Source organism: Rattus norvegicus, chromosome 19 (assembly GCF_036323735.1).
Source record: "Rattus norvegicus strain BN/NHsdMcwi chromosome 19, GRCr8, whole genome shotgun sequence".
Classification (NCBI taxonomy): domain Eukaryota; kingdom Metazoa; phylum Chordata; class Mammalia; order Rodentia; family Muridae; genus Rattus; species Rattus norvegicus.
The window spans coordinates 36,337,646-36,481,824 of record NC_086037.1 but is presented as its reverse complement, the minus strand read 5'-3'; the positions used below and the strand labels follow the sequence as shown (position 1 = coordinate 36,481,824).

The 144,179-nt window shown below is 46.4% G+C and overlaps 1 protein-coding gene and 1 long non-coding RNA gene across 3 annotated transcripts; one reads left to right on the top strand and one right to left on the bottom strand.

Moving 5' to 3' along the window:
• Positions 1–34,989: 34,989 nt before the first annotated feature.
• N4bp1 (Nedd4 binding protein 1) lies at positions 34,990–85,743 on the bottom strand. 2 transcript variants are annotated; one of them, NM_001305181.2, is made up of 7 exons: positions 85,304–85,501; positions 56,287–57,971; positions 46,891–47,021; positions 44,970–45,066; positions 42,166–42,273; positions 40,679–40,786; positions 34,990–39,063 (listed from the first exon to the last, which is right to left on the bottom strand). In NM_001305181.2, exons 1-7 carry the CDS (start codon positions 85,499–85,501, stop codon positions 38,709–38,711), a joined length of 2,682 nt encoding a protein of 893 aa, NP_001292110.1. In that variant the 3' UTR covers positions 34,990–38,708. The 2 variants fall into 2 exon arrangements, 1 of the variants encoding a protein (NP_001292110.1); XR_005496626.2 differs by lacking the exons at positions 34,990–39,063; positions 44,970–45,066 and having other exon boundaries at positions 85,304–85,743.
• Positions 85,744–112,862: 27,119 nt separating this feature from the next.
• Positions 112,863–118,987, top strand: LOC120098595 (uncharacterized). Its single transcript, XR_005496955.2, has 3 exons — positions 112,863–113,007; positions 117,495–117,790; positions 118,806–118,987. It is a non-coding gene; the product is annotated as an uncharacterized LOC120098595 (long non-coding RNA).
• Positions 118,988–144,179: the final 25,192 nt, after the last annotated feature.

The following is a 144,179-nucleotide window of genomic DNA, read 5'->3' as shown; positions in this document are numbered from 1 at the left end:
AAGCTCAGTTAAAAATTGGCAGGCCCTGGGTTTGGTCCCCAGCTCCGAAAAAAAGAACCAAAAAAAAAAAAAAATTGGCTAATCAGTGCTTGAGTTGACCTCGTAGACCCTCAAGCCTGAACAGGTTATAGTGTGACACTGGGGCAGAGGTGACATAAAAGGTTCCATATTCTGAAAAGGAAAGAAAAACAGCAGCTGACCAAGAGAGGCGGAGAACGAAGGAAAACCTCTGAGTCTGTGGAATGTGATCTTATTTGCCCACAGAAATGCTTGCCCCCCCCCCCACACACACACACACACACCTCTGTCGCCCGTGCTTGGTCAGCTCTGAGAAGCACATCACGGTCACTTAAATCCCGACGGAATACCAGAGGGATTCAGATGTTCTGTGATAGAGGTCTGCTTCCGCCACGCCGTGTCTGTGTGTTCATGTTGTCTAGGGCTTACCTCCCAGCCACAGGAAGCTTAACAATTTTTAAGCCGTGTTGAGTGGCAGAGGCAGGAGGATTGCCAGTTCGAGATCAACCTGGACTTTGGAATGAGACACTGCCTCACCCCTCCCTTCCACCCAAGCCCTCCATAGTCCAATGTCGAGCAGCCGGTAGTGACAAATACCCATTGCCACTCGATGTGTTTAGAGGCACAGGTGGAAGAGACAGCACTGGCCGGACACACAGCATCGGATACATACCGCCACGATCACGGCAGATAGCTGCGCAAAAGCTGCATGTAAACTGCAGATAGCTGCATATAAACTTCATGTAACTGCATAGAAAGCACATATGTCTGACGGGGAAAGGTTTCTCTCCTATTTAAACTAGACGTTGGTTGCTCCAGGGATGGGAAATAGAAGCTTGCATTCCCTAAGTGATGCAAATACTTAACAACCTTAGCTGCATTGACTGACTGATTTAGTAAGAGACATAGAATGATAGATAATCTTAGAACATCGACTTTTTTTTCATCTTTATTAACTTGGGTATTTCTTATTTACATTTCAATTGTTATTCCCCTTCCTGGTTTCCGGGCCAATATCCCCCTAACCCCTCCCCCTCACCTTCTCTATGGGTGTTTCCTTCCCCATCCTCCCCCATTGCCGCCCTCCCCACAACAATCATGTTCACTGGGGGTTCAGTCTTGGCAGGACCAAGGGCTTCCCCTTCCACTGGTGCTCTTACTAGGATATTCATTGGTACCTATGAGGTCAGAGTCCAGGGTCAGTCCATGTATAGTCTTTAGGTAGTGGCTTAGTCCCTGGAAGCTCTGGTTGCTTGGCATTGTTGTACATATGGGGTCTCGAGCCCTTTCAAGCTCTTTCAGTCCTTTCTAAGATTCCTTCAACGAGGGTCCCGTTCTCAGTTCAGTGGTTTGCTGCTGGCATTCGCCTCTGTATTTGCTGTATTCTGGCTGTGTCTCTCAGGAGAGATCTACATTCGGCTCCTGTCGGCCTGCACTTCTTTGCTTCATCCATCTTATCTAGTTTGGTGGCTGTATATGTATGGGCCACATGTAGGGCAGGCCCTGAATGGGTTCCTTCTACCTCTGTTCTAAACTTTGCCTCCCTATTCCCTTCCAAGGGTATTCTTGTTCCCCTTTTAAAGAAGAAGTGAAGCATTCACATTTTGGTCATCCTTCTTGAGTTTCATGTGTTCTGTGCATCTAGGGTAATTCAAGCATTTGGGCTAATGGCCACTTATCAATGAGTGCATACCATGTGTGTTTTTCTGTGATTGGGCTACCTCACTCAGGATGATATTTTCCAGTTCCATCCATTTGCCTATGAATTTCATAAAGTCATTGTTTTGGATAGCTGAGTAATATTCCATTGTGTAGATGTACCACATTTTTTGTATCCATTCATCTGTTGAAGGGCATCTGGGTTCTTTCCAGCTTCTGGCTATTATAAATAAGGCTACTATGAACATAGTGGAGCATGTGTCTTTGTTATATGTTGGGGCATCTTTTGGGTATATGCCCAGGAGAGGTATAGCTGGACCCTCAGGTAGTGCAATGTCCAATTTTCTGAGGAACCTCCAGACTGATTTCCAGAGTGGTTGTACCAGTCTGCAATCCCACCAACAATGGAGGAGTGTTCCTCTTTCTCCACATCCTCACCAGCATCTGCTGTCACCTGAGTTTTTGATCTTAGCCATTTTCACTGGTGTGAGGTGTAATCTCAGGGTTGTTTTGATTTGCATTTCCCTTGTGACTAAAGATGTTGAACATTTCTTTAGGTGTTTCTCAGCCATTTGGCATTCCTCAGCTGTGAATTCTTTGTTTAGCTCTGAACCCCATTTTTTAATAGGGTTATTTGTCTCCCTGCGGTCTAACTTCTTGAGTTCTTTGTATATTTTGGATATAATTTTATATCCCTAATTCGAATCAGCTAGTTCCTTCAGGTATTCCACGGCCTCCACACACACACACACAGAATTGGAGTGACAAACCTCCCAGTTCCTAAATTCCTATTACTTTCTTTCTGACTCATTCATATCACATAGATTAAGGCTATATGAACAAAATGTCCAAGGCAAGTGGTGAAGTGGGGATGTGATTTGAAGCTCCAGGAAAAGAAATTATATTAAAAAAATACTTTAAAATATTCTATGCCTCTACAGTGAATGTCTATGTTATCATAATATAAATGTGAGTTGTAAAATTTCCATCTTTGAAATCTATAATATGGGTAGAATTCAGTTGTACAAAGCTCTGAATTTGATCCACAGCGCTGCATAAAACTGGGCAAGATGGTTTGTACCTGCAATCCTAGCACTTGAGAGACAGAGGCAAGACGAGTAGAAGCTCAAGGTCATTTTCAGCCACTCAGTGACTCAGGCTGCTTTGGATTCCCAGGATCCTGCTTTGAGGACAGCCCCCCCCCCCCCCACCCAACCCCAAGAAGAGAAAGAATCAAATCTATTCCTCTAACACACTAAATAAATGCTTTTCCTTTAATGACACCAGGAGATGGTTCAGTGTGTTAAGTGTGAGAACCTAGGCAGGTACCCTGGCCTGTATAAGAAAGCCGACTGAGCGAGCCATAAAGATCAAAAAGCCAGTGAGCAGAGTTCCTCCACAGTCTCTGCTTCAGTTTCTGCCTCCAGATTCTTGTCTTGGTTTCCCCTCATGACGGACTACTAAGGCCAAATAAATCGTTTCCTCCTGAGTATCTTTTGGTCATGATGTTTGTTAAATTATAGAAAACTAAGACAGTTGGTGAGGAACAACGGATGCTCCTGTTTGTCTCACTGATGTGTCACTTCACCCAGAGAAGAGGCCAGGCTCAGGGCATGTAAGAAGTGCTATCAAGAACACATCCAGGGGGCAGGATGTCTCAGTGGTTAAGTACATTCATTGTCTGCCCCTCCAGAGGACCCAGATTTGACCTTCGGCAGCCACACGGCAGATCAAAACTCCAGTGTCAGGAATCTGACACCTCTGGCCTCCAGGCACATCTGAGGTCACAGATATAACACCCATACAAAACTTAAAACCAAAAGGAGCACGCAGTTCAGCTTAGACCTGTCCCATGAGCCTTCTGTAAAACATACATGTCTTAGCTTGCTGCCCACAGTAGGCTGGGCCCTCCCACATCAATCAATCTGATGGAGGCAGTTCCTCAGTTGACTTCCCTCTTCCTAGGTGACTCTAGCTTGTATCAAGTTGACAAATGAACCAGCATTCCTCCCCACTTCAAGCTGAGTTCAATTCACCTCCTATCCTGCATGACCAAGAATATTTTCGGGGCTAGGTAGCTCCTTTGGAGAAAGCAGCACCCCGTAGATCAGGGGTGTTGTCTCAGGAGGAAGTGTTTGTTTTTTGGCCAGACATCCCCAGCCATTTGGTTTGGGGGTTTTCCAGGTAACTTCCTCACCGTCTGGTCTGGTCTCACTGTCTCATTCCTGAACATGGTACTGTGGCCACCTCCTTAGGGCACGTGATGGAAAATGGCTCCACCCTATTCCTTTTCAAGATAGAAAGGCCAAACCTCTAATCTGGCTTCCATTCTGTAAGTGGAGACCAGGTCCTTTTCCAGTTAGACCTCCCACCCCTCAGGACTCTGGAAAACTGTATCCTCAATCACAGTTGGCCAGATGGGCAGTGGGTTAGCTTCTGGGAATTCAGGCCTCCTCCCCTGACCCTCCTACCTCATTGCTGCCTGCCTTCTCATTGGCTGGTCCCACAGTCAGCTCAGGTGGCTGTTCCATCAAGGCCTGGTGATGCTAAGAGGTAAAGAATTAGGTGCCTCAATCCACCTTCTCTAGCACAGGCATCCCAAATGCTCTATGTCCTGCCGCTCTGAGAATGTCACATGACAGGAGTGTGAGACTGCATAGCACTTTGCTCCCTGGAGTTATCAAGCGTGTTGTATAACAGCCGTCTCGAGCTAAGCATTATCAGGTGTACATGAAACAAAAATCAGTTCCCTGTGTACCCTCGAACTCTCTCTCCCTCAAGATACCTCACTGTGTGCGTGTTGAATATTTCACTTATAAAACTGGAAGCATTTCTGGCCCTAAGCGTTTGAATAAGGGATCCTCAACGCAAGTATCCTTTCTCTTTCCCCTGGGATATTTGAGACCATCACGTTGACTTAAACAAATAGGACTAGCTAAGGAACGCTTTTTGTGCACCTACTATGTGCCAAGGAATCCTGCTCTCAACGTTTCAGCTCCATTTGGGCACAAGAGATAAATGGAGGGTGGACTTGTTCTCACAGTCCTTCCTGGGCCTCCCAGGCCAGCCCCACGTAACAGACAAAGAGCTTTCCAGTGGGCCACAGCTCTGTTTTACTCAATGGCCTTCAAAGGATCACTGCTTAATTAGGCCACCGTCCAAACACTTTGCATGATCTAGCAGCTCTTCCTGATGGACAGTGTAGTTCCTTCTGCAGTGTCTCCTCCCCCTGTGGCCTGAGATACTCCTCATCTTTTCCTATACGTGACAGTGACAACAGGGAAGCTCTGCTATGGCATCTTGTAGTCTCCTGGGAGCCAGCCAAATTCCTTTAGGATTATGTGAAAAAGATCAAAGGCATAAGGGGGTGTTGATGGGCGAACTGGGATGGTTGGTAAAGGAGGTGTTCTGTCCCAACCCGCAGCTCATGTCAGAGGCAGGCAGGAGAAAGCAGGTGGCACAAGAGTTTATTAGGATAAGACACCCAGAACATAGTAAGCAATACTAGCACCTCCTGATCCATGCACGGTCTGGTAGCGTCCACACATACTCCAACCCCTCATGCAGTTGAAGACTCAGGCAGTGGCCCACCTTCCCCTCCAGAAGCCTGATCAAGAGCCATGGGAAGCTGAGTAGAAAAATGCATCCTGGGGTTGGGTGTCGGCGCCAGCACCGACACGGTACCGAGAATCGGGCGAAAGCCTACAGGATGAAAGAAACACACACACACACACACAGGTTATCGTGTCAAGCCAGGAGAGGAAGAGAGGGAGAAAGAGAGAGAGAGAGAGTGGAAGAGTGAGAGTGAGGAAGAAGAGTGAGAGTGAGAGGAATAGTGAGAGTCTCCTGTAGCTTTATTCACCACTTATATACCCAAGTCTCCAGGTAGAAAATATCTGGGAAGCACAGTGGGAAACCCTGGCTCGTGACTACCTGGCTCGTGACTTCGGTAACAAAAGACCAACTACGAGACCTGAATTAATTAGGGAGAAATCCCAGAAGACCAGCCTAAATCTCAAGGATAAAGGCTGAGGAAGTAAAAGGCAGAAGTAAATTGACCACCACCCAGGGGTGGTCCAGGTGTGTCAGTTCCACATGCATCAGCCAGGCTCAGCAGAGGTCATGCAGTGGAGATATCGGGTGTTCACTACTTGGTCTTTTCTTCCTGTGCTGTAAATACATGGGAGAGGCCTCTGTCCAACAATCCCATGACTTTTACTGTGGCCATGCAGTTACAAAGCGGCCAGGCCCAAATCCAATATGGCACTACAGTTGGGGATTTAGCTCAGTGGTAGAGCTCTTGCCTAGCAAGCGCAAGGCCCTGGGTTCGGTCCCCAGCTCCGGAAAAAAAAAAAAAAAAAAAAAAGAAAGAAAAGAAAAGAAAAGAAAAGAAAAATGCATCCTAAGGAGACTTGCAGGGAAGTGAGGATGGATGCTTTCAGGAATAGTTAAGGTCAGAGTTCTCAGCGGGAATGATGGGGACCAGGCCTCCACTGACACAGACTTAGATTCCTACAAGACCCGAGATGTAATCCTTGCCTGGGAAGCAGAAGGCTCTGGATCTCCAGAGCTGTGGCACCTCAGACTTCTTGTGTGAGCACTGAAGGATTGGCTGAAAGAACCCATGAGCTCAGGGTAAAGATACTGTGCAGGACGTGTAGCTGAACTGAGCTAGATGCTCCCTGGATCGCAGGGTTGTCTGTGAACTATCAGCCTCTCTGAGCCACAGTGAACTCATTTGTAAAACAGGGATAAGAGCATCCAGCCCAGAGGGTGGTTGGACCAATCAAATGAACTCATTCTTCTTTTAGCAATGATTAATGGAAAAAGCTATGGTAGACGGGGCTAGCTACTCTCTCATTCTTGGAAACAAATGCCCAAATTTTAGTTAGGAACATAGCCGCCCTAGAGTAGGTATGCTCTGTCCATTTCCAGGGCATCCGTACTGGTTAATGCTAAAGGGTTTGCATGGAGGATGCTTCTATTGTAACCTCAAACCCTTCTTTTAAGTCTGTACAGTGTCCTGTAGGTAGCAACTGCCTCATCTCATACATTTGACGCCTCCATTTTCTGAACCCATGGTGCATGAGTGAGGGTTGCGTATACATACACAGGCCCTTTCTCTTCCTTTCAGCTCTCGTTCTGCTTCAGAAATATCCCCACGAGCGCAAGGCCCTGGGCTCGGTCCCCAGCTCTGAAAAAAAGAACCCCCCTCCCAAAAATAAAAAGAAATATCCCCAAATCCATCCTCAGGCTCAGGCAATTTTGAAACCCGATCTCCTCTGATCCTCAAGTCTGGCTGTCAAAATGATTCCTCTTGGTTGCAGTATGACTGGAGAGAGGTCATGAGGTTACCAAAGCGCTCCTCTGTGTGTCTGTGAAGGTGTTTCTAGAGATGACTGGCATGGAAGCCAGTACCAGACAGGGAAGACCCGGGCTGAACGTGAGTAGTGCCATCTGACAGCGTGGGAACTGGGGTGGAATGGATGTGAAAGAGGAGAAAGCCGCCACTCTTTCACTGAGAGTGCACCTGCAGCTGCTGCTGTTGTCCATGGATGTCACTGTTGTTGTAAAAATATAAAAAAATAAAAGTCTTTTATCCCCCACTAGGTCCGGCACCGCAGTACCCCAAGATGTCTGCTGGATATCATAATCTCAGTCAGCAAAGCGTCTCACCCGCTCTGCTCCATCCCCTATCACACTGCCGAAGGCCTCTCTCTGAGCTGGCAGCAATCTCTCCACCTACCTAGTTCCCAAGGCAGGTTTCTATGCCAGAAGCAAACATTCCAATTCAGTGGCGGCCCAGACTCTCTAGCCGCAGCACGCTTTCCTACACTTAAATCTACACGTGAAAGAACACACAACACAAAAACCTTTGACCCAACTGATAAGATATAATTGCCCACCTAAACATACAAAGCCCAATACACATCCATCCCTTAAAAACACTCATAACAACCTGTAAAGGTACAGCGTGGAATCTTAACATCATCCGCCATATTGTCCTGCACGGCCTCTCTCCCTGTCCCTGTCTCTTCCTCCTTTCCATTCCAGTCGCCTCCTCTTGCTTCAAACTTTTCTCTGCCCCCCATCCTTCCTTCTCGTCCAATGACAGGCCTCCTTCTATCTCGTACCTGCCTCACCTGTGACATCATCCCACATGTCACATCCAGGTTCTCCAGCCTCTTAGCACAGATCGATGGCTGCGGCTCTCCAGAGGGTTGCAGCCTTCATCTTCTGGGTGGGGCTGATTGCTCTCGCTCTGATGCTTCTTGAGCAGAGAGAGCAGATACTGGATTCTCTGGCTTTCCAGCCTGACAGACAGCCAGGGGACTATCAAGCATCCTGCGCTTATGTGTGCTGCCCTAATAAATCCAATCTAAAGGGAACGAAAGAGAATGGAGGTGGGCATGGTGACTCATGGCCATAATCCCAACGCTTGGGAGTTCCAGGCCAGCCTAGGCTGCACATAGAGTTTCAGGCTACAAAGTGTGACTCAGAGAAGGAAGAGGAGAGAGGAGGAAGAGGAGGAGGAGGAGGAAGAAGAGGAGGAAGAGGAGGAGGAGGAGGGGGAGGAAGAGGAGGAGGAGGAGGAAGAGGAGGAGGAGGGGGAGGAAGAGGAAGAGGAGGAAGAGGAAGAGGAGGAAGTGGAGGGAGAGGAGGAAGAGGAGGAAGAGGAAGAGGAAGAGGAGGAAGAGGAGGAGGAAGAGGAGAAAGGAGAGAGGAGGAAGAGGAGGAGGAGGAAGAGGAGGAAGAGGAAGAGGAAGAGGAGGAGGAAGAGGAGAAAGGAGAGAGGAGGAAGAGGAGGAGGAGGAAGAGGAAGAGGAGAGAGGAGGAAGAGGAGGAGGAGGAGGAAGAGGAGGAGGAAGAGGAGAGAGGAGGAAGTTGCCAACCAAGATGACCATTTTATTTGAGGAACTTCCCTCTATCAAAGAAACAATAAAATGCCATAGATTTCAGTGAGAGCAAAGAGGTGGGAGTAGCTGGAGAAATGACTTGGTGGTTAAGAGTGCTGGCTGCTCTTGCAGAATTTCAAGTTCAGTTTTCAGCACCCACATGGAAACTCATCACTGTCTGCAACTCCATTTCCACAGGGCCGAATGCCTTCTTCTGACTTCCCAGGCACCGCACACACATAGTGCACACACATACAGTGCACACACATACAGGTAGGCAGATACTTAGTACGTGAAAACTGAAGGAGAGAGAGATCGAGAGAGCACACACAGAGAGAATAGCTATTCAGAAATTGGAGAGAGGTGGGAGAGAAGAGAGGAAAGAGAAGAAGGGGGGGAGGGCACAGGGAAAGATGCTAGGATAGCTGTGGTCAGAAAGGGGACCACATGGTTTGAGACAAGACAAGGCCAGGCTAAACAAGCTACAGTGAATTCAGTCTTGATGCTCAGTGAGAGATAGGGAGGCTTTGGTGCCTGAACAGCACAGGTGCTGTAAGGTTATAGGCAGCTTCGCTTCACGGTCTGTCTCTGCTTTCTGATCTGCAGAGATGTAAGCAAGCAAGCATCCTTGGGATCCTCCCAACATGGACAAGAGCTAGCTAGTCTCACCGCCATGTCTTCTTTGCCATGATGGGCTTTCTCCCCTGATTCATCAGTTAAAATCACACACACATACTCCACCACCACCACCGCCACACAAACACACACACACACACATAAACACACACATATACAACAGACACATATACACACCATCACACACACACATACACACACATACATCACACACACACACCATCACACAGACACCCATAGACCACACACACATACACACACACAAACACACACACACACATACACCACACACATATATACACACAAACACACACACAAACACACACACACCATCACACACACACATATACACAGACACACACATACACAGACACACACATACACACACACACACTGACACAGTGGACCATCCTGTGTTGGGGTTGGAGGATTCAGACCTCAAGGGATCCCAGCTGTCTGCTCCTCCAACACTGTTCCCCAAGAAGGTACCCAGGATGCCCTGCATTTACACAGTTGCCATGGGTGTTTGTTTGTTTCTGAACTTTGTGGCTGTTTCCTGTTTCCTTTTCCTCCCTCCTCATCTGCCTCCTTCCTCTCTTTTATTTTATTTAAAAAAATTTTTTTTTTTTTGTTCTTTTTTTCGGAGCTGGGGACCGAACCCAGGGCCTTGCGCTTCCTAGGTAAGCGCTCTACCACTGAGCTAAATCCCCAGCCCCCTTAAAAATTTTTAAAGAGAATTTCTTTTTATTAATGTTTTTGTGCACTGTGTCTTGTAATCTATTACCTAGATGTGAGGGTATCAGATCCCTTGAAACTGGAGTTATAGACAGTTGTGAGCTGTCATGTTGGTTCTGGAACTTGAACCAGGGTCCTCTGGAAAAGCAGCCAGTGCTCTTAACCACTGAGGCCATCTCTCCAGTCTCCTTTTATTTTATTTTTAATTATGGGTTTGTGTGTGGGTATATGCAGGTATATCCCTAGGAGCTGGACTTAGAAGTGGTACTGTTACGAGAGCTTGGGGAACATTTAGGTGGTAGAGTCTGATGTTGAGTACTGGGGACTGAACCTAGGCCCTCTGAGAACAGTCTCTCCTCCCACACAGCCATCTCTCCAGCCACCCCTGACTCCTTCTTTCTCCCTTTTTTTTAAATTTAAATTTTTACAGTTGTATTCAATAGCCAAAAGAAAAAGAAGGTTTTTTTTGTTTGTTTGTTTGGTTGGTTGGTTGGTTTTGTTTTTGTTATAAAAGTAAAAACCTCTGGAGGTTAAGAGCTCTTGCTGCTCTTGCAGAGGACCTAGATTCAATTCCCAGCACCCTCAAGGCAGCTCACAACCATGTATATCTCCAATCCCAGGTAATCCAAAGCCCTCGCCACCCTCCTTGGGCACAAGGCATATGCATGGTGTACATCCATACATGTAGGCAAAGCACTCATACAAATAAAGTAACATTTAAAAATATAAAAAAGGGGAAGAAGTCTAAGAAAAACTAAGATTAAAAACCTCTAACCCGACATGATCCCTGAAATAACAGCCTTTCAGTGATCACTAGGTGTTTTTTTTTTTTTTACATTTAGGTACATTTTTTTAAAAAGTAAATATTTTGCAAATCTAAATTAGATTTGCAGGACATTACTTAGCTGACACGGGTTCCCACGAACTGTCTCACTTTCCCTTTCCTGTTTGAAATGACTCTCTCTCTTTTTTTTTTTTTCGGAGCTGGGGACCGAACTCAGGGCCTTGTGCTTGCTAGGCAAGTGCTCTACCACTGAGCTAAATCCCCAACCCCTGAAATGACTCTCATGGTCAATGAACCAATGCTGTACAGGCTTCCTAAAGGTCCTTCCGTTCGAGGATGCAAAAGTACATTTAGATAGCATGTGTCCTGAAGCATGTCATGGTTGTGGTTACAGGACATCCCCCACCCCAGAGTGTACATATGAGACCTCAAAGTTCACTTCCTCCAACAAGACCACACTTCCTAGTAGTGCTGCTCCACATGGGCCAGGCATTCAAACAATTGAGTCTCTGGGGGCCAAACGTATTCAAATCACCACAGGCAATAAAAAATGAAGGATGAATAGTCATTGCATCTATGGGGCTTACTCCTTGGGTGCTGAACAGATAATGCCACACAGAGGGGAGCCCTGTGACAGGAGCAAGAGCACCCCTGGCTCTTGTCAGCTCTGTCCCTGTGGATCCTTTCAGCCTTCCCAGGAAAATCCTTCCCCACCCTCAGCAGGACTCTTCTCACATCTGCAGTGCTCAGGAGGGCTCCACAGGGCTCCACACAGGCAGGCACCGGGGAGCTCCTGGAAAGACAGCTCTCTTTCCTCAGTCCTCCTGCACCCCTGACCTGGCAGTTCCCTGTCAGCCTCTGTCTCACACCCTCTCCAGCTGCAGGGCCCTTTCCTCTTGGAGGTGGGGCCTGCCATTTTTCCTCTTTCTTAACTTCTCTACCTGCTCTCAAGCCTTTCGTCTTCTTCCTCTCCTTTTGCTTGGGAAACTTTCAAACATAGAGCAAGGTTGCACTAGTAATGCAATGAGTGTGTTTGTATCTCTTGTCTGAACTCAACAGTGGTTGGTGCCCTGCTGTTTTCTGTACCTCAGTGTGCCTGCTCTTTGACAGGCTTTATTAGTGGAGCTACAGAGCCCGTGGAGAGTAAGTTAAAGCCCTCTGACTCATCCCTCATAGTTTCAGCTGTGTTTTCTAAGAACAGGACATTCTCCTTCAAAGCTACAATTTAAATGTCAATGAAAGAAACCGTATATCAGCACACTATTCTTATATAAAATAAATTCCGTATTTAAAGATCACAGTTGTGGGGTTGGGGATTTAGCTCAGTGGTAGAGCACAAGGCCCTGGGTTCGGTCCCCAGCTCCAAAAAAAAAAAAAAAAAAAAAAAAAAAAAAAAAAAAAAAATTACAGTTGCTCTTAAAATGCCTCCCCCCTTTCTTTGCACTCTTCTTTTTTGACCCAGGAGTCAGCCTGAGAATACGTATTGCTATGAATCAGAATGCTTGGCTTCCTCCAGAGCCCTAGGCTGTCACTCAGTAAGATCTTGTCTCTGTTTCAGTCCCCAACCCACAAGAGGCAACTCCTGGTCCCTCTATCCTTGTTCTGGAACCTTCTCTCTTTTTTCTCCTTCCCATGTTGGTGTCTCTGCAGGACAGAACCTCTGATTTAACTCCCTTCCCAGAGCCACATCTGTCAGAGTCTGGGGGAAAGAAGGATTGCTGGAGTCAGCCAGACCCAGATCGCAACTGTGGTTTCTCCCAAGCCCTACCCAGGCTCTGCTTTGCAGACTTCTGTGTTGTAAGCTGCTCTGAGTGGGTAGGACAGTGGGCTTTGCAGCCATCCAGGATGTTTCCTGGGTGCTGTCGGGATGCCTGGTTCAAAGTACACCCGGGTGGATGGAAGAGTGTGTATGGTACCCACAGAATTCACGAAGCAGGAGAACACGGAGCATCTCTTCTCAGCTCCTGGATGTTCTTCTTCCCCAGCTCTATCCAGTCTGACACTTCCCGACTTGATAGAGACCAGGCCTCGGATGAAAAACACATTTAATAACACAAGGAGTCAGGGCGTCTGGGCCTGCAGTACATATCTATAATGCCAGTACTTTGCATAGGATCCCAGCCATTCCACAAACATGATAATACCCCATAAGTTAGGCCAGCTAATAACCTCCCCCCCACAAACCCCAGCTTGCTACCCCAGAAGTATTCCCAAACCTTTGCTGGGTTTGAGTATCTGAGGCTTCTGTCCTCCCACAGTAGGAATGACAAACTGCCCGTGGAGCACTGTTGACATCAGATTCCTAAGTAACATCTGGGTCCCATTAAGCAGCAGAATATTAAAAACCAGGGCTGGCCAGGATCCAGCACCCAGCAGGAGGGGCGGGGCCACGACTCCCTTTCCAGGGTGATAGAGTTGCCTGGGCCTCAGGAGGCCCACCCAGTTTCCGCAGACATTCTGAGGAAGCAGAGTGGCGTAGTCTTTGCTAGCTGCCCAATACTGAGTTCTCTGAAGAGTCATCCCTGCCTGCCTCTCAGGTTTTTAAGAGCAAGGCGAGCTACTGACATCGTGACATGCTGACATGCTGGCAGACAGCTAGGGGACGCTCCGCCTGTATGGGCTTGGAGCTGAGGGCCACGGCTCCACCTAGTGCAAAGGACAATTCAGCCACCTGTGTACATGTGGACATCAGGCCACTCCTTGTCACTTGCTGCACTGGGTTCCTTTTACTCACGCTCTAATATCTGGTTCCCAGAGCAGCCGAAACATCCACTTCAGTCTTCACTACTCGGAGAAGTCAGGGGTCCAGCAAAGGTCATGCAGCAACATAGGTCTCCACCCAGACTACTGCACTGTGAATAGAGAGGAGTAATGCTGCTTTCACTGGGTGCCGACTTAAACCGTATCCCAGCGGCTATTTAAAAGATCTCTCAGACACTGAGCCACCAACCAGGCAGCATACACCAGCTGATATGGGGTCCCTGTCCCATGTACAGCAGAGGGCTGCCTGGTCTGGCCTCAGTGAGAGAAGATGAACCTAACCCTCGAGAGATGTACAGCCCCAGGGCGTGGGGAGGTCTAATGGGGTGGAGGTAGAGTGGGGACGTCCTCTTGGAGATGGGGGAGGAGGTACGGGATGTGGAACAGTCAAAGGGTGGACCGGGAAGGGGATAACGACTGGACTATAAAAAAATAAAGGGGTTGGGGATTTAGCTCAGTGGTAGAGCGCTTGCCAGGCCCTGGGTTCGGTCCCCAGCTCCAAAAACAAAACAACAACAACAAAAAAAAAAGAATTAAAAAAAAGATTAAATAATAATAATAATAATAATAATAATAATAATAATAATAATAATGAAAGCCTCTAGATTATTCTCAAAATAATTGGTGCCAAAACTAGAAGATGGCTCAGAAGGTAAGGCCGCTTGCTAATGCAGGCAAGCATGAGGACCTGAGTTTGAATCCCCAGCACCTACATGACAAGGCAGATGTGGCTGCACAGAACTACAACCCTAGTGCTGTGGGATAGAGCCAGGTGGACACTGTATCAAGGGAATATGACAGAGATTTAGGAGAATGATACCAGACAGCCTCTGCCAGTCCCCACATATACTTACTGACGTGTGTGCACCCCTTCACACGTGCACCTGTGTAGGCTCACACAAGTGAAAATGAAAACCATTTTGAGGCTGGTTCAAGCTGCATGCTGAATAAATGAAGTTGGGAACCAGGCTGACCTTGTAGTGGGTTGGTCGGATGATGCCAGGTATTCAAATGCTAAATACTGTATCTCAAGACTTGGACGCTCCAAGGCGAGCAGAACCTCACACATACCAGCTTTTTCATGTAAACCTTGCTTCCCCAAGTTATCCATGATTGGTTAATAAAGATGTCTACAACCTGGGCTGGGCAGAAGAGAGGAAGGCAGGGCTTCAGTTCCCAGGATCAGGGTCTGAGGCAGAGGCCACAAGGGAGGAGGAGAAGAGGGAGAGGAAGAGGTCACCATGGGGTTGGTGGATCATGAGTACGTGGCCGTGAGGGCTGGCTAGTTAGAGTAGGAGCAGCCCAGGAGGAACATGGCAAGTGACATCTCACATTATTTTTTTTTCTTTTTTTTTTGGAGCTGGGGACCGAACCCAGGGCCTTGGGCTTGCTAGGCAAGCGCTCTACCACTGAGCTAAATCCCCAACTCCGACATCTCACATTATTGACAGGGATGTAGACAACATAGCATAGAGGGCTGCTCCCCGTCCAGCTCTAGTGCTTTAAGGCTTGTTATAAATATAAAGGGTTTGTGTCTTTTATTTGGGAACTAAATGATCTAAGGTGGGGTTAAAAACCCCAAATAATATTTGCCACTACATGACCTGGCATCAAATGACAGGGTTCCTGCATGAGTTCCTGGTACTGAAATCCTGCCAGTGTGTCCCTCTAGGCTATGCTTTTCACAAGGAAGAAAAGGGTGGGGTTCACCTACTGCTCAGTACGTGCAGGACATGTCATAGGCAGGAATAGAGCCAGTGCCCAAGTCACCCAGCATCACCATCTTTGGGAAAATTGCCTTCAGGTCAGAGTCCAATGGAGGCATGAATCACCCTGTGTTTCTCTGTTCTCAGTTTCTAGGACCTGCCTCTGCTCTCAGTTGGATTTAGGCCAGCAGGATCCCTATGGTGTATAGGGAAAATGTCTGCACCTAGCACTCACATGGGCAGCTTACGAGGACAAGCAAGTGGCCAGGAAGAGCATGTTGGGTTTTGTTGGGTAGGGGTGTGTGGAAAGACACGAAAACACAGCCTTTGTCGGAAGCAGAGCCTGGCTACTGAAGCCGAGCAAGGCTCACAGCCTCAACCCAGCAGCTCTTCTGGTATCATGGACTGCAGGCTCACGCACAAGGAATCAGGGCAGATGGGGTGGAAGAGTCCATCAGGATCAGGTAGGCCGCACTTCTATCTGCCATTGGGGAAATTGAGGTCCGAACACATTGTCACCTATGGACAGGGGACAAGATGATATCCTGAGTTATGTAATGTGGGGATTCTACTGCACACGCTCCATCTCCACAACGCAGAGGTCAGGCCTGTGACCTCCCTTAAGTCAGGGGAGAGGTGAGTGAGTTCTGCAGTGGGAAGTCTTCAAGGACGTGCTCTCTGTAAGCACGGCATCCACTGGGAGAACTGTGCTGAACAGCTGGCTAGAAGATACCCCTAGCTCAAAGAGCTAGCTCCAGAAAGGCAGGGAGATGTCGCAGAAAGAGGGTTGTAATATTACAGCCATCTACTTCTTGATGGTGCCCTTGTATTGTGCAGAACCAGCAGTAAACTGGGCCCTAGTCTTCTCTTCCTTAGTCAACCAATAATAGGGCACATCCAATGAGGTGACTTGTGCATGTTTAGCAGCAGACAAGCATTGTAATGGGATAGAAACCACAGGCATTTGAAAAACTTCTTTGTGTAACTTGCTTGTGCCCTCAGGACCTCCTTGGGCTTGATCAAATTTATATCACTTCTATTTGATACTGGATTACTGCTGTCATGTCCTACTGTATGGCGAGTCTGGTATTAGACAGTTCATGATGGGGAGCTCAGGTTACATGGTAACTTGGTGGTTCATTACCAAACCTTCAGTTACTACTAAAGTCCATCGCAGGCCAAGAACTCAAGAGGACAGTTATCTACAGATGATGGTAGAGCCTTGCTTCAAAATCCTAAAAGGTATCTAGCCTTGGGATCTGTAGGCTTAGATTTTTTACCTTCAAATCCTAGTTTATTTAGGGTTCTTTTTTTTTAATTTTTTTTTAAATTTATTTATTTATTATATATAAGTACACTGTAGCTGTCTTCAGACACACCAGAAGAGGGCATCAGATCTCTTTACAGATGGTTGTGAGCCACCATGTGGTTGCTGGGAATTGAACTCATGACCTCTGGAAGAGCAGTCAGGTGCTCTTAACCGCTGAGCCATCTCTCCAGCCCCTATTTAGGGTTCTTAAACACTTCAGCCTCCCTTCTAACCTAACAACCGGAGGTAAGAGAGAAAAAAGGTTAATAGGAAAAAGGTGTTATGGACCGGTTTAGAAGTAGCTCCTTGGACGATTCCACTCTTCGAAATCAGATATCAGCAGTCCATTTCACTAGCAAACACCAAACAGGGATTAGTAGCAGAGGCACGATCCATTCAGCAGAAAGAACAAGGCTCCCCTGAATTGACCCAAGTCAGCAAAATCAGCCAGAATCAGTCAGAACACCACGGGAAGTTCTTTGACACCTTTCTCTCTATGAAGCGAAGACCAGCAAAGACCAGAGAAACATTTCACAGCATAGGATTGCAAGAGTGTCTTCTCACCGTTTGTGTTTCTTTCTCAACATCAGGCATCCTCTCGTGTCTGTTCTCATCAAAACATCACACACCCTCCCACAAGACAGCTTCCAGAAAAACATCACGTCACACAACTGAGTTGTTAAAAAAAACAAAACAAAACAAAACAAAACAAACCCAGAAATTTCCACTTCACTGATCTACCTGTCAAAGGCTTCAAACAGCATCCCTGTCTGACACTGGTACCTCAAGTACCAGTCTGATGGCTCCATGACCCAAGTGGTAGGGCAGCCTGCACAGCAGCCTGGATCTGTTGAAGAGCCTGCTTTCGTTACAGGCCCCACACTCACAGCTAGCAGTCTTCCAATTCACTTTGTATCTGAACTGGAGTAACACAGCCAAGAGAGGCATACGCCACTCCAGAATCCAAACAGATCCACTAAACAGTGTGCTTCTTTCTTGGTGGTGAGGGGCCAGACGCAGTAACTTATCCTTTGTCTGAGAAGGAATATCTCGGAGCTGGAGAGATGGCTCAGAGGTTAAGAGCATTGACTGCTCTACCAAAGGTCCTGAGTTCAAATTCCAACAACCACATGGTGGGTTTTCATCTGTAATGAGGTCTAGCATGTATGAAGACAGTTACTCATGTACATAATAAATAAATAAATCTTTTTTTAAAAAGAGGAGAAGGAGGAAGAGGAGGAAGAGGAGGAAGAGGAGGAAGAGGAGGAAGAGGAGAAGGAGGAGGAAGAGGAGGAAGAGGAGAAGGAGGAGGAGGGAGAGGAGGAAGAAGAGAAGGAGGAAGAGGAGGAGGAGGAGGAAAAGGAGAAGGAGGAGGAGGAGGAAGAGGAGAAGGAGGAGGAGGAGGAAGAGGAGAAGGAGAAGGAGGAAGAGGAGGAGGAGGAGGAGGAGGAAGAGGAGAAGGAGAAGGAGGAGGAGGAGGAGAAGGAGGAAGAGGAGGAGGAAGAGGAGGAGGAGGAGGAAGAAGAGAAGGAGGAAGAGGAGGAGGAGGAGGAAAAGGAGAAGGAGGAGGAGGAGGAAGAGGAGAAGGAGGAGGAGGAGGAAGAGGAGAAGGAGAAGGAGGAAGAGGAGGAGGAGGAGGAGGAAGAGGAGAAGGAGGAGGAGGAAGAGGAGGAAGAAGAGGAGAAGGAGGAGGAGGAAGAGGAGAAGGAGGAGGAGGAAGAGGAGGAGGAGGAGGAAGAGGAGGAGGAATATCTCTGCAAGCCCCATAGCACAGGAGTCCTAGAAACTACACTGAGGCAGAGGACCTGGAATTTTGGTTGGATTTACTTCCCATTGTCTTAGTTTAGGGTCACTATTGCTGTGATGAAACACCATGGCCAGAGCAACTTGGGGAGGAAAGGATTTATTTGGTTCATACATCCCAGCTCATCATCAAGGGAAGCCAGGACAGGAACTTAGGGAAGGAATCTGTGGGCAGGATCTGCTGCAGAGGTCACGGAAGGGTGCTGCTTATTGGCTTGCTCCCCACGGCTTGTTCAGCATGATTACCTATTGAACGCAGGAACACCAGCAGAGGGATGGCCCCATCCACCATGAACTGGGGGGGCCTCCCACATCAATCAAAGTTTAAGAAAATACCCTACAGGCTTACCGACAGCATGATCTTACGAAGGCATTTTTCTCTTTTTTTCTTTTTTCTTTTTTCTTTTTTTCTGGAGCTGAGGACCGAACCCAGGGCCTTGCGCTTGCTAGGCAGGCGCTCTACCACTGAGCTAAATCCCCAACCCCAAAGGCATTTTTCTCAATTGAAGCTCCCTCCTTTCTTATGACACAAGATTATCTTGTATCATGTGACACAATACTAGTTAGCACAGCCCTCCTCTGGGGCGTATGTATTAACAAAAAATCCAAAATGGTTGCTATCTCCTGCTCACTTGGTCCAATCAACACAACGTGATCAGTACAATGGACCAATATGACAGTTTTGTTTTTTTTTTCTTTTTGTTCTTTTTTTTTTTTTTTTCCGGAGCTGGGGACCGAACCCAGGCCTTGCGCTTCCTAGGCAAGCGCTCTACCACTGAGCTAAATCCCCCACCCCAATATGACAGTTTTTTAAATGTATTTTTTTTATGTTGAGTACACTGTTGCTGTCTCCACACACACCAGAAGATGGCATCAGATCCCGTTACAGATGGTTGTGAGCCACCATGTGGTTGCTGGGTATTGAACTCGGGACCTTTGGAAGAGCAGCTGAGCCCTTTCTCCAGCCCCTCAATTGACATCTTGTAGAAGAGACAAATGATCAGGATCCCTTTGAACAAGTTACGACATGAGACTGGAATGTTAATGTGTCCTTGGGGTCACCTGGAAAGTGTGTTGCTGGCTTTGGCATCCAAGAGCATTACTTATGGTACCTTGTGGACAGGTACCATCTGCTAGATTAACAACGGCAAACCATGTACCAGGAGGTGTGTTAACCTGCTCAAGTCGGGACACCACATCTGATATAGCAGGAGACTGTACCAAATAGGAGACTTAAAAGAGGTGGTTGCCAGGCAGTGTCTGCACACACCTTTAATCCCAGCACGCAGGAGGCAGAGGCATGTGGATCTCTGAGTTCAAGGTTAGACTTGGTTTACAGAGTGAGTTCCAGGGCAGCCAGGGCTATCTGAGAGATCCTGTCTCAAAATAAATAATTAATTAACTAAATTAAATTAAATTAAAAGCAATTTGCCTTTATGATCCCATTTGTCTAGAACCAACACTGGTATGACTTTCTGTATCAGTTGCTTTGCTGTTGCTGGGTTAAAATGCCAGGACCAGGGGCTGGAGAGTGGCTCGGTGTTAAGAGCACTGACTGCTCTTCCAGAGGATCTGGGGTTCAACTCCTAGCACCCACATGCCAGCTCCTAACTGCCTGTGACTCCAAGATCTGATGCCCTCACACAAACATAAATGCAGATGAAACAGCAATGCACACAGAATACAAATAATAGATAATTTTTTAAAAATGCCCTGACTGAAAGGGTTATGGATACAGAGGGAAGTCCCCAATGGTGGGGAGACATTGCTGCAGGAGCAGGGACCTGAGATACCACATTTCCACTACAAATAGGAAACATAACAGACTGGAAGTAGGGTGAAGTTACAAACTCTTTTTAAACAGTTTTTTTTTCAGATTTATTTGACGTTACATGTTTTGCCTGCATGCATGCATGTGTACTGTGTGTGCCTTGTCATACTAGGGCATTTGATTGTCCCCGCCAGTGGGGACCCAGTTATTCAGGGTCCCGAAGAGGCTTTCTACCTGTGGGCCAAAATGGGGGTGAAGAGAAGGAGACCAAGCAAAAGTTCTGTTGTCAAGGTCTCGTTTATTGGGATGAACGTTACAGCTTTTAAGGCTTTCAGGTAGGGGGAGTGACCTTTGTGAAACATGAAGGAGGGGGAGATGAGGATATAGGCAGTGATAGCTGGAGGCAAAGAGGTCAGGTGATGAGGTCAGGTGGTGTAGACTGAGGAGATAACTGGTATCTGCTCGAGCTGAGGCATCCCTTGAATGTTATACTCCTGTGCCGTAAATTCATGGGAGAGGCTTTCATTCAACAATCTTAAGACTTAAGGCAGTCATCTTAGGGGTGAGTCTCTGTGGCCAAACAGCCCAGAGTCACCTAGTCACTTTGAGCCATGCCGTCAAAAAGCGGCTAGGCCCAAATCCAATATGGCTCCGTGCATTTGATCCCCTGCAACTTCAGTTACAGATGGTTGTGAACCACTGTGTGGATGCTGAGACCTGAACCCGAGTCCTTAGCAAGAGCAATAGTTCTCTTACCGTTACTCCAGCCTAAGCTACAAACTCAGTCTAACGCCAGTAACATCGCAGCAACTCTCCATGTCCTAAAAGTCCTATAATCTCCCGGAGCAGAATTAGCAACCATGCACCAATTGCTCACAGACTCACAAACCTGTGAGAGCTCATTCAAATCGCCACATAGGGTCAGCCCCCAGCACAAACTCATGTATCTGTCTTCATCTGTGACCTTCCTTAAGTTCAAGGGAGAAGTGAGTGGCTGTTATGTTCTCTAGGCAGAAGTCCTCAGAGACAGCCTGAGACCTGTCTCTCCTGATCAATCCGTTCTCTGCGCAGTCCAGAAGGAATGTCTTAGAAGACCTGCTTGTGTAGTTTGAACCATTGTGTGGTGAAGAAGTAGATAGGTGATGAGTTTCATGTGTCTGATTAGCCCTCCTTTTGCCTTTTAAAAAAAGATCTCCTTTTACCGATACGTGTGTGTGTGTGTGTGTGTGTGTGTGTGTGTGTGTGTGATCAATATGGTGATTCCAGTGGACTATATCTCAGTGAAAACACAATTTTGTCCTTTGTGATAATTTCTAAACGAGTTGAAAGTTTGCTTAGCCCCACTTCCTCTCTGCATTTTAACCTTCAGCAGATGGCAGAAGTTATTCTGAAATCATATGCTCTGTGGGGTTTGACTGGATTTAGTCATTTAGGAACAGAATCTTGCTATGTGGCCCAAGCTGGCCTTCAACTCATGTTTCTCCTTCGTCGTCCTCCCATATGTAGGGATTTAGATATGTGCCAATGAAAGACCCCAGCTTAGCAGCAGTAACGCCATTTTGCAAGGCTGTACTTAAGATGACTGGTTCAGAGAAAGGTTAAAACACTGAGTACAAAGCGGCTGCCAAGCAGGATGTGTTTGGTTGAAGGCCTGGCAACAGGACGACTTCGGTTGAGCACCTGACAATGAAAAAAAGCCCCCGGGGGGGGGGGTCCCACACCCTGGTGGGGGGCCGAGTCAGTCGTTATGTTCCAAGAAGGTAGCTAAGAAACTTGCCCCCGGGCTGAAACCTTGGGGGGCCGAGTCAGCCGTTATGTTTCAGGAAGGTAGCTAGGAAACTTGCCCCCGGGCTAAACCCTTGCCATATTAGAATCCACCAATTATATCCCTGTAACCATACATCTGCTTCTGTATGCTTGCTTCTGCTCCCCAAAATCCTATAAAAAGCCCATTCTTGGTTCCGTGGGGCGCGCCAGTCCCCCGAGTGACTGAAGCGCCCGCAGGTGCCTGTGCCTGTGTATCCCGACAATAAACCAAATCCTCTTGCTGATTGCATCCTGTGGTGTCTCAGTCTGGTCTTTAGAGTTGGAGGGTCTCCATCCCGAGGGAAAGTTCTCCCTGAGAGCTTTTCACCACCATATTGACTTTTAAAGAAACTGTATTTTAATTGTGATGCTGAGGTCATGGTTACCAACATTCGGTTTTGTCCACTCTGATTTCTGTTCTCAATGGGCTGGGTGTATGTGTTTCCTGAGGCACCTGTGAGGCTCTGGGTTCTGCAAAAGGAAGGAAGAAAAGAAGGCAAGAGGGAGAGCAGGAGGGAGAGAGGGAAGGAGAGAGAAGGAAGGAAAAAAGAGTTAATAATTTAATTACATTAAAAAAGAAATAACAAGTAACTACCTGATCAATTCACTTCATAGAATCCTCAGGCCCCAGGTGTCATACACTATGGCCTGCAGGTCTTGCACAACCTCATTCTGAAACACCAGTCTTCCCATGGGTGTGCAACTGGGCCCGCTTCTCTCCCACTTCAGGTGTTCTCAACTTTTCCCACTGCCTAGAAGACTTTCTTGGTACCTGGCGGACTCCAGCTTCTGACAACTCAGCCCAGTCCTATAGGAGCAAAAGCTCAGAACCTTGCCTTCAAATCCCTGTGGAGTCCCAGACATAACAGACCAGGCTAGTCTGACTGTGCTCTTCCTGTGTTTCTGACCCATAGAACCCATAAGAGCTAACGGTAGGGCTGGGAAGTATTAAGAGCACTAGCTGATTCTTCAGAGGACTTGGGTTCAATCCCAGCATCCACATGGCAGCTCACAATTGTTTGTAGCTCCAGTTCCAGGGAATCTCACACTCTTTCTGGCCTTCAAGGGCAATGCCCACAAAGCAAAATACCCATACACATGAAATAAAAATCAGTAAATACTTTTGAAAAAGAGCTAATAATGGTTTTGACTGCTACCTTTGGGGGAATTTTTGTTACATAGCACTGGATACCCTGGCCATCGCTCTTCTGACTGAATTGTGTGCCCACAGAGTCTTCTTTGTACTCCTCCATTATCACCACACATGCTGATTTGTTTGAGACATAAGCCATTCTTCCACAAAGACAGATGGACACAGGCTGGAGGACACAGGCTGTCCCCCTTTACATACCTTCATCTCTGGGCTTGTATTCAATCTATTCCTCCTCCCCCATGTTCCTCCTCTAGGGAGCCTTCCAGGATGAAACCCCTCATGTCTCTGGTTGTCCTTATCACTTGTCCCAACTGGACTCAGGCAGTATTAGTGCCTGTTACTCCCAGACCCACCAACAATATTGGGCCAGGAGACAGGGTGATATAAGTTGGCAGGTGTTCATGGGAAATACTACTCTTCCAGCACCAAACTTGGTCCTTTGAAGCCCTTCTGCAATGTCCTTGCTCCCAGCATTCATTTCTCAACAACAAAGACAAGCTTCTGTCCCCATCTGTTCTCAGAGGTTCCCCTCAACACCCGGATCATCCCCGAGGCTTCCTATGAAGCTGGGGTGCCCCACCGCTACCTCCTCTGTGCCTAAGGTGACACTGAGCTGGGCACTGTGACAAAATACCTTGTTTGGCTCTCCTCTCATTTCATATGTTAGAGATCTTTGTTCTTGATTTCTAGTTTAATGAAAATATTGACGTGCACATAGGAGTACAGAATCAAAATGTGTTAGATTTCCATGAAGTCAGAAGAGGGCATCAGATCCCCCAAAGCTGAAGTTAACAGGCAGTTCTGGGCTCCTTGCTGGGGGTGGTGAGAACTGAACTCAGGTCCTCTGGAAGATGAGCGCTGCTCTCAGCTGCTGAGCCATCTCTTGGTGATCCAGAGGGCTCTCTGTAGAGACAATCTCTTATAGGCATCACCTGTCAATAAAAAATCTGATGGCCAACGAGCTGGGGCAAGAAATGGGACAATGGGGGTTGGGGATTTAGCTCAGTGGTAGAGCGCTTGCCTAGGAAGTGCAAGGCCCTGGGTTCGGTCCCCAGCTCCGAAAAAAAGAACCAAAAAAAAAAAAAAAAAAGAAAAGAAAAAAGAAATGGGACAATGGCAGGAAGAGAGGATTCTGGGAAATGGTGAGAGAATAAAAGGAGACACTGAGAGGCACCGGAGAAATTCTTCAGAGGACTTCAGAGCACTTCAGAGATGCTGAGGGGCTAAGGGGACAGATAGGGTAGATGACCTAAATGAGCCCTCAGGATAGAATAAAGAGAGATTTGGGAGAGATGCGGGGAGTGGGTTGAGGGGGGACACTGAGGAAACACCAAAGAAGAAGCAGGCCAGGACTGAAGGAAAGGTAAGCAACCAAGTGGTAAACATAGAATAGTTTGAATGGGTTAAATGAGTTAGGAGCTAGTCAGGGAATGAGTCAGCTGTGGCCAAGGAATTTATTGATAATTAATCTCAGAGTGGTTGCTGATGGGAACTAAGTGGCTGGGAGGAAAAAACTACTTTACAGCTATATTGATATTGTTAAATAGTGTCATGTTTGAACTTTGAAAAACTCTTGTCTCCAGCCCACTCTTCCCCTGACCTCAACTAATGCTTGCACTGAACTTGGTAGACAAAGCCTTGGATGAGCAAAGGGAAGACAGATCCATGGTTGTGACGGTTTGTGCAAACACTCAGTGTGGTCATTGTGTCTGAGGCAGGCTCAGTGAGGCTATGTACCTCCCTTCTTCAGTACCCAGCATCCTCCACTCACCCCTGCTTCACTTTTAGTAATCCTCTTTACAACCTCCTTTATATATTGCTCAATGCAGACCACCATTTCATCGGTTTCCTTAAAAGGGCCATCTCGGTCCTTATGGCTCTCTCACACGCAAACCCTTGGGAATTATTTAGTCCACCTGGAGGTCCAAGGGCTCTGTTTGTCAGTGATGACTCCAGGCTGGGATGCCTGTTTCCCTGGGGATCTCGTTGGGAAGGGCGGGCCTCAGCTTTCCACACTCTGTTCCTACTCCAATATTCGCATTTACAGTTAACTTGGATTTTTCTCAAGTGGGCTCACAGCTCAGCTCTTAGTCTTGGTAACCTGTGGAAGTGTCTGGTGGGAGGCACGCAGTTAGTACAGGGTTGCTGGCCTGTGGCCCCCGGCTCCCAGGGCAGCAAGGACTTTGAGGAATCCTTGCTCCTGTGTGTCACAGACCTATCTAGTCCAGGGCTTCTCCCATGGCCTTGACTGGGAGGTGGTTATTAGCAAGAAATCCACTGTTCGGGGTGGGAGTCCTGCAGACACTGCTGGAAAGCGAACTTCGAAGTGATAAGAATGAAAGCTCAGAACAGTTGCCATAAAAATGGCAGGTACTGGGTCAACACCTCCAGGGACTGACCCTATGGTTTATTTTCTTTACACATCTAAACATAGTAGAACTTGTGACCTGTCACCTTTACAATAAGGATGAATTCTATTGGCTGATAAGTGGAGCTCAGGGCTAGGGGTCTAGAGAAGGATCTGTGATGAACCTAAGGAAAGATTCTATTGGTGGAGAATGCAAAGTACATGGAGCCTCTTTCATAGGGGTGTGCTCCAGTCACTCGAGAGACAAGGCTCAGGATGTTGTGGGTTCAGGAAGGCTGGCTCATAGAAGAGCAGAAAGATCACCAGGTTCGCTGACCACTTTTACGCTAGTATTCCAGGTGACCAGACGTCATTCATCTCCTTCCATTGAAGAAAATAGGTCCATGTGATTGGCCATCCTGGTTTCTCCAAAGCGTATTCTGAGCTGTTCCTCTTACACTCCACCACTGAGCTACACTACCAGGAAGTGGCTGTTGATTGGCCATGCACAAAGGTGGAAAGTGACCAGATCAAGGCTGCTGAACCGTACATGAAATGCATGCCAAGGTGGGTCAGCCAACCAGGAAGGCCCCAGGTGGGGCCAGAGTGAGTACATAGGGATACAGAAGCTGGAAGGAGGGGACCAGGAGGGGCTGGAGATACCATCAGAGGTTCTGGAGCCAGGGCTGCGGCCACACAATACCACTTGAGGAAATGTCACAGTATGGTTGAGCGCCACTGTATAGCACTGGTACTTTCTGTTCCACCTCACCATGGTGCCCATCTTGGACCACACCTGCTCATCTGGGTCAGCACTCAGGGATTTTGTCTTCTGTAAGGTTTTTTTTTTTTTTTTTTTGGTTCTTTTTTTCGGAGCTGGGGACCGAACCCAGGGCCTTGCGCTTCCTAGGCAAGCATTCTACCACTGAGCTAAATCCCCAACCCCTTCTGTAAGTTTTACATTAGGCATATGCGCCATCTTGAGCTCTTTCTGCTCTGAAACGAAGGAGACGTTCCTATTTTGTTCGGCGTATGGATTAAATTGGTTTTCTGTGCCATATCATGAATGACTGGTCTTATTTGCTTGATAAACACACACTTGACATTTTAGTTCCTGGGGTCAGGAGTTTGAGTGACTGCAGAGCCTCGCCGAGGCCACCACCAGGGTGTGACCATGTGGTGTTCACTGCTGAGACTTGCCAATGGTGATGGTTTGATAGGAATGGCTCCCACAGACTCATGTGTTTGAATGCTTGGCCGTAGGGAGTGGCACTGTTAGAAGGTGTGGCCTTGTTAGAGGAAGTGTGTCCCTAGGGTGTGGGCTTTGAGATCTCAGATGCTCAAGCTACACCCAGTGTGGCATGCAGTCACTTTCCGCTGCCGTGGATCAATATATAGAGTTTTCAGCTCCTTCGCCAGCAGCATGTCTGTCTAGACGTTGCCAAGCTCTTTGCTTGTCATGATGATAATGAATGAAACTGGAAGCCAGTCGGGAAGCCATGGAGTCATGGAGGACAGGCCTGGAACGAGAGTAGGGTCAAGAGGTGTCTAATCCCTGATATCTCATCCTAGGGATCAATCCCTGTCTGCCCCATACCTGTGTGCCCTCCCTGCACATAGCCCCATGCCCTACCTCCATCCCAAGGAGGTCACATAGCCCAGTAGTCAGGTTAAACTTCCTCTCCCCTTATGCAAATGAGACATCCCCAGCACTCTGGCCCCGGCTAATGATGTACAACACTCATCCCAAAAGCCCCTACCCCCTCAAAGGTTTTAATAGCATTTGCCCCACCCCACTAAATGAGCCATCTCACTGAAGCTGTCTCCTGAGAGTCGGTTTTCGCCACACTCACCAGTGCCTGAGGTCTCATTCATTCCTAGCTGTTCCTGCCTTGTTTCCCCTGTCAGGACCCATCAGCAGCCTAGCCCAAATTAAATGTTTTCTGTGGATGCCCATACCAACACAGCACCGAGAACAGGGCGTTAGCCTTCAGGATTAAAAACACACATATTCAGGGCATTCTCGTCATGAGAATGCCAAATATGTAACTTTATTCACCGAATATATACCTCAAGTTCACCAGGTGGAAAATCCCAGGAAGCAGAGTGGGAAAACCCAGCTTAAGGCTTCAGGAACGAAAGACCGAACACGTGCCCCAAATTTTCTGGGGAGAAAGCCAGGAAGACCAGCCTAAGTCCCAGGAACAAAGACTGAGAACAAAAGACAGGAACGAAAGGTCCATCACCCAGGTGTATGCCCAGGTGTGTCGCTACAGGGCCAGCATGTTCCCTTGTTAGGTACAAAAGGCTTCTACAAGCATCAGCAGGACTTTAGCAGGGGTCAAACACTGCAGGGGACCCAGGAGTGTCCAACAGTTTTCCTTTTTAAGAGTTGCCACGGTCCAGGTATCTCTTCACAACAATAAAACTCTAAGACACCAACAAAGAATCCATTTCCTTGCAAGGGCCCAGCTGGTCACAAGCCACTCTACTCCTACAGGCTCCTGACCGACCGATCCTTGTTTCCTGAGCTTCCCACATAGACCAGCTTCCTTATCAGCCAGCAAAGGGAGTCTGTGGCAGCTGCTTAGGGCATGGTGTAAAATGTCCTTGGGAGTTACATTCCTACCACAAGACCCACTCACATTCAAGGTGTGAACCATCCGGTTGTTATCCATTTATATCTCCCTGCCTAGGGGGCACATCATTGTGCTGAAGTATCTTTTTTTCCCATTGCTCAGTCTGAGCACTCCATAAAAACACACCTATCAACAAGAAAAATGTGCACCCATTTCCCCATTTCTCCTCGGTGTCTGTCTGCCAACCATGAGGATGAGTCCTGATGCTTGCTTTTAGACCAATTTGGAACCAGAGAATGTAAGTCTTCCTCGGTTGTTTCTTTTTCTGAGGGTTTTCTGTTGGGTTTCAGACAGGTGCTCACCCTGTAGCCCAGGCTGGGCTCCACCTCAAAAGACTCTCCTGCTTCTGCCTCCATTGTGTGTGACCCAGAGTTAGTTTACTCCTTTGCCAACCTGCTGGGAGCATGAGTTGCTTTGACTGTTAAGAACATTCTTCTACATGGTTTCTTTCTCTTAGCTTCTTTTCATCATGAAATAAAACAGCTGGGTCAAGGACAGATGTGTATTAATCCTGTTCTGTATGACCTCCCGGGTTTATTCCCACTATTGGCCTCCTCTGCTCTGGGCAAGAAGAGATTCCTCCAATCAGGCTAGAGAGTAGCAATTTTCAGAGTTTGGCTCCTTTCCCCAATTCTTGTGTTGGAACCTTTGCCCAGGGTTGGGGCTTGTCCTCAGTTTTGTGAGGCCCTGTCAGAGTGGGAGCTACCACTGGGCTCTAGACTAGCCTCTTAAATGGTCAGGCATCTGAAAAAAGAAACTGCAGTCTACCTGATGCTGGGCCTGGCTCTGGGTCCTCCGTAGAAATCTGCTCTGCCCTCATCCAGGTTGAGAGGATATCGACTCCAGCAACCAGCATTTAAGTTTCTTACATTTAAGTTTCACACCTCGTCATATTCATCAGCTGCTTTCTGCCACCAGAAGGCAAAGAGGTGCTGGCCAAATGGGTGGTCCAAAGCCACTGCCCACAAGGACAGGCTTTGTACACTGCTCTCAGCCATGTGTCCCTGTGCCTCTGTGCCTGTCCTGAATGCTGCCAAAATCCACAGCTGAAGCAAAGGGCAGTGTGTGCCCTGGGGGCCCATAGCCACCCAGTCCAGCAGCAGTGAGGTCACTTACATATGTATCACATTCTGAGGTACTTGCATAGACAGCGGAAGAATGAGCCCAAAGGAATCCAGCGCTGAGCTGGGGCCAGGATTGGGATGTCCTTGGCCAAAGACGAGATGTCTTGTGGATGACAGGCAGGCACTTCTGCTATTGGTGACCTAGTCATTCTTCAGTGAACAGCAGGCACTTCTGGGCTCTGGATGCAGGACGTTCTGCTCTGGACAGATGGTGGCAATTACAGACTTTGGGAGGACAGAGGAAGAGCAAGCTTGCTGGCTGGAGCTCAGAGAGGGTGCTGCAAAGGGACCTGGTGAACATGAATCTTTAAGGTTCCAAGTTAAAAGTATGAAGCCTGTAAGTGTACATGTGTGGGTGAAGTAGGGTGAGCACCATAGGCACAACACAGCATTCTTCTTCTTCACTTTCTCTGGTCTACCAGATGGCACAAGACTCTAATCTCTCACACAATACACCTTTTCTTAGGAAGCTGTGGTAGCATTGGTTTTCCCTGTTGGGGCTGCCCAGGTGAGAAGTCCAGGCTCTGGGGAAGGTAAGTCCCACTTGTTCACAGAGACCTGGAGTCCTGCACAGGGATGTATGGTCTGCCTTGATTGTACTAGGCCTGACTCTCTTTTCGGGTCCTGGCCAACCCCATGCAAAAGGAGCTAGAAAAGACTGCTTTTCTTTACTTTTGATTTTTTTTTTTTGAGACTGTGTTTCTCTGTGTGGTCATTGGTTGTCCTAGAACTAACTCACTCTGTAGACCAGACTGGCCTCAAACTCACTGAGATCTGCCTGCCTCTGCCTACCAAGTGCTGGGATCAAAGCCTTGCACCTCCACCGCCTGGCTTCAGGAAAGACTTTTTAAAGTCTTTAGAGGTCCAGGCTGTGGGTATCATGGTAGAAGTGAAGACCAAGAGGCAAGGGGGACTCTAGCACTGACAAGGTCTTTTCTTCTGGGTGTCACTAATGTAGAATGTTGCTTTTCAAGAATTTGGCAAGCCATGTGCTTATGATCTATTTTGTTTCCTATATGTTAGCTATGTGTCCACAGTTTAGCGAAGAGAAAGGAACTTGCCCACAGTGATATTTAGGCTTTAGGGGATAAAATGACAGGGTTTTTTTGTTTGTTTTCGTCTTTCCTTCCTCTTCCTCTTCTTTTCTCTTCCTCCTCCTCCCCCTCCTCCCCCTTCTCCTCCTCCCCCTCCCCCTCTTCCTCCTCTCTCTCTCTCTCTCTCTCTCTCTCTCTCTCTCTCTCTCTCTCTCTCTCTCTCTGGTAAAGCAGGCAGACCAAGTATACAGAGTGATTGGGGGACTCTTTAAGAGAGGCTACCTCTTATGCTAGGATTAGTAGTCATTCTTTATCCCCCTCCCGCCATAATTTCATTTGCTCTGTGTGTGAGAGGTAGGTAGGTAGGTTGGTAGGTAGGTAGGTGGGTAGGTGGGTAGGTAGATGATAGGTTGTTAATTGGTTGGGGATGGGTCCCAAGACCTTGTGCATCCTACCCAACAAGTAGATGTTCTACCCCTAGCTTCACTTTAGACCTCTCACAAAGAGGGAGCATGCATTCCTCCTACTATCTAGGAATGGCTTCATCCTGACTAACCGTGGAATGCACACATGGCGACTGGTGATGGCTGGGCGATGACTCATCTCCTCTGATATCCCTGTCCACGGCACCCTTGGGCCACTACTACTGACAGGCTAAGCCACTGAGAATACATCCATGGGATTCAGCAGTGCACATGGGAGAAGCTACCCTGGCAAAACCCATCGACAGCCACTGCAGGGGAGGTGGCTTGGCTGGAAACTGAGGCCATGCTCCTAGTTCTACATCGAGTGTCGCTGAGGTGCAGAACACGGAACCAGGAAGGGCAGAGCTCCACAGGCGTCCACCTGAAGAAGGAAGCAGGCCACAGGTGGGTCTTCTTCCCTCTCTTTCCAGCCTTGGAGCTTCCGAGCTCTTTGAACTCACCCTTCATATCCATTCCCTTGTCCTGACAGATCTCACAGGCAGGGCCTGCCTTCTCTAGCCTTGCCCCTTTCCACACACTTCATCCACACTTTCCTTACCTAGACACCCATGGGGATGTATCCCACGGATGTTTAGGCTTAGGTGTTCGTGGAAGGTTGCTGACGTCACGGAATGACTGAAGGATACCCGACTGTGGCTTCTGGGCCATGCCGTGGGTAGAAACAATGCTGCTCTTAGAGTATGCAGACTGGGGTGCAGGTCTCAGTTCTGCTGTTCTAACTCTCACCTGCACTGAGAACTATTTCTGCTATCCCTACAGTCCTAGCTGTGGCAGAACGGGGTCACCATGAGATGGTGGATAGTGCTCTTTGGGCATGGGGAGGATTCCCCAGAATAGACAGGAAGCCTGGGATGTTCAGCTGTGTGGGAAGCAGAATGCCTCCCTGCCATCTGGGTTAGTATAGCTGGTCTTTGCTACTTTGTGGGTTCTTTTTTCCTACCTTCCAATCCAACTCCATCCTGCTTCCACCCTTTATCAATACATAGGAGAAAATGAAGGATGGGGGGAGGGGCAGAGAGATTCCTGTGCCTAATTTCTTTTGTTTCTTCTTTGAGCAATGACTACTAACAAACCACAAACAACCTCCTTGACAGCCAACAACCACTCACCCCACCTCTTGGCCCTAGAGTCTCTGAAAAGTTGCCAGAATTCCAAACATCGCACAACCACAGAAACTATCTACAGATGGCAAAGACACGCCTCTGCTACAGCACAAAGCAAATCTTAGCTGCGGCAGTCAGTCTGAAGCAGCCCCATGTCCCCACACCCGGGATTAAAATGAAAACATTATTCTCATATTTTTGTGCTTCTTTTTTTTTTTTTCCGGAGCTGGGGACCGAACCCAGGGTCTTGCGCTTCCAAGGCAAGCGCTCTACCACTGAGCTAAATCCCCAACCCATTTGTGCTTCTTAAAGATACCAAAATTGTAGAATTGTCACCACAGGTTGGAGCTTGCTCTCAGGCCCTGGATCCACAGTGCTGAATACTTTGGTGACAGGGATGTGGGGCTACCATGCCTACTGGGTACTTCAGGATAAGGCTACGAGGGTAGCAAACAGGTGCAAACCTGAGTCAGGATCAGAGCTAAACAACCATCTCAGTCAAGGCCATTTCTATGGCAGTCCAGGGCCTCTCCCCATCACACTCCCTAGTGTCCTGACCAAGGGCTCTGGGAAGGTACGGGAGCAACATCATTCTCCACTGTCCACCTAGAAGGGGCTCTGGCTGATTCTGGTCTTGGGGATCCTGAACATGTCAGACAATGAAGGGCACTCTAAGGGAATGCCTGCAGAGGGCAGTCTCCTACTGGTCGCCTTCTGAATAAGATGTAGGTAGAACTCTCACCTCCTTCTCCAGCACCTTTGTCTCAGGGTTTCCATTGCTGCAAAGAGACACCATGACCAAGACAACTATTATAAAGGAAAACATTTAATTGAGGGCTGGCTTACGGTTTCAGAGGTTCAGTCCATTATCATCATGGCAGAAAGCATGGTAACATAGGCAGACATGGTGCTGGAAAAGGAGCGGAGAGTTCTACATCTTGATCTGAAGGTAGCTGGGAGACCAGATTCCACATGGGATGGAGCCTGAGCACAGACCTCAGTGACACACTTTCTCCAGAAAACCACACCTCCAAATCGAGCCACTCCCTGTAGACCAAACATTTAAATACACAAGTCTGTGAAGGCCAAACCTATCCAAGCCACCAGAGTTTAAGCCCAGCTTACCGGATTGCTGGTGGTTACAGACAACCAGAGTCAGCTGGGTCTTCACACACTGTGAATGATGACTAGGCAAGGTAATGAACGAGTTTGGTAAAAAGAACCAACTGTTCCTTTCCCTTGTTTCTCTTTCTTCAGAATTGTCCTAGGTTTCTTTCAGGACTCGAGGACATGGGTGGAGACAGGGATCAGGAAGGGCAGTCAGTGGCAGGCGGGTGCTCAGAGTCAACCTCGAGGCTTGACAGCAATCCCTGTTGCAGTGCTGTCCTCTTCCCCTACGTCTTCTGACAGAATCTCACATCATATTCCAGCCTGGTCTCAAACTTGTGGCAATCCCCTGTCCCAGTCGCCCACGGGCCAGGATTTCAGGTATGCACAGCCAGCCACTATAGCTTGCAGCAATACTCCAGTAGGGCAGTGTTCAGTCCTGAGGGATGCTGGGATCTGTGGGGACAGTATCCATGTCATCAAGCCTTCCAGAGACTTGAGAGGCTAAGTAACTTTCTCAAGGTCACACAGCACTAGGTGTGTTAGACCAGGGCCACACAGCGCCATTCTAACTGCCTCCTTCCTTTCCTCCTGCACTGTCTCTGTGGTTTCTTTTGGGTAGAGAGACTCAGAGAACATGTAAAGTGACCTGCTGCTATAGCCCTGTAGGCCTCTCGGGAGGATCCTTCTTCCTGCTGCCTATTTAGATGACTGCAACTTGAAACTGATCCAAGAACCAGACAGGCGGCAGACCAGTGCAGGTCCGACTCCCTTTTGCTGGGTCTGAACCCAGACTGTGTGGACGAGCAAGGCTAGCTGGAGACCTGGAGGGAGAAAGCAAGCAAAATCCTAGAAGAGGCTGGCTACAGTGTTGATTTCTGTGATTTGCAGCAAACCCCATCCAAACAGGAAGCAGGAGCAGCAATTCCAGCCCCCGGCCACATCTCTGGCACTGGCCGTAGGACTCTGGCTCAGCTGTTTCCCAGCCTTGGCAGCACCAGGTGTCTAGAGAATAGAAACCTGAACTTTTAGTTTATAAAACTGGCAAAGCATGGCAGCCCTCATTTGTAACCTCAGCACCTCGAAGGCTGAGGCAGGAGGACTACCATGAATTCAAAGCTAGCCTAGACTATAGACTGAGATTGTCTAAAAATGAGCGAACAAACGAACGAACGAACGAACGAACGAACCAACCAACACCTGCTTGGGTATGGTGGCACTCACCTGCAACATCAGTGCCTGGGAGGCTGACAGAGAGGCAGGAGGATAACGTGTTTGGAGACTCAACCCAACTCAATCTAACCCCTAACCCAACTCAACCCATCCCCCCAACTCAACCCAAATATAATAACATGCTCCTGGCCTCCTCCCTCCCACAGCAACAATGCTGGGTATATCCCTCCCTCCACATAGGGCAGTGGAGGAAGCTTCTTCCACAAGGAGGGGAGGGGCACTCGGACCTTGTGGGGCTGGGCTCTCTTAAGCAGGACGTACACAGAGCTGCCTGTCAGCACATTCCCAATGTGCTACTTGCACAAATCTTTGGGACCTCCCTAGACGTTAAGCTGGACGTCTCCCATCTAACCTGCCATGTTTTGCTAAGGACAGTGAGGTGCTTCACTAGAAGCAGACCCCTGATTTCAAGGGATTAATTCCAACATGAAACTGCTTCACCAACGGGAGACACCTAAGAGAATCCTGGGCCTGGTGACATCTGAGAAAGCTCTTCCTTGATAAGGGGAGCTCAGAACTCAGGCCAGGAGTCTCTCTGCTTCTTCCCCGTGGCAGAAAACAGTGCTAAAGGCTGCTGTGGGTCACCCCAGGGCTCCTGCTCACAATGGGGAAAATCCCCGTGGAAGACTGTCAGGAGTGGCTTGGGCCAACTGTCGGCTCTGCATGGTTCCATCTGGTCAGGATTCCAGGTCTAGGCTACTTCGCCCAGGATGGTCTGTGAAGTTCCCCCCACTGCCACCTCCAAAGGGGAACAGATCAAACCAGGCAATTAGATCCACCTCTAACCTAACAGAAGTGGGTCCTGTCTCTGAACATGATCACCACGCATCCTCCAGGGACCTGAGGATCCTGGAAAGCACAAGAAAGCACCGTCCTCCAGCTCACTTGAACAGACATTTATTGAGCACCTACCAAGTGCAAGGCACTGTTAGGTGCCACAAGAGATACAGAGTGACCATATGGTCCCTGCCCACGAGGAGCTCACAGTCTAGAGGGAGGCAACACAGTACACAGTGGGCTGCAGCTACACCTGCCAGAGTGGTTAGAGTCAGAAGCAAGACACCAAGTGCTGTGGGGCCATGGAATAGCATAGGGCTGCTTCTGCTCACAACACAAAGAGACTCAGGGCTGGGCCTTTGAGGAGGCAGGCTGTAGGGCAGAGGGGCATTTCTAGAAGACGAATACACATGAACAGGGCCCGTGGGGAACCTAGATCTGGGTGGCTGGAGTGAGGATCATGGTAGGAGATAGAAAGTAGACAGTCAAGTATGGCCATGGGACAGCAGCCGTGGACACAAGGCTCAGAGGGTAGGAACTTGATGCTCTGTCACAGCTAAAGATCACAGAGGAAAAGGATGAGGCAAAATGGTCCTCTCAAGATGAACTTGGGGGGGGGGAGGTTGGGGATTTAGCTCAGTGGTAGAGCGCTTGCCTAGGAAGCGCAAGGCCCCGGGGTTCGGTCCCCAGCTCCGAAAAAAAGAACCAAAAAAAAAAAAGATGAACTTGGGGTACCCCTGGAATTAGGGAGAGGGAAGAGCTGTAAGGTAGCCAGTGAGGGACCAGTGTGGGAGGATTGTGGGATCAAGTGGTGGGCTACTAGTATAGCAAGCCAAGGGCCAAGGAGGATATAAGGGACCTCAGGGTTAGGTAAGAGATGGCAGGATGCAGGCCCAGGTTCTGGGAGCTAAGATCCCACAGGGCTAGTGAGAGGACTGGTGTCACAAAGTGGAAGGTAGAGTTAGGAGAGTGGTGACTCCTAAGTAAGCCCAGTTCCAGACCCCCTACCACAGCTGCTCAGGGCATGAGGTGTGGCAGTGACAAGCCTCCAGGCTCTCCTCTAGAGCACTGAGTCCACCCCTTAGGGTGGTGACTGACACAGCCTGCCTTTTAGTAAGGGCCGCCCTTTCCACTGAGTCCTAAGGGTGGTCTGGCCTGAGAATCACCTGCTGAGAAACTGTATGAAGGATAGGCCTTCGAGGAAAAGAGAGAGATGGAGCGCTCAGGAAGGAAAACCAAGAAAGCAGGCCAATGGCTTCACTGTAGCTATTCCATTAATGGAATAGCAACCAGTGATTTCCCAGGAAACTCCCATGAGGTGGGCAAAAGCCAAGTTTCCAAACTGGGGAGGGGAGAGTGGGAAGCTAGAATGGGAGGCAGGGTGTTTTAACCAAAGGGGTCAGCAAGCAGGGTACAGGGAGCAGTGGGCTAATGGACCCAGCTGAGGTGGCTCAGAATGCTGAGGGCAGGGGAGGGAGCAGGCTAGGGCCTGTGTGAGGCTGGTGCAGAGGGCCTGCGACAGCTGCCCCTACCAGGAAGAGGGCTGTGGACTTGGGACTGACAAGGAGAGGTGGAGTTCTCTTTCATGCCTTACAAGTCCTAGCAATACAGCTGAGCCTGCCAACTGCACTGGACCAGGACAGCTATGGACAGACACACAAACACAGAGGAATGCACACATCACACACACACACACACACACACACACACACACACACACACACACACAGAGGAACGCACACATCACACACACACACATCACACACACACACTCTGTCCAGTGACCAAAGCTGCACTGGCTGCCACAGCCAAACATCGGGATACACGGGAGGCAGAGGCACTCAACCTCCACATGGGGAGGAATTCCAAGCCACTCCCAAGTTCACTGAGGAGGCACTGGAGGGATGGAGGTAACACATCTACAAGCACCTAGCAGCAACAGAGCTTTGGATGAGGCAAAGCAGCAAGCTGTGAGCTTTCTCCAGTGGCTAGATAACTGGGCTTTAAATGTCATACCTAAATGTGACAGATTTCACAAAGAATCTAGAATGATATTTCACATTACAATCTACAAAGTAATTAATTAATGCCTTTGGGTTTCCTCCAGCTTTTTCTTCCCTCCAGTAAGGAACAAGGGGGAAATGGGCAGGTATCTCTCAGAAACAATACTAAGAACACAGAGGCACACGCAATTCAAAGATCAGGCCAACTACAGGGCCTCTGACAGCCTTGCTCCTCCCTGCCTGCGTCAGGGTGAGGCAACCATGGCTCTGGTTTCCAGCAAAGCTTGACTGGGACTAACCAGGCCAGGGAGCCCTGGAGACAGCTCCATCTTGGCACCTTTGCTGTGCTCCCAAGCTGAGGCTCGGGGGTAGGGTTGGGGGGCTGTGGTGGGTCAACCTGGGGCTGGCAGAGGTCTCTGTTCTCCACTTGCACAGCCTGCAGGTCTGAAACCCTCTAGTGATAGATGACAAAGAGCTCCCATCTTCAACAAATTCAGGAGAGAACATGTAAGTATGGCCACCTAGAAGGCTCTGTGCTCATCTCCTGAGGGATGCAGGGATCAAATGAACCAAGACACAACACGATGGCGGCACTCTGTGATCTACGAAGTCCCTGCACCACGGAGAACAAACCAGCACCAAGTCCTCGGTTACTTGTAGGACCGGGAGAAAGACGATCCACAGGGCAGTGACTGACCACCACGGCCTGGAGACAGCATGGATGGAAAACACAAAGCCCTTTGAAGGTCCAGGTGAGAGTCAGGATGCTAAGAACAACCAGGAAGTTTCACAGACACAGACCAAGCTACACTGAAAAGAGACAACACTGAGATAACTGGTTCTGAAAGACTCAGGAAGAGCTGCTAAGAAACCTCTAAGAAGACAAAAGAAAGGAAATGCAGGGGCTTTGATACCTACCCCTCTGAAACTACTAATGCTATTTATTGGCTTGGGTCATCCTTGAGAAGAAAACTTTTTGGCAAAGCTGTACAAACTCCACACAGGGTCTCCTCACCAGAGGCTTCAGGGCCTATCCTGCCTTCTGAGGCTAAGGCAGCCGTGGAGCCAGGTTGGGGGCATGGCGGCCATGGCTGGTGAGTGCACTAGGGAGCTACGCCAGCCAGCCAGCCAGTCGGAGTATGCTGGGACTCAGTTCCCTTCTCTGTCCAGCGGAGGGGAAGGAGGGCAGGACCACATGGCCTTTAAGACTTCCCACCAGCTCTTCAGAGTCTGCCTTTGGCCACAGGAGACAGCCAGGCACCAGGTGCCATCTAGTGGCTCTGCTGCTCCACTCCCACAATGGCTCGCTGACAGGCCCCACAGGAGCAGAGCAGCCAACTCTAGGGATGAAGGCAGGGAGCACACGCCATGGTTAGTGGACAGGACAGATTACCTCAAGAAAATAGACTTTAAGAAGTCTTGCTTTCCTTAAGGAAGCAACTCCTTTTTTTTTTCTTATATATTTTTTTAAAATTTTATTTAGAAAGGCTAACCATATTCATTTGTCAATTTTTCTTCTGCTTTAAGGAAAATAGTTTAAAAAACATAAAATTGTAAATACACTCAAGAGTAACTGCTATTAAACAGTTCTGAACAGGCAGAAAATGTACTTTCCTTTTACAGAAAATGTTAAATCTGTAATAGCAGCATAATTTATATATAGAAAAAAGCTGGCTTTGAAAACCCAGATTTTTGTAGACACAAAACATCTTCCTTTTTCTATATGACACCCATGTTTTCTGGGAAGGTGTCTTCACATTGCCGTACTTCCCCAGTGGGCAGCTCCCTCACCCCATCGTCAGCGGGCTCTAGCCCGGCCATCAGTCCAACACCAGGGCAGACAAGGCATTCAGGTCTTTCATGTACGGATGAGCTACCAGAATCTGGTCGATCTTCAGCTTCTGCTCAGAGTCAGGGAAGATCTTCAGTAGAGCTTCCCTCAGCTCGCTGGTCTCTGCAGAAGACCTCTGTGCTGGCACGGGAAGGTTCTGCTGCATACTGGGAAGCGTGGCCAGGGGTGTGAAGTGGGGCTGCTGAGGAAGCCAATGGTTTGAGGAGGTCTGGATCCGGGATGGAGGCTGGTGGCTGGTGTTGGCTACCTGGGTGCTGGGACTCCGGAAGCCAGGGTCAAACGTGCCCACACTTGGCAGGGCATTGAGTAGCGGCTGCATGTCTCTGTGGATGAAGTGAGAGGGAGAGTAAGAAACCCTTTCAAAGCAGTTCTGTGGTTTCTGAAGGCCTGAGGCCAGAAAGCCATGGGGTGGTGAAATCAGCCCCCTAAGAGTGGCTATAGGGTACCCGGTACCATTTCCAGATCCATAGGGGAGTGAGTATCCCTGGATTTGACAGTGCCTCACTAGTCTTTTGACTTAGGGCTGGCCACACTTGTTGGTTCTGTCAGGTTCCTACTCTTCTGTGCAGGTCGGCTTACAGAACTAAGTAAGGAAAGGCGTCTCTCCCTGGGCGTAGAGGCAACTCCAACAGGCTCACGGACTTCCTGTCTTTAGTGAGGTCTAGACAGGGCATGTGAGCTCAATGTATATGCACCTGGAGAAACAGTGTTGTCCATTTCAGAAGCCCAACAGCCTGCAAAAGCTACATTAACCTTAATGGCATCCCCTCATGAAGGAGCAATGGCAACTGGACACCACAAACTTTGAAAATGACACCAGATGGGACGGAAATGACCTGAAGGGCTGACCATGCCACTAGGCTACTAAAGGAGTAGAACAGGTAGCAAGGAATCCGGCTCTAGCTTGACCTGGGCTTTGGCTCAGCACGGGGCCCACACAGAGCCTCGAACGAAATGAGAAGACATGGGGTAGAGGGGAAGTGAGTGCATGCGTGACAAGCTGTCATTCCTCACTGTGGGCCGGTGAACATGTCTGGGATTAGCACCTCAACTGTGATGAAACCCAAAGGCTCAGAGAGAAAGTCACCAGATTAGGAAACGGAACGTGTGTGGCCACTGTAGAAGACACCTACACGAAAATGAACCCTCCGCCATGTACCATCAGGTTCCTGTGTCCCCAAGGCACAAATGGCAGCCAGCCTTGAAAGCTGGGAGTGAGTGAGCCTCCTCCTTTTCAGCACCCAGACAAACCCTATGCAAAAGTCTGCTAGAGGGTCCACAGAATACAGGCTATTTTGGTTTTAAAACAGAAAGATCTGCCACTGGTTAGCATGAAGGAAGCTGTGGTTAACAAGGTCACCCAGAATTCTGAACATAGAAATATATAACCCCCACTTGTCAGTCAGTGTCAGACAAATACAAGACAGGCTTTTCCATCAGTGACGGTGAACTGTAGCTGTCAGCTCTCAGGCAGCAATTTCTGAGCAGAACGTGAGTTTACGTCAGCCCTGCCCACTCGAAACAAACAACTCCAGAAAGTGTGTGGAAAAGCAGTCAGACAGCACTGACTGAAGTTATTACCAGCTTGAAAATCTGCTGCTCATAACCCAAGAGTATTTGTGTTCTCTTAGGGTTAAAATGAGAAGGAGCCTCACCTGGAGCATTCAGGAAGCAGAAGCAGAAGGATCAGAGTTCGAGTTCAGCCTGCTGACAAGAGAAATGGTCTAAAGCAGGCAGGCAGGCAGGCAAAAGAAAAGTGAAAGATTAATCTTGGGGTGATTGCTTAATTGGGTTCTGTGTTAGTCACATATCATTAATCTAATTAAGGCTTTACAAAATGTAAATGCCATTTCCAGTTATCAAGAACGGGACCTGCTCTGAAGCATAATGTTTGGTTGAAATAATAAACCTTGACATACGAGGAACACAAAGGAATACCTAAGAAAGACCTCCTTTCGAAGAAATTCTTCCAGCCGAGGTCCGTTTCTTCCCAGAGGGTCATCAGGAACCATAAATATGTCCCCCACGAATGTGTACTGAAGCAGTCTACAACAGAGGAGGTCACAGTGCTGAGAAACAGTACCCTTCATTACTGCAGGAAATGCGTAGGAAACGGGACATGTTTAAAGCAGCCGCCCCGCTCTCGGGAAATCACTGTAACGTTGGCAGTGGACAGTCACACCAGCAGCTTTGCTCAGCTGGCTGTGTAGGTCACCAAGATGCCGAGAAACACCATTAACGACTTTCTGCTTGGGACTCAGGCTTAGTTTTAAGTGAAGCTGGAGACAAATGAGCTCCCAGGCGAACCTCTGAGGACAACCAGGTCCTAGGGAGAGAAACCCGAGGGTGAGCCTGCATTCCTCAGCCAGGACAGGTGGGGCCAGGCCTGCTCAGCCATTTACAAAAATTAAAAGGGAACCGTTAGCTGGGCGTGGTGGTATGTGCCCGTAATCCCAGCACTCCAACGGAGAGGTGGAGCCCACCAGAGCTACGTCCAGATATCTGACGTCCGTCTAGGTTGTTTTGAGACTCACTGCAATTAAAGCCTCCTTGTATGCAGACTCGTGTGTAACACACACTGCTGTCCGAGCAGTTTCACGGCTATCAACTGCCCACCAGGTCAGAGACCAACTTTCCTCCACCCAGCACCAAGACCTTTTTAGCAACACAGAAGTAAAAATGCAGATAGGAATTCATTTTTATCCCAGGGTTCCTGACCAAGCTTTGTCTTCCTGTTAAAAGTTTAAAGTTACATTGTTTAGGTGTCTGTGTGCACGCATGTGCCCCTGCAAACAGGTGGAGGTTACAGGGAACCTCTCTTCTATGTGGTTCCAGGGACTGATCTCAGGTCCTCAGGCTTGGCACTGCTCATCAGACCAGGCCAAGCTTTTTCAAAAACCCTGTTAGGACGCAGCAAGCTGTCAGGATGTACCGTCAGGCAAGCGGCAACTCTGAAACCCCAGGAGAAATGAATGTGAGCACATTCACCTCATGGTTCATATCTGTGGTATGGGTATATCTGTTCTATTCCTGGAACCAAGAAGAAAGCCTGCACGCTAAACTCATTGAAAACACCAGGCACTGAAACTAAAACTTGAAAGACTTGCCCCTGTACTCTCTGTTAGATGTCTCCTTCCCTCAGCAAAATGTTTGTGTCCTATACTCTTGCACACACAGTGCTCCAGAGCTGACGAGGTCCAGTCTTGCAGGTACTCTTAGGAGGCCCACCCTTATCCTTACTGGGCCCTCCACCCTGGCAAGCAGAAACTACTACACAAAACGCAAACAACAAACCTCTGATCAAAAAGAAGAAAAGAGGGGTTGGGGATTTAGCTCAGTGGTAGAGCGCTTGCCTAGGAAGCGCAAGGCCCTGGGTTCGGTCCCCAGCTCCAAAAAAAAAAAAAAAAAAAAGAAGAAAAGATTACCTTTTCGTAATGATTTCTCTCCAGGACACGGACTCGGTCACAAACTCTCTGAAGTTATCATTGGTTACAATGATGCCCCCGGTCTTGTCTGCTAAGTGCAGGAGGAACCTACGGCCACAAGAGGGTTCCAAATGAGCAAAGAGCAGGGCTGGCTACAGAAGCTCTGCTAAGGAAATGAAAGGTTTTTTCTTCTTAAAACTCGCCAGTTTAACCCAGGCTACACAGAGTTAGGCCCCTGCTAACCGAAAACGTCCAAATGATGAGTATCTCTGGAATTATTAGTGATTATAAAACAACTTACTCACACAATCTAATTCTACAAAAAATGATTTTAACTATGATTCCTGTATTTTCTAGAAAAGTTCCTTCAATAATTGTGGTAAGAATGCATGAAGGCTTGAGCGAGTTAAAGGTAACAGGCCTGTGAAATCTCTCATTTTTCAGCTGCTTGGCTACCTAAAGTTTAGTTCAGTGTTAGGCACAAGATGGTCAGCTGTGCAATTTGAAAAAGCAATCCATTTTCTGCACTGCTTTAAGACATCAGTCAGAACCACCCTTCAGTTTGGTCTAAATATAGACAGATTCATTTGGTTATAAAAGGGCGAAGGGTGGTAACCGGGTTTGCATTTTAAAACAGTTCTTACAGGGCTGGTGATCAGACTTAGGGCCTGGCAGGCTAGGCAAGTTAAGTGAGGTACAGTAAAGAAACTGACCTCCAGGGTGACTGCTCCACGGCTGGGGAGAAGGCTTTTATTGTAGAAAGAAGAGAAAGAAAGCCAGAGGCATTTGGTAGAGTCCAGAGAAGAGAGAAGGATGCACACTGGCCATGGCTAGAGCGTGCGTGCGTGTTGCTTGCTGCCTGTGAGCTAGCATAGTGGGGGAGGGGAGGGGGAGAGAGAATAAATAGCTCTGATACTAGGGATTGGAGGAACCCGGAGTTTACTTAGCTTTGGGCTTTTGTAATCAGTAAGTACTCTAGCACTCTACTCCCAGCCCTGTGAGAGGGAGGTCTTCAGTCTCCTGGGTTGGCCTTGAACTAAGTAACCTGAGTGACCTCGTGCCTCTACCTTGTGGTGCTGGATTACAGGTGTGTGCCATCATTCCTGGTTCACAGGGTGCTAGGGATGGAACTCAGGGCAGGCCTTCTGCACATGGTGCTGAAGAGAGTAAGAACTGAATGATACAGACTTGTGTCATGTTGCTGAGGACTACTCCTGTTCAAACCCTCTCAAAACCTTTGTGAGTAGCCAGTCAGAGTGGGGCACACCTTTAAGCCCAGCACTTGTGGGACAGAGGCACAGAGGTAATCTGTGAAGTCTGAGGACAGCCAGGACTACATAGTGAGAACCTACCTAAAAAAAGCAAAACAAAACAGAAAGGAACCCTTGAAGTTAATGGAAATGTTATTTCTTTTTTTTTTTTTTTTTTTTTTGGTTCTTTTTTTCGGAGCTGGGGACCGAACCCAGGGCCTTGCGCTTCCTAGGTAAGCGCTCTACCACTGAGCTAAATCCCCAGCCCCGGAAATGTTATTTCTTAAATGAGAACAAAGATAATGAAACAAAAAAGAGATCACCCGAGTGAAAGGTGTGAAAGGTACTGACTCTGCCCTTCTGAGCAGTCTCTGTGGACTCAAACAACTCAAGCTTCCAAGATCTCAGGAACCCTAGAAAGTATTTTGTTTGCCCCACCCCTGCCTCACCCAGGGTCTCATATATTCCAGGCTAGCACTGTGTAGCTGAGGATGACTTTAATTCCCAAGCCTTCTGCTTCTTCCTCTCAAGTGTTGAGATCATGGGTTTGAACCACCACGCTTGTCTGAATTCCTTAGTTATGAACATTAGAGCTTATTTTTAAAGCACATATTTCAATGCTGCTGTTGGCCCAAATGTCAATAAAAACAGACGGGAGGCCTCTCTTGTACCCACTGGGATACATACCTATGCTCTCTGCTACCCAGAGGGAGGGCTGCAGAAGCCAAGCAAAAGCCTCAGCTGCAAGTCTGTGCCTGGGTTTGAGTCCCTGGTTTGAGAAGAAAGCTGTGGCGGTGATCAGAGGACCTGAAGGCTCCCACCTGAGGACTGCAGCTCCTGAGCCTGTTATAGGCCCATGGAGGACCCTTCAGGACAGCCTCCCAGGGCTGCTGCTCCTAACTCTATCTTAGCTCTTTTCACACCTAAGCCCATCTCTTCCCTGCCAGTGAGTGAATGTCCACTGTGGCCCTAACTCACCTCTTTCCCATCCAACCACATAGCAGCTTGGGTAACAAAGCACTGCCTTCCTTGGGAGGAATGTGGAAATGGGCAGAATAATACAGAGAAGAAGGGACAGACAGCCTGAGGGTCCCGACACCATGCTTGTTACACTGACATGATAGTACGAGAATAAAGTTATGAAAACTACATACCACGGGGAAAGGTTGGAATCAAAATTCCTCCATTTGAGGGTGGGAATCTCACCATGTAACCCTGGCTGGCCTGAAACAGAGATCCACTTAGATCTTGACCTACAGAGTGAGTCCTGGGCCAGGGCTGCATGGTGAGACTCAATCTCCAAAATGAAAACCAATCAACTACACACACCTGCCTTTTCTCATCTCAGACATGCGTCACTAAAATAAACAAACTCAAAAAGACCACCAAAGTTTCTTCTGTGTCATTCCTAAACTTACAGAGTCTCTTAGTGGTCTTGATGAGTTTGAAAGTCAACTAAGCAGGTCCCTTCAGAGTGCAGACCTATTTGATGGACAGGTAACTGGCTCCTTACCACCCCACTCCCACTTTGGGAAGAAAAGCAGCCCTTCATACCTGTCATCATGAGAAGCAATTCTTTCTCCAAAGACCATCCGGGCAGGAGTTAAAGATAATATTCCAAGCTCCTGGAGCTGGGTTAAGAAGTGCTGTTCTGTTCGTGGAAGAAGTTGATATGCATTCAGCAAAGACTATCTTCCCAGATGTGTAGATAATTGAATGCAAACCCAAATATTTCACTTGGGGACCTGCTACTCTTTCCCCATTTACTCAACTTTACCACAAGAAGAAGAAAAACCAATTAAGATTCACACTAAGGCAAGTCCAGCATATGAACTGAGGGTAGATTTTAAACAAACTAACAAAATGTTAAACTCAATTGCCTCTAAATGACAACTAAACCAGAAGCCCACAATTAATCCTGCCCCCAAGAACATTTCCAAAAGTATATACTGTAAATAGAGTATAAAAAGAGAAATGACAAGAGTTACCAGAGGGTGGGAGGGGAGGAGCCCTCTGAAAACAGGGCAGAGCGGAGCGAACTGCCATTGTGCCAGCTGAGAAAGGCTGCAGCCTCCTGTCTTACTCTTAGCTGTCTGAATGAGTATTTACTGGTTTTCACAGGCTTGGGTAGTGACAGAATGGAGGCCCAATGCCTTACGTTGGAAAAGCAGTCCCAAGCAAGAGAAGCAGAGAACAGAAGCATAAGATTCCTGTGTTTGTCTTTCTTACCAAAGCAGCTACCAGTGACCTCAACTGGCCTGCCCCAAAATGGAGGGTTCCTGCCTGGGAGCTGCATGGTAAGTCAGCACCGACACTTAAGTAGAAAAGGAGTGGGTCTGCCTCACTCCTTGTGGATCTTCTCCCAAAGAAAGGAAGTTGGGAACACTCTGGAAGTGCCATGTCCCTCATGTCTAAGTTTCACTTCCTGTTTCTGTGCTAGACAAATTTATAAAATACGCCCACCCCGTTTTACCTTTCCTTTCTAGGTGCTCTGCCTACTGTGCCTGGCACAGCCTTTTCACTTAAAACAAAAACAATCTTAAGTTTCTCTGGAATATTTCACAATTTATATTAAATTTGAACCTTTTGTGTGGGGCCTGTAGGTTAGCCACAAAGTACTACATGGCAAACAGAAATGATTCATAGTAAGCCATCAGACTACAGAAAAGACATATTTAAGGTTTTAAACTTACCAAGCAACTATTTTAAAAAATATTATTTAAATACTCAAAAGCCAAAGCTGGTGGAGGACGTCCTCTCTAGCAGCTATGCCACTCTCTACCCTTCCCTACTCACTCCTTACACTACAACACTCTCAACCTACCCTACACTACAACACTCTCAACCTACCCTACACTACAACACTCTCAACCTACCCTACACTACAACACTCTCAACCTACCCTACACTACAACACTCTCAACCTACCCTACACTACAACACTCTCAACCTACCCTACACTACAACACTCTCAACCTACCCTACACTACAACACTCTCAACCTACCCTACACTACAACACTCTCAACCTACCCTACACTACAACACTCTCAACCTACCCTACACTACAACACTCTCAACCTACCCTACACTACAACACTCTCAACCTACCCTACACTACAACACTCTCAACCTACCCTACACTACAACACTCTCAACCTACCCTACACTACAACACTCTCAACCTACCCTACACTACAACACTCTCAACCTACCAGATGTCCTACCAGATGACTCTGATCTTCCAGACTTAGGCCTTTCCTTCCCGCTCCATCTCCCGGGTGCTGACATCACACGTGCCCCCCCCCCACACACACACACTGAGCTTAATTGATAGTTTACCAGAAAGAACCAATTTAGAATTCTGTCATTCAAGCTGCTGCCCATGTACGTGACTCTATTCTAAGCACCCTACGTTGAAATTTGAAACATTACATATCTAACTAGAAATATGGAAAATAATCACTGGGCCTCACCTGTGATATTAGGATCCCGTCTTGTTCTCCACTGCGGGACAAACACAGTGATGTTTCTGTTGCCGAGCTTCCAAAAATACTCAACTGCAATGGCTATGCCACGGCAACTGAAGAACTTTTTCAGACCATGGCTGGAAGGAAGGACAGTTTCTTTCAGGTTAAAATGTACAGAAAATCTAGGTTTTACCACAGAAAAGAGCAACCACACACAACAAAAGTTAACACAGGCATGCTTTTACCCTCACATAGGTTGTACCGCTCGCTAGTTTGCAGTTAGACCTTCTGAGCGAGTCCTCCCTGTACCTTAAGAGTCTCAGGCCTTTCCCCGTATCTGACAAATGGAGTGGGCTGTTCTGGTGGAGGGCCACAGGCTGGCTGTAATACTTGTTCACTATCATGGGGTTTAAATGCATTCTATCAGGAGAAATCCTACTCCTAAGTTCTGTCTAACCCCTGGCCTCTGAGAACTTTAACTTCTTTTTTGAGATATGCTCTTTGTATGCCACTGAAGCTGATTCAAACTTGTGATCCTCCTGCCTCAGTCTCCTGAGGTCTGACATATCCTGGTGGTGGCTTTTGTTTTTGTTTTTGTTTTTTTTTTGTTTCCCCCACCCCCACTTTCTTACTGTGTTGTGGGTCAGGCCTAGGTCCTCACACATGCTAGCACTCCACCACTGAGCTCCACTGCTAGTACTTCTTAGAATTTCTTAGGAATTTTATTACAGAATTTGCCTCTTGAGCAAGAACAATTCAGTAGTTGTGACAATACTCATGCTGTGCCTTCCTGTGGTTGAGGACAGGATTAAAGATGTGACTCTGCCAATACCACAGCACCCAGTGCTGCTGCTGCCCTGAGGGGTGGCAGGTCCACACCACCTTCCAGGGAAACGTTCCCAGTTAAAGCTTATAAAGAACGACTGAAAACAAGATTCAAACGAAACCACCCAGGGCCCCGTGGGGCTGCAGTGAATGAAGCGAAACGCAGAGAAAGAGGTAAGCATGCAAGAAACCAGCTGCCAATCTGCAAAGGTCACCGTGCTCACTGTCAGCACTCCACCCTGCCAAGGCAATGTGACAACCACCACAGACAGCAGGAGATACAAACACGGCTGTGCTCCTGCTTGTGAAACAGAAAGGGGCTGACCTCAGCCCCATGTGTGACCTCCTGCTACTGAAGTAAGAAAACTGCACTCCCCCGCCTCCTCCCCAAGTCTGGAAATTCATTTCAAAATACAAAAACAGAAGCTAGAGAGATGGCTCCTTGGGTCAGAGCTTTGCTTCTTAGCACCCACAAGGCGGCTCACAGTGACCGTCTCTAACTCCAGTTCCAGGTGATGAGAAACCTTCTCTGACCAGGCATGGGTATGGTACGCACATACACAAGCAGGCAAACACTCGTGCATATTAAAAATGTGGCTCCCGGGGCTGGGGATTTAGCTCAGTGGTAGAGCGCTTGCCTAGGAAGCAGAAGGCCCTGGGTTCGGTCCCCAGCTCCGAAAAAAAAGACCAAAAAAAAAAAAAAATGTGGCTCCCATATAAAAGCACGACACATGTACCATGTTGTACACTCCCCATACATATTCAAACAAGTAAGTAAATGAATGCAATAAAAATAAACAAAAACCCTTCATTTTTTGTCTCAAGCCATTAAATAAAAGTGGAGAAAAGTCCTTCCCACACACATCGTCTGCCAGGTTTCCAGGTCCTTCTACCTCTGATGGGCCAGAGAGAGCAAAGGCAAATTCTCCACAATACACGGGCCAGGTGTCTTGTTCCTGTCCCCTGGTTAAGCCTCACCTTCCCTCCGGCCCTTCTGAAGGCTCTGTCCTATGTGACGCCATCCTTCAGAAGACCCCTTCTGACCTTTCACCTCCCAGATCTTGTCTACTGTGAGTGCAGGACATGCAGCCGGGGGAAGTGGTGTGCTGGGCAGACTCTGGCCAAGGCCCTTCTGCTATACTCTCAGGGCTACCTATAGTGTGCGCCAACCTCATTTGCATCCCTGACCTTTGAGAGGATACAAATGGTGAGGTTGTCAGAGGCTGCAAAGAACAGCTCACAGTTCTTTCTCTCTGCCAGAGGATAAAGCACACCCTTTTTTCCCTGAGACCCATGAAAAAGAAACTGGGATTAGATCTTATCCCAGAAAACACACACCAGAAAACAAACCTACTGCTTATATGGTAAGGATGCACCAATGTGATACTCGGGAGAAGGGAGTTAAGTGGGGCTAATTTTTTTGTTTGTTTGTTTGTTTTTTTTCCCGGAGCTGGGGACCGAACCCAGGGCCTTGCGCTTCCTAGGCAAGCGCTCTACCACTGAGCTAAATCCCCAACCCTGGGGCTATTTTTTTTTTTTTTTTTGGTTCTTTTTTTTTTTTTCGGGAGCTGGGGTCCCGAACCCAGGGCCTTGCGCTTCCTAGGTAAGCGCTCTACCACTGAGCTAAATCCCCAGCCCCGGGGCTATTGTTTTTAAAGAGTAAGTGCACAAATCGTTTAACACCAAAGACAGGCCTGGAGTTAAGACAGCCAGTTCTAGCAATGAAGATCCCAAATCAAGAGCCTCCTGCTTTTCAAAGAAAACCCATTTAGTCTTCTAAAACCTTAAAAAGGGCCTCCATGTTATTCAAAACACAGATATATCACACAAGGACCCTGGCCTTCTTAAAAGCTTTGGGAGGCTGAGACGATGTGACAAAGTTTCTGAAGCGCTAATGCTGTACCAGTTTTCAGTGTTCTCTGTGGTAAGGTCACAACATTTTTTACTCCTAAAGTCTCCAGCAGTAAAAACAGTGGGGGTAAGTGAGCATACAGACTTATGTAGAAAATAAAACTACATAAAAAAGAAAATGGGATGGAGCGCTGTGGTCTGTGCGCCGGCTGAGTTTAAGCCTCAAACCACAGGGAGGAAAATCCAATCAAATGGAACCAAACTTGTCCATACAGCAGACACCCCAGTAACAACTCTCCATCTAAGCCTAATACACTGACTGGATAAGTGTGCTTAGTCCTTGCTGCTTCCGGTCCCTGCAATAGAGGCTGGGGGACAAGGAAGTGCAGACCAGTGGTCTGCCCTGACCCAGAGAGCAGATATTCAAAGTACACAGGATATGAAACCTTCTACTTTGGGGGCCAAAGTGTGGGGATCCCAGCACCACACAGAAGAACACTTCTGAGCCTGGGAGGGTAGGTGGATCAGCTCTCCATGGAGATGGAATTCCTGTTCCATGCCTCTGGAAACAAATTATCTGGCTATTTTTCACACTGTATGAGCCAGTCAACATGTTTAAAGCAGAGGAGAGCTAGGTGACAATACTAGCTGTCGTCATCAGACAGGGCAGTGTGGGCATAGTTAACCAGGAAAGCATGATTTACTTCTAGCTTCCACTTAATAAAAAATAGTTGTGGAGCCTGCTATAGAAAGAGGCAAGAAAAGTGGACAGAACGTACAGTTCTGACAAGTGAACAACGGGCAAACCCCATCTTCATGGAAAATCACCAAACAGACAAGTCAGGTGCTCTTGGGCTGGGGTTTCAGTCACCACTGTGAGTGATGTCAAGCCAGACACCACAAACTTGTTCACTGACTCATTACTGACTCATTCATGGTGACGAGGGGGAAACGAACCAAAAACATACACAGTCAGCAGCATGAGGCAGGTGTTTTGGAATTTCTCATCATATATGAGCTGAAGACATCATGGCAGAGAATCAATAGCAATCCAGGGCAGCACAGGGCCTGGCTGCTTCAGGGGAGTTCCCACCAAGATACCCTGCTCTGACGGCCTCCGACTCCTTCTCAATTATGGCAGCACCTAGCTGAAGCACTTATGTGTCCGATGATGCTAAGGTCTCAACATTCTGACCTCAGCCTCTGTGAAGACACAGGCAGTCCGGGTGCTGAGGACAGACATTATAGCTCTGAATCTAGGTGTGACCCCGGGCACGGTCATGTAAGTTATACCACATTCTTGCTCCAAAACACTAGTATGAAGATTCCATCACCCGTGCACAAAATAATAATAAGAAGCACCAGGCTGAGAATGAAGTTTTAGAAGCTGAACGTTTGCCTAGTGACTAAGAATCAAAGTTCAATTCTCACACAGCACTGCCACAAAACTTCATTTTACATCATCAGAATGACAATCACGTCATCAAGGTACAAATCTTAATCTGTAACTTCTAATTCCACTTAATAAAACAGTCGTGGAGCCTGCTATAGAAAGACGGGGAAGAATAGGAAATGTGACTTCTAACATTTCATGTGAATCTACTCTGTTCTAGGGTAGCATCCCTTTTTATGGTTGTTTTCTAAGAGTTTCTCTGTGTAGCTCTGCAGACCACTGGCCTCAAATTCTGAGATCGGCCTGCCTCTGCCTCCGACTCCTGGATTACAGGCGTGCGGCCTCTTTAAATGCTGCTCTAAACGCGAACATCAGTAGACCCAAGCAAAGTCGCATCCTCTAGAAAGGATCAGTTTGCAAAACCAGTAAGTGGCTAGGAGAGTTGGCCCAGTGGTTAAAAGCACTTGTTGCTCTTCCAAGGGCTCGGCTCCCGGCACTGTGTCAGGGGCACAACCACCTGTGACCTCAGCTCCAGGAGACACAACACCCTTTCCTGCGGGCTGCATGCACCACGTGCGGGTGCACAACCTCCTTCCACATATACATACATACAAAGAATAGGGATGAGGTAACAATCCATCTCAGCAGCTAAGAGCACTTGCTGTCCTTCCAGAGGACTGAGCTCCTAGCACCCATGTCTTATGTTCACAACGGCCTGTTACTACCTATGGCATACACTTACACAAACACAAACACACCCCGCCCAACAAATAATATTAAAAATGTGTATTAATAAAACTTTACATGTTCAAGTGATAATCATTGCTTTTCAAACAGCAGCCCCATACCCAAGAGTGTCAGGAAATCTGTGGTGTTGGGATGTTGCGGTGTCTGGGGCGTCACTGTGGGCACAATGGAAGGCGTCAGGGGTGAAACACACCCTGCCGTGGTGAGCAGCATCACTGTACATTCTAACAGTGGCCACAGCGAGAGGTGCTATTACTGCCCCAGAGGGTGATGGTCGGCTGGAAAGTACCTGATGAACAAGCATGAGGACTTGAGTTCATACCCCAAGCACCCAAGTAAGAAGTGAACGTGGCAGCACCCACCTATAAGCCCAGTACTGGCAAAGAGGCAAAGACAGGAGGAACCCTAGAGTCCCCTCGCCCACCAAATTGGTGAGCTCCAGGTTCAGTAAAAGACCCGACGCAAAAACAACAAACAAAACAAGGGGAAAAGCAACAGAAAACACTAATCTTACGTCTGGTCTACACACACACACACACACACACACACACACACACGCACGCACACACGCACGCACACACACACTCATACAGCATCATTCCTGTGCTCAGCCTTGGTTCATCTGTGTTTATTGTTTAAATATCAGTTTGAGAAATCTTTCCCTTGATAGAAAGGTTTTTACAAAGGAATTAACTTCTTCAAAACCATGATGCTAACTGTGCAGTCGCTCAGTGAGGAAGTAGAGCTGGACCACAGGACTGAATGGCTCTTCTGGTTTTAGATAAACCAAGGTGAGATGCTAACCGGCTCAGAGACACTGACACAGACAGACTTTCACTCTGCCTCCCATTTTCAACCTCCATCCTCTGACTTGAGCTTCCCAGGGCTGGGATTCAGGAAGGGGCCACCACGCCCAGTATACATGGGAGTGCTGGATACAACCCAGGGCTTCCAGGATGCTAGGCAAGCATCCTGCCAACAGCGCTACACGCACCACCAACACAAACTGCTGAACTTCTATCTAAACGGAGACACCTTTTTTTAAAAAAAAATTGTGGGGGTTGGGGATTTAGCTCAGTGGTAGAGCGCTTGCCTAGCAAGAGCAAGGCCCTGGGTTCGGTCCCCAGCTCCGAAAAAAAGAAAAAAAAAAAAGAAAAAAATTGTGACAAAATGAAAATATACAATCAATAATTTACTTTTTAAAAAGAAAAGCAAAACAATGCTTTTATTTGTAAAAATTCATAACACTAGGCAGGCACACCATTGATGTCTTGCACGAAGTAGGCACAGGCACAGACTGGAGGATCTCCAGAACTTCGGAGCCTGCCTGGTTAACATAGCAGGTCAGCAAGGACTGCACAGTAAGACCCTGTAATGGCGCCTGTCTATAATCCGGGCACCTACAAGGCAGGCTAGATCTTTTCTGAGTTTAAGGTCAGCCTGGCCTTCACAGCAAGTTCTAGACCGAGGGTACATGGTGAGACCATGTTTCAAAACAAAAAACTACATTCCCAAAGCTACATACAAGGCAGACTTACAAATCTGGGCTGTACAGACCTGTGAGGAGCAGGATGAAGGATGACAAACAATCTTATATCCCAAAAAAGACCGAGCCAGGCCTGGTTTCCACTCGTGGCCCACAGTGCTGTCAGCAGCCATGACTCCGTGCTACCCTATGGAACCATGAGCGTGTCAGGAACTGTTGCTGCTACAGGCACCTCACCAAGCACACCAAGTCATAAGGGACAGGACCTAAGAAGTGTGTGGCCTTGCTCCCCTTAGCAGTGAACTGTCCTGTTGCCAAGGACAAACAGGTTCACCAAGAAAAGGAGACCCACACTGAAAGAAAGGGAGAGAAACTGAGCGAGAGCTCTTACACCATGAGGAAGGCAGCTGCCAAGACAGAGTCCCCTCTTTCCTCTGAGTAAGCACTAATCTGCAGAAAACGACACGGACTGAATCTGAGACACATCCTGAGGTCCTTGTGGATGAAAGACATGTCTGAGATGTCCTGACGAGCACCCAAAGGGCTGGAGAGAGCTCAGCAGCTCTGTCCTAACTCGAAGAGCCTGGCCTCCCTTCCCAATACCACAGGGCAAACAAACAGAATAAAGCAAGAAATAAAGTAACACAAATGGTTTAGATTATAGATGAAGCAAGACTGGCCATGAACTAGCAATTGCTGAGCAAACCCATGGAAAGTCTTCTTGGTTTATATTTGTTCATAAATTTTAATGAAAATAAAAAGCAAAAAAGAAAAAAAGTAGCACTAGAGATGCTGCTCAGGGGTAAAAGTGCTGCTGCTCTCTCAGTTCCTCCTCAAACCAGGGAGCCTCACGGCTGCCTGCAGCTCAGGCTCCAGAGGATCCATGCATCTTCCCGGCCTCTTCAGCACCTGAACACATGTGGCACACGTTCACACGAACACACATGCGCACACATTAAAAAGAAGAAGAGGAAGAGGAAGATGAACAAGAAGAAGAACAAGAACAACAACAGCAACAGCAACAACAACAGCAGCAACAGCAACAACAACAACAACAGCAACAACAACAACAACAGCAACAACAACAGCAACAGCAACAACAACAGCAACAGCAACAACAACAACAGCAACAACAACAGCAACAGCAACAACAACAGCAACAGCAACAACAACAGCAACAACAACAACAGCAACAGCAACAACAACAACAACAACAGCAACAACAACAACAACAGCAACAACAACAACAACAGCAACAGCAACAACAACAACAGCAACAGCAGCAACAACAGCAACAGCAACAACAACAACAGCAACAACAACAACAACAGCAACAGCAACAGCAGCAACAACAACAACAACAGCAACAGCAACAACAACAACAGCAACAGCAACAACAACAGCAACAACAACAACAACAGCAACAGCAACAACAACAACAACAGTATGTTGGTGGCTGGTCTTAGCATCAAAGAAAACTTGCTACTCTTACAGAAGACTTGGGTTCGTTCCCAGTACTCACAGTGTCTCAAACGGTAACTGTGTCCTAAGGAATCCAACACCCTTTTCTGGTCTCCGTGGACCCCAGGTATGCATTTGATGGACATATAAACAACTCCCACACACACAGAACAAAATAACACATGCCGATAATCACCTTCTCCTGCCTGTAACAGAAGCACTGGGTAGACAGAGCAGGAGGACTGTGAATCTGAACACAGGACGGCCGGCCAGCCTGGGCAAACTTAGGATGAGCAGCTCAAAAGGAAAGATGAGAGACAGCATCTGGGAGACAGTCCGTGGTGGAGTACTTGCCTCACTCAGAAGGCCCTTGCCCAAACATGAGTACTAAAGAAAATGCCATAGGCATTCCTAGAACTACAAGACAGAGTTGATCTTTTAGGGTTCCTAGAAAGAGAGCTCACAAACACTGAGCGACAGAGTTTGATTCTTAGGATTCAACACTTGTAGGAGCCCAGGGTAATAGCTCAGTCACTAAGAAAAACTTGAATTCTGTTTCCAACACCCACATGAGGTTACTCAATCCACCTAGAACTCCAGCAACAAGGGAGCAGAGACACTTTTCTGGCCCTGTGTGCACTGTATTTATATGTACAAATCAACTTTGAGACACACAGATACACTTAATTAAAAATAAAAATAAGATATTTTTCAAAGATTTTTTTGAGTCAAGGCAAGAAGGACTACAAGAGACTGTCTCACACGAGGGTGGTTAAGAGACTGTCTCACAAATGAGGGGGGTAGCAGCTCCTCTCCTGTCTGGGGTTTAATGGTAACATGGATCTCAAAGTCTCATTTGCGTACAGTTGCACCCTATGTGCCACAGAGCAACTCGAAACGTGAGAATCCAGTCTCCATCAGGGAAGGTTCACAACCCCAAAGACTAAGTGTAGTGGGTTTGGCCTAATGCTACTTGTATTCTAATGTTAATGTCGGTCCCTAGAATTGTTTACCAGAGAGTCTGAGACACTGAGGACCCTGACCCCAGTTGGGTCTGACCTGTAAATAAAGATGCCAGCAGGTAGGTAATGTCTGGGTAGGGCAGAGAGAGGCAGGACTTTTAGGTTTCCCAGGCTTGGGACTGAGAGGGGAAGGAAGGAGATCTGCTAAACTGGAAGAGTATGGAGGGGAGGGGAGGAGGGAGAGGAGAGTCGCCATCCTGACAAGATAAGTGTGGGACAGAGAGGCAAGGCTGCATGTGAAGGAGTCAGGAGTGCAGCCCTCTGGATCCAGGGCAGCACAGACAGTTTAGTAAGTAATAACTCAGGATTATTGGCAGGAGGTGGATTAACCGCACGGAGGTTAGGAAGTGCCCAGCTACTGTGCTGATTAAATATATTGAAATATAAAGGCTGTGTGTGTAATTCATTGGGGAACATGAACCTTGTTGGGGTGGGTAGCAACTAGCCCACTGCCCGGATTTATTTTTAAATAATTATTCCAATACCAAACGCAAAACTTTACAAGCAGCTGGTCTTCCCCCAAGAAAGGATGTGGACCCACCAGAATACACAGGACATGCACACCCCTCAGACACAGGGTAGAGAACTGTGCAAGAGCGAGCTGCAGAGTGACTTACGTAATGGCAACATTACTCCCGTCTATAACAATGTGCTTCAAATCTGCTCTTCCTGGCTCATTTTTTAACTCCAGCTTGTACGGTATTTTTAAGGTATCTCGAAATCTTTGAACCCCCGTAACTGAGGAATCAATATGATCAGAGGATCCTCCCAATCGAGCCTCAGTAGCTGAAGGCAGCAGCTGGGGCGGCGGCAGTGGTGGAGAAAGTGGGGGGTGATAATTTGGCTTAGGCTGAGGAGAGCCACAGCCGCCAGAGCGCTTTTCACAGGCAGGCTTCACGTTATTTGGGAGCAAAGGTTCTGCTTGCTGTTGAAAGCCATTTTCAAGAAAAGCTGAGTTTCTTTGCTGGTGCCCTAAAGCTCCCCTTGAAACAAAACTGACGTCTTTAGGGCTGGCAGAGGCGGCCAAGACACCATCAGTTTCCAGGTCCACAGTACAATTTGAGTTCTGCTTTGAAGCCCAGATTTCATGTTTCTGACCTACTGGCACTGTTTTGAAAGAATTAATTCTGCAATTTGAGGTACACTGTTTAGAGTCTTTGAACGGTAACTGAGAGAATCTTTCCACCATAGTTTGCTCTGTATGATTCTGTGTTTTCTTTGGAGTGGACTCTGCTGTGAGCTCGTTTGTCGTGCTCCTACCTCCTGCACTTCTGCTCTGACTGTCCTCTGGATAAACAGTGCACGGTGGGAAGTCTCTGTCTTCTTGGAGCCTTTTATTTTCTTTTTCAATTTCTTCTAAAAGCAAGAGTGGTTCTGTAGAAGGCCCGTACTCCCTAATGACCTTTTCAACAATCTCTTGGGAATAGCCCATGGTTTTAAAGAAGTTAACAAGGATATTGTACTCCATTTCTTCTGTAGTGTCTTTTCCATCGGGGCTTAGATTTGTAGAGTTCGAAGCAGCATCAGAAAGGTCGATGACTTCATTTTCAGCTGATGCCTTACCATCTTGCAAAAGCTCCCCTTCTGGAACATTCTCTAAGGAAAACTGCTTTTTTGTATGCCTTTCTTCTGTATCAGAAGACCTCCTCTTGTGACAAACTCTGTCTTTGGAAAGAGCATCTTCATCTGGACTTAGACCATTCACTGGAACAAAAAGCACATCTGGTGAACTAGAAAAGACTGTGTCCATTTGTTTTGTAAGCTCAGAAACAGGAGTCCTAGCTTTATTTCTGGACTCTTCCTGTACAACAATGTCATCTCTGGCAATACTCGGTCCTGCGGCAGTACTCTGTGTGAACTCTGGTGGCCGTACATCTCCAACAGTAATGACATCATCATCTCCGGTTTCAAACAGATTTTCTTCCCCTTGTGTGAGACTCAGTAATTCCTTCTTCAAGGAAGTAGGCAGAATCAACAGGTCCATTGTATAACTGTCTGCATGGGCTTCAACAAACTGTCTGAATTCCCGCTTAATTTCTGACTCTTTCTGGTGACTGGGGAGGCTCTCCTTACTCTCAAAGAGCTTCACAAACTGTTGAATGTGACTTCTGGCCATGACCACAGCCTCAGCGCTTCCTCGAATGCCAAGAAGCCCAGTATCTAAAACACAGAGGTCAGCACAAGTATCCTGAATTAAGCTCTTCAAAAAGAGGCTCTGGGCCCCAACGAAAATGCAGTGCATGGCCTTGGGGTAGCACTCTCTTTCTTCCAGCTCAGGCTCGCAGAGCCCTTTGATGTACTCCTGTGAAGAGAAGACAAAGTTAGACCAACTCGCCATGTTCCCAGCACATGACTGTCAACAGCAAGGCTATATTTTTTAAATCATTAAACATATTTGTAATTTGGAGCAATATGCCTTGATTTTAATGAAAATAAAAAAAGTACAGTTCTGAACTTTATGAGTGTGTGGGGTCATTTATTTCAATCTGAACGGTTTAATCATCTTTAGAGGAATTGAAACTCTGTATAATTTACAGAGTGGGAATGTCTAACCTTTTCACTGTGTCTTGCATTGTGATTTTAGGGGCTTGCCTAGCTACACAGTGGATAATCCCAAGGCTGGATTTATTTACATTTAAAGAACATCTCCTTGCTACCCAGTCCTTTATCACAATGGGGACATCTCCCTAAATACAAAATATGAGCTGTGAGTTAGGAGTGAATAAAGGTTTTCTGGATTCAACAAAAATGACTGTCCTGCTTTCAGGTTTCTTTCTTTCTTTTTCTTCTTCTTCTTCTTCTTCTTCTTCTTCTTCTTCTTCTTCTTCTTCTTCTTCTTCTTCTTCTTCTTCTTCTTCTTCTTCTTCTTCTTCTTCTTCTTTTTTTTTTTTTTTTTTTTGGAGCTGGGGACTGAACCCAGGGCCTTGTGCTTGCTAGGCAAGTACTCTACCACTGAGCCAAATCCCCAACCCCTGCTTCCAGATTTCTTGAAGACATTTAGAAACAGGAATGTTGACAATAAAGAATGAACAGGGCTGCCGCTGGCTGATGCCACTGCTGAAAAAGGCTTCAGTGAGGCTAGGAAAGGGAATTGGGCCAGTGGGATGGCTCAGGAGGGAAAGAACTTGCTGCCAAGCCTGCTGGTGACCCATGGGATCCACAAGGTAGAGAGAGAATTGATTCCTCTGACCTCCACATACACGCTGCAGTAGCACACACCCACAAGTGTACTCACCTACCCACACACGTACACAAACACCCAATAAATAAATTGAATAAGAAAACTTTTAAGCGAACTAGTTTCTTTAGCAAGTCCACTGCTCCTGGAGACAAAAAAACAAGCCAAGAAATTAAGTGTATATAACACACACACACATACACCCACACCCACACCCACATACACACCCACATACACACACATACACACACACACACATACACACACACACACACACACACACACACAGTAAAACACATTTGTTAATATGCCACCAACTTTGGCTCTGGAATGTGTTGGTCTTAAATTCCAGAAATAACTTCTGGTGCAGTCTTGCTCAAGTTACCTAACCAAAGCCCAGATTCTTCAACAGCAGAGTAAGAATAGCACAGTCATGTATAGCTAGGGGAACTCAAGTCCTTATAATGGCACATGGTCAGACTATTGCTTAGATGATCAGTGAGACTTCTGGACCACTTGTAAGAAGTGAGATCTAACCCATACCTTCAACTAAAATTGGAATACCACCCCAAACTATCACTATTTAAAAGCTTGGCCTGGACCCAAATCTCACGGGGAGAGAGCAGGACACTCAGAAGTGCAGACACTACTGAGAACTCAGAGGACACTACTCTCTGTCCACATTCCCAACCCAAGAGGAAATTGGCCAGTGCAATCTGTGCCATCTGAGCACAGGGACGTAGGAGCAGTCAGGGGCAGGACCCTTCGGGTTTTAGCCTGTGCTGAGAGCTGAAAGTCAGTCTCCAGGAGCACTTACACACCCGAGAGCAAAGCTCTCTGTTCCCAGATCCAGCTGAAAGAAAACAGGTCTACAGGAGTGCTGACACACAGACCTACAGGAGGGTCAAGCCACTGTCAGAGACAGCAAGACAAGCTAACACCAGAGACAACCTGATGGCAAGAGGCAAGTGCAGGAATCTAAGCAACAGAAACCAAGACTACTTGGTATCATCAGAGCCCAGCTCTCTCACCAAAGCAAATACTGGATATCCAAACACAACAGAAAAGCAAGATTTTAGATATAAAAATCACATTTTATGATGATGATAGAGGACTTTAAGAAGGACATAAATACTGCCTTAAAGAAATACAGGACAGGGGGCTGGAGAGATGGCTCAGTGGTTAAGAGCACTCATTGCTCTTCCAGAGGTCCTGAGTTCAAATCCCAGCAACCACATGGTGGCTCACAACCATCTGTAATGGAATCCGATGCCTCTTCTAGTATGTCTGAAGAGAGTGACAGTGTACTCATATATAATAAATAAAATCTTAAAAAAAAAAAAGAAATACAGGACAACACAAGTAAACAAGTAGAAACCGTTAAAGAGGAAACACAAAAATCCCTTAAAGAATTACTAGAAAACACAAACAGGTGAAGGAATTGAACAAAACTGTCCAGGATTTAAAAATGGAAATAGAAACAATAAAGAAGGCACAAAGGGAAACAGCTGTGGAGATAGAAAACCTAGGGAAGAGATCAGGAGTCATAGATGGACGCATCACAAACAGAATACAAGAGAGAGAAGAGAGAATCTTAGGTGCAGAAGATACCATAGAAAACATCAACACAACTGTCAAAGATAATGTTAAAACCAAAACAAAACAAAACCAAAAAACAAACAAACAAACAAACAAACAAAACAAAACAAAATCCTCCTAGCCCAAACCATCCAGGAAATCCAGGACTCAACGAGAAGATCAAACCTAAGGATAATAGGTGTAGAAGAGAGTGAAGTCTCCCAACTTAAAGGGCCAGTAAATATATTCAACAAAATCATAGAAGTAAACTTCCCTAACCTAAAGAGATGCCCATAAACATACAAGAAGCCTACAGAACTCCAAATAGATTATTGGACCAGGAAAGAAACTCCTCCCATCACATAATAGTCAAAACACCAAACGCACAAGACAAAGAAAGAATATTAAAAGCAGTAAGGGAAAAAGGTCAAGTAACATATAAAGGCAGACCTATCAGAATTACACCAGACTTCTCACCAGAGACTATGAAAGTCAGAAGATTCTGGACAGATGTCATCCCGACCATAAGAGAACACAAATGCCAGCCCAGGTTACTGTATCCAGCAAAACTCTCAATTAACATAGATGGAGACACCAAGATATTCCCTGACAAAACCAAATTTACGCAATATCTTTCTACAAATCCAGCCCTACAAAGATAATAAATGGCAAAGTCCAACACAAAGAGGCAAGCTACACCCTAGAAGAAGCAAGAAAGTAATCTCCTTGCAGCAAAACCAAAAGAAGAGAGACACACAAACATAATTCCACCTCTAACAATGAAAATAACAGGAAGCAACAATCACTATTCCTTAATATCTCTTAACATCAATGGACTCAATTCCCCCAACAAAAAGACATAGATTAACAGACTGGATATATAAAGAGGACCCAGCATTTTGGTGCACACAAGAAATACACCTCAGAGACAAAGACAGACACTACCTCAGAGTAAAAGGCTGGAAAACAACTTTCCAAGCAAATGATTCCAAGAAGCAAGCTGGAGTAGCCATTCTAATATTGAATAAAATCGACTTTCAACCAAAAGTCATCAAAAAAGATAAGGAAGGACGCTTCATATTTATCAAGGGAAAAACCACCAAGATGAACTCTCAATCCTAAATATCTATGCTCCAAATGCAAGGGCACCGACATTCATAAAGGAAATCTTACTAAAGCTCAAAGCACACATTGCACCTCACACAATAACAGTAGGAGATTTCAACACCCCACTCTCATCAATGGACGGATCATGGAAACAGAATTAAACAGACATAGAGAAACTAACAGAAGTTATGAACCAAATGGACTTAACAGAACATTTCATCCTAAAACAAAAGGATACATTTTCTTCTCAGCACCTTATGGTGCCTTCTCCAAAATTGACCATATAATGGGTCACAAAACAGGCCTTAACAGATACAGGAAGATAGAAATAATCCCATGCATCCTATTAGATCACCACGGTGAAAGGCTGGTCTTCAATAACAACAAAAACAACAGAAAGCCCACATATTCATGGAAGTCTACTCAATGATAACTTGGTCAAGGAAGAAATAAAGAAATTAAAGACTCCCTAGAATTTAATGAAAATGAAGACACAACATACCCAAACATATGGGACACAATGAAAATGGTACTAAGAGAAAAATATTCCCTTATGAATATCGACGCAAAAATACTCAATAAAATTCTGACAAACTGAATCCAAGAACACATCAAAATGATCATCCATCATGATCAAGTAGGCTTCATCCCAGGGATGCAGGGATGGTTCACTATACGGAAATCCATCAATGTAATCCACTATATAAACAAACTCAAACGGGGGAAAAAAAATCCACACATTTCATCATTTCATTAGATGCTGAGAAAGCATTTGACAAAATTCAACACCCCTTCATGATAAAAGTACTGGAAAGATCAGGAATTCAAGGCCCATATCTAAACATTGTAAAAGCAATGTAACAGCAAACCAGAAGGTAAAAGTAATATACAGCAAACAAGTAGTCAACATCAAACTAAATGTAGAGAAACTAGAAGCAATCCCACTAAAATCAGGGACTAGACAAGGCTGCCCACTCTCTCCCTACTTATTCAACATAGTACTCAAAGTCCTAGCCAGAGTAATCAGACAACAAAAGGAGGCCAAAGGGATACAAATTGGAAAGGAAGAAGTAAAAATATCACTATTTGCAGATGATGTGATAGTGTACTTAAGAGACCCCAAAAGTTCTACCAGAGAACTACTAAGCCTGATAAACAACTTCAGCAAAGTGGCTGGGTATAAAATTAACTCAAACAAATCAGTAGCCTTTCTCTACTCAAAGAATAAACAAGCTGAGAAAGAAATTAAGGAAATGACACCCTTCACAATAGTCCCAAATAATATAAAATACCTTGGTGTGACTTTAACCAAACAAGTGAAAGATTTGTATGACAAGAACTTCAAGTCTCTGAAGAAAGAAATTGAAGAACTCAGAAGAAGGAAAGACCTCCCATGCTCATGGATTGGCAGGATTAATATTGTAAAAATGGCCATTTTGCCAAAAGCAATCTACAGATTCAATGCAATCCCCATAAAAATTTCCAACTCAATTCTTCATATAGTTAGAAAGAGCAATTTGCAAATTCATTTGGAATAACAAAAAAACCCCAAAAAACAAAAAAACAAAAAACAACAACAACAACAAAAAAAAAAAAAACCCAGGATATGGAAAACTATACTCAACAATAAAAGAACTTCTGGGGGAATCACCATCCCTGACCTTAAGCAGTATTACAGAGCAATAGTCATAAAAACTGTATGGTATTGGTACAGAAACAGGCAGGTAGACCAATGGAATAGAATTGAAGAACAGAAATGAAACCACACACCTATGGTCACTTGATCTTTGACAAAGCAGCTAAAACCATCCAATGGAAAAAGATAGCATTTTCAACAAATGGGGCTGGTTCAACTGGAGGTCAGTATGTAGAAGAATGCAAATCGATCCATTTTTATCACCCTGTACAAAGCTTAAGTACAAGTGGATCAAGGACCTCCATACAAAACTAGATACACTGAAACTAATTGAAGAAAAAGTGGAGAAGAGTCTTGATCACATGGGCACTGGGAAAAATTCCCTGAACAGAACACCAATGGCTTATGCTTTAAGATCAAGAATCAACAAATGGGACCTCATAAAACTGCAAAGCTTCTGTAAGGCAAAAGACACTGTCATTAGGACAAAACGGCAACAGATTGGGAAAAGATCTTTACCAATCCTACATCTGATAGAGGGCTAATATCCAAATTATACAAAGAATTCAAGAAGTTAGACTCCAGAGAGCCAAATAACCCATTAGAAAATGGGGGTACAGAGCTAAACAAAACATTCTCAGGTGAGGATTATCCAATGGCCAAAAAGCACCTAAAGAAGTGTTCAACATCCTTAGTCATCAGGGAAATGCAAATCAAAACAACCCTGAGATTCCACCTCACACCAGTGAGAATGGCTAAGATCAAAATCTCAGGTGACAGCAGATGCTGGCGAGGATGTGGAGAAAGAGGAACACTCCTCCATTGTTGGTGGGATTGCAGACTGGTACAACCATTCTGGAAATCAGTCTGGAGGTTCCTCAGAAAATTGGACTTTCCATTACCTGAGGACCCAGCTATACCTTTCTTGGGCATATACCCAAAAGATGCCCCAACATATAACAAAGACGCATGCTCCACTATGTTCATAGCAGCCTTATTTATAGTATCCTGAAACTGGAAAGAACCCAGATGCCCTTCAACAGAGGAATGGATACAGAAAATGTGGTACATCTACATAATGGAATATTACTCAGCTATCAAAAATAATGACTTCATGAAATTCATAGACAAATGGATTGAACTGGAAAATATCACCCTGAGTGAGGTAACCCAATCACAGAAAAACACATATAGTATGTACTCACTGATAAGTGGATATTAGCCCAAAAGCTCGAACTACCCAAGATACTATCTACACACCACATGAAGCTCAAGAAGAAGGATGACCAAAGTGTGGATGCTTCACTCCTTCTTAAAAGAGGAACAAAAATATCCATAGGACGATATGGAGGCAGAGTTTGGAACACAGACTGAAGGAAAGGACATTCAGAGCCTGCACCACATGAGTATACAGCCCATATATATATACAGCCACCAAGACTAGATAAGATTGATGAAGCTAAGAAGTGCATGCTGACAGGAGCCTGACATTAATGTCTCCTGAGAGACACAGCCAGAGCATATCAAATACAGAGGCGAATGCTAGCAGCAAATCATTGAACTGAGAACGGGGTCCCCATTGGAGGAATTAGAGAAAGGACTGAAAGAGTTAAAGGGGCTTGCAATCCCTTAAGAACAACAATGACAACCAACCAGAGCTTCCAGGGACTAAACCACCATCCAAAGAGTACACATCGACAGACCCATGGCTCAGCTGCATAGGTAGCAGAAGATGGCCTTATTGGGTACCAATGGAAGAAGCCCTTGGTCCTGCCAAGTTTGGACCCCCAGTGTAGGGGAACGTTGGGGGGAAGGAGGGGAAGGGGGAGTGGATGGGGAAGGGAACACCCTTATAGAAGAAGGGGAGGAGATGGGATAGTGGGCTTATGTCCGGGAAATTGGGAAAGGTAATAACATTTGAAATGTAAATAAAAAAAATCAAAAAAATTTAAAAAAGACAAAAATAAAATAAATAAATAAGCAACCAAGCTTGGCCTGAGCAGTACCAGTCAGCAGGCTTTTAGCATGACCTTAATATGCACTTGCTGCTGACAATTAGAATACACACACACACACACACACACACACACACACACACAGCTTTTGTGCATTTATTTAGAACCACTAAATCTGAATAAATCAAACAATACAAAGGGAGAAATTCCTATCCAAATAGTACGCTACATACCCAGGCTGTCACTGCTCTGGAGTCTGTTCTGGGGCTTGTAGTCTTGATGATGAAGCACAGAGTTGTCTTGCCTTTTTAATCAACATAATCTTCTATTTTTGTTAACATGAAAATTTAGTAAAACCAAATAATGAGTCGTCTTGTCTTCCCGAATAAGCAAGCAGTGCTAAATACTGCTGCCAGCAGCCTGAGAGCTCCAAGTGGGATCATCGTGGCTCAGCTGGTAGAATGCTTGCCCAGTACACAGCAGGGCTGGAGTTCAAACTTGTTAGCATACAAATCAGGTATGGTGGTGCATGTCTATAATTCCAGTGACTGGGCGGTTGGGGCAAAAGGAACAGAAGTTCACAATCGATGTCTGCTGCACAGAGCAAGACCAGCCCCAGCTACTTGAGATCCTGACACAAACAAATGGACCCCTCCAAATGGGCAGCATTTGACTACAACTTGACTGAAATTATGCTGTATTTACATATTGGTTTTAAATTACTTTTATAGGGGCTAGAGAAATGGCTTAGGAGTTAAGAGCACTTCCTACCCTTCCAGAAGTCCAAGTTTGGTTCATAGCACTAGTGTTAGGCAGCTGACAACGGCCTGTAATTCCAATTCTTGAGGCTGTGACACCTTTTGGCCTCTGTGGACATCTGCACACACATTTGGACATTCCCATCTTCCTACCACATGTACATGAATTATTTTATAAAGCATTTTCTCTTAGGCTAGTAGCAACTTCACAAGAATTAACTTTTTAAAATAGGCAGTCAGCAGACTGCACAATCAGTCTATCTTCCCCTGATTACTCTAGCTATGTGATGATGCCATGAGAATCAGAACATCTGTAGTGCATGCACGAGCCCACCATCTAGACTAGCTCAGCACATGCTAATAAACCACCGTCCTGTGTCCGCGTTTAGAATCATCCCATCACCACAGGTTTCCTTTGTCTTTCTATGGCCACACCTACTCTGTCTACCTTCAACCTCCTAGCAGTCACTTTGTTTTCAAATTCAGTTTTGTGACATTGTTATGAAAATGGAATTATAATTTAACTTTAAACATTTAGGCACACACATAAAGTTCTTTGCATGACTTTCCATGCATGGACCTAGCTGTCCACCTCTGCCCACTGCTCTTCTACTCCACTGGTCCCTTCTGCCCTCAACACACACACACACACACACACACACACACACACACACACACACACACACACACACACACGCGCGTGCACAAACGCAGGATTAAATCCAGGATACATATGAATACATAGTATTTTGTCTTTTCCAGCTCCCACCTTCCTCTCTACCCTGCTCAGGGAGCACCCTCGGTCCTTGCTACTTTCTGTGTCATCTTGTACTGGTCTTATTTTAGGAGTCCAGGCTTTAGCTCAGCAGAGGATGACTGCTACGGCAAGCACAAGGCCCTGACTTTGGTTCAACAATGGTTAAGGGGTAAGGGATTTTTTTCTTTCAAGACCCCCAAAAAGGGGATTGGTGGTGTAGAGAGCAGGCACAGCAGTTTGAAAGCACTGGCTGCTCTCTCTTCCAAACAGCCCAGGCTCAACTTTCCAGCACCCACAGGGCAGCTCACAACCGCCTTCGAGGAGCCATAGTATTGGCAGGTCTTTATAGAACACTCCTCCAACAGCCAAAACACGTCCTTCTTGAGAACCCACAGAGCTATCAAGATGAACATTATGCTGACCATGAAACAAATCAACAAGTTTAAAAAAACTGAAATTATGTAGAATGATTTGTCCACAAAATAATCAATCAGTTATAGATAAGAGGAGTCTCCCAATCATTAGGAAGTAGAAACCGAATGGCACAGTTCTAACTCATAGGTCAAGGGATCTGCCAGACACGAGAGTTCTTTTTTACAGTGCTGGGGACGAGCCCAGGCCCCGCCTGCCATGCTAGGTGAGTGCTCTGCTGAGCTGCACCTCAATCCCTCTAGGAGAATTGTTTAGGAATGCATTGAACTAAATAAAAATAGCATGAACTATGCAAGCACATCAGGAGCATCACTGAAGGCAGTGTGTGTTTATATCCTCACTGGCCTTTTCCAAAAGTCTCGACAGAGCCTGACTGACCTAGATTCCGCTAGGAAGGTCACCAGCTGAGCCTTAACACCTCCCCCATTCTGGGACTACACGCATGGGTAGACGTGCCTAGCTAAAAAGGAATCTATACGACACAAATGCACACACTAGAAAACAGTAACAAATGGTATGGCAACCCACCGCAGTCCCAGCATTTAGGAGGACGTGCTGGGGGTCAACACAAACTCAAAGACATTCTGGTCCATAGCATGGAATCCGGCTCTGCCTCCTGAGTGCTGGGTTCCGGTGGTCTCTGTGCCTGCCTACGTCTTACATGGTTCCAAGCTTATGCACTAGTGTTTGTTTTTTTTTTTTTAAAGATTTATTTATTTATTATATATAAGTACACTGTAGCTGTTCAGACACACCAGAAGAGGGCATCAGATCTCATTACAGATGGTTGTGAGCCACCATGTGGTTGCTGGGATTTGAACTCAGGACCTCTGGAAGAGCAGTCAGTGCTCTTAACCGCTGAGCCATCTCTCCAGCCCCATGCACTAGTGTTTTATCCACTGGGCCACCTTCCCATTCCCCACATGGAAAAATTGAGGATACCAGGATCGAGGCTTTTGTTTTGTTTTCTTCCTGTACTGGCAACCAAAGTGTGAGCCTTGTATGCACCAGACCTTGTATGCACCAGGCTGATGGTCTGTCTACCACTGAACTTCATTCCCAGGCCGCTCCGCTAGGCCACTTCACACCAAAACTAAACACACAAAACATCACAAAAGGAGCAAAGTAACCGACTGGCGTTTGCTACTTCCATGTAAACTATGCTAATTTAGAACTTAAGCAATTCTTTCAAGAAATTATTTTTGTCCTTTTCAATTATGGGATGAGGAGGATGCACACCAGAGAGTAGGTGCCTACTGCAGACAGGGAATCTGATTCCTTGACGCTGGAGTGACGGGTGCTTGCGAGCCACCTAACAAGGTGCTGGTAACTGAACCTGGGTCCTTGCTCTTAACCATGGTCTATCTCTCTCTCCAGCCCTGAACTGAGCAACTCTTACAGGAGAGGTTGGCAGCAGCTTTCCTTTTTTTAAACTGAGAGTGCTCCAAAAACGACAGTTTCCTTTAGCAGGCAATGTTCCATAAAGGTTCCTGCTGTGTGTGATGGCACCAACCTTCAATCCTAACCCCAGAGGAGCGGGGCAGGTCACCACTGTGAGCTTCTGGCCAGCCAGGGTTGCACAGTGAGACACTCACTGCCTCATGAACGACGCTGGAGTTGCTGGTGCACAAGTGTTGATTTCAGCAACGAACTTCATAAATACTCATTTCTTCTTCAGAAGATTAGCTAAGGAAGACACTATTTTCTTTGTGACCATGGCCCATAATCCATGCTTGAGAAGGAACTAATGGCTGTACATATGCTTTGTGAGACAGGTCTTTTGTGGCACAGGCTGGCCTTGAACTGATTCCAGTTCTTTCCAGCTTCCACATTCCAAATGCTACTATTAAAGTTTGTGTCCCCATGGCTAGTCTGATGTTTTGCTTTTATAATGTGTTGTTTGGGGCTGGAGAGATGCTCCCGTGTGTTAAGAGCACTGGCTGCTTTTCCAGATGACCCAGATTGGTGGCTTACAACCCTCTGTAACGTTAGTTCCAGAGGATCTGATACCCCTTTCTGGCCTTCAAGGGCCCTGCATGCATGTGCTATAGACATACATGCAGGTACAATACTCACATTAAAAAAAAAAAAAATCCCTAAATAAAATTGAAACAATGCTGTGATTAAAGACATGTGCCAACCAAGCCCAGACTCCCTTTAAAACATTTCTTAGGTGTTTGGGAGTGAGTGTGCACATGGACAGATTGGGGCTGTATCTAGAAAGTTTACAAACTGTTGTCACCACCAAAGGACTGACACTCTGAGAATAGAGAAAAGAAAAAGGAGGAGGAATGGGATTTGGTGAATGTCAAGTATTGGGTGCCCACTTCCTGTGCCTCCAGTCAGAACTACAGGTTCCTCTCAGTGCTCTGTGTGCACCCAGAATCCCACTTCCAGGCCGAGTCTGCTGTACTCAGGCTAATGACAATGGAACTAAAGACAACACAGACATGTGGCACTTCACCTGTAGACCCAGCTTTTGGGAGGTTGAAACAGAACTGACTTGAGTTCAAGGTCAATCTGGGCTAACAAGGAGGTGGGCAGCAAGATGGCTCTGTGGATAAAGGTTCCTACCATCAAAACAGACACCCTAAGTTCCATTTCCAGGACCCACGTAGTAGAACAAGAGACTGGACCCCTGCAAACTCCTGTGTACATCCTCACACCCATACCCTATCTCGATAAAGAATAAATAAATCAATAAGTGTAATAATAAGTCAACCAAACTTGGCAGGGCGGCAAACTCACTACCAATGGCTTGTAAGCCCTCTCAGTTTGGGTCTCTTCCAACTGATCTGTTCCTGTTTACGTTTCCAAGTCTAAAGTAGCTCCAAGGCACCCTGTCCAGGTATGACAGCTACATTAGCAGTACTATCAAGGTGCTTAACCTGCCATCCTAGGAATGGGGATCGCCTTTTACCCGTCAGTGTACTCGAGGCTGCCTGTCTAAGTAAGAAGGTGTGTGGCTGCATTCACTTGCATCAAATCAAGTTCTGTAGAGGGAACCCTACAGCCACTTGGATAAGGGAAAGTTGATTAGATTTCTTCAGTAGGCTGCCAGCAGCAATTGGCAACTGGTAAGGTAAAGGGAAGCAATCTCTTTTCTAGATAAAAGACCTCCTCAAAATACTTTCTTTAAAGGGCTATTTCCTCACTGATCCACAGTAAAGCCTCCCTATGAACAGATTCTGCCCAGATCCAAATCTCTGAACTGACTTTCCGTGCGGGAACGAAAGCATGTCTATGAGACAAATACAACAGAATATAAAACGGAGCAGTGGGGGGAGAGATTGCTGGGTAGTTCGGAACTCTAAGACAATCTCAGGACTGCAATGGTGCTCAGGGAAAGAGCATTTGGCAGCGTGAGGCTCGAGTCTCAAACTGTTTTGGTTTCGGTTTTGTTGCCATGATGAAGTACACTCACAGAAAGCAAGCCTTGGGAGGGCTATTTTAGCTCAGTTACAGGTGACAGTCTATCACAGCAGAAGTCAAGGTGGCAGGAACCTAAACCAGCTGGTGACAGGTGTCAATGACATTCACGCTCACTTCTGCTCAGCTCACTTTCTCTCCTTACAGTCCAGGACCCAAACCCAGGAAATCTACCACACAGTGGGCTGGACTTTCTCAGGTCAACAAATGAAATCCAGTCAGCTCTCCCACAAGCCAGCCTGATGCACACAATGCCTCACGAGGCTCTCTTCCCAAGAGATGCTAGACTGGGTCGTGATGACAATAAAATGGTCCAAATCCTTCTCCAGAAAAAAAAATACTCACACTCTCTAACAAATACAAAATGGTAACAAATCCATGCAACAGGAATCAGGAAGTCAAAGGAAAGGAAATGAAGGAAATCAGAATGAAGAGTGCTGGGAAGTTAAGACAACTCGAAGCGTGGTGCCTATGGTTAGGATTTCACCACTAAGACGACGGAGCAGGAGGAGCGCCCCAAGTTTAAGGCCAGCCTCAAACACAGAATGAGATCTGGTCTCAAAAACATCAAATCAATTTTTAAAAAAATGAAAGAAAAGAAAAGGAAGAGGAGGAGGAAGCAAAAGTGGGCTGGAGAGATGGCTCAGGAGTTAAGAGAATGTCCTGCTCTCGAAGAGGACCCAGGATTGGTTTCCAGCACCCACGCTGAGTCTTACAACCACCACCTTAATTCCAGTTCCAGGGGCCCCGACCCTAGGGTTAAAGGCAAACAGCCAACATGCCCAGTCTCTCCTGATTAAGTTTCAAATATACTTTATTCACATAAATCAAAGAATTAGAAATTCACCCCCAAAGGGATTAACAAACAAACTTTATACTTTCATTTTAATACAAGTTTAAAAAAAAAACTAGAATAGAAAGAACAATGAGGATTGTCGGGCATAGTGAGGCTGGCCTTTATTTAGTCCTAGCACTCAGGAGGCAGAGGCAGGTGGAGCACAGGCCCAGCCTGGTCTACACGGTGTCAGGTCAGTCAGGACTACACAGTGAGACCCTGTCTCAACAAAGAAAAGGAAATAAAGATGAAGACTGGGTCTTAAAGGTAGATTTCTTCACCATGATCAGCAAGCAAATTTAACATATTCCAGAAAAAAAAGAATTTGGAGAAACATGCAGAAACAGTCCAGATTGTATTAAATGTAATTTTGCTTAAAGCATGAAAGACTTAGTTTATCCATTCATCTGTGCACCCACTGTAGCTGTCAAAGCACTTACCATGCGCCAGGAACTAGCAAAGGAAAAGGTAAAGCGGGTTCCTGTTTTTCTAGCAAAAGTGGGACAAGTGGTAAAAACACAGAAATGGGCTAACTTTAGCTAACGCTGAGGAAAACGGAAACAGGGGTGTAAGGCCTAAGTAATGCCCTGAGGAGGCCAGACTTGCTTCTTCCTGCAGAAGATGGGGAGTAAGAACTGTCACAGCACTCCTCCTAAAGGAGCTGTCTCCATCAAACCCCTTCCCTGACGGCTCGGGAAGCCTGCGGAAGAGGAGGTAGGAAGAATTTAAGAGCCGGTGCAGATGGAGGACAGCAAGGAAAAAAGGCCTTCCCAACATGCAGGACCTCGGGCATGTGAACTCAGAGACTGGCAGTGAGAACGGAGCACCTAGGTCAGATGGATCCTGGTGCTGCGAAGTGGACACAGCCCATCCCTGCCTAACCTAGAGGCTATCTGCAATTGCTAACCACTCAGAGGAGAAATGAGTTTTCTCCAGTGGAATCTCAATGGGTTTAAACTTAATGGGCTCCAGGCCCAGCAATAGATGACCCACACGTAACCCAGTAGCACTTTTTCCTCACAATGCTTTTTGTCTGGACACTTCTCATACTTTCTGACTGTGTCTTTATGGGATTTCTGTGTGTACAATGTGTATGTCCTAGCATCTCCGTGTGTTTCTTGTGCTGTCTCCTTTCCTCCCTTTCTTCTGTTGTTTTGACCTATTCAGGTTTACTTGCTTTTGTTTTATCTAATTGTTTTTTGTTTTGTTTTGTTTTGTTTTGTTTTTGCTTCAGATGCCCGTTTGTTTTCTAAAGAGAGAGAGCAAGAATGTGTGTGGATTTGGTAGAATCTGGGAGGAGTTGGGGGAAGGGAAACAGTAATCACAATATATTGTATAAAAAAATATTTTCAATTAAAAAAAGAAAAAAAAAACCCTTCTAAGTCTTAAGCTCATTACAAGTAAATGTGTATTCTCAGTGTCATACAGTCAACAGGGAAAAAACTGACCTAGATGCTGACACTTGGGAATAACCATGATTTCCTCCCATTCTACTTCCCCTTTCTACTGTGGTACTCGTGGGTCAACCCCAAGTCTCAGCACTGAGCCAACATTCCCTTGGTGAGACAGGTCTCCCCCGGGGGAACTGGCTGGCCTGGAACTTGAAATCCTTTGTCAGCCTCTGCAATGCTGGAATCACAAATGTGTACCACCACAGTCCCATCCAGCTTCTCAGTTCTCAGAAAAGCATCCATAAGCCCAGAGAAATGCTCCTGCCAACCTGTTCCATTCTGGAAGTAGCTCAAACCAGTGCAGGCAGGACTCACGAGGGAAAGCCTTCTCTATGGTACTATTACAACCTCTTCCTGAAAGCATGCAGCTAAAGACCTGAAAGCATGCAGCTAAGGAGTTCGGAAGACAAACAGAAAAGGCTCAGCCTGCAAAGCACAGGAAACTGAGTGACTACTGAAGAGAACCTGAGAGCAACCACCAGTGCTTCTGCTCGCTCCCAGAAGCACCATGGTGCAGACAACAGGATGCTCGAGTCTACCAACCATCACTGGGAAACTACATAGGCACAGAAGCTCCTAAGATGTCAACATGATCACTGTGTTGAATACCTGTCATCCCCGTACTTCAGCTTTCTTGGGTTATATGGTACCTTGTCTCAAAAACAAAACAAAACAAACGTTTTACATTATCTTTAGGAAAACAGAAAGGAAAATAAGTAAGTCTTTTACTCTTGTGCACTGGCATGCATGTAACATCGGGTCTACACGTGAGTTTCAGGACAGCCAGAGCTACATAGAGATCCAGTCTTAAAACAAAAGACTGTGTGTGCGTGTGTGCAGGCGTCTGTGGAGGCCAGAAACGAGCATCGGATCCCTCCAGGGGATCAGACTGGAGCTGCAGACGGCTATGAGCCACCTAATCTGGATCCTGGGAACTGAACTCAGGTCCCCTGCAGTAACAACAAACACTCTTTTTTTTTTTTTCTTTTTTTCGGAGCTGGGAACCGAACCCAGGGCCTTGCGCTTGCTAGGCATGCGCTCTACCACTGAGCTAAATCCCTAACCCCAACAACAAACGCTCTTAACCACTGAGGCATCTCTCCAGCCCAGGTCCTCTCCACCTCTCCCATCACTATCAATAAGCCTGGGGTTCATGATGGGGCACCCCACTGCATCACTATCAATAAGCCTGGGGTTCATGACAGGGGCACCCCACTGCATCACTATCAATAAGCCTGGGTTCATGATGGGGTTCCCATTGGCCCTTCTTCCACCTTCAGTCTATGAAAATAGTAGCTTGCACCCCACTTTACAGTCGGTCCCTTGAAAGATGGGTTCTGTTCCTATCCAAACTGAGTCACCTGAACTTTGACAATGACAACCACACAGAGCATTCTAACGTGGGTTACAGAGCATGGCACTCTCAAACACGGCCTTTGCTAAGTACTTCCCTCCTCAGTTTTACATACACACTAGGTGTGGATATACAGCCTGACATGGGTGCAGCCATCTTGAGTCATAATTGTCATAAAGGCCCCCAGTGACCCTAGTTGGAGTTTCTTTCGCTTTCCCAACAAACAATAAAGAAGCGAATCACTAGTCAGTCACGTGTTGGGCCTTACAGTCAGACTCTGGCTCTGACGATGTGCTCACTGCTTAGATGGCATTTCCAGATAAACCAGGTACATTCCAGCACAGATGAAGTCACTTTTCTTCACTACGGTGCCTCTTTTCTACCCAGACTGTGGAAATACAAACTGGTCTTGCTGCCCCTCCCCAACCTCCCCTTTGTTAGCAAGACCCCAGCAAACAGAACCCCAAGCAATCAGATCTGTCTGCCTCTCTGGCCTCACGGGACGGACCAGACTGAGGACTACTCCTCACAGAGAAGAACTGGGTTTGTCCAGGGGATATGTCTGAGTGTGTCACCTTCTCCTGACTATGCTCCAAGTCCTTTGTCCTTATTTTCTATTGCTCCTAAGGTGTGTAGTTCTCAAAATTATCTCCACATAGTTTCCTCTCAACTCCACTCAGACCTTCTCCAAGCTGCAATCCTAATGCTTACTGTCCTAGTGATACCGCACACTTCTGCCTCTAGCTTCAACTCTGTGCTTACCTATTCCCCAGCTTTACATCCAGTCACTCTATTCCAAAAGTGCCTCAAACGCTCGTCTGACTTGCAGCTGACAGCTCCCTCCAACCCCAGCTTTGGTCCCAAGTTCTCTTCTAATGAACAGTGGCTTAGACTTAACAGAAGCACTACAAGCAACTGCAAATATAAACCTTTCTACCCACAGATTTTAGAATGCTTTTGCTACAATAGCCTGTCTACCTCCTAGTTTCAGGATCAGAAGTATTTCTGGAAGCACACTCTAGAGAGCTTCCTGTTGGGCAAGACAAGTAAGCGCTCAAGATCTCCTCAGGATTAACACGTTTGGATTAACACGTTCACTTAGTTTCCTTCCTCTCCCCTTGTCTGAAAACATCTGAGGAAACAGGGGGCATATACACTAATCTTACTTAAAAATACAAGTATCTTATTAAATGGTAGTGTTTATCTCAAGTCCAGTAAACTGCACATTCTAGACAGTGGGAACTACTTTTTAGCCATCAGATTTAGTCATTCCCAAGCAGGATGTAATTCTCTAGGCACCTGCAGCATCAGGAACCATACCTGGCATTTACAGCTTGAGAAGATGTTCTTGGCATCTCCAGCATCGAGAAGGTGGAAGACAGATGCTGCTAATCATCCTACAGATACAGTACACTCCTCCCCATACAACCAAAGTATATGACCCAAATCACACAAGTGCTGAGAAACCCTGAGCAAATCAATTAATGTCTAACTAGTATCTGTAGGTGGTTTGTAAACATGGACCAACATCTTGCAACAATGATGTGGTTAAACATTAAAAAATGGCCGAGCCAAGTGTATCTCTGTGAGTTCAAGGTCAACCTGGTCTACAGAGTGAGTTCCAGGACAGCCAGGGTTACACAGAGAAACCATCCTGTCTCAAACACCAAAATAATAAATAAATAAATAAATAAATAAATAAATAAATAAATAAATAAATAAAAAGTCAACAACATTCTTCACTACATAGAATTCCAGGTCAGCCTTGGATATATAGAACCCAGTTTTGGAAATTAATTAGGGGCTGGAGAGATGGCTCAGGGGTTAAAAGCACTGACTGTTCTTCCAGAGGTCCTGAGTTCAATTCCCAACAACCACATGGTGGCTCGCAACCATCTGTAATGGGATAGGATGCCCTCTTTTGGTGTGTCTGAAAACAGCTACAGTGTACTTATACATAAAATAAATAAATCTTTAAAAAAAAGAAAATTAATCAATTTAATTAATTAATTGAACTGTAGAGTTTTGACAACCAAGATGATAGATAACTCTTTGAGTTAGTAGAAGAAATAGCCCTAAAGGTTTCTTTGCTCTGAGACGTTAGGTAACCTATTTATTCTTTAATTCAGTGCCTTTATACCAACATTCTTTTTTGTTTTGTTTGAGACAGGGTCTTACTACGTAGTTCCAGGTGGCCTGAAAAACACTATATAGAGAAAAGGCTTGGCCTTCAACTCGGAGGTCAGCTAGTTTATACTTCCTGAGTGCTGGGATTAAAGCAGTGGTCCTCAACCTTTCTAACGTTCTGACCCTTTCACGCCCGTTCCTCATGTTGTGGTGACCCACAACCACAACATTTTCATTGCTGTTTTAAAACTATCATTCTGCTACTGTTATGAATCTTAGTGTTTAAATATCTGTGTTTTCCAATGGTCTTAGGCGACCCTTGTGAAAAGGTTGGCCAACCCCAGATTGAGAACCACTGGACTAAAAACATGGCCACCATGCCTACCTTCAGTACTCCCTTTTACACCAGGGCCTCAGGGCTTACACCCTTGCTAGCTAGTCTGAAAGTTTGCCTGTGACTTTAAAAGGTGTTTTACCCTTTGGGTGTTTGTAGGACCCACTGAGATGACCAAGCACATACCTGTTAGAAGTACTAGCCTAAGTGACCTCCAAAGGCATCTGGTTACCTGTTTAAATAGAAGTTTGCCCTACTTCAGGTCCCAGAATGAGTCCTCAGTAGCAGGAAGTCTTCCTTTCTCTGCCTCTCTGATGACTTCCTGTCTCCTGCTGCTCTGTGAGTGTCTCATCACTCCAGGCCCTTCCCTTTAGATGGCTCACTGGTCTCAAAGGGCCCTCCTGATGCAGCTTCCTGAGTGCTGGCCACCACAGGAGTACTTCACTATGCCCAGCTCCACCTGTCCCTCTGTCAGGTCCAAGAACCATTCTGCCAGTCTCACATGTGCCTCTATATGCACAGATGTGTTCTAAGCACCTCTGCCAGCAACCTGACCTTGTGGTATGATCATGTGGTTATGTGTTTAGCAGATAATTAGGACCTACTTTCAGATGATTTTAAGAAACTCTGGTTTATGGCTGGGATGCAGCTCAGTGTCACAGTGCTTGCTGGTATGAACTAGGCTCTGTATTCCATCCCCAACTTCACAAAAAGAAAAAAAGGGGCTGGAGAGATGGCTCAGTGGTTAAGAGCACTGACTGCTCTTCCAGAGGTCCTGAGTTCAATTCCCAGCAACCACATGGTGGCTCACAACCATCTGTAATGAGATCTGATGCCCTCTTCAGGTCTGGATGAAGATAGCGACAGACAGTGTACTCACATATAAATAAATAAATCTTAAAAAAAAAAAAAAAAAAAAAGAGCCAAGTATGGTGGTGCAGACTGGTAGGCAACAGCGGCACTGGCACGCACACACACCATGCACACGCACACGCACTCGCGCGCACACACACGCACTCGCGCACACACACGCACTCGCGCGCACACACGCACTCGCGCGCGCGCGCACACATACACACACACACAAACTCCCCCACCACCACCAAGTCTACATTTCTTAACACAGAGCCCTGATCACTGGAGCAGTTAGGTCACTCTGTGAGAACGAGGGACCAGCTCCTAAGCTCTGAGACTTGCTATCTTTAGACTTTTATTTTCCTCTTCGTGTTATGTGAAATTAAACACAAAGTTTTCTTAGACATGCTAGGCTTCTTTCTTTCTTAGTTGAGGACAGAGTCTCAGTAAGATGGTCTTACTTGGGAACCCAGGATAGTCTCCAAGTCACTACACAACCCAAGTAGATCTCAAATTTGCAATGCTTCTGCCTCAGCCTGTGAGTGCATGGCTGGTATTATGGTATACATCACCAATGCTTGGCCATCTTTAGGTTTCTTCAGTGGAAATCTTATTAATGTATAGTCATCTATTACTACAGGAATTTTATTAACAATAGAGATATATTAACATGCATCAACCTAAGGACAGCAATGGTAAATCCCTTTCATCCCAGCACTAAGGAGGCAGAGACAGGCAGAACTCGGTGAAATACCAGGCCAGCCAGGGCTACATGGTGAGACCATCTTTAACAAAACAAAACCAGGGCTAGGAGCCTTTACTCCTCTATGAGGTATGTGGGGGAGGGGGATGAGGTGGGGGAAGTAGGGGTATGTGTGAACAGGGCTAGGGAAATAAGTTTAGTAGGTAAGGGTGTTTGCAGGATAAGTATGAAAGGAAAGAATCAACTTCACAAGTTGTCCTCTGACTACACACACACGCACCCACACACACTATAATAATTTTTCTAGAACAACAAACCAGCTCTTTAATTACTACAGCTATTTCCTATAACTTGATTTGAAATTCAAGGGTGCAAACTTTAACAATGTAGTAAAATGTTAGCAAAGAAAAACAACAACAACAACAACAACAACAACAACAACAACAACAACAGCCCAAGATATTGAACCTTGATTTAATTAAAATCCTACAGAAGAGGGGCAGAGAGAGGGCTCAGCAGTTAAGAGCACTTGGTGTTCTTACAGAAGACCTGGGTCTGGCTCCTGTCACTCACAGGACAGCTTACAACTACCAGGAACACCAGTTTCAGGGGCTCTAATGCCCTCTTCTGACCTCCACCGGTGTTAGGCATGTGGGTGGTGCACAGGCACACACAATGGCAAAGCACTCATACACATAAAATCTTTGAGAGATTCATACATCTTTTTAAAAAAAAAATCACACTCAGCAAGTAAAGTCGTCTGCCGCCGCCAAGTCTGATGGCCTGAGTTCAATCCCTGGGACCTACATGGTGGGAAGGAGAGAACCAATTTTGACAAGTTGACCCCTGACCCCTGTGCAGGATATGGTATAAACAGCTCAACTAAATAAGTAAGTAAATATATAATCTTAAAAGTATAAGTATATAATCTTAAAAGGAATCCTTCAGCATTGGCGGGGAAAGGAACAGGGAAGGAGAAGCTATGTGTGGCATTAGCAGTGCGCACCCCTATTTCAACATTCTGGAATAACCCCCAAGTATTAGCCGTAAAGGACACTGGGCCAGCCGTTGTTTCTTAAGATGATTTTCACAACTGTAAAAAACATCATTCTAGGAAAATGCAAAAGAGTTAGCACATTCCTTTCTGGTGAAACCAACACAGAGGCTCCACGATGCTACCCAGTGGTACATTCCTAAGTTATTCCCTCTCTGAACAAGTCTACTGTTTACTCGTGAACCAGGTATCACTCTTCCAAGCAAAATGATCTGAAATTCCTGCAGCTCAAACCCCGCAGAACTCTCAGGGAGCGCCTGTGGGAGCCCTGCTGGCATGAGTCTAGTCTGAGTTTCACCTTGACTTTTCTTTTCCCTTCTGCTGCCACAGAGCCTTTCTACCTCCTTGTCCTCACTCAGAAAACTCCAGTGCCCCACCTGCCTTGCTCAACTGCATTTAGACCTGAACCTGGGAAATATCACCTATCAAGGTCCAGGGACACTGTAAGTTCAGGCTCCTGACTCCCTCAGGTACCTACCCTGTCCACAGAAATCCCTTCTGGTGCCTTCTTTACCACCAGTTGATTCACTGAGACAGAGCTGTGGCCCAGGTCTTCTGCTGCTCTCTTCTCCAAGAGAAGGAACTGTATTAATTTACTAGTCCTGTCTCCTACTTTCTAACACAGACTTTAAAAGGGCAGTTCATAAGCTTCACCTGGGTCACTGACATGTTTTCGTCAACATGTATGATTGGATTTTATCACAATACTTTTTTGTAAACTGAAGTTGTAAACCCTGAGGTTGGGGTGGTGGGTGGAGGGGAGATGGTGAATGCTGAAGATTTGACATCTACTGGTTGATTCAAGCTTGATTTTAGAGAGTTGACACTATAGATCCAGGGAAAATTATGTCCACCAGTATCTAACAGCATTCTTTTAACCACAGGCAAAGCTTTTGAAATGTATTAATTAAGCAGAACACCATCAAACCACTATCAAGTCGGTGTCTGGCACCTGTGTCAGCCTAGCCACCTCAAGTTCCCAGCAAGGTATCTGCAAACTCTCTTGTTTCCCTCCTTCCTTTCTTTCTTTCTTTCTTTCTTTCTTTCTTTCTTTCTTTCTTTCTTTCTTTCTTTCTTCCTTCCTCCCTCCCTCCCTCCCTCCCTCCCTCCCTCCCTCCCTTCCTCCCTAATGCAGTCTTGCATGGATTTACAGTGATCCTCTTTGCCTCTGCCTCAGGAGTCCTGGGACTGTGGGTGTGCCACCAGATCCAGATGACTTATGACTGTCTTTTGTTCTATGAAAATTTATGTAACAGCTTCTATGTTAAGACATGTTATTCAGTGGTATACACCTTTGATTCCAGCTCTTGGGAGGCAGAGTCAGGCAAATCACTCAGTTCTAGGCTAGCCTGGTTCAGGATGGCCAGGGCTACACAGAGAAATCCTGTTTTCAAAAACAAACAAACCAACAAGCAAACAAACAAGCAAACAAACATGTTCTTCAGGGCAGTCAGAATGTATACTTCAAAGGCCACAGCCGCATCTGCCACAGAGTAATCCTCTCGCTCCCTTTGACAGCAGTGTTTTTAAACTACATAGAACATACATGGAATTAAAAATATAAATTTGCACCCCACCCACCCAATGGGTTAAGTTCTCTCCAGGTTTCCTAACTTCTCACACTGTCTTAATTCTAATACTGCTAGGCTGAAACATCATGACCAAAAGTAGCATGGGAAAAGGAGCTTACTGGCTGACATTCACTGAACCACAGTGACCCAGGAACACTAACATAGAACTCAAACCGGGTGGGGATCTGGAGGCAGGAGCTGGTGCAGAGGCCATGGAAGGGCGCTGCTTACTGGCTTGCTCTCTATGGCTTGCTCAGCCTGCTTTCTTATAGAACCCAGGACCACAGCCTAGGGATGACACCACCCACAGCAGGCTGGGCCCTCTCCATCAATCGCTAATTAGGAATATGACCAACAGGCTTACCTACAGCCCAATCTTACATTTTCTCAATGGAGGTTCCCTCCTCTCAGGTGACTTTAGCTAGGGTCAAGTTGGCATAAAAGTAGCCAAGGACACAGCTTGCCTTTGAAGCTCAAGCTAAATCAAATTAGTATGGAGGCTGTTGGATATCACTCACAGTCTCTGTACTTGCTTCATTTACATTCTAAATTTCCCTTACCCCCTCCCCACAACAGGCCCCACACACCCTCTCTACCTCTGACGATTCCCTCCATGCTCTCTTTCACTCAAGGAACTTCTGGAGACTGCACGTTCCAAACTCCGTGGTTTTGCCCAAGCTCTCTCTGTCTTTGCCCCACTCCTTCCCTCGGGGAACCTTGCTGACAAGAAACCTTTCCTTTTCTCATTACTGTAATGCTTTGGACACACAGAAACTGCGGCATGAATTACGCTGCCCTGTTTCCTTGGAAATCTCTCTACTACGTTACAGGAACCTTGAGGTTAAAGGAACAGCCACACACTGACTCCCTCGTGGGTAAGCTGTTCCTTAATTCCTGACCGCTAGCTAGCCGTGGTACATGCCCACACCTCCCAGCACTCAGGAGCAGAGGCCGGAAGATCTCTAGTTGTAAGCCAGCCAGGGCTCCACGGCAAGTCTTTCCCTTGAAAAACTAAGTAAATACAAGTTTTAGAATTTGAGTATCTGGCAGCCTCACCACCACCAGGCCAAAGAATACGAAGCGTCCTACCAGGGTTTAAACTACCTTAAATCTACTTCACTGGGACCCAGCCCACCCCGCCTATGTCAAGCTCAGCCTCAAGACGGTGTTCCTTTCACTGCTGGCTGTCGCTCTGCCTTCAAATGACCCATCCAGGAGTTTCAGACAACTTTTCCCCTGGCCAAACCCTGAATACTCCCTCCCAAATATCCAAGGTCTTGAGTCAAGCCAGAGCGCTTCCCAGCCACTGTATCTCACAAGGAACCATGACATGTTCTGGTCATGATATTCTACTTCATATTTGGTTTTTGCCTTCTATAACTTTGTTAATAATGAGGTGACTAGAAATCTCCAGGGCTTTTCAAAGTCCACCTGCAGCACTGCCTCCCCCAGCACACAGCCCTGGGCAGTCAGTGCCTTGCTCCAGCCTCCTCAGGCACTATAGCTCCCACTGATTACTGGAGGCCATTCTCATGGCTGGAACAGAAAACTCAATTCTGAGAGCCAGAGCAGCCCCCCCCCCCAACTCCCCTTCACACACAGCAGCAGCAGCTCCCGTTTTCTTCTTTGGCACCAGGATTGAAGCTTCAAAGCACTCTACCACTGAGCTGGACCCCTTGATCCCCTTTTATGAGAGTTTAAAGAGGTAAGCTTTAGACTTTTCTTGGGCTGGGGGTGTAGCTCCACAGAGTGTTTATCTAGCATGTACAGGGCTCTGGACTTGGTCCCCAGCACTATCAAAAAAGAAAAGAAAATCTTTGGTTTGTGAGGCTGGGTTCCTCTGTGTAGCCCAGGTTGGCCTCAAACCACCACCTTCATGCCTCAGCCTCCACAGTTCTGGGACTATAAGATATATATGTTCTACCATGACCACCCAGCTAAACTCTTCTTTGCTGTATTTCCCCCTTAATGCCATTTCTCCTTATACCAAGTTAATAGTTCCCTTTCCCTCAAAAGAGAAAAAAAAAAATAGTCAAGTCAATTACACTGCCCTTTGCAGTCAATGCTTAAACAAACGTCAAGGGAAAGGAGACGGAATCTCTTGTAAGTGGGAAGGTTACATTATGAGTGATACACGTTGAGAAGATAACTTGGCAGGTGACATTACTATTACCAATACACCATATGCCACACCCTTCCTATCAGCTGTGCTAAACTGTGTGGCACTGACAGACAGACCAGAGAGAACCCGGGTGGAAGGACTAGTAGAGACAGACTTTTCTGTAAAGTGAGGGAAGCATTTTCTACCTCTAGGGTGTCCAAAAAAAAAAAAAAAAAAAAAGGTTGTCCAACACAAAGCCAGGGCAGGGCAGGATAGCCTGCTGTGGAAGTCTAAGACCGTGTTTACCATATCCATCAGAAAACAAGATGCTGGGGCCAGAGAGATGGCTCAGTGGTTAAGAGCACCAACTGCTCTTCCAGAGGTCCTGAGTTCAATTCCCAGCAACCACATGGTGGCTCACAACCATCTGTAATGAGATCTGATGCCCTCTTCTAGTGTGTCTGAAGACAGGTACAATGTTACTCATAATTAAATACATCTTGGGGGGAAAAAAAAGAAAAAAGAAAACAAGATGCCTGTAACCTAGAGGCTGACGGACTGCTGACCCAAGGCAGCCAGGCACCACAGCAAGCCTGTCTCGAACTGTTCTCTCAGAGTTCAGACTGACAGGAAGCCAGCCAGGGTGCAAGAAGGAGCTCCTGAGGGAGGATGACTTTGCCAGGAGCAGGCAATTAAAAGTGACCAAGCCTGAAGGGACACTACCAGAAACAATAGAGTTAACTACAGCAAGGGCCAGGGAGAGGAGAGGAATGAGTGTCTGGTGAACACTTAAAGTGACAAGCCTCAGGCATGTTTTTAGGCCTGGGTAGTAAAAGAGTGGGTGCAAGGAGTTAAACACAGGGAAGTCAACTTAATCCAACACCAATGGGTTCAGCCTGCGGAGAATCACACAAATATGCACCTTACAGCCTACACATGGCAAACACAAGCGTTTGTTTGTTTTTTAAAATTAAATCTGGAGCTATAACCACTCAACAGTAATGGGAAATTTGTGGTGTAGGACACAAAAAAGGCTCCGCAGGGGCTGGGGATTTAGCTCAGTGGTAGAGCGCTTACCTAGGAAGCGCAAGGCCCTGGGTTCGGTCCCCAGCTCCGAAAAAAGAAAAAAAAAAAAAAAAAAAAAAAAAAAAAGGCTCCGCAGAGCTTAACTGTTTAACAAGCATCGCCGGGGCTGGAGAGATGGTTCAGCGGTTTAAAGCATGGACTGCTCTTCCAGAGGTCCCGAGTTCAATTCCCAGCAACTACACGGTGGCTCACAACCATCTATAATGGGATCTGACATCTTCTTCTTATGTGTCTGAAGACAGCTACATTGTACTCACATACATGCATAAATACATCTTTTAAAAAAAATTGCCCATGTGCTAGAATCAGATACATTACCCACGAATTCTGGTGCCTTGTAGGTAGGAAAGTTTGGAGAAAAGTGAGTAGAAGGTGTTTAGGAAGCTCAAAACAGGGGACTTTGAGACATTGGTGACTTCAGACCGAGAGAAGCAGAGAGGGGCTTTCTCCTAAGTTCCCAGATCTGACACTCCTAAGACCACAGAAGAGGAAACACCACCTTATCCCTCAACTTCCTACTCCTCCCCTGTAGCTTAAGATGCTACACAATACGCCTTCAGCCTTCTCCTACCCACGGCTTGTAGATCTCTCTTGCATAGAAACATAATTAAATTGCCCTTTCTCCAGACAACCTGTAGACTATCTGACTATTTCACTGATTCAATGAGATTATGGAGGCATAAGTGCCTTCGCGGTCATATTTTGCTATTTTCTGACGAGGGGGAGGGGCTGATGGCGGTGTTGAATCTGAAATACTGATTATACACACACAAGGTGAGTCACCGCTTAGTTTCAGTTTCTCCAGTTGTTCATTTGATAGAAGGAACAAGCCTCATCAAAGCATATTTGGTTCGCCGGATTTTTAAAGCCTGCGTTATCCCTTTTGTGGTACTCGGCTGGAGTGTCAGATGTGTAACAACCATCATATAATCGTAGAACATCAACAATACAAGAATAATATCTTTAACGCAATTACTAAATATCCTACCTCTAAAATGTCTTCTCATTACTTATCATTATGCTGTCCCCTCCTGATTTCCTAGAGGGTCAGGCCTAAGATTCCCAAAGGGTTTAGAAGCCCTGAAGTGGCGGCCTGGAGGGTGAAAACCAACCGGGAGCATCGAGCCTTGCGCACATCCAAGGGACAGGCGGACCGAGCGCGAGCCCGCGCAGCGCGCGTGCTCCGAGGCCTGATCGCTCTAATTCTGCGCACTTCGAGAGGGACTACCAGTAAGGGAGATGCTCTCGCAGCGCCCTTTACAAATAGGGACACCGAGGCTCCCGGGACGAACATACTACGCCCCGCCGCCCGTGCGAGCCAGGCTGGACTCACCTTGGCGCTGTGCACCGCCTCCTGCGCGCCGCGGAGCTGCAGCCAGATGCGCGCAGGCAGCGGCTCCTCCGCCCCGAGGGCGCCGAGCACCGCCAGGCCAACGCCGAACAGAGCCTCGATGCGCCCGCGGCTCCGCTCCAGCAGCGCCGCCTTCTCGGCGGGCGCCGTGAACTCATCCAGCACTACCCGGGCCGCCATGGCGGGCGCGGCCTCCCGGGACGCCGGGGGCCAGCGGCGGCGACGCCCCCTCAGCGTGCCGCCGCTGTACCGAGCCGCTCAGGAGGCGTGGGCCGTGCCGGCCTCCTCGCCCGCCCGCCCGCAGGCCCCGCTACACCATCACGACAGGGCCGCCGCAGCTTAGCAACTGCAGGCAGAGACACCCCGCCGCCCCTCTATCCCGCTGCCGCCGCCGCCGCCGCCGCCGCCGCCGCCACGCATGCGCTTAGCCCGCCGCCGTCATTGAAGCTCGCCGCCCCGTCGCGAAGGGTGCGTTGGTAGGCTGAGGGCGACGGAAGTCGACGCCACACGCTGTCACCATATTGATTGTGGGCAAGCGTCGGCAGGCAAGGACTGGGTGGCCATATTTAATGAGGGCCTGATGCCTTTGGGCATCTAGTAAATGGAAGTTTCTGGTTTTACATTGATAGGCGGATGGTGATCCTTCTTTTTACTTCCTTCCCTTTCCCCTTTTACTCATTTCAGAAAAAGGAAAATTGTAACAGGAAAAGAAAATGGGACTACCAGCAGAGAGTTGAAAGGCTAAGAGTGTTGAAAGGCTAAATTGCTGGTCTAGTGTCAATTACTGTAATCCCAGTAGGGTCGGGGAATGAGGAAGGCAGATAGCCATAGCAGAAGGCAAGCCTGAGGTACATAGATCCAGACCAACTTGAGCTACCGAGTGAAAACTCGTCTCAAAAAAAAACCAAACGAGAGATGTCTCGGTGGTTAAGAGTGCTTCTTGGGTACTCATGAGGACTGGGAGTTTGGTTTGGATCATCAGTCATGTAACCAGCCAGGTAAGAGAGCCAATCTTCAACCCCAGCTCCAACGGAGACCTGAGGGCTTATTGGCTTGCAGCTTAGCTGACAAAAGGCAAAAGGGGAGGCACAGATTCGGGGAGAAACTCTTCCTTGAAGGAGTAGATGACATGACATGGTAGAGGAGAATGACATGGTAGGGACCTGAAGGCCCCTTCTAGCCTCTGCTTAGAGAGATGCTTTCCATTACACACTTATGTTCATACATTCACACACAAGTATATACATAACTCTATAATAAATTCATTCAAAAAAAAAGTTGGGAGTGGTGTCATACACCTAAAATCGTAGCAGCACATAGAAAATTGAGGGTAGAGTATCAAGTCTTCAAGACCAGCTTTGGCAAGAGCCTGACCCAACCTGAGAAAGCCCTATGTTCTGTCCCTTGATAGTTCCTCTATTCTCTCCCACTCCCTTATCCATGTTCACGGCCAGTCTGCTTTCCTTTTTCTTCTTCTCTGGACTCTCCAGACACCTCTTACCCACAAAAGACAAACAAACAAACAAACAAAAAACCCCAAATACCTTCTCCTAATAGCCCAGATAAGCAGTTTGTTTGTTTGTTTGTTTGTTTTATCTTTCCCTTGCATACAAGAAAGGTAAAAGGCAATTTCAACGGGTTATTTGTGTTGTCTGAGAGGCACAAATTAACAGGGATTGGTGGGCTCACTCATTTTCATACTGTGGGACTAGGGCAAGTAAACCCAAATCCTTCTTCAAGTCTGTTTTCCTGTCTGTTAAGGCAGAGGCATCACTTGACTCCATGCTTCCCAGACGTACGTTTTCTTGAATCCTTGAAGACAAACTGTGAAAGAGAAAGTGTTGCTTTCTGCAGATGTCTTTGCCACTCTACGGGTTCATCTTTTCCCCACACTTTATCCCTCCAGTTTCACTCCCTATTACTAGGTAGGAGAGAAAGAAATAAGAAGAGGAGAAGGAGGAAGAAAGAGAGAGAGAGAGAATATCTAATTTCTTTCCTTTTGTTTCTTCTTTGAGAATAACTACTAAGAAACAGTAACCAACCCCACCTCCTAGAGCTCCAGCACTTATGGACTCTCTGAGAAGTTCTCAGGATTCCAATGTGACCTCCTTCCCCTGGGCTGAGTATCTTGAATATAGTAAACAGGTCTAATAGGGATGTTGCTTAGCTTCTTCGTGTTGTGATTCTTCCCCGCTGTGGTAAGCAATGGTAAATAGTTCTATTGTGACAACACAATTCCAACACAGTAAATGCTCATTAAATACTAGCTATCATGTAAGGATCTAGTTCATTATCAAAATTAACCAGAAAAAAAATTACTCCATCAGCTAAGACTAGTAATACATCCAAACCCACATAATGGGGGAAGTGGGAGGAGAGCCACCAGTCTATCAACCCTGCCTGAGATTTCCGAGCTGAGCTCAATTAAGCTCTAGGTTCCATCCACCTTGATGGTATGCCAGTCAATTCTCTAGAAGTTCCAGCTTTCTGTCTGCATTCCCAAAGACTCTGGTTTCCTGGAAGCTGTCCAGCGCATCCTGGGAACGATGCAGTATTAACAGTCAGCACCATTTATGTCGGACTACGACAGCCTTTGATCACCTTTGAGCTGCCAGCTTCCACGATTACCTTTTTGGATTCTTGAGACAGGGTCTCTCCACATAGCCCTGGTTGTTATGGGGCTCAGTATGTCGATGAGTTGGCCTCGAACTTGTAGGGATCTGCCTGGCTGTACCTCCCAAAGCTGGGCTTAAAGGCCTGCACCACCACACCCACCCGACTCTGGCTTCTAGTCTTCACTAATGGAAACATTCTTGGTGGGGGAGGGGAGGGATGCAAACTAGCTATTGCTGCTGGATTAGGAAACGTTCAAAGTATCAGATTTCATGGCAACCCTGCATAGGTTTATTACAGCCACACCGAACTGCGGGCCTGGGAGCCTGTACCACTTGTGTGCCTCTTAGAGGGAGAAAGGAAAGAAAGCTCGAAACTCATTAGAGCTAGAAATGGCAATGGGGAGGGTTGGTGAGAGGGATTACCCCAGATAAAATCTCTCAGGGGTCCAGGCTGCTGGGGTTTTCCATGGTTCAGAAACTCAGGCAGGTGTTCTCCTGGTGCCTTACCAAAAGATGACTCAGCACCGGGAAGAGAAACACTGGGCTTGCAGACAAGCAGCTTCCTCTTCCCTCTGGGCTTTTCCCCTGGTGTCCACACAACCTGCAGTCTTGCTCCATCAAGTCAGTTCTGGGATTGGCTGAGGCAGACCAGGTGGTAAGTGTGACCTTGCTAGTCTATGGTGGGCAGAGCCCAGTGTTATCAACACAGCTGTTATTTCCTTAGTTGTACTCAGTGGAACTGCTATTGTTCATGGTTTGGGTAGGGCTTCCCCGCAACACTGTTCTCGTATGTTACTTCCCTGCCAGAATATTTTTCACTGCTTAGTTTTAAGGAGTGGGGAGAGACTAGTTTTCCAAGGCACAAAACAGCACCCTCCTTTCTGGGCTCTACAACAGCAGAAGTAGCTGAGCTTGAGGGTACACACCTGTAATGCCAGCATTTGTGAAGCTTGAGGGTCAAAGTTCAAGGTGTACTCAAAGAGTCGCTGAGTTGGAATGTCACTGAATATCTACAGCTTTTTGGTATTTTTCTCCTAGTTAGAACCCTTCTCTGTGTTTGTTCAGCATTCCCCTTTGAGAACCTCTCTTGCTTTTCTGAGTGTGAAGAACAAGAAGGGAGGGAAGGGAGGGAGAGACAATGTTAAAGCAACTCCCTTGCTTCATTGCTTCACACAGCCTTTAAACCACAACTTCCTCAGTCGACCAGCCTTGCCTGCCTGCCTGGCCTTGCCAGCCCCGGACATGGTGGGATGAGATCTTTCGGAATGCAGATTCCAGACTCTACTGTGTTTTGTTCTAAACTCTGTGAGAACCACATGTAATACTGTGGCACAAATCACTTACTCATTTTTCTCTGTCGAGAAGGGCAAGTAGTTTCCCTCACTGCTCCTCAGACAGGTAGCCTCTGAAGGAACATAGCTCTCTCAGCTTCCTCCACATGTCAGTCATCCTCCCCCAGAGCAGGAGGAAGATCTTTGAGATGGTGACTTTCTGGGAAGCTCAGTGCTGTGTCACAGACACTGACTTCTAGGAAAGAGTCAGTATATTGTTAATAGCTGCCTGTGGTTGGCATCGTGCCAGTGACTGGTAACATGTGTGGACATCCGTCACACCCTCTAATATCACTTTTATCAGTAATAAATGTTAAATCTTAAAAAAAAAGTTTTAGAGGGTAAAGAGATGGCGCAGATGTTAATAATAGCACTTGCTCTTGCAAAGGACCCAGTTTGATTCCCAGTATCTACATCCTCCGCTCACGGGAATGACTCAAGTTCCAAGGAAGTCAGTGCCTTCCTTGGGCACTAGCCACAGGATGGGTGCACATACATACATACATTCAGGCAAAACACCCATACACATAAAAATAGCTAAGTTATCTTAGGGATGGAGAGATGGCTCCGTGGTTAAGAGTACCGACTGCTCTTCCAGAGGTCCCGAGTTCAAATTCCCAGCAACCACGTGGGAATTTACAACCATCTGTAATGAGATCCGATGCTCTCTTCTGAAGACAGCTACAGTGTACTTCTATATAATTAATAAATCTTTTAAAAAGTCTTTATTTTAAATTACGTTATATGTGCATGTGAGTGCAGGTACTCTTAGAGGCCAGAGGTGCCAGATCCCCCAGAGCTGGAAGTATAGGCAGTTAAGACCTTTTTGGACATGAAGGTTGGGAACCAAATTTGAATCCCAATAGTACACATTCCTAACTATTGAGGCATCTCTCTAGCCTCCACAATAGCATCTTGATCTCTCCCAGACATCTAGTACTGCTGCTGCTGCTGCTGCTGCTGCTGCTGCTGCTGCTGCTGCTGCTGCTGCTGGTGTGGATAAGAATAGACAGAGATTCAACCCAAGCTCCCACCACACCAGCTAAGGATTTTACCACTGAGTAACATCTCTGGCTTCTGCCCATTTGCTTTTATTCCTTAGCTTCTAAGTCAGGAGCATCAGAATGGGTGTTCATTGTTCACTGACCTCCTGAACTTCCCTTAGGAGATGAGGACAGAGAAGACATCGAAAGCCTTTCTACCCTGGAGCTAGCACAAGCAAGAAGAGATGATGTAGGCTGGAGAAATAGTGCAGCATGCTGTTCTTTCAAAGGACCTGAGTTCAGTTCCCAGCACCCATGTCTGGGAGCTTACTTGGCTATAAATTCAGGTTGTAGGGTATCCAAGGCTTCTGGCCTCAGCGAGCATCTGTATTATGCGTGGGCATACACCAATACACAATTTAAAATAGTGAAAATAAGTCTTATATTAACAAAAGAAAAGATACTATGCTATCATGGACAAATCCCTCATTCTTGGGCCGCATTTGCCTTGGATAATTGGCACTTGGTATGTCGCTCCCCTGCCAATCAATCTGATTTACAATGCTAAACAGATGTAAGATGCTGCTGGCTGGCAGTGTGTCTTCCTGGACCCTGGGTTTCTGTTGAAATTCACAGGGATGCGGGGTAGACATCAAGACTACAGCTGAGCTTCAACTACACACTGTATTAACCAGCTTGTTTGGTGCTCAAAAAATTGTATGCCACGCTATAGCCTTTGCCATGTTGGACTCGTTAGATCAGCAGTTCTCAACTTCTGGGTCATGACTCATCTGGGGCTAGAATGATCCTTTCACAGACAAGTCACATATTAGATATCCTATCAGATATTTACATCACCATTCATAACAGCAGCAAAATTACAGTTATGAAGTAGCAAGGAAAATAACTATGTTTGGGGGCTATCACAGCATGAGGTAAAGTGGCAGAGCATTAGGAAGGCTGAGAACCACTGCTCTAGATCAAGGCCTCCCTGCTTATTCTCCTCCCATCTCAGAGAAGCCCTTTCTCCAAAGTTTTCTACCTAATGGTAAACTTCAAACAAGGAACTCAGTCATGTGTCCTGTCTCCAGGAAAACTCATCTGCCAGGGAAGATCAAGCCTTTCACCGGAAAGGTCAAAGGTGGCAGACTTTGCTATCTATTCTGCTGATGGGCTGCTCTTTGGCAAATTTTATTACCCAAGAACCTCTCTGCTTAACAAGACATTCTGGCCCCAGGAACATACCTCACTGGAGAACTGTTTGACCAGCTTGCACTAGCTCTGTTACCAGTAATTGGAGAACTTGATCTAGGACTCAATCCCTTCTGGTCAGCTTCTGTAGTGGTTTGATGGACACTTTCTTTTCAGAGAAGCCTTTCCCCAAAAACATTAAAGAGCTGTAGCTCAGAGGGGCGTGCTTGTCAACATGTATCAGGCCTTGAGCTCAATTCCCAGCACTACTACAAAGTAGAACGTAACTCAGGAGTTGCTTACATTCTGGTAAACCAAGTCCCTCTACCACAGGTTCTAGCATCCCTGCTGTATTGTTCCTGGAGTTGTTAGGGTCACAGCCTATACTTGGTTAGCCTTGGCAAGTGAGGCTCAGCCACGCATGGTCATACAGTCATACGCATGGTCATGAGGCCATACGGGGACAGGAACACACACACACACACTCCTAGTCTCCTTTGGGATGTAGGTAGGGTTTTTAGTTTGGTTGGTTGGTTGGTAGGTTGGTTGGTCGGTCGGTTGGTTGGTTGGTTGGTTGGTTGGTTAGTGGGTTGGTTGGTCGGTTGGTCGGTTGGTTGGTCGGTTGGTTTGTACATTGGTTGGTTGGTTGGTTGGTTGGTAGGTTGGTTGGTTGGTTGGTTGGTTGGTGGGTGGGTTGGTTGGTTGGTTGGTTGATTGGTTGGTTGGTGGGTTGGTTGGTTAGTGGGTTGGTTAGTTGGTTGTTTGGTGGGTTGGTTAGTTGATTGGTTGGTTGGTTGGTTGGTTGGTTGGTTGGTTGGTTGTTACAGGCTTGGGGAGACAGGAGAAGTTAAATGAATGTGTATTGTTGTCATGGGAAAAGCCTGCCAAGAACCCCAATGCCTCAGCCCCGTAGGAGTGGCAAAGAATTTCCTAGGGTGAGGCACCGAGGGATGGTGGCAAAGCCTTCCTCTGATCTGAGTGAGAATGTTGACAATGTGTGCAGAAACCGTCGACCACAGCTTCCTCCTTTGGGATGACTGCTGCCTGAGACTGTTTCCTACAGGAAGCTCCTACTGAGGTGAACTAAACCTCTCTGCCTGTTCAGCTGTATACCATAAACCTGTCTCCTTCTTCAGCCACGCACATCAAACCTGCCTCTTGGAGGTAAAACAAGCCTGTCGAGTTCCTGGGCTGCTGTTATTGTGCCTCCATCAAGAGCACAGCCCACATGATCCCCGTTTTCAACCCATGTGTTCATGTGTTTGTCCTTTCTTCATTCCTTCACTGCCCCCACTTAGGTCAGTCCCTGAAGCAGTGCAGGACACAGCCTAGGCCAGAGGAGGGCTTGGTCCCTTTGAGGCAGGGTTTTCACACTGAACTCATCATTTGTCCAATATGGCAGTGTCCTCCTGTCTGTCTTTTCTTCTCCAGTGCTGGAGCTCTAGGCCTCTGGACCATACCTACCAGTCCTGCCGCCAGCAGAGCAGACACTAAACTCCAACCACTGCCATCCCTCCAGCCTCAGCCCTCAGGTTTAGGTTTAAATAGAAAGCAAGGAACTGGAAAGATGGCTCAGTGATTAAGACTCTGTTTTCCTAGAGGGCCCCAGTTTAATTGCCAGCACCCGTATGAGGGGATTCCCAACTGTAATTCTAGTTCCAGGGTATCTGACGCCTTACTGTGGCTTCTGAGTGTACTAGGCACACAAATGGTGCAAAAACACACATGTAGGCAAAACACCCAACCAGAAAATACTATATATATATATATATATATATATATATATATATATATATATATATATATACACATATATATATTTTTTTAAAGAAGACAAGGTATGCATAAACAAGCAGTCTCATTAACGTGCTGTCCCAAACCTTAGCATTGTCTCAGCTCCAGCCTTTCTTGCAAGGTCTGACAGTTTCCTGGGGAAAGTCCAGTGTCTTGTTGCCCATTGTCTCAGTGGTCCGGCCACCCAAGGACACAGACACAAGTGTATCTGTTAAAACACAAAAGGCATATTTTTTCCTTAGCTCAAGAAAAGTCTTGATGTGTTTGCTTTGCTGCCTCCTACCCCCCTCTCTCCCTCCGTCTCTCCCTCCTCTCCCTCTCTCTTTGTCCCTCTCCCTCCCTCTGTCCCTCTGTCTCTCTGTCTCTGTCTTTCTCTCTCTCTCTCTCTCTCTCTCTGTCTCTCTCTCTCTGTCTCTCTCTCTCTCTCTCTCTCATTTTCTTTTTTCTTTTGCAGTGCTGTGGATTGAGAGCAGCGATGAGAGCAGGGGACTGAAGCCAGTTAGGAAGGCCTGGGAAAGGGCCCCCAAGAGCCCTTTCTGATGTCCGTGGTTCTCATGCCAGGAATCCCAGGGAGTTCTCCTCTTCAGTGAGCAGCCCCTCCTGGGGTATGTGACACCCCGCCTAGGGTACGTGACCATAGGACTGAAGCTCCAGTCCAGACACTAATCCTTTCTAGGGAACAACTTTAAAACAGACATCTAGATATTCATGGTGAGATGGTTTCTTTCTGTTGCCCAGTTTCAGCCATTCTCTAAATGAATTTAGAGTTAACTCTTGAGAGGAGAGAATGTTGCGATAGCATTGGAGGTCCATCAAAGTTATTGCCTTCTGCTCAAGAGAAGGGAGTCTGTCTGCCCTGGGTGGAGTCCTAGCACAGCAAGCAACCCAAAACATAAGAGTCCAGCTAGGCCAGGCAATTGCCTGATGAAGGGGACACCCTTTAGCAAGGCAGATTCACCAATACCAATATGGTAAAGAGAAAGAAGGAGCAATTCTCTCTTTATAAGGTAATGATCCCTTTACTGTGATAGTGTACATCTCTGGAGAAGTCCCTGGCACAGTCACTTGTGGGCAGAAAACTATGCGACTCAGTTACGGCCTCCTGCTGTCATGAATCGATTTTCCTCTTTTTCTTCTTTTTCCTTCTTTTGAATACTTGCCAAAGCTTGTCATCCTCTTCTGGGCACCGACCAACTCTTTCTCTGTGAAGTTATTCCCACCCCTTTCTGCCTTGTGGCTATTACAAGTAGCCAAGCTTTCTCTCTTCCCCGTCTCCATCTTCCTCTTCCGGGAAGCTGCCAAGATTTACAGCCCGATGCCCTTCAGTGTTTTGTTTTGTTTTTTAAACTCCAGTAAAATCATTCTTGCACTTTCCTTTAAGTCTAGTCCTTTTTCTTTTAAGGATTTATTTATTATATATGAATACACGGTAGCTGTCCTCAGACACACAGAAGAAGGCACCAGATCCCATTACAGATGGTTGTGAGCCACCATGTGGTTGCTGGGAATTGAACTCAGGTCCTCTGGAAGAGCAGGCAGTGCTCTTAACCGCTGAGCCATCTCTCCAGCCCCTTAAATTCTTTTATTAACAAGACTAACCCAACCTTCTCACCCCGCCCCCACAAAGAGACCCAGATTTCCCATAACACGTGGTACCCTAGGTGAGACTCTCAAAAATTCCTGGGCCTTGAACATGCTGGGTAGGCACATTATCCCTGTTTTACACCTCTAGGCCTCTTTGGCATTTTTATTAACCATATTGTTGGAGCTACGATGTCTCATGACTGACAGGAGCAGCTTATAAAAATCATTCAACATAGGCGGAGAAGCAGATGCTGGGGCAAGTGTCCCACAGGGATTGCCTACAGTTTCTAGAGACCTCTACCTCACAACACTTTTCCAGCATTCTCTCTAGCAGTGTCTCAGTCGTAGCACTGTTGACTTGAACCCGCTAATACTGTTGTGTGTGTGCCCACCCCGTGAATTGTAGCGTGTTTTGCAGTAATCTTGCTCTGCTCTACCAAGTTTCAGCAATTCCCCGCCCCGCAATGTGACAAAGATAAAAAAAAAAAAAAAAAGTCCCCAGACAATGCCTGGTGGAAGGACTGTCTGCTACACCAAAGTGTCACCAAGTTCAGGAGTCCAACTAAGAGTGTTCACCAAGTGCCACCACTGCCTGGCACTGACATTGTTGGCATTTGACCTTCCTTCTTAAGAGGTGGCAGGAAGGTTGATGGGACTCCTGCCTGAGTATCCAACCATCCCTCTCAGTAAGTAATATGCAGTTCCACTTAAACTGGATGTGGCCTCAGTATATCTGGGAGGGGCTGGAATATATACAAAGGGAAGGATGAGGGGAGGGGACTCCCTCTATGTAGCTGTGGGGAAGCCATCATTCTTGCTGGGTACAGACTTTCCAGGGTGGCTGTGTTGAGGTCACCTATGCTTCTGTCTGTAACCTTCCATCCCCTGCTCTTGTAAATAAGCTTAATAAACTCATTGTTTGCCCCGAGTGAACTGTGATAGTATTGTTCCTTGGTTTGTTATGAGCCTTTAAGTGGAAGTTACACTGTGTTTATATCTACCCCAGGAAGGAATTTTAGCAACATTTCCTGATGTGGAATTTTTCCCTAGTTGGGATTTTGCCAGTCTATTGAGTTTAAAGAAAGAGACATGGCTTGGATCAAACTAGTGATGATTTAGAATCTTTCTTCCACATGCACAGACCCAGATATAGACATGGACAGACAGAAACACACACAGGATGCATTGTGCACCTCCTCTAATGAATTGTAACCATGCTGGCAAAAATTAATATATTCTAAAGAGACTTCTGTGTCCCTCATCTGACTATCAAATCATTAAAACAATGGTCCCTAAGAAACTAGAACTCCCTAGTGGTTTGAGTAAAAAATGCTCTCCGTAGGCTCAAATATTTGAATGCTCAGTCACTGGGGAGGGGCACTATTTGCAAGGGTTATATAGGAGCTGTGGCCTTGTTGGAAGAATGTGTCATTGGTCAAAAGCCCATGCCAGGCCTAGGTTCTCTATGTCTGCCTATGGATCACAGTGTAGCTCTTAGCTGCTGTTCTAGCACCTGCCTGCATGCACCATGCTCCCCACCATGCTGATGATGGAATAAACCTCCAAAACTATAAGCAACGCCCCCCAATGAAATGGTTTCTTTCATCAGAGTTGCTTTGGTCATGGTTTTGCTTCACAGTAACAGAACAGTGAATAGGACAACTTCTCTTCTCAATTTTAAAGAATTATGTTTTCAAAGACGAAATTCAGAACTTTTATTGACCAAAGATTGACCAAAGAAATTAAACAGGGAAACAGTATAAGAGAGAGAGAGAGAGATACACAGGCTACAAAGGCCACCCATATATTGGAGAAAGCCCCAACACACACACACACACACACACACACACACACACACACACACACACACACACACACACACACAGAGGGAGGGGGGTGCCCAGGACAGGGGGAGAGGGAAAGAATATAAGAGCACAGAATGGTGGGGTCTTGAGCCAAAACCTTGGTACACATGACTGATGGTTCTGGCTATTAGTTGGGAGTTTTGTGCTGTCAACTATGGGTCTTGGTCCCCTTCTACATGGTTGCTTAGGCTTCCCCTTGGTATGGTAGTATAATTTATTAGCCCTTTCGTCATCTTATAGTAGAGAGTACTCGGACCAAGAATCCATGGCAACTAACTGAGTGGTGTTCACTAGGTCTGTGGCAATAGTCGAGCTGATAACACTCCCTGGTAGTGTAACAGGACTGTCTGGCAGAATGAGTCTATTCTAACGAGATGCCCGTGTGCCACTAAGCAAGGCCTCAAAGTCATCTTTTTTTTTTTTTTTTTTTTTAAGATAAACTTTTTTTTTTTTCCGGAGCTGGGGACAGAACCCAGGGCCTTGCCGTTGCTAGGTAAGCGCTCTACCACTGAGCTAAATCCCCAACCCCTCAAAGTCATTGTTAACTGATTTTTCCCTCTGCCCCTATGTAAGACCTCTTTTTTTGCCTTTGCCACCCAGGATTTAGAGAAGGCCTAACTGTAAGCAGTTCACTGGAATCATCAACTTCACGGCACAGAAACTCCTCCCCCTCTTCTGCGACCCATAGGAGGGGATCCCACTCTGCCTCATGGGCAAACATGGTCCAACGCAGTTTGGTCATACATGGACTTATCCCGCTCTTCTAGCTAGCATTTCCATGACTCCTTTTATGAATGAATGCTAAGTAGCACAGGGCATCCGTTAGCTAAACCTGCTGCTCTCTCATGGTAGAGGATATCCACTGCACTTTTCTTTGGAGACCTTTAATTTAAGAGTAGGGACTTTTGTCTTGTGGTGGTAGGGCCTATAACTCTCTGAGCTCATATCCTTGCTGTGGCCAGAGTTCTTAAAGATCTTTTACTTAAAAATGATGATGACAATGACAACAACACCCCTCCCCCCCCCCCAAAAAAAAACCCCAAAACCAAAAACCCTTAACCCAAATGTATAATACATTGAGAGACTGACACAAGCCCCAGACAGGGACCACGTGTCTACCTGGTAAAGGTAGAGGGTGTGAAAAAGTGATAAAGTAGCTTTGTGAATCAGAGAGAGAAATGACAGGCATATATAGATACCCTCCACCTACTTCTATTTCTAGAACCCTTCCATGAGCTGAGTGCAGAAGATTTTATGTGCAGGTTTCCCACAGTGGGGAGGCTAAGTTTGCCATCCTTAATGACTCAGTAGCTTTGCTCCTGCCCACCCCTAGAGAGCTCAGTCTTCCCAGGAGAGGAGGGTGTGTCAGGAGAGGGGAAGGGCCACTAGAGGCACAATGCTAACTATGGGGACCGGAGAGGAAGGTTACTCATCACAGCAGAAAGGGTTCAAACAGTCAGTACTGCGGAGATTACCCTGGGCCCTCCTCCCAGTACCCTGTGTACTCACTTTATTTTATGTTCAAACAAATGAGTTTTCAGGCTGGGCCTTGCCCATTTGACAAGTAAACCTTTAACTCCGTTTTGAGGGTGGACCCACGAACAGTGTTGTCTGGCACCACTCACACAGCCTAGACTGATAAATGACTTCTGAGCAGAGAGGGTGCCACCTTACAGTTATCAGGGTGAGTTAAGATTGCAGGGCACACAGGCTGGGATCAAGTCGCCTCAGGGAAACCAAGCCTGTGACCTTATCAGACACCAGCCAGAGGACAGTGTAACTCTCACCTGAACCCTGTCATCTGATAACAGTTGTGTGTCAGGGACTGAAGGGTAGAAAACCATCACTGAGGCCTCACCTCAGTCTGGTCCCTGCTGGTTTTGTTGTCTTCTGCAATCACAATCGTCACCTGCTCAACTACCTGCTTGGTCATTTGGACACAGACCTGGGGTTCCCACTGAAGTATAGCCTCTGTCTCTGCAGCTGACGCCATCTTCACTGTTAAGCCTGCCTCTCCTGCAGCCTGAATCCAAAGGAACGGTTTCTTCCTTCTGGCTTGTTTGCATTTGCTGTCTTATCAACACAGACTCTATTTACATTTCTATCAGCCCTCCTCTGAAACTGTTGAATTTTGCAGTCCATACTCTGCCATTGCAGGAGAACTATTGTCTTGGGAGGGGGGAGTGGTCCTCAACTGTAGGCATCTAGAGTGTGTGTGTGTGTGTGTGTGTGTGTGTGTGTGTGTGTAGTTTTTATTCATTCTCCAAACCACATAAACACATAGAAAGGCAAGCAGATGTATTTACTGTGTGCTGTGTGCAGTGAAAGCTAACATTAGGAATTAAGCATTCACCTGGACAGCTTACTAACGCAGGTGTAAGTATCTGCCGTTCAAAACACTGTTCCTTGTGAATTTATTGTTAACTAGCAAATTCCGACTTTATGGAAAGACACAAACATACTCACCTGCTTCTGGCTTTTCTTGTTCAGGAAAGGGACCTTCATGGTAGACAGGATAGACGTCCGGAGAGGACGTGAGGCAGAGCAGGTGGGGTCATGATGGCCTCACTGTGCCTGAAGAGCAAGAGGTCTGTACCTGCAGTTGGGTGAGGGAGGAAGGAGAGCAGGGGGCTATTGAGAGGTGGGCAGAGACCAGAGCTGTATGCCTTGGATGCAGTCCTGGGTGGTGGACACAGTTACTGATAACTCTCTAAATCATGGGAGTCTGCAAGGGCCAATGTTCTTGTAGACATTCTTGTTTGGAGCGGCTAGCGGTCAGAAACCTTTCTTTGTTTCTTTGTAGCTTTCTGCCTTTCTTTTCTTTGTTTCTTTGTATCTTTGTTACTTTCTTATCAAAGGCAGTTAACTTTTCCTTTCGCTTTGTACCAGTTAAGGGGACACAGCAGACTGTGATGTCTGACTCCGATCAATGAAATGAGACAGTCACCAACCCTGGCAAGAATAAAAAAAAAATAGCCATTTTAGTGAGAGAGTTCACTAGTCTAGTTGGAGTTCTAGTGCACCCTTTTTGCAAGAAGAGAAATTGCCTTGTTAAAATTGGTTTTACTTTGCTCCTGTGTTCCTCTGTGTGACACCAAGATGACTGATCTTCAACACAGATTTCAAAATGACAGCGCTGTAGTTTACAACATTCGTGTTTTGGTGGTTTTTTTTTGTTTATTTTGCTATAGTTTTGTTTTGTTTTTGTTTTTTAAGACACAGTCTCATTATGTAGCTCTAGCTGGCTTGGAACTTGCTATGTAGACCAGACTGACTTCAGACTCACAGAAATCCACCCTTGAGTGGTGGAATTAAAATTGTACACCACCACGCCTGGCTTAAAGATTTGTTTTTGAGACAGTTTCACTCTGTAATTCAGACTAGTTTGGAACTCACTACATAGCTCAGGCTAGCATTAACTTCAGGACAATCCTCCTGCCTTAGCTTCTTAAACACTGGCATTACCTGCTATGAAGTCCATTTGATAAATTTGACTTTGCAGAGGAAGGCGTGTCTAGCTGAGGACAAAGGGCTGCTGTCACATAGATGAGGCTTCTGGAGTGACACACTATGAACTGTAGTCAGCCCAACACCTTGCTGGTCACAGATGGCTTTAGAACTCAGAAAATAGCCAGCCAAGGGATACCTGCATTTGTGACTTTGATGTAGGCTACTGAATTAGTCGGGGTTCTCTAGAGGAAGAGAAGTGATAGAATGAGTCTCTCTATAGAAAAAAGGGACTGAGAATGGCTTGTGGCTGTGCGCTAGCTAATCTAACAACAGCTGACATCCAACAGAAAGTCTAAGAATCCTGTAGTCATTCAGTCCAGGAGCCTGATGTCTCAGCTGGTCTTCGGTATGCACTGGAATCCTGAAGAAGTAGACTTTAATGTCAGCAAGCGAATGGACTTACTAGCAAGGCAAGAACAAACAGGCAAAGATCAAAAGGTTCCTCTTTCCATGTCCTCTACATCAGCTGCCAGAAGAAAGTTTGGTCCAGGTTTAAAATGGTTCCTCAACAATGGCAACCAACCAGAGCTTCCAGGGACTAAGCCACTACCCAAAGACTATACATGGACTGACCCTGGGCTCCAACCTCATAGATAGCAATGAATATCCTAGTAAGAGCACCAGTGGAAGGGGAAGCCCTTGGTCCTGCTAAGACTGAACCCCAGTGAACTAGATTGTTGGGGGGAGGGTGGTAATGGGTGGAGGATGGGGAGGGGAACACCCATATAGGAGGGGAGGCGGAGGGGTTAGGGGGATGTTGGCCCGGAAACCGGGAAAGAGAATAACAATCGAAATGTAAATAAGAAATACTCAAGTTAATAAAGATTAAAAACAAAAAACAAAAAAATGGTTCCTCCCACCTCAAAATAAATAAGTTCTCTTGCTCTCTTGCCTTCTTGCTCACTTTATCCTCTCGCCCCTTCCCCCTCTAATCTCATTCCCCTCTCCCCTCTCTCTCCACATGCTCATGGCCGGCTTCTCTCTCTCTCTCTCTCTCTCTCTCTCTCTCTCTCTCTCTCTCTCTCTGCCTTTCTCTGTCTCTACTTCCCTCTCTCTTCCCCTCCCCATGCCCTGAACAAACTCTGCTCTCTACTATACTGTCTTGTGGCTGGTCCCTAAGGGAAAAGTATGCCTCAGCATGGACCTGCAGAGGCACCCCTCTCCCTCCACCTGACTACTCCCCCCCCACTACTCCCCCCAACCTGACTACTCATCCACCAAACATATCTCCTCTCCCCTTATCTTTTTATAAAACACAACAATTTGGCGTCGTGACTCGGATTTAGAAACTCTGCAGGTTCACATCTCCCCTGTTACCCCAGGGAGAGCCAACACTTGCTAGCCCAAACTTCAGAGAACTGCTTAGGACAGAGACTCCCAAAGCCTAACAGACACCTCCCTCCCCCCCAAGATCTCAGAACATAATGAACACAGCTACAGGAGACTGCCTGGATTGTGGTGTGAAAATCACTGAAAAGCACCACCATTGTCCTGCCTGGGCTTGGTCTACACTGTGGACAAATTGAAGAGTCTCCAGTTTAGTCACCTTGTCTAAATCAAGATTTCTGACTACATTGACAGCTAGAAAACAGACCAAGCTCCTTAACCTAACCCACTCAGATCTACCTCTCATGGACCAAACAGACCCCATCAGATATTCCTGCCTATTCCAGAGGGTGGGACTCTTCTCCTGTGCCCTGGAATTGGGACTCAACCCCAACCACCAAAACCTAAGGGTTTCAAGTGTACGTCTAAGAAAAAATTTTCTCCCAAATGTACTTAACCTTATTCTCTGTGTGTGTCTGTGTGTATGTGTGTGTATATGTGTGTGTATATATGTGCGTGTATGTGTCTATGTGTCTGTGTGTGTCTGTGTGTGCCTATGTGTATGTGTCTGTGTGTGTGTCTGTGTGTCTGTGTGTGCCTGTGTGTGTGTGTATGTGTGTACCTGTGTGTGTGTCTGTGTGTGCCTGTGTGTGTGTCTGTGTGTACCTGTGTGTGTGTCTGTGTGTGCCTGTATGTGTATGTGTGTGTGTGCGTCTGTGTATGTGTCTGTGTGTGTATGTGTGTGTGTGTCTGTGTGTGCCTGTGTGTGTGTGTATGTGTGTGTGTGTCTTTGTGTGTGCCTGTGTGTGTGTGTGTCTGTGTGTGTGTGTGTGTTTCAGCATCTTGTCAAGTCCAGGCACGTATTACATCCAGGACAACTCCAGAGAAGCAATCCACAGATATTCCAATCTTCTCTCAAGGACACAGAAGCTTCTACTGGCCCTGTTCCTTCTGATCTGCCACAGATGGTTCCACAGTCCCTGGACAGCAAGGAAACAGCCAATTCTCCTGACTGGACTGACATCCCCATACCCATTCTTCTAGGTTCCCTAGAGAAACGTCGCCCCAAAGTCAGCAGGAAGTAGCTAAAGATCACAACGACCAAGTTCCTGCGCCACCATCAGTTCTTTCTAATTCTTTCTTTGTTAATTAAATCAGAATGGGGAAATGTTAGCATTTTGTCTAGGCTCAGTCCACTGGTTACCTGGCAACAGCCAGGTATGCCTGACTCACTATAAAGGGGGGCAGCTTGCCCGCTCCTCGCTCTTCTTGCCCTTGCTCTGTCCTCTCTCCCCATCCCCCTCTCTCGCCATCCCTCCCCGCCATCTCTCCATGTGCTCATGGCTGGCCTCTACTTCTCTACTCTCTCTGCCTTTCTCTGTCTCTACTACCCTCTCAACTCCACTCCCCATGCCCTGAATAAACTCTATTCTATAATATAAAAATGAATAAATATGGATTTACAGTGGGTCTTCCCACTTCAATTGATTTAATAAAAAAAATATCTATTGAAAGACCTCCGGAGAGGACCTTTCCCTCAGGAGGAGACCCCAAGTGCCCAATGACCCAGCCGAGGCCACTCAGATGCAATTCAGCAAGAGGGTTTATTGGAAAACACAGGTACCTGCAGGCACACAGTCTCTTCGAAGACTTGCGCGCCCAGCAGCTCCAGCATGGGGCTTTTATAGGGTTTGGGGAAGCAGAAGTGGGCGTACAGAAGCAGATGCATAGTTACGGGGATTGGTGGATTTAAACGAGGCATATAGACATGTTCACATATGGTTGGTTATTTCACATGATGAGGTAATAAGGTATAGCTACACACATTGGCAGGTTTGCATCATATTCGAATGAGGTTGTAACATGGTAAAAGAGTACGTGCGGGCTGGGACGTCCTGAATGTCGGGGGCTAGGGGCTTATCCCTTCCTGCCAGATCCGGTACTCCTAGTCTGTTCTGTATTCCTTTCCTTTTATGGTCTGTTAGTTTTAACGGTGACTCGGCCCTAGGTATCTGGGCGTGCCTGGGCTCGTTCAAGCCTGTTGCAGCTCTGAGTTAAGACTCATGGGGTGGGTCTTTCACTATCACATCCCTCACAGGTGTGCCCAGCCACTTGGGTTTTAGTTAATTCCAGATGTGGTCAAGTTGACAACCAAGAATAGCCATCACAGTCACCTTAGAATCTTACATGGTGAACTTCGTTTGTAACCTGTGATGTACAGGCCCTGATGCTGGCTGAACACATCTCCCTGGAAAAGAAGTGGAAAGAAAGCAATGTCTGTAATGTAGAAGGCAGCGAACTCTGTGTGCTCTTGCAAGATGCAGAGAGCTTTCCTCATGTGGGACTTTTCCCGGGGAGACAGCGCACAAGTGAATTTTGGCCCCAGATAGGGGGTAGTTTTGTTTGTTTTCACAACTTGATTCAGGCCAGTGGGAAGAGAGAACTTCAACTGAGAAAATGCTTCCTTCAGATTGGCCTACAAGCAAGTCTGTGGGCTATTTCCTTGATTTGTGATTGATGGGAGAGGGCTCAGCCCATGGAGGCCATGATGCCACTGGGCAGGTGGCCTTGGGATGAAAGCAGGCCTAGCAAATCACGAGGAATGAGGTATTAAGCAGACCTCCATGGTCTCTGCTTCAGTTCCTACCGATGGGTACCCACTCTCAGCTCTTGCCCTGACTTTTCTCAGTGCTGGAGTAGGACCTGGGAGTTTTCTGATGAGATAAATCCTTTCCTTCCCAATTTGCTTTTAATCATGGCCTTTATCACATCAATAGAAAGCAAACTAGAGGGCTGGAGAGATGGCTCAGTGGTTAAGAGCGCTGACTGCTCTTCCAGAGGTCCTGAGTTCAATTCCCAGCAACCACATGGTGGCTCACAACCATCTCTAATGGGATCCGATGCCCTCTTCTGGTGTGTCTGAAGACAGCTACAGTGTATTTATATACAATAAATAAATCTTAAAAAAAAAAAGAAAGAAAGAAAGCAAACTAGAACAGAAGGTGCATAAAATTTGCTCCCTGAGCACAGATATACATTTAGGTTTTCTTTCCCCCTAGATACTTCTGCCTAAGAGGAGCTGCCCAGGGGATGGGCTGGAGTGTGTGCTAGTACCTGGACTGTCATTGAATAGCTACCACTTCATCTGAGTGAGTTCGTCTGGACCACCAACTTTTAGAAGGCGAGATCATACCCATCTTACAGACAAAGAAACAGAGGCCTAAAGCAATCAAGTGCCTCACCTGGAACCCTTGTGACTAGGAAGGGACAGAAGAGGCACAGCACGTTGTTGCGATGGGTAGGGCTTCCCTGTAGGTCTGAGGTGACAGAGGTTCCTTGGTTCCTTAGGACCGAGACCTGTAGGATAAAGGGCTATATAATCTTTCTACATCCCTGGGTCACAGGAGATAGATCACAAACCCCAACTCTTCTTAAAAGAGGCTGTAGGTGCTGAGGTAAATCCCTGAAGCGTCCTCCTGCAGCAGCCCTGAGTCTGGGGCTGTGAGGAGCCTGCATTAGGATTTGCTGTAGAATTTCACCTGACCTCTCTTTGGCTGAGAAACCAAGACTAGAGTGAAGTGTGCTTCCCACAGCCCAGTGGATCTTTCCCTAGACCAGAACTTGATCAGCCAGGGCTCCTCAAGCACACAGGCTCCTGGGGTTGTTTAGTAAAGGATCACTGGCACCTCCTTGTCCCTTCCCAAGAGGTGTCTTTCCTCTTGTCCCCTTCCCGCTCCAGCCACAGGCCACCTCCGCTACAGCAAGGGAAGAGTTGAGAGAGTGTGGGAGAAGCAGTCAACCAGCTGGGGTGGGGTGGGGTGGGGTGGTAAGGAACGTGCCTCCTTAAGATGCTAAGACTCCGGGGTCAGGCTGTCTCACAGGAAGCTAGGCCTCCGCCCTTCCCCTCAAGCTTCCTATTAAAAATAACGGATGCTTCCTGAAGCGTTCCCATGTGGCAGGAAGGCTCAGCTCAGAGCTGCCAGGTTACCACCAAGATTCCTTCTGTTTTGCAATGGATAGGATAGGGAGGTCCCATTTCTGCCTTTCTGCCTTACCTCCTCTCCCTCTTCATCATCTCTGCCTTCTTTCTATTCAGAATTCCCGATAGAAGGCCTTCTAAGCTACTCTTTGCGCTACAGTGTGGGGGAAAAAAATCACCAATAATATGTCAGGTAATTCAATGGCAAGCAGACTGGAAAAAGTTGTAACTACTGTGTATTTGGTTTTTGCTCTTTTCTGTTCTGAGAAAAGTTATCATGGCAACGAATGGTTTCCCTTGCGATTATATTCAATTTCAAAAACAAGTTTAAGAGCAACTTAAGTGCTCACAGGGCGTGTGGCTGTTTCCAGAGCCATGAAGAGGGGCTTAAACGTGGGAACAAGCATCCTAGCTGCTGATCCTGGACCTTGTGCATTATGAGCACGTGGGCTAATTGTGTGACCTTTGAAAAAGCCACACTCAGGTTTAAGGGATGGTTCAGCACCCTGCACTGGTGAAAACCTTCTCATGCAGAGAGGCTTGGCTTTGCCTGTCCTGTAGGACATGTGCCTAACCTCATTTCTGTTTCCTTTGGGGGATGGGTGTGGGGGGAATGGGTGGCGGCGGCGGTGTTTGTTTTTGTGTTTTACATAAGCTTTCCTTCTGTAGCTTAGGCTGGCCTGGAACTTTCTAGGTAGCTGGGGCTGGTTTTGAACCTACAGAAATCCTCAGAGTACAGGTACGAGCTCCTGTGTTTATCTGACAGTTATTTCAAGGAGGATATTTCAGTTCCCTCACTCTTTTCCCTTCTTGCCAAGGTCGTGCTCAGACTCCGAGCTAGAGGATAAAGAGAACATCTCACAGGTTTTTGCACCTAATAACTTGTCAGCTACTGAATAGCGCTGAAGGAAACGCTTGAGCTTTGAATCGCCTACGCCCTTGGCGCCACCTGCTGGTCACATCACGCCAATGCAGGTCTGTTCAGGGGAGAATCCTGAGAACCCTGAGAATCCTGAGCCAATACTTTACTTCAGCATCTCCAAGCTCTGCTCCCCTGGGTATGAGGAGAGCTGCTGGCTTAGGTAGGGGACTAGAGAGATGGCTCAGTAGCTAAGCAAGGTTCCTCCTTGCAGAGGAACCGAGTTCGAGTCGCAGCACCCATGCCGGACAGTTTACCTGTACTTTAAGATCTATGGGATTCGACACCTTTGGCCTACATAGGCACCTTCTCTTCCTTCCGCCATAGATCTAATCCGGGGGTGGCACTTAGCTCTCTCAAGCAAACAGGCCATCAGAGTCACTTCGGAACAGCGACTTCCCCTTCCCCTCGACCCAGGGGCCACTTTTGAAGAACTTCCTGTGTGTCCATGACTGCGAACTTGGTGGAATTGTGAGCCAGTATATCAGAAGTGATTTCTGTTTTGAAGCAGACCCAGAGAGCGGGACATCTATTTCCCAGCTAACGACAGGTCTCACTGAATAGAATCTGGCACAGAGTGGGGTCTTGACTACGTTTTTTTTTTTTTTTTTTCTTTTCTTTTCTTTTCTTTTTTTTCGGAGCTGGGGACCGAACCCAGGGCCTTGCGCTTGCTAGGCAAGCGCTCTACCACTGAGCTAAATCCCCAACCCCTCTTGACTACGTTTTAACGGGCACCCATTGGACCTGGGCCTCACTGGCCAGGAAGAATCACCTTGCTTAACAACACCCTCGCCCAGCTCTCCTTCCAAGCTCCAGGGGAAGCAGCCGCTTGCTGAACTGAGCTTTCTCTGGTCTAGGGTCTACTTTTCCTTTACAGAGAAACTCACTGAATTCTCCTCGAAGGTCCTTGAGGGGCATCTCTCCCCCACCCCCCGCCGTGTGTGTGTGTGTGTGTGTGTGTGTGTGTGTGTGTGTGTGTGTGTGTGTGAAAGCTTGGAGAAGCCACTTGACTTTCCTAAAGACAAGGGGACAGTATTTGATCCAAGTCAGTCAGTTTTCAGAACTGTTCCTTCTCACCCAGCTTTTACTCTCCTCTCCTCATCCTGCCCCTTCCCCATATTTCTCTTCTTCCCCCTCCCTCTCCTTCCCTTTTCCCTTTCCCCTGTTCACCCCCTCCCCAGTTCTGCACAATACTTCCATTTTTCCCCTCCCCTCCCCTCCGCCCTTTGGAATGCTGTACAGACCTCCAGGTTCTCCCAGCATCCCTCAGCCCCTTCCTGGCAAACCCTGCCCCCAACTCTGAACTTTACGGCTCAGGGGCAGAGGCTGCGTTTCCCCTCTCCTAGAAGCTCTTTTCTATATAATACAGACATTTTGGTCTCCCCCTCCTCCCCCTCCTCCCCCTCCTCCCCCTCCTCCCCTTCCTCCCCCTCCTCCCCCTCCTCCCCCTCCTCCCCCTCCTCCCCCTCCTCCCCCTCCTCCCCCTCCTCCCCCTCTTCTTCCTCCTCCCCCTCCTCCCCCTCTTCCTCCCCCTCTTCCTCCCCCCTCCTCCTCCCCCTTCTCCTCCTCCCCCTCCTCCCCCTCCCCCTTCTCCTCCTCCCCCTTCTCCTCCTCCCCCTCCTCCTCCTTTTCCTCCTCTCCTTCATGTTCTCTGAGTTCACGCTTTCTCTCTTTCTCTTCCCCCTCCCATCTGTCTCCCATTCTTTGGTACCAGTGAACCCACTTGAGAGTGGATTCCCAATAAACCTGCCTTTATATACATAAATCTCGTTTGGATGTCTCATTTTGCCAGCAGAGAAACAACTTACCATCTTGAACTCAGGGTATCAAGCTTGTTCAGCAAGTGTTTTCCTGATGAACTCTTTCACCAGCCCAAACTTAAAATCATTCCTAAAACTAGGCATGCAAGGCCAGTAAGATGACTCACTGAAAAAAGAGTTTGCTGTTTGAGCATGGCAGCCTGAGGGCCAATCCCTGCAACCTACATAAAGGTGGAAGCAGAGAACCACTTCACAAAGCTGTCCTCTGAGCTCCAATGGTAAGTAAACAAATAAAAAATTAAGCTAGAAAAAAGCAGTGTGCATGGGCACTGTGACACGGGTCTGAAATCCCAGAACTCTAGATGCTCAGGCTGGAGGCTAGTGAGTTCAAGGGTAGCCTTGGCTACAGAAGGAGCCCTGTCTCACAAATCCAAGGGCTAGGGTGTAGCTTAGCAGCAAAGTGCATTGAGCATAAGGGTCTGAGTTTATTCCCTAGCAACACATACACATACACACACACACGTATGCAGACACACATACATACACATGCACACACATGCACACACATGCACACACACATACACACACATGCACACACACACATGGCAATATACATTGGGGGGAGGATTGAGGGACCCAGAGGGACTAGGACTCTACAAGAAGACCAACAGAGTCACTCACCTGGACCCTTGGTTGGTCCCAGAGACTGAACCACTAACCAAAGAGCATACATGGGCTGGCCCTAGGTCTTCTGCACACATGTAGCAGATGTGAAGTTTGGTCTTCATGTGGGTTCCCCAACAACTGGATCAGGGCTGTTCTTGATTCTGTTGCTTGCCTGTGGATCCTGTTCTCCTAACTGGGCTGCCTTGTCTGCCCTCAGTGGGGGAGGATGTGCCTAGTCCTGCAATGATTTGAGGTGCCAGGGTGGGTTGGTTGGTGGTAGTGCTGGGGGTGTTCCTTCTTCTCAGAGGGGCTGCATGAGGGGGAGATTGTGAGGAGAGGAGGGGGGCTGCGATTGGGATGTAAAGTGGATAAACAAACAAATTAATGGAAAACATCTTCATAAAGCCAGGTATACCAATAGCACTCTGGAGTCTGCAGCTGAAAGAGTTTCCCTTTGAGGCTAGCCTGGGCTACTCAGAGAGACCTTGTCTCAAAAGGATGGCAACACATTTATGAGGCTGGAGAAATGGCTCAGCAGTTAAGGGGGCCACTGCCCTTGCAGAGAACCAGGTTGGGTTCCCAGCACCCATGTCTGGTGACTTAAATTGCCTGTAACTCCAGTCCTGGGAAATCCGATGCCCTGTTCTGGAGTCTATGGACACCTGCACTCACACGTGTACATACACCCACCCTTACATGCATACACACATAATAAAACTGAAAAGTCTTAAAATGACGACATTCCACGGAATAAACAAGCCAAAGCTAAAATGACCTCTCTGACTGTTACAGTGTATTTAGTGCTACTGCAATGTTTGACAGTGGTGACGATGGGCTTCCATGTATGCAGCTTTTATGACAGTTACAATAGAGGGATTCGATAGCACATCCTTACCCTCTTGTGCTCCATGATGCTAGGGCACTCCATGCCGACATGGGTAATCATTTCTCTCACTTTTGTTTTTCTGGATGGATGTTTTTGAAGGACCCTAGTTCTTACTGAAGTGTAAGAGCTATTAAGCTTGGCCTGGTAGAAAGTAGAAAGGTTATGGGGTTCCTATAAAGGACCCTAGGGGCTTTTGCCAGCCTTTCACCCACCACCTCAGGTCAAGATTAGGCCAAGTACCAGCTTCCTGCCTCGGGTCAAGGCTAGGCCAAGTTCCATTCTCCAGCCACAATTCTTGGGAGGAGCAGGGACATTCTAGAAAATCCACAAAATCTACTGGTAGTCACCTGACCCTCTGGGTGCAGATAGAGTTCGAATGCATGTCCTTGCTAGCCAATAGATTCAAAGGTCAATATGCTTAGCCAATAAGTTTAAACTGTAACCTTGCTGATGTAATCTGTACCCCTAAAAAGTATAAAAACTGCTTGTTATAGGTTGGGAATGATGCCCTTGAAGCCCTCCATTGTTGATGTTATTATTATGGTTAGAATTAAATATGACTGGGTTCATGGAAAATCCCCAGCCAGCTGCAGAAGACTAATACAAATCTGGTGGTCAAAATGAATAATAATATGATACGTCAAGATACCCAATGTGCCCTGGGTTCGGTCCCCAGCTACTAAAAAAAGAAAAAAAAAAAAGATACCCTATGTGATGACCTGTAACCTTTCTAAAAAACCAACATCCTGCTGACTAATAGATGGGACAAACCTGTGACCTTTCTGACATCCTGTCAACATCAGCCGATTCCCTGACCACACGAATACTGTGTCCTTGGCCTGCGTAAATGTTTCTTACTCCCCCCCCACCCGTCACCCCTGTTATGGTATAAATTCAGCCTTGGAGAAAAATAAAATTGTCGCCTTGATCAGACTCTTGTCTTGGCGTCCTTCTTCGTATCTCTTGTCCCCCATTCTCTTCCAGGTACTCTGCACCCCATCGTAGATAGTTATAGTCATTCGGGGTTGCCTTCTAGTCACTCACCATGAGGGGACTGATTGAGGGTTGACCCCGAAGTGCCGGAAAAATAAACCTCTTGTGGTTGCATCAAACTCCATTCCCGTGTCTCACTTGGTGTGTGTGTGTGTGTGTGTGTGTGTGTGTGTGTGTGTGTGTGTTTGTGTCTCCTGGTAGTTAAGACTCACTTTGAGCCTTACATTTTCACATTAAAATTTTATTTTCAAATGAGCTTATATGTGTATATGTCCACCATGTGCAGGCCTGGGTTCCCTCATAGGTCGGAAGAGGGCACTGGATTCCCTGGAACTGGAGTTCAGGTGGTTGTAAGCCACCAGGTATGTGCTAGGAACCAAGCCCAGGCCATTGGTAAGAGGAGTTAGCATCCCTAATCACTGTGCAATCCCTCTAATCTGCCTTTTATATGGGCACAGATAGTTTACTTTTAAAAGTTATTTCATTTATTTTGAGACAGGGTGTCACCGTGGAGACCAGACTGGTCTCAAACTTTTCCACAATCTTAAATCACACAGAATTGTAGGTTGATGTCAATATGCAAGTGAGGGCTGGCACAAGTTAGGTCAAGGCTATGATTGGACAGTAAAAAAATAAGGCGGGGACAAAGTTTTTGTAAGGCGGGAGAGAAGGAGAAACAGGAGAATCAAGATGGAGACAGAGAAGGATGACCCAGATCCGGGTGGTCTTGAATTGCCTAGGTAGTTGGGATGGATTTCTGTAGGCAAATTTACCTTATCTAGGCGGGCGGTTTACATCCTTGTCATTTGGTTGTGAGTTTATTGTGTGGATGTATTGTGGATTGAGAATTTAATGTATAAATCTGAGTGCTGGATTGTAATTTGTTGAGTCTTGATTTTAATGGGTTCTTGGGAGTTTATACCATAACTATTAGGGGTAGATGTTGGGAATGTAAACAGAACAGCGGCAGAGAGTTACAAGAGGGCAGCCGCCGCTGGGACCAGGGGATGGATGCCGGAAATGTGAACAGAGTCCACAGTAAGAGAGCCGCGAGATAGGCAGTCTCTGTATGAAACTGGCGTGGCAACGACCTGCCTGGTCAGATAGTATTTGGGGACAGCATGGAGTCGCTGAGATAAATTAGTGCTAGTTTCAATGACCCACTGGAGCCGGAACTAGCAAGAGCTCGCACCTGTTTTATTTTTTTAACACAACACAGAATTTCAGATATTATACTTTTTTTTTTTTTCTCTATCATCCTACTGTTTGTCTTTTGGGATGTGTCTTGGAATTTTTTGTGCACTAGTCCTCGGGACCCTAGTCACTCATTCCTTGTCTGATAATAGTAGCTCTTAATGTAAGAACCACTGTAAGGGCTGACAAGATGGCTCAATGGGTAGAGGTGTTTGCTACCAAAGCCGATGAGTTCAATCCCTGGGACCAAAGAGAATAGATTCTACAAGGTTGACCTCTGACCTCCACAGGCATATCCCGGCTCATGCACATCACCCCACACCAAACGGAGAAGTAAATGCAAACCCAAAACAATCAGGGTAACCTCTAGGTCATCACTCCCTCTTGATGCAGCTAAAAGATGCTTTAGTCTGTGGAAGACATGTTATCCACAGTGCGAAGGAGTGGGCTCAGCAGCGCAGGGGTTAAAACGCACTCAAGCGAAACGTGTTATACATTCATTAAAATGGACACATCTCACAGCCTAGCATGGCCATCCCGCCTCAGGGACTCCTGCTGCTTCCTCCAGGGCTGGATCCCAGCCGAGGAAGTAGCAGATAGGTTTTACAGCACAAATAAAGAAGTCACGTGGTCAGCTCAGGGTCCTGGAGGCAGACCGGGTCCGGAATCCTCATCCAGCCCTTCTCTGGGATCCTTGGGTGGGTGTTGACTGATGGTTTCAATAAAATGGCAGGTGGTGGGGTATTGTGGATTTGTTTTAACATTTGTATTATGTTAATTGGGTTTCCAAAATTGCATGAGAGAGTCCTGCAGGGAAGGTGCTGCGGGACCCTGCCCCTAGTGGGCTTTGATTGGTAAATAAAGTTGCCAGCAGCCAATGACTGGGCAGTGAGTCAGAGGAGGGACTTTAAGATTCTCAGGCAAGGGGACTGAGAGAGAAAGAAGAACCACCATTCCGGGAGAGCAGAAAGATCAGGTTCGAGAAGTGCAGGACAGAGAGACCAGCCAATATGTAGTAAGAGTCGGGGATCGTGGCCCTGGAGGGCTGCAGGCCTGGACCTGGAGCAGCCAAGATAGAATACAGGTTTTAGTAAGTAATAATTCAGGAATGTCCCATGGGAGGTTTGGAAGTGCCCAGCCACTGAGCTGTTTAAGGCATATTAAATGAAAGGCTGCCTGCGTGCGTGCGTGCGTGCGCGTGTGTGTTTCTTTTGGCTACTGCTACAGTGGGGTCTGCCTTTTGCTATACTGAAGGTGGAGATCTCCCCCATGGGTATGCTAGTGGCCTACCCATTAGGCTTTTCTCCTTCCCTGCTCATTGGATTTGGAGATCCCTAAAGTAGAGATCATTTGTCTCTGAGGTTCTCACAGCCTTGGGCTTGTGCACGCATCACACACTATTGTGCCTGAACACTTATCATGTGCCAGGTACCCCACTAAGTGCTTTTGTGTTTTTCATCATCCAAAGTGGATGCTATTAGGACCATCGGGGCTTGTTTTAGCTAGTTTGATTGGATTTTGTCTCGCTGTTTGAGGTAGGGGGTCTTACTCTGCAGTCCAGGTTGGCTTTGAACTCACAACCATCTCACCTCAGCTTTCTGCATGTTGAGATTACGTTGTGCCATGCCTACCTTCTTCTTAGTTCTGAGATGAAGAGGATGATTACTAAACAACTCCTTCGAGTCACACAGCAACTAAATGGCAGATAGAGGCGAGCTGACTTTGGAACCTTCCCCTTTGCCAGTCTCCCATGCCACCTCAGTGGCCTTTCTTGCTTTGCTTAGAAAGGTAGGAAAGAAAGCTCTAGGGGTTTACTCCCAGTCAGCGTAAAACAGCAAACTGCGAGTCAATAGAGCTGTATTGTGCTTGGGACATGATTTTGTAAATAAGTAGTTGTTACAACACTGGGACAGTTACTTACAGTTACTTAATGTGCTTGTTTCTCACCCAAGACAGGGGCAACTTCCTGGGTTATTGTGAAGGCAAATTGACAGGTTTGTGCAGTAAACACCAGAAACATGAATACTGTATTTGCTAGGCAATGAGTGAATCCCCCCATATATATACATATATATGCATGTGTGTGTGTGTGTGTGTTTCTTGGTGCCTGTGGAGGACAGACTGCAGGAGCAGCCAGTGCTCTTAACCACTAGGTAGCTTCTTCAGCCCTTGGGTAGTAATTTTTGAGACAGGATCTCCTTGCATAGCCTAGGCTGGCCTCTAACTCATGATGCTCCTGCCTTATCCTCCCAAGTGCATGCTCCCCCTCAGCTGGCTCCCATTTTGGCATTTTAAATATTTATTTATTTTTACTATTTTGTCTACATATGGTGCGTGCATGCGTGCGTGCGTGCGTGCGTGCGTGTGTGCGTGTGTGTAGGGCAGGGGATAGCTCCTTGGAGTGGTTTTCTCTTATGTGGGTTCCAGAGACTGAATTCGCTTGTCGGCTTATGAGACAAGTGTTTTTATGACCTGAGCCATCTAACTCATCCGAGCTTCAGTACTTTTAAGGCGGTGGGTGAGAAGGGTCTTGTTTGGGGCTGTAGTACCCAGACCTCCCCCCTCCCATTTTTTATTTCTTTTTTAATAATCTGAGTCATTCTGTTCTTGCCCAACTCGATATTTTGTAAAAAGAAGCCTTAGTGACTCAGAAAGGTAGCAGAGGCAACAGTGCCACCTTGTGGCAAGAGCCCAGCATTACCATCGCGAAAGGCTGGCCCCTGGATCGTATAACCAATTCCTTTATGTCGGGTGCTTGCTGAGCCTTCCTCGTGCGTGGGCAAGTTCACTGACGTCTCTAAGTAGTGTACAACCTAGGCGCTGCCATGTCTTCATTTTAGGACTCTTGGGAGACTTCGGGTTGATAAATTAAGCAATTTCTTCACGGTCAAGGAATGAACAGAGACTAGACTCAGTAGCCTGCTCCTAAGTTCACAACTGTAACCACTTTCTATTACTTCTGTTGCAAGTGAGGCACAACTCCCAGCTTCAGATTCTTCTTAGACTCACGTAATTTTGTTTCTTAGTAGGCAATGGGTCCCGTGTGGGAGGCAGAGAGCTGAGTTCAGGCATTAGCTCCTCTTTTTCTCCTCAGTAACTCATGTCACTTTGCCGAGTTTATAGGTGACAGGAGGGTGATATTAGCCGCTTTGCCTTAAAATATCAGATCCAAGGAAGGGCTTGGAAAGCCCCAAACTTGATTTCAATGAAATCGTCCATTTCTGGGGCTACAACTGAATCCACAAGCTGGATAATTGGACTGCACCCTCATACCTATTCTCCCTTACACGTTTGCTTGAAAACCTTATATAGAGACAATGAGAAGCCACCTCTGTTTCCCCAGAGAACGTCAGTCCACTTTGCAAAGGTGGCTTACGGGGATCTTGGCTTTATCTGGGTACATGTTTCTTTCCCATGTCAAACATATCTAAAATAAAATCCAAACTCAGATGGGCCGGCCAGAATACCTCCACTGTTCTTTTTTTTTTTTTTTTCCGGAGCTGGGGACTGAACCCAGGGCCTTGCGCTCGCTAGGCAAGCGCTCTACCACTGAGCTAAATCCCCAACCCCACTTCCACTGTTCTTAAGGCATTCAAGGGGCTCACTGGCTTTCGACCTAACCCGGGAAAACCCCTACATCATCCTAGCTGTCAGGTTTGGATATGGTCGGTGGTTCAGGAGAACACTGAGATTTACCTGGGAACTAAGACGTTTATAAGAACAGTTGTTAACGAGAGAGAGAGAGAAAGAGAGAGAGAGAGAGAGAGAGAGAGAGAGAGAGAGAGAGAGAGAGGGGGGGGGGGAACTGCATGGCAGGGAGTTCAGGCCCCAGCACCCAAGAAAGACAGGTTGGTAGGGTATCTGAAGAGAATCAGAGTCCACGTGGCAGAAGAGGGAGCCCCATCTTCTACATTTTGAAGGTGGGAAAGATTCACACTAGTCTTCAGCCATGCTGTCTAAGTCCCAGGCTAGAATCAGGAGGCAAGGCAGTCGGAAAACAAGATGCTGCACCTCTTTGGTGTTACCCTGTGAGTTATATGAAGTGGGTGCAATGTCCCTGCAGACCAGTAGGGGGCGTCAGATCCCTTAAACTGGAGTCACAGATGGTCGGAAGCTGCTGTGCGGTGCTGGGAGTTAACCAATGTCCTCTGAAAGAGTAGAAAATGATTTGTTTCTTTTTCTTTCTTTCTTTTTTTTGTGTTTGTGTTTTTGTTTTTTCAAGACTCGCTATCTTTGTGTAGCCCTGGATGTCTTGGAACTCACTCTGTAGACCAGACTGGCCTCAAACTCAGAGATCCACCTGCCTCTGCCTCTCGAGTGCTGGGATTAAAGGCATGTGCCGCCACTGCCTGGGTTAGCAGCAAGTACTCTTAACCTCTGAGCCATCTCTCCAGCTCCCATAGAGGGTTCATTTTTATCTTATTTTATCAGAGAGAGAGGGCCTCACTATATAGCTTTGGCTAGCCTGGGATTTGCCGGGTTGATCAGGCTGGCCTCCAATTCATAGAGACCCATCTGTCTTTGCTTCCTGAGTGCTAGGACCACCATCATGGCTCACGGATAATTTATTAACCTGTAGTCCACTTCAGATCTGAATATTGCTTCGACTCTTCAAAAACGTAGCCCTTTTAATGGCTGGAGATATAGTTTAGTTGCTAGAATGAAGGATTAAGGACCCCAAAGACTCTGGTGGCCTGAGAAATTCAGGCCAGGAGAGCTCTCAATACCCAGGTTGTTAGGAAGTTTCGATGAGTACTGACCTCTGCTGGGATCTACCACTTTGAGATGAGATTGCAAGGGAACTGACCTGCAGGTGGAATTTTCCATTCCAACCCCATTCCACCCTGAAAAATGCTCTCCCAAATGCTCTCCCAAATGCTCTCTGCCCCCATGCACACAGTTGCCACTTCCATAGAGAGACCTCAACCCTCTGGCGTTCTGATTATAGAATTCTGCTTCTGAAGATGCTTGTTGGCCTCTTGTTATTTCATGCTGCCCCATTGATTTCGATCGAACATCCCTCATATGTACAAGGCTCTGGGTCTGACTCCTAATGCCGCATAAAACTGAATATGGTGGCATGGGTCTGTAATTCTAGCATTGGGAAGGAGGAGACAGGAGGATCAGAGGTAAAAGGTCACTCATGGCAATCTAGCAAATTTGAGGCCACCCTGGACTACTTAAGGTCTTGTCAGAACAGTGTAATACCTCTTCCCAGAAGACAAGCTTCCAGCTGGCAACAGGATCCTCATCCTTCCCTTCTCCAGCAGGACACTCCTAGAGAAGTCCCAATTTTGAGAGGTCTGTTGTTTCAATAGCCTGCGACTTAATGGAAGGGCACAGGTAGCTCCTTAGGGTACCTCTATTTTTTTTCAGCATGATTGCATTGAGGGGGATTAAAAGAAGAGCTCTGTAAGCTTAGATTTTTCAAAACCTACTTTTATAAGGGTTCTCAAATGCTTCAACCCCCCACCTCCCTTCCAGCCCACCATCCAAAGGCAGGGGAGAATAAGACAAGGGGATGTGGGCCTGTTTAAAAGTAGTTCTTTGAGGGAAATTCCAATCTCCGTTTGTCAGGATGGCAGCAGTCCAGTTCTGTAGTGTCAGGATACCAAACATGAATCAGCAGGAGTGGCATGACCCACCAGAAACTAACAGGATTCCTGCAAAACGGCATGAGACAGCAGAAGCAACCGGGACCAGCCGGGACGCCAGGAGGAGTTCTCTGCTGTGTCTCTCTCAAGGAATAGCAGACCACCAGAGCATTGCAAGGCTGGATATGCAAGCACATCTTCACCGCCCGTTGAGTCCTGTTTATACTCTCTCCGAACATCACGTGTCCTCCCTTGGGTCTCCACTCAGCAAAACACCATGTAAGTCTGCATCACATGGTATCCAGACATTTCCACTTCTATCAGGCTCTGCAAAAATGCAGGTTGAGACCTAAAACAAGCAGGCGTCTCTGTGCCAGCATTCCCTCTTCCCGATGGCGCTAAACCCTTTTCTCTATATGTTAACGAGCAACAGTTAGTCATTGGGAGTTTTAACCCAAACTCAGGTCATTTCAGGATCTAGTCACTTGTCCTTCAAGCCATTAGAGTTGGTGCCATGGGGTCACTGTGGCTCTCAAAATGAATCCTGCAGCAGATTATACGTCTCGTGTGCCCTATCGGGTCCTTGAAAGTCGACTTGAGGGCCTCCCAAGGGGTCCCAGGTAGCACAACCAAGGAGTACCTGACTCTTACACCAGCTCCAGAGCTTATCAGAAAACACTGCCAAATTCCAACCCAGCCGGCTCATTGCCAGACCCTGATGGTATGGCCTCTTTACAAAGTGTCTGCATAAATCAGATGTATAAGATTCCCCACATTCTGACCCTGAAGTGGCTTACTTCCCTTATAAGAAAGGGACCTCCCCCTCTGCCATTCTATCTCCTGGGCCTGAACTCTCCCCAGAGTCTCTACCACACGCCCTGTCTGTGGTGTTGGGGTCTGAACTCTCTTCACGGCCTACACCATACAACCTGTCTGTGGTGTTGGGGCCTGGACTCTCCTTAAAGACCCCACCATGATTTTGTCTCTTAACAAAGGGAAGAATCTACCTCAGTGTCCCCCTGCAACCTTAGGCGCCTTTCAAGACCTTCACTGAATTATAAGTCGTTTCCCATTTAATCAGAAAGAACCTCAGGGGTAAAACCTGTCCTTACAGAATGAATTGTTCTTTTCTTGGCTCTCCTGGTACCCTACCAGTTGGTACCCTACAGGTTGATAATGGTCCACTTTCATTTCTAATATCACTCAGGGAGTGAGTAAAACTCAAAGTTAAGTATATCGTCATGCTGTTTAGAAAGGTTGAAAGAGTTAATGTAACTTAAGAAATCGTTCACAGGGCTGGAGAGATGGCTCAGCGGTTAAGAGCACCCGACTGCTCTTCCAGAGGTCATGAGTTCAATTCCCAGCAACCACATGGTGGCTCACAACCATCTGTAAAGAGATCTGATGCCCTCTTCTGGTGTATCTGAAGACAGCTACAGTGTACTTATATATAATAAATGAATAAATAAAAAAAAATTAAAAAAAAAAAGAAATCGTTCACAAAGCTTACATTCCAGACTCATCAGACTTGGCTTATTTCCCCTTTATTGCAGTTATAAAGATCCTATATCAGCGTCAAGTTATCACTCAACCCAGCCCTTCCTCCAGGATGAACTTACAAAAAAGTTCATGCTGGGCTTGGAGGTGGGTATCAATCAATCAATCAATCAATCAATCAATCAATCTATCTATCTATCTACCTACCTATCTACTATCTATCTATCTATCTATCTATCTATCTACCTACCTACCTACCTACCTACTATCTATCTACCTATCTACTATCTACCTACCTATCTACCTACCTACTATCTATATACTATCTATCTATCTACTTACTATCTATATCTATCTATCTATCTATCTATCTATCTATCTATCTATCTATTATCTATCTTTTTTTTTTGGTTCTTTTTTTCGGAGCTGGGGACCGAACCCAGGGCCTTGTGCTTCCTAGGTAAGCGCTCTACCACTGAGCTAAATCCCCAGCCCCTCTATTATCTATCTATCTGTCTATCTCCTACTTACCTATCTACCTACCTATCTACTATCTATCTATCTACCTATCTACTATCCATCTCCCTATCTATCTATCTATCTATCTATCTATCATCTATCTACTATCTATCTATACATCTATCTATCTATCTATCTATCTATCTATCTACTATCTACTTACCTATCTACTATCTACCTACCTACCTACCTATCTACTATCTACTATCTCTCTATCTACTATCTATGTATCTATCTATGTATCTATCTATGTATCTATCTATGTATCTATCTATGTATCTATCTATGTATCTATCTATGTATCTATCTATGTATCTATGTATCTATGTATCTATGTATCTATGTATCTATGTATCTATCTATCTATCTATCTATCTATCTATCTATCTATCTAGCTACTATCTATCTACCTATCTACCTACTATCTATATAATATCTATCTATCTATCTACTATCTATCTACTTACCTATCATCTATCTATCTATCTATCTATCAATCAATCAATCATCTATTACTTATTTATTGTGAACACCACTGAGAGGTCAAAGAACAACTTTCAGGAACCAGTTCTTTCAACAGGTGGGTCCTGGGGATTAAACACAGGTTTAGCGTCAGGAACGTTAACCTCCTCAGCCATCTTGTCAGCCCCAGACTGACTTTTGGTTAGATACATTAGATCACCAAGGCAGCCAGAAAGTCAGGCATCATTACCAGGAAAAGTATATTCTCAATCTGACCGTACCACCTAAAGTTTTTACATTATTATTTTACTCAGCACTTGCAAGAGCGTGCGAGCGTGCGTGCGTGCGTGCGTGCGTGCGCTCGCGATGTGTGTTGGTGACCACAGAGGCCAGCAGAGGGCATCATACACCTTGGAGCTGGAGTTACAGACAGTTGTGTACTGCCTGATATAGATAGGCGCTGGGAACCAAACTCAAGGCTTCAGGTAGAATATCAATCACAGTCCACCCCCTGAGCCATCTGTCAGATTCTACATGGGTTCTAGTCATTCTGAGGCAAGGTAACCAGGCTGTGATATAAGCTTTTTTTTTTTTTTTTTTTTTTTTTTCACTTGATCTTAGCCAAAAGGCCGAGAAGCGATTTTTTTTTTAAATCTTTTTATTTATTTTATGTATGTGAGCTCACTGTAGCTGTCCTCAGACACACCAGAAGAGGGCATCGGATCTATTACAGATGCTTGTGAGCCACCATGTGGTTGCTGGGAATTGAACTCAGGACCTCTGGAAGAGCGGTCAGTGCTCTTAGCCACTGAGCCATCTCTCCAGCCCGATATAAGCTTTTTTATCCACTGCGCCATCTTTCTCTTCCCAGCGTGCTTTCTTGCAGGAGAGCAATGTTCGCAGCTTACTTGAAGGGACAGCAGCCCACCTTTGGGATAAGCTTAGTCAGACCCCAAACACCATTGTTCCACTTATTTTGTTGCTACAGCTATGGCCAAAGTCATCTCTGTGCCGGGATACAGATGGAGCAGCCATGTTATAGTTGGAGAAAAAAAAATCCATCCATATTGGACATCAGTAGGGGCCTGAGATGCAGGAGCTGATGGCCTCCCTCAGCACCTGTGAATGTATGCAGGGATAGCCCTCTGCTGCTGGGCCTTCCCCAGCAATGCTATCCTCCTTCTCAGGAGCCTGGTGAATTTTTGTCTTAAAGGAGTTGACAGGATGTGATTATAGTGACTCCAAACTGTAAGGCCTTCACTTACACCAGGACCAGGCCAGGCTGGGGAGAGGATGTGGAGTGCAGGAATGGTAGTCATAGGCGTCAGAAGGCGTCCCTGTCTCTATTCTTTGTCTCTGTTCTAGATTTGGGTTTTCTATGACTGCATTAAAAATACTCCCTATGTCTTTGGAATGGGATTTGTCTATGCTCAAAGTTCACAGTTTTGGCCTTTGCATGATGTCCCAAAGAGCTTGTGTATTCTTTTTTTTTTTTTTTTTTTGGTTCTTTTTTTTTCGGAGCTGGGGACCGAACCCAGGGCCTTGCGCTTCCTAGGTAAGCGCTCTACCACTGAGCTAAATCCCCAACCGAGCTTGTGTATTCTTTTTTGTATGTCTGTAACAATTTGTTGTTGCCCTTGACTGCATATTCCAATTCTTTTTTTTTCTTTTTTCTTTTTTCTTTTTTCTTTCTTTTTTTTTTTCGGAGCTGGGGACCAAACCCAGGGCCTTGCGCTTGCTAGGCAAGCGCTCTACCACTGAGCTAAATCCCCAACCCCTCGTATTCCAATTCTTAGACCACGTCTTCTGTCCTTTCCGCACCACTCTATACTTTCCGATGAAATTTTAATTTGATTTACTGAAATTTCACTTCTGGCATTTCAGTTTGATTTTCCATGAGCATTATCAATCTCATTATTGAATTCCACTTCTGCCCCCTCTGTTGTCTCCCTATTCCACCCAGCTGTTTGTGTTCCTTTGCTGTTCCCTCAGGCCTTTCTGCCTTCCTTGATTTCTTTGCTCATACTTACAATAATTTTTCTGAACGCATCGCTAGCATTTCTTCTAAGTTTCTCTCATTGGTGGCGGGGGGCGTTACTCATAGATCGGTGAGGTAGGAGGAGACAGACTGTTTGATTTCTTGTGTTACCTGTGGTTTTGTGTTAGATCAATTGTTTACTTTAAGACATTAAGTCACCTTGATTCTTTCAGTGAGACATGTTTGCAATGTTAAAGAGGGAGAAGGTTATAGAGGTTGAAGAGTCACCTTCCTCTGTTAGACCGACGGTCCCAACACTAGGCTTTATTCCCAGGACTCCTTTAAGAGAAGAAAGCTGTCTACAAGAATTACTCCCTAAAGGTAGACCCATTATGGAAATATAGTAATAATAAAATAGAAAACAATTACTCCTTAAGTGCTAGCAGTGTTGGGGAGCAAAAAAAAATTGATAGAATCGTGTGTAGTATTATATTAGTTAGGAGTGGAAAGAAGAATTGAAATAAGGAGAAAAACATAGTAAGGCTAGTGAATTGCACTGGGGAGGAAAGGATTTATTTTAGCTTACAGGTTATAGCCCATAATCAGGGGAACTTGATCAAGGATCTCAAGATGGAGCTTGAAGCAGAAACACAAGAGAGTGATGTTCATTGGCTTTACCTCCTGCTTCTGCTCAGCTTACTTCCTTATACAGTTTAGACCATCTGCAGAGGGATGGTACCACTTCCAGTGGGCTGGGCCTGCCTGGTAGGACCCACCCACATCAACTGTCAATCAAGAAATTTATTCACAAATGTGCTCCTATGCCAATCTAATGGAGGCAATTCTTGAACTGGGTTTCCTCTTTGGTGACTCTAGTTTGCATTAAGTTGTAACAAAAACCAACCAGCACAGTCAGGTACTAGCATGATTCGAGCTTGTCTCTGGGTCTATGTATTTGGAAAACCTTTGATCGTCCTTTTAGCCTGTGGTGTTGTCTACCATAGTATTGTGTGTTTCTCGGAAACAGCATGAAAGTGGGATCCTTTTTTAGGATCTAATCTCTTTGCCTTTTGATTGGTAAGTTGGAGCCATTGATATTCAGAATCACTCCTGAGAGATGTGTATTCATTCCTGTAATTGTTGATTTTTGTGGTGTTTGGCATTTTCTTAGTCTTTATTTGTTTAACAAATATGCTAGCATTTTTCCTCCCCAGCTTCTTGAACGTGTTCATCATCCTTTTCCACTCCAAGTACTCCTTCCGGTATTCTTTGCTGGACTTGCTTCATGTTCATTGCTTCAGCCTGCTTTCACCCCTCCACCATGATTGATGGTTTTTCTGGATATAGTAGTCTGGGTTGCAAGTTGTGGTCTGATGGGTTTGAGATACATCCTTTCATGCCTTTCTGGAACCTAGAGTTTCCATAGGAAGGCCGGCAGCTGTTCTGATGGAAGGACATTCCTTTTTTTTTTTTTTTTTAAAGACTTATTTATTTTATGTATGTGAGTACACTGTCACTCTCTTCAGACACACCAGAAGAGGGCGTCAGATCCCATTACAGATGGTTGTGAGCCACCATGTGGTTGCTGGGAATTGAACTCAGGACCTCTGGAAGAGCAGTCAGTGCTCTTAACTGCTGAGCCATCTCTCCAGCCCCTTGATGGACATTCCTTTATAGATAACTTGGACCCTCTAGAACATTCCTTTATAGCTAACTTGGGCCCTCTAGAACATTCCTTTATAGATAACTTGGGCCCTCTAGAATATTCCTTTATAGATAACTTGAGCCCTCCAGAAATTCCTTTACAGATAACTTGCTTTTGGTCCATTTTATTTTTTCTGAATGTTTAGTGTTATGACTATTAAATCACATGGGAAGGTTTTTTTTTTTTATCTTGTTTTGTGAATGTGATGTTTTTGAATCTCTTCTACCTGGAAGAACATCTCTTTCCTTAAATCTAAGACCTTTTAAAAAATGATTTTATTGAAAATATTTTCTATTCTGTTGGCATAGAATTATTCTTCTTCTGTGCCCACAATTTACAAATTTGTCTTTTTATAGTGTTGCATTTTTCATTCTCCTTTCATATTTAAAAAAATATTTATCATTGACTTTCACTGAGTGATCCGATTTCTGCTTTATATTTAAATCCTGATATTCTGTCTTCTACATAGTGCATTCCATCAGTGAGGCTTTCTAACTGAGGTTTTGTTTGACTTACTTTCTCGTGTTGGATCAGTTTTGTTTTTTCTCAGTATTTCTGTTTTTTTGTTGAATTCTGTTTTTATATCCTGAATTAACTCCCCCATCTCATTCAGCTGTCTATATTCTCTTTATTCAGGAGATTATCTGTGAGCTCATTCACATTGTGTGTGTGTGTGTGTGTGTGTGTGTGTGTGTCCTTTGAGTTCTTTGATCTTTTTGAATTCTTTGTCATCTCATCTAAGTAACTGTCACTGGTGACCATTACTATTGGGGTGGCAGACTTCAAGGAGACATGTCTTGCTGTCTCCTGTTATTTATGTTGAGACTTCCCTATCTGAGCCTGGCTTTTTAGTTAAGTCTTTCTATGATGCCTGTGTTGAGTGAGCATTTGCTTCAGTGTTTGCTTTTCCTCTGCTTGGTACTTGTATTGGTTCACCTCAGAGTTGCTTGGATTCTAGCAGTATAGACACTCAGTGTTGGCTCATGGATGGAGAAATGGAAGGTTTCTTGGCTTATCTACAGTGCTGGCATGGCCTCTAGCCTCATAAACCAGAGTTAGTACAGTATGGTTGGGGTTTATGCTACAGCTGGTAGTTCCATGTGTTCTCTGATCTCGTGATCCTGAGTTGAGCAGTGTTATAGGAGTGTGTACCAGGGCCATGACTCCCAAGTTCATAAGTCAGGGTGCTCATGGTGTACTAGTCATGTATGTCTGGTGTGGCTGGATCAGATACCCTCTGGCTTCCCCAGTTGGGGCAGGTGTGTGGTCTGGGTGTGGGACGGGATCACATACTCTGGCTTTACCACTCAGTTGAGGACAAGGTGGAAGAAGTGTGCATCAGGCGCCTCTAAAATGCCTGGCTGGGACAAGCCTGTGGTATACATGGGGAGTCCCAGACTCTTGTACCCTGTTCAGCCATGGTGAGTGTTCAGGGTAGCAGAAGTGATTGGGGGAGTGGAAGGTCTTGAGACTTCTAGTCTGACGGCCTGTGGCGGGCATAGAGTGGTGGGAGCACAGAGCAGCAGATGGTAGACAGAGCCAGAGCCCTCTTCTCCTGCTGGGATAGCCACATAGAGAGTTTCCAAGACCATTAGCACATTGAGCCACCAGGCAGTGGGGCATGGCTCAGGGAGGGGTCACAGAGAGTGGAAGGATGAGTGAGAGATCTTAAGATCTCTAACCTGTCTGGGAGGGGCAAGTGCAGGAATACAAGAAAGGGGAAGAAGTCCCTAAGACCCATATGGCTGGATGGGGTGCAAGGCAGGCTAACGAAATTCGTTTATTCTAGGTCTTGAGGATGCACTGTAGTTAGGAGTACAACAGACTTGAAAGTGAGTTTCCCATGATAATAAGGGGAGAGACAAGATATGGAGGGCCTCCAGAATAAGGGAGGTGTCCCAGTCACCGAGTCAGAGAACTCTTCAGATAGTATGATGGTTTAGGGGCATTTTTTCTTGCCTTCCACCGGGCTGCCAGGGGTTGCTTAGCAATTCAACTCTGCTGGGCTTTGAGCCTATTGCTCCTTGTTTTTTTCCTGAGACCAAGTCCTGCAATACTGGAATGCTAGTCTCTACTAGGAATACCTCTGAGTTTATTTCTTTGCCCTGGGTGAAGGAAATGTCTCTCTCAAAAAACTCTAAAGAAAAAAAAAAACAAAAGTTCTGGGCTCATAGTTCACTTGGTTCAGAAAAGTCTTGTTTGTATGAAGGTTCTTGGAGTTTTGTTTTGTTTTGTTTGCTTATTTGTTTTGTTTGTTGTTGTCGTTCCCCCCCCCCATATTGTCATCCAGGTTAAAAGTGTAAATGGACAAATTTAGTCTGTTGTTTATTTGTGTATATATTTATTACCAGTATTATAGACCTCATGGGACTTTCCTACCGCCTGGGAGACTAAATCTGGAATTAAATCCTCAGGGATTTACTGCACAGCCTACACCCCAGTTGCAACTTGACCCCCCTAGGTATTCTGACACACCCTGCTTCACAGGATTACAGGAAGGACAGGATCCAATCAGAGACAGGGAGACCAGATAACACCAGAGATAGCCAGATGGCGCGAGGCAAGCGCAAGAACATAAGCAACAGAAACCAATTTGACTTGGCAACATCAGAATCCAGTTCTCCCACCACAGCAAGTCCTGGATACCCCAACATACCTATGAAGCAAGATTCAGATCTAAACTCCCATTTTATGAAGATGATAGAGGACTTTAAGAGGACATAAATAACTCACTTAAAGAAATACAGGAGAACACAATCAAACAGGTGAAGGAATTGAACAAAATGGTCCAGGATATAAAAATGGAAATAGAATCATTAAAGAAAACCCAAAGGGAGTCAGTCATGGAGATGGAAAGCCTAGGAAAGAGAATAGGAGTCACAGATACAAGCATCACCAACAGGATATAAGAGATAGAAGAAAGAATCTTGGTGGCAGAAGATAGAATGGAGGACACCAACATAAACAGTCAAGGAGGGGTTGGGGATTTAGCTCAGCGGTAGAGGACTTGCCTAGCAAGCGCAAGGCCCTGGGTTCCGTCCCCAGCTCTGAAAAAAAAAAAAAAAAAAAGAAAAAAAAAACAGTCAAGGAAAATACAAAAAGCCAAAAGCCCCTATCTCAAAACATTCAAGAAATCCAGGACACAATGAAAAGGCTGAACCTGAGAATAATAGGTATAGAAAAGAGTGAAAATTCCCAACTCAAAGGGCCAAACAAACATCTTCAACAAAATTAGAAGAAAACTTTCTTAACCTAAAGAAAGAAATGCCACAAACATACAAGAAACCTACAGAACACCAAACACATGGGATCAGAAAAGAAATTCCTCTCGTCACGTAATAATTAAAGCAACAATTGCACAGAACAAAGAAAGAATATTAAAAGCTGTAAGGGAAAAGGCCAAGTAACATATAAAGGCAGAACTAACAGAATTACACCAGACTTCTCAACGGAGACTCTAAAAGCCAGAAGACCCGGGACAGATGTCATACAGACCCTAGGAGAACACAAATGCTAGCTCAGGCTACTATACCCAGTAAAACTCTCAATTACCATAGATGGAGAAACCAAGTTATTCTAAGACAAAACCAAATTTAAACAATAGCTTTCCACAAACCCAGCTCTTCAGAGGATAATAGAAGGAAAAGTCCAACAAAAGGAGGGAAACTAAACCCAAGAAAAAGCAAGAAATTAATATTTTTGCAACAAACCCAAAAGAAGAGAAACACACACATAATTCCACCTCTAACAACAAAAATAACAGGAAGCAACAACCATTTTTCCCTAATATCTCTCAACATCAATGGATTCAATTCTTCAATAAAAAGGCACAAGCTAACAGACTGGATACGTAAAGAGGACCCAGCATTTTGCTGCATATAGGAAACACACCTCAGAGTCAAAGACAGACACTACTTCAGAGTAAAAGGATGGGAAAAAATTTTCCAAGCAAATGGTCCCAAGAAACAAGGTGGAGTAGCCATTCCAATATCCAACAAAATAGACTTCCTGAACAGAACACCAATGGCTTATGCTTTCAGAGAAACAATCAACAAATGGGACCTCATAAAATTACAAAGCCTCTGTAAGGCAAAGGACACTGTCGATAGGGCAAAACAGCAACCCACAGATTGGGAAAAGATATTTATCAACCCTACATCTGATAGAGGACTAATATCTAAAATATACAAAGATCCCAAGAAGGTAGACTAAGTGAAACAAATAACCCTATTAAAAAGTGGAGTACAGAGCTAAATAGAGGATTCTGAACTGCAGAATCTCAAATGGCTGAGAAGCACTTAAAGAAGTGTTCAACATCCTTAGTCATCAGGGAAATGCAAATCAAAACAACTCTGAGATTCCACCTCACGCCAGTCAGAATGGCTAAGATCAAAAACGCAAAAGACAGCAAATGCTGGCCAGGATGTGGAGAAAGAGGAACACTCCTTTATTGCTGGACGGACTGCAAGCTGGTACAACCACTTTGGAGGTCAGTCTGGCAGTTCCTGAGAAAATTGGAAATAGTTCTACCTGAGGACCCAGCTATACCTCTCCTGGGCATATACCCAAAAGATGCTCCAACATACAACAAAGACACATGCTCCACTATGTTCATAGCAGCCTTATTTATAATAGCCAGAAGCTGGAAAGAACCCAGATGCCCTTCAACAGAGGAATGGATACAGAAAATGTGATACATCTACACAATGGAGTACTACTCAGCTATCAAAAACAATGACATCATAAAATTCGCAGGCAAATGGATGGAACTAGAAAATATCATCCTGACTGAGGTCACCCAGACACAAAAGAACACACATGGTGTGCACTCACTAATAAGGCTCCGGGGGGCTGGAGCCCAGCAATCTTTTGGCCCAGAAGCCCACAGTGCCTATAATTCAATCCACAGAACATATGGAGAAGGAAGACCAGGGTGTGGATACTTCAGTCCTGCATTGAGGGGGGAACAGGACAATTGTGGGAGGTGGAAGGGAACTGGGACTGGGGAGGGGGAAAGAAGGGGGAAGAAATAAGGGTGGCTTCATCAGGATCTGGAAAAGATGTGAGAGAGGTACAGAGGGGCAGGAAATCGAACAAAAATGCAGCAGGGGGATGAGGAACTGGGGACAGCCACAGGAGGGTTCCAGACACCAGGGGAACATGAGGATTCCAGCTCCCAACAGGGATGACTTTAGCTGAAATGCACAGAGAAGGGGGAGACAGATCCTGTAGAGACCTCCTCCAGGCAAGGCCCCCAGTTGAGGGATGGGGACACCCACCCATCTCAAAGTTTTTAACCCAGAAATGTTCCTGTCCAAAGGAAGAACAGGGACAAAAAAATGGAACAGAGTCTGAAGGAAGGGCCAACCAGGGACTGCCCCATTTGGGGGTCCATCATATCTGCAGACACCAAACCCAACACTTGCTGTGGTCAAGAGGCACTTGCTGACAGGAACCTAGTGTGGCAGGTCCTGAGGAAGTCCCGCCAGCAACTGACCAATGCAGATATGGATGCTTGGAGCCAACTATCAGACTGGGCTCAGGGAACCTGGTGGGGGAGCTGGCGGAAGGACTGGAGGAGAGGAGGGGGATCGCAACCCCATTGGAAGAACAACATAGTCTGGCCTGACCACCCAATTCTCCCAGAGTCCAGACCACCAACAAAGGAGTGTGCCTGGAGGGATCCATGGCTCCAGACACATATGTAGCAGAGGATGGCCTTGCCTGACAGCAATGGGAGGGGATGTCCTTGGTCCCTGGAAGGCTTGATACCCTAGCGTAGGGAGATGCTGGATCAGTGGGACCGAAGAGTGTGGGTGGGTGGGGGGAGCACTCTTATACAGGCAAAAGGTAGGGGAGAGGGCAGATGTGGGATGGGGATAACTGGGAAGGGGGATATCATTTGAGATGTAAATAAATGGAATGAATACTACTACTACTACTACTACTACTACTAATAATAATAAAAATAAAAATAAAGAAAGCATTTGAATGGGGATCTGCTTACAATTTCAGAGAGTTAGTCCATGGCCATTATGGTGGGGAGCAGTAGGTGAGAGCTTACACGTCTGCCTCACCTGATACAACCAGAAGCTTCCATGTCAACCATGAGGGCAGAGTTGCAGTTAGAGAGGAGCAGGAGACTGTGGGGGCGGACAGCGGGGTAAAGTCCAACAATGATGAAGCTGGTGTTGTCCAGATATGATGCTAATGAGTGTGAGGGTGTAAGGTCTAAGATACAGGGCACCGTCTGTCCCTGAACTGAAATGCCCAGGGCAAAGTTACCTTATCTGTTTGAGACAGGGTCTCACTGTGGAGCTCTGGTTGCCTAGAATTCACCACACAGACCAGGCTGTCCTCATACTCTCAGGGATCCTCCTGCCTTTAAGGCTTGCCAAGTGCTGGGATTAAAAGCTTTCACCACAGCCAGTCGTGCTTACTTTATAAAGGAAAGAAGTTTATTTAGGTCACAGCTCTAGAGAGCCAGCGATATTGTGCCATCAATAACTGAGCTCTGGTGAGGACTTTATGGGAGAGGGAAAGAAGAAATCACATCCTGAAAAACAGGAAGTGGCTCCAGAGGGGCTGGAGCCTCACAATCTTTTGGAAGGCAGTAAGAAACCTTGTCAGAGCTCTCCCTCTTAAAGGCCCACGCCCTCCCATTGCCACACGCAGAGGCCACATCCCTTCTCCACCCAGGCTTTGCTATGCCTTGTCAGCAGTAGGAAACCATCTGGTAAAGGAAAGTCAATTTGCAGAGGCTCAGCTTTGCCCCAGAGGGAAGATGGATGAACGGGAGATTTTTGGTGAGAAACAATAATTTAAGGCGTCAATTAACCCCGAGATACTGATAACTTGCCCTAAAGGAACCTTATCTCACCTGGAGGTTCCCCTAAACCTTTTCCTGGCACCCCAAAAGGAGGGTATAGGAGATTGCCAGGGAATCTGTTTCATTTTCCCTTACCCAATTCCCCTTCTCTGTCATCTTTCCACTCTCAACACGGGCTCTGCAGACCCCGTTACTCAGCTAAAGGTCAGCAGAGGGGACTCGGTGGCTACCTAGCTCTACATATACTTGGACCTGTGTGCTCCCATCTTAGAGATGTGGGCTGCTTTGCGACAATCTATCTTTTCATCTTCAGTAGCAAAACCATGCACTTTCCCTTTTCGGCTTTTAAAGATCCCTTTCTCATTAGCAGGGCTCCTTCGAGAGGGGCAGAGGAGCTAATTAAGGAGCCTGGGTGATTTTGCCCTGAATTTCCAACCTTTCCCAAACATCTGCCCCACTGGCCAGAGGCAGCCAGAACCTGCTGCTAGTCTTCTTGGTCTTTTGAGAAACCATCAGAAAGCATCTGCAAACAACCACGATGGCCTTAAAACGGAGAGAAGCACATTTTCCAATTACAGCCTGGGTGATTGCTCTGGCTTTTAATTAATGGAGTGTGCATCTGTTTGCGGAGACCCTTTTAAATGTGCTTTTTTGGAGTTCCTTAATTAGTTACAGAAGCTGCAGGTGTTCTAGCAGGAGCATAGCGGACCTGGGATAGCTTCCAGAAGAGACTCTTCTTTAATGTAAATATTTAGTCATCTGATGATGAGGCTCGTTTTAGAATTCTCGTTCCTGTTCTGTGTGCAAGCAGTGGTGTCGGAAGACACATCCCGGCTTCCTTTGGTTTATTGACAAAATAAATTGAGACAGAAGAGACCAGTTTTCATTATGGCAGACACTTATCTGCAGTTAGACCGTTACCACGATGACAAGTTATTCTCACGCTGTCACCCTGAGCCTGCTGCCTGGGGCTTTTGTTTTGTTTGGTTTTGTTTGTGGGGCAGAAATGTGGGGAGTAGGTGATGGGATGCGGCATGCTAATTCTGTAGCTAGGATCGCATTTGATACCTGTTATTCAGAGCGACACTGTGGGAAACTCGAGGGTGGAGATTGTCCTGACAGTGTGGATGAGTCATAAAGGCTTTCCCTTCTGCATCGGGTTATCAAAAATTGGCTATGTTGCTTCTTCTCGAAGTCATTACCACCTTTGGATTTGCGTGCCGGTGTTGCCATACGAAAGATGTTCCAGGCCGAGGTGAAAGCGCCCGAGATGATTGGATGTGCAGGTGTCAGAGGGTGAGGACAGAGGGGTGGGCACACTGAGCTCTGTGGGTCAAGTGCTCCACAGCCTGGTTTGAAGGTGAGGTGTCATTGAGCGGTCTCTGCTGTTTATTTACATGTTGCCTTTGGCTGCCTCTATCTCCATGGTAGCTATGATTACGGTTAGCATCCGGTTCGGCAGAAACTGTTTTCCTGCCCTTGATTTGCTGTGGCGTCCTGGACAAAACTCTGTGTGTCTGCTGCCTCCTTTCTAGGCTTCATTCCAGTTCTATGGGTCGAAGCAAAATTTTCCTCTTCTGTGTGTTTAAATGAGGCATCATGACAGAAAATTTTACTAATCAATTTTGTGTTTCCACTGAAAGCACGTACTGGGCAATAGGAAAAAGGAAGATAGTTTTATTTAGTCCTTGATGTTTTCTATGCAAAGGTGGAGTCCCCGAAATAGAACATAGCCTGGGTATTTCTTGTTTCCCATTACTACCGCACACTAACGTGCTTTGTCCTCTGCAGGACAAAGAGGCCTTTTCTTCTGGGAGAAGAGGAGTGGTGGGCTGGGGGGTGGCGTGGGGCAGAAGGGGAAACTGGGCAGAGGTAGGGCATAGAAGGAGGAGGAGGAGGAGGAGGAGGAGGAGGAGAAGGAGGAGGAGGAGGGGAGGAGTTTGGAAAGGTGGGAGAAGGAGGGAGGGGCTGGAGAAGCTGGAGGAGGAGGAGGGAGGAGCTGGAGTAGGTGGAGGAGGAGGGAGGAGCTGGGGAGGATGAAGGAGGAGGGGAAGAGCTGGGGTAGGTGGAGGAGGAGGAGGGGAGGGGCTGAGGAAGGTGGAGGAGAAGGGAGGAGCTGGAGAGGGCAGTTACTGTGCCCTTCTGCTCCCACCATACCTGTAGGATAAAAGGAGGCTCTCCATTCTGTAAATAGTTTTAAAATGTCTATTAATTTTCTTTTAAATTTAATTTCATTTATTACCTGTGCACAGGAAGAGAGAGAGAGAGAGAGAGAGAGAGAGAGAGAGAGAGAGAGAGAGAGAGAGGGCTTGCATATGCTGTGTGCACATGTGGACATGTCTGAACTCAAACTGTTAGCCTTGCAGGGCATCTTAATTTCCTTTTCTGTTGCTGCAGTAAGATACACCAAGAAAACAACTGAAGGAAGGAGAATTTCTTTGGCTCACTGTTTCTGGCTACAGCCATGACGGCCGAGAAGTCACAGGGACAGGGTCCTGGAGCTTGAAAACTCTGGTCACATTCCACCCACAGTTAGGAGCAGAGAACAAGGAGTCAACGTCCATGCGTGTGAGCTCTCCAGCCTTACACACCCATAGCTCCCTGCCCAGGGCAAGGTGCAGCCTACAATTCACAAGTCTTCCTACCACAATTAACATACTCAAGACAACACCCCACCGACAGTCTCAGCCGCTCTTCTGTCAAGTGATTCCCGATTGTGTCAAGTTGACGAAACCAACCAGCATGTGCACCACGTGCCACCAGCTCTCGTGCATTCGTTTTTGGCACCAGGTTTCAGGTGACCTCAGTCTCACTATGTAGTTGGAGTACAGGAGGCTCTGATGGTCCAGCCCCCACTTTCTGAATGCTGGAATCACAGGTATGCGCCACCACCATGCCCAGTGTCCCACAACACCAACGTAAGGTTTCATAAGTTAGTGTTATGCTTCCGGGCTAGGATTAAGGTTTGAAAGGTGTGATGGTTCGAATATGAATGGCCCCCAGGGGCTCATATGTTTGAATGCCTAGTCATCAGGGGGTGGTCTTATTGGAGTAGGTGTGGCCTTGTTGAAGGAAGTGTGTCACTGGGGCTTTGAAATTTCAAAAACCCAAGCCCAGTCCAGTTGTTTTCTCTTCCTGTTGCCAGACGATTGGGATGTAGAGCTCTGTTTCTTCTCCAGCACCATGTCTGGCTGCACACCACCATGTTCCCACTACGATGATAATGGACTAAACCTCTGTAAGTCAAGTGGTCCGTGCATAAGATGGGCATAAGAACTGGCGAGGAGGAGCGTGCTCAATCCCAGGAATCTCAGAGGTCTGAGACAGCAGGAGTGGGGTGCTCCCTCTCTGCCTTAATGCCTGCTCTGGAACTTAACCACTGCACCCAACTGAGGGGACTGTAGCACCCAGTCATATAGCACAGCACCTGGAAAGCCTCTCCATGCAAACCAGGCATCTCAAAACCTTAGCCTTCAGCCAATGACCTTCCTCCCTTCCTGAACATTCTCATGTCCTTCCCCCAAGTTATATAATCCTTGGTTCGCCCGAATAAAGCAAATTCGTCTAAGTCCATCCCCAATAAAACAATAGGAACAAGCTAAAAGAGTCCCAAAGAGCTGCTTCATTAGAGATTGCCACTGGGGAAGGCCTTTGATTAAAAGAGTGACACACTGAGACACCAGAAGAGAGCCTCTCTTTTCGGCACTCCCCACTCACTGCCAACCAGACCGGAATCCTGCCAGTCCTGGATTTCACTTTCCCTTTTCGACCTGGTGTGCAGCAGTGTCTGCTGTGAATCCAGACACTGCCTGAGGAGAGGCAGAACACTGGATCACAAACCTCTGAAAACTGTAAGCAAGCCCCAATTAACTGCTCTCTCTAGTAAGAGTTACTTTGGTCAGTGTCTCTTCACAGCAATAGAACAATGTTGCCACTTGTTTCTTTCCTGCCTCAGCATGGTACCCACGTTAAGTAATGCAACTGAGAAGCTGGGGCTGGAATTGACTCTCTGACAGAAACAATACCAGAGGAAGAAGCCGGGATTGTTTCCGTTGAGTCCATGCTCACAGGACTTGCTTGGGCAGAGCGTCTTGGCAGTGGGAGCTCGGCATGTCACCACCATCTAGGAAATAAAGAAGGGAACACTGGACCTCAGTTGGCTTTCTTCTTCCTTCCCTTTTATTCAGTCTGGGGTCTCTGGTGGATGGGATGGTGCCAGTCACTTGCAGGGTGGATCTTCCCGCATCAGTGAGTGCTCTCTGAAAATTCTCTTACAGACACACCTATCGATGCGCTCAGTGGTCTCCCAGGTAATTCTAAATCCAGCCATGTTGACAGAGAAGATTAACCACCACAGTGGGTTCAGAGAAGCTGTGTCAAATTGCTTGGTGACCTTAACGACTCAGTTGCCCTTTCTTTGTTTCTGTTGTCTGGATGAGAAATGCCCACCCTAGGCTTGTATTTGAGTACTTGGTCCCCAGGAGGTAGTGGTATTTGGGAACTTGAAACCTTCAGAAGGAAGTGGGTCCTAGAAGAAAGTGGGTCATAGAAGGAAGTGGGTCACCAGGGGTGGGCTTTGGGGATTTATAGCCCAGTCCCACTCCCTGTTCTCTCCTTCCTGCTCCCGTTGCCTCTCTTTCTCTACCACAATTGACTATGTCTCTTAGAACTGTGAGCCAAAATAAACCATTTCCCCCATCCATTGCTCTGTCAAGGTATTTTATCACAGCATTGAGAAGGTAACTAAGACAATGGCAAAGATGAGTTCTAACATCCTTAGCTCCTAAAAGTCACTATGTAGGGACTGATCCCTGTTATCTGGGAGGCAGAGCTAAAGTTCCATCTGGAACATTCCTTCCTTTCTGATTGTGTCCCACCTGTTGAGTGGTGGTCTTCAGGTGGCAAAGCAAGGTAGGGTTAGCTGGAAAGGGGGCTTCACAGGGTAACTTTGCACACAGCCCAGGGAACCCCCTTAAACTACAGCCAACAGATTTGCTGGCAGTACAATGGGAGCTCACAGCTGTTGACATGAATGCTGGAAACAGACTCTGTGTCCAAGGACACTGGCGGCATTCTGATTCTGAAGTAGATATTTAATGGCTGCTGGATAGGCCCTACAGGAACCCCAGCCTAGCCCACTGCCAATCCTTATATGCATCACAGAGGTATTGGCTTTGCGTTTGTGCTTGGGGTATATGTGTGACCAGTAGTGAGTGTATACTAGATTCTGCCCGTTTCTACTGAGGCACCCTGGAACAGTAGTAAATAGTGGTCACCGTCATCACTGCTTGCGACTATCAGCACCATGCCAGAAGGCCAAAAAGAGGTCCATGGAGTGGGGAAGAGGAACCAAAAATTCCCTGTGTAATGGGGGGTTGGTGTCTTGACTTTCTTTGGTTTGGATTCTTCTCAAACTGAAGGGCTCTCCCCCTGCTGCGTGGCCCAACAGAAGACAGCATGACACAGGTACACACCACTGCAGATCTCTAGGGGGCACTATTCACCTCGTGGTCTAAACAAATGGGGGCCCTGGTGGCTGCCTCTGGGGTAATGAACCTCTCCCATGCACCTACCCTTTCTCTTTAGCCCCCAGCAGCCCCCTATGCTCTGTATCCTTAGAGACTACTGGACCACATTAAGAATCACACCGATGATCTGGACACATCGAAGGACTTAATTGGTACCTTCTCGATATGACTTGGATGTCGCGCACACCAATTTTCATCTGTGTTTGTACAGACGCAAAGCAGCGAACCGATCATTTGCTCGTTTTAGAGTTTTGTGTCCCTCAGGTGCGCCCCTCTCCTACCTCTTTACAAAACCCATTTTCCTCTGCTCACAAAACGCCGCGCGGATCTTATGCAAGAACTTAATACTAACTCTGTAGTAGACAGACTTTTATTTAATGCTTTTATTTAACGTTCAATGTTCAGTGCCAATAGAGAGAGATTACTAGCAATTTTTAATCAGCAAAGGCGCCTCCAACAGTTGTTAACGGCTTGAGAATAGAGTTTAAAAGAAGATCCTTTTTCTTCCAATCACCTTATAAAATCCTATGCTTGGTTCTGCTTGGCTGAGCTGTTTATGCCCACTTTTGCAGGTTTAATAGCAGGAAATCCCCTTTCCATTATTCTATCTAGAGTCCTGTGTTTTGACAGAAAACTGAGAAACCTTTCCATTTTTTTTACATTTTGGTTCCTTTGATTCTCAAAGTAAAAGTAGTTCAATTAAATATCATTCGAGGGCTCCTTCGAGGCAGAGACCTTTGGAAATTGCTCTAACCCTTTCACATTTAGAAAGACATATTTATAGAAGCCGGGTGTCTTGGCATCGTGTACTTGCTGCTCAGAGAGGGAGAGACTCCCTGCACGTCCCTCTGAAGAGTGAAGCTGTTCCATTTCAAGGCTGCTATTAGGTGTAATGGAGAGGCTGCCTAGACAGGGGTGGATGGGGGGCACTGTCACAAGCCTATCAGGCTGGAGTCATGTGGAGTCTGTAAGTAAACTTCACAGAGAGAAGCTTCGTCGGTATTCACTGGGTTAGGGCAACATCAGGTTAGATGTTTCGGAGTGATCAAGAAATCACTTCCTTCCCATAAAGGAAGAAGTGCCACATCTATTTTCCTGTTCACCTAATATCTATCTGTCTGTCCGTCTGTCCGTACGTCTATCTGTCGCAGAATTTATTGACTAAGATATATTATGCTCTTACTGTACTAGCTAGCTTCCTCATCATCTTGACACAGTGCCTGAGAGAAATAACTTAAGGGAGGAAGGATTTATTAGGACTGTGATTTCAGATGTGTTAGTCTATCATGGGGTCTGTGTGTGGTAAATCAGAGCAGGTCAAAGTATGGTGTCATGGCAGACAGAGAGAAGAGGAAGGGGGATATCACCACTGTGATGGTTTCCTTCTTTCCCTCTTAATTTATCTGGGCCCCTCACATGGGAAGTACGGCTCACATTCAGGGTGAGTCTTTGCTCTTCAGGAAATTCTTTCTGAAAACACCTTCACAGACGAGCCCAGATGTATGTCTCACCAGTCTCCTAGGAGATGTTAAATCTACCCAACTTAATAATGAAGATTAACCTTTAATCCCAGTGCTCAGGAGGCAGAGGCAGGTGGATCTCGGTGAGTTTGAGGCCAGCCTGGTCTACAGATTGAGTTTCAGTATACCCAGGGCTATACAGACAAGCCCTGTCTCAAAAAACAAAACAAAACAAAACAAAAAACAAACAAACAAAAAACCAAAAGAAAAACAAAAACAAACAAATAAAACAAACCAATTCCTCCTCCACAAAATCCAAAAACAACAACAACAACAACAACAACAACAACAGCAGCAATAACAACAGCAACAGCAGCAGCAAGATTAACTAACCTTCACATCGTTTACCAGATGCTTGATACAAAAGCCAGAGAAACAGGGAGGGCTGGAGGAAGAGTCAATTGCAGAAAGGGACAAGGAAAAGGGAGATGACAAGACAGAAGGGTGTGCTTACAGATGTGAGCCGCAAGAGGAATGTCTTGGGGTTTTCACTGATGTAAAGAGACACAACAGCCACGACAAATCTTATAAAAGAAAAACATTTAAGTAAGGTTGGCTTACAGTTCAGAAGTTTAATGCATTACTGTTATTTGGTGGGAAGCTCGCTGGCACAGAGCCAGGCATAGCGCCGGAGAGGTAGTTGAGAGTTCTACAACTGTGTGAAGAGAGTGAGACTCTGGGCAGAGCTTGAGCATCTGTGACCTCAAAAGCCCACCTCCAGTGACCACACTTCCTCCAACAAAGCCACACCCACTCCAACAAGGCCACACCTCCTAACAGCGTGGAGGGCCTATGGGCCTATGTGGGAGCCATTTTTTTATCAAGACACTACAAGGAAGTAGATAAAATGCATTTCCACACTAGTGTTTTATACTCATTCATATTCAATTTCCAACACCTAGATGTGGATTCTCTCCTGTGCTCTCTCCCAGCGGGAATCCATACTCTAACTCAACACGTCCGTATCCCCAGGGATCGTGGCAGGCATCAGGTATACAGAACGAGTAAACAAAACAAGACCCGCTGTCTGGATTCATGGAGTCCATAGTCCTGTGGGGGTAAATGCACATAGAAAACTATTTATAATTGTGAAACAAGCCACAAAGAAAAAGCAGGCATAATTATGACTTACTGAGGGATGACTACCAGCTCCCCGCATCATCCTGACCGTGTTAGTGCAGAGGAGAAAATGCAGAACAAAGCACTGAGTGTAGAGATCCTTGTAGACTGGCTTGTTAGAGGTGTCCTGAGAGTGGTGAGCTTGGAGAGTATTTAGGAGAAAACTGAAGAGATGTAGGTTCTAGGCAGAGATAACAAGTAACATGTGAAAGTCCTGGGTTGGGGAGGAGCTATAGAGAAATCTGAGGTTGGCTAGTTGGAGCCTGGGAAAGGGATGGGTGATGTGATTAGGGCTGTAGAGGGCCTTGTAGGCTCCAGTGAGGGAGCAAGACGTTCACTTCAGGAAGAGAGCAGCAAATAGCTATAAGCATGTCTGTGAAGGCACAGCTCTAGGTGAAAACCCCAACAAACCAGCATAGGTTTTGGATATCTTTATTTGTGCCTGATGGGTTCTTTCATGATGTCCCAGCTGGTCACAAGGTAACTCTCAGTTTACTGGGGTTTATAAATTAGAGTTTCATTATTATCTTGAAATTCTTAATATAAAAAATGTGTATTAAGTGAACACAATATTTCCACAATTATAAGTAGTTTCAACAATCAAACAGACATTAGATACTTTTTCTTCCACAACTGTTATTTAGTCTTGTTATTTAGCCCAGGTTAGCCTCCAAATCACAATCTTCCCTTCCTGGGGCTAGATAGCAGGTATGTGCTATGACGCTCAGATGTAATAACTTGGCTTTCTCTCCCATACTCTCTCTCCTTTTCTCTGGTGCTGGGGACAGGACTAAGGACTTGCATATACTGGGTGTATTTGTCAGGGTTCTCTAGAGGAACAGAGCCAATGGCATGAGTTATATATGAATCAATCAAGTCAGATTGTGTTAACATAGCGACAACAGCCGAGTCTTACCCAGGAGGCAGAGAACTCATCAATCAATTGCTGTCTGTCTTGGTGGCTGTTGCCTCAGTGGTTGGAGCTGTTCCACAGTGGCTGTCTCTTACAGGGGAGGCCAACCACCAGTATTTGCTCATCAGGTCGTGAACCTCAGCCCTCTCAACCTGGGGTCAAAACGTTTCTTGGAGAACTGCTAGTCCCTAATCCATGATGGAAGCCTGGACATGCTGGTTCTGGAATCATTGAAGAAATTAGCAGCAGCAGCAGCAGCAGCAGCAGCAGCAGCAGCAGCAGCAGCAGCAGCAGTAGCAGCAGCAGCAGCCTAAGTCCTTTCCATGGCAAGAGGAAAGGCCAAGCAACCACAGGGCTTGTACTTTCCCATCTGGCACACTCCTTTTATCTGGACTGTTTCCAGAGGGAGTCCCTCACAACCGAGGTGGTTCTTCCCACATCCACGAACGCAATTGGGACAATTCTTCAGTGGGGTTCCACTTAGGTGATTTTAATTTGTGGTAAGTTGACATTAAGACCAACAACAAAACCCTGGGCAATCTGTCACTAGGCTGCCCCTCTAGCCTTTTAGATTAACTAAATTCCAGCAGTTTGGGGACTGGAGTAAAAATATTAAAAAAATTCATCACTGCTTGTGTATACAAGGTTTTTTTTTTCTTCCCGAGGATGGTAACCAGGTCTGAATGGGTCATTTTGGCCATTTCGAGTGTTTAAGATAATATGGAGTATTTGTTAGAGCGAGCTCACATTATCCAATTTAAAAATTAAGAAGTGGAACTGAAAAGATGTCTCAGATTGAGAGCCCTTGTTGAAAACCTGGTTTGTGTTGCTGGACCCACATGGTTGCTCACAGCCACCAGCAACTCCAGACCTAAGGGATCCAATGTCCTCTTCTGGCCTCTGTAGGCAAATGTACCTGGTGCACACACAGACATATAGGCACGTATGCAAATTATTAAAAAGGGAGCTTAAATGAAGTGCCACCACCAGAATAGGGCTCGCCCTCTGGAGCTCTCGTTGGAATGTGATGTCAGGCAGCAGAGTTGGGAGTTGGAGGTAGGACTTTCATGAAGGGGTTAGGTCACTAAGAGGGGTCACTGTCTCTCACACCTCGGGAAGGTTAATTGTGGCCACAGTGCGTGCTCATACTAACAGGTACAGGCTTGTCACGAGGATGGTTTTTTGCGAAGTAAGACTGCTCCTGATCTCTCTTGTATGCTTTTCTTTGTTTTTTTTTTTAATAGATAAAATGTAGACTTAGATTTTTCAAAACCTACTTCAATTAGGGGTTCTTAAACGCCTCTACCTCCCTCTAGCCCACCGCCCAGCAGAGGTAATGGAGAGGAAAGGTTAATAGGGAGCAGGGACTGTGGACCTGTTTAGTAATAGTTCTCTGGGGCTATTTCCAACGGTCACCAAGAGAAGTCCAGTCCTCTAGCAAAACACCAACACTAATCAGCAGCTCATGAATCGGCAACGGCAGTTTGATCCAGAGGAAACCACAAGGCTCCGCCAATCTGCCTGAGTTTGTGGAAGCAGCAGGAAGCCACCAGAATATCCCAAGAAGTTCTTTGGTGAGTTACTCTCTACAGAGTGAAGACAAGTCAAGGTCATCAATACAAGGCAGGGTGTACCAATACTTGGGCATCATTAGTGGAACAAAGTAAACCAACGTGATAGTTTCCTCCCACTGTCTGTAGGGTCATTTATACTCTTTCTAAAAATCATGTGTCCTTTCATGTGTCTGCTTCAGCAAAACCTCCTCTCTCCTGTAGGCTTCAGTAAAACATTCTTTCATGTGTCTTTTTCAGCAAAACATTCTTTCACGTGTCTCTGCCTCAGTATTCTTTCACACGTCTGCTCTAGCAAAACATCCTTTCACCTGCCAACCCCAGCTAAACATCATATACCATAACTGAGTTTCCAAAGAAACCAGAAGTTTCCACTTCAGCAGAGTCTCTCCATATGGCCCAGACTGGTCTGGAACTCATAAATCTCCTGCCTCAGCTTCCTGAGGGCAGGAATGACAGGCGTGTGGCTTTGCACTCAGCTCACTTTCTTCTTTCCAGTTTCCTGCCATGTCACATGGGATACAGAACAAGGTCTTCTCCAGTGTTGGGCAAGTGCTGGCAGTATCCTCTTGGACTCCCGGGCCTCTAGAATGTAAAGCCTAGATAACTTCTACTGCTGTATAGCATGCTGTCAGATATTCTATTACACTATCAGCGATGGAGTCTGTCTTAGGGCTTCCATTGCTGTGAAGAGACACCATGATCAAGGCAACGTAAAGAACAACGTTTAATTGGGGCTGGCTTACAGGTTCAGGGGTTCAGTCCATTATCGTCAAGGGAGGGGGCATGGCAGCATCCAGGCAGGCATGGTGCAGGAGGAGCTGAGTTCTATACCTTGTTCTGAAGGCAACAGGAGAATACTGGCTTCTAGGCAGGTAGGAAGAGGTCAAAGCCCACCCCTACAGTAACGTGCTTCCTCCAACAAAGCCACACGTCCTCACAGTGCCATTCCCTGGGCCAAGCATATTCAAACCGCCACAGACTCCATGGAGAAAGATCAAATTCAGAAACTAACATGTCTGTGGCAGTTTCACATTGTACTCTGTTTAATATTGCCAAACATTAAAAGGGAATTAGTTACCAAATCTTATATGGAAACTCTAGGCGACAGACCCATAGTAGGATATGTGACTTGACATTTTCTCCAAGTACTGTGATGCGAAAGAGTGGGACCTGTACCGAGGTCAGTATGAATAAAGAGTCAAACACACTGGCACAGACCTACCAGAGCACTCCAGAGACCAAGGCAGGAAGATTGGGAGTTCTAGGCCAGTCCGTGTTCTATAGCAAGGCCCTATTTCAACAAACAAACAAAAACAAACAGCCCTCAGGTCTGGCTTACCCGATAAAGCCTAAAGACTTCCTTGGGTTTCAGTGTTCTCCTAAGTGTAAGGTTCCTGAACTTTGTGCCCTTGAATGAAGAGTCATTCACAAGGAATTAGGTCAGATCACATCACAGCATCCTCCAAGTCTCAAGTTTTATCTTCAATGATATTGTCATTGTCAGTGCTGTGGGTTTGGGATTTCTGCTTATTGTGGAAGATCTCTCACTATGATTCGACCACGGGGGGGAGGGGGTAGTCAGAATACACAATCCCAGCTAGGCAGAGTTACTTGGTAAACAGGCAGCCTTAAATCAAGCAGATGGTTAACCCTGGTGATGGCTGTTTTCAGTTTTGCCTATTCTGTTCCAGACGGCCACATTGACAGTTGTCTAGAGGATGAGTCCTTGGGCCCTGGATTTTTTTTAAAGGCAGAGTCTTTTCTCTACAGCCCAGACTGGTATCACTAAAAACCTTTCGGATTCGGTGATCCTCATGTACCCACTTCCTGAGTGCCAAGATCATAAGTGTGGGCCAAGCTGGTTCTTTTCTCTTTAAGAGGTAAAGTGTACCTCTTAATTGTATGCAAATAAATGTATCGCAGTGGAATTTCCAATGGAGCCTGGATTTTCAGATCAGGTTTAAGACCAGGGTGTGCCAATCTTTAAGAGAAGAGGATGGACATGTTAGAATGGATCCTGGCTTCAAACCTTTCCTCCCCTTCATTTCCAGAAAAACATAGATTCAACTGTACACAGAGGTCTTCACGGCTCGGAGGTCGTTGGGAAGAAAGGCACACTATGTTGCTCAGTTTGCCTGAAGTCTGATTGAAGGGAACTGTCAATTCTCAAAGTATGCTTTGCCTTGTAAAGCTGTTTCCCAGATTCCAGAGTCCGGCTGTGAGTCCGGCTCCTGACGGTAGGGGGCATCATTTCCCTTTTGTAATTCTTTGGAGACTGAAGCCTGTCCCTCCACAGACCTTTCTCTACTTTTCCCATTTTTGTTTATGACGTTCGTCCTGAGGTTAGGGTTGGCCGGTGGCATGCAATAATACATTTAACCTTTGGCTTTGTGCACCAACAGGTAATCGATCACTTCCAAAGGCCAGGGAGCCTCCATCAGTATGAGATAAATGGAGACGAGCTGACCCTTTGCTTCTAGTGATCTGCCGAGGGCAAAGCACCAATCTGACTGGTGTGTTTTATGAACTCCACTATCTTTCTCATCTTTATTTAAAAGCAAAAAAAAATTTTTTTTCCCCACACAAAGTGATTTATTACTTAACGTTTTCCAACCAAATCGGGTCCTGGTGAGGATTATTTCCCTTAGACTGCACATTACTGTCGAGTTGGTAAATAAACTTGAGGCATTTCTTCATTGGGCATGAAATAAAGATGAAAACGCTGAATTTGAAACCAAACGGTAGCACAGTAGCACAGGACGAGGGGCTGTTTACCGCTCACGCTGCGCTGCGGTTCCTCTGATCTCAATTTAGGCTGCTGGTTTGCATGACAAAACGATTACCCGACGCCTTCTGTTTGCGCGCCTCGGTGCAAACAGAAGAGCCAGGCCTTTGTGTGGAAGTGATAACTCTATACTGAGATCCTACTACGTTTCACACTCTCTACTGTCTCTTTATAGTCTTCCTAAAAAACGCTCGATTTGATGGGCAAAATCCGTCAAGTTAGGGAAGGCAGGGGCGCAG

What these genes read in the sequence shown, in the direction of transcription:
- N4bp1 (NM_001305181.2), bottom strand. Translation starts at nt 85,501, where the DNA reads ATGGCGGCCCGGGTAGTGCTGGATGAGTTCACGGCGCCCGCCGAGAAG. An exon ending in GGGAGTAATGTTGCCATTAC is followed by an intron (nt 47,022 to 56,286) that starts GTAAGTCACTCT and finishes CCTTCCTTCCAG; the next exon opens with CCATGGTCTGAAAAAGTTCT. An exon ending in ATTGCTTCTCATGATGACAG is followed by an intron (nt 42,274 to 44,969) that starts GTATGAAGGGCT and finishes TTGTGGCCGTAG; the next exon opens with GTTCCTCCTGCACTTAGCAG.